Source organism: Panthera pardus, unplaced genomic scaffold (genome assembly GCF_024362965.1).
Source record: "Panthera pardus isolate Hobbes unplaced genomic scaffold, ASM2436296v1 HiC_scaffold_17, whole genome shotgun sequence".
Taxonomy (NCBI): Eukaryota; Metazoa; Chordata; class Mammalia; order Carnivora; family Felidae; genus Panthera; species Panthera pardus.
Genome location: NW_026526732.1, coordinates 77,266,524 through 77,410,702, shown reverse-complemented (window position 1 = coordinate 77,410,702; position 144,179 = coordinate 77,266,524). Strand labels below are relative to the sequence as shown.

General features: G+C 37.5%; 1 protein-coding gene and 1 pseudogene across 1 annotated transcript; one reads left to right on the top strand and one right to left on the bottom strand.

Annotated features, from left to right (window-relative positions):
- The first annotated feature begins 49,218 nt into the window (after nucleotides 1-49,218).
- On the top strand, nucleotides 49,219-51,285 carry TPBG (trophoblast glycoprotein). Its single transcript, XM_019442727.2, has one exon. The coding sequence runs from the start codon at nucleotides 49,336-49,338 to the stop codon at nucleotides 50,593-50,595; it is 1,260 nt and encodes a 419-aa protein (XP_019298272.1). The 5' UTR covers nucleotides 49,219-49,335; the 3' UTR covers nucleotides 50,596-51,285.
- Nucleotides 51,286-62,010: 10,725 nt separating this feature from the next.
- On the bottom strand, nucleotides 62,011-105,747 carry LOC109263237 (proto-oncogene serine/threonine-protein kinase mos-like; annotated as a pseudogene).
- Nucleotides 105,748-144,179: the final 38,432 nt, after the last annotated feature.

Below are 144,179 nucleotides of genomic sequence, written 5' to 3'. Positions count from 1 at the left end.
TCATAGAAACAGAAAGTAGAATGGTGGTTACTGGGGACTTGGGAAAAAATTGAAATCAGGAGTGTTGTTTAATGTGTATAGAGTTTCATTTTTGCAAAATTAAAAGTTCTGGAAATCTGTTGCAGATAGTTAACACTACTGAACTGTACAGTTAGAAATGTTTAAGATGGGAAATTTTACCCTATATGTCTTTACCACAATAAAAAATGAAAAATATGAAAATAAATAACCTGGAGACACTGGCTAGCTGAAAGATGCATATGTAACACTATTCTTCTGTGATTTTTCAGGTCTATTTCTGTTCTGTTCTTTTGCAGTCTTCCACATTGGCTACAACAGTTCCTATCTCTTTGCAGAACCTTCCTCTAAAGGTACCAGTGTCTATGATCTCCAGAGCATTTTATGATCTACCAATCCTATGTGTTGTCATATTTCTCAAATTTTCTGAACCTATAACCTAACAACTTTCCAAATAATGGGTGGTCTTGGTTTATCAGGTAAACCAATTCTATTAACATACTGTCTCACTGAAATAATATCCAATTCTTTAGTTCATATATATTATGAACACACACACACACACACACACACACACGCATATCTGTAAGCATATCCTCAAACAATAAAACTAAGTCTGATGAAAGAAATGTCCTACTGAAGGAAATGTTTTGTATGGGGTGGGGGGTGGACAGGAAGGAAGAGTGTTTTGTCCACCAAATCACTGAGTGCCTTCTCAGTCACAAAGGGAATATTTGGCCAATGAAGCAAAGTAGCACTGAAAAGACAAAGAAAAAGAAAAAGTACTTAGGATTCAAGGAAGACCACAAAGGCAGGAATCTTTCCAGGAGAGCTGAGAATAGAATTTGATTGTTGGTCAATTCATTTATGCTTCATTCATATTCAACATTGGCTGGATTGTATTACTTTGTTTCTTCACTGATGTCAAGTCATTATTATTAGCGCTAGTTTTTCCTCTCCCATTTGTGCATGTCCCAGTATATCTCCCAAAATAAGACTGTCATGAAGGAATGTATTGTAAAGGAGCATTAGAAGAATGAGAAAGGTAGTAAGGCCATTATAGACCCAGTGGGGAGAGAATATTACTCTGCCCAAGATAAGAAAGTTATAGAAACAAAATGGTGATCATTAGCAAAAAGTCCAAGTTCCCTTCCCTTTAGCAATAGCAAGGAGAGTTCCCGTATCTCTCCAGGTTTGGCAGGCAACTGTTTCTCTTGTTCAGTGGCTTCCCAGAAGGTGTTGAGTGAGTAGGTAACAGCCAGAAAAATGGAGTGAGGGCTTCTAGAGAGGAGAGATGATGATTTCACATGCCAAGAACCAAGGGGAAATTCTTGGTCATTTTCAAGATTCATTGCATGAAGAGTTCCAGAAAGTACTGAGAAGTTAAATATAAAAGTAACTGAAAACCAACATCAGCCACAGCTTCTCAGGAAGACAAACAATGCATGTGTTAGAGATTGTGACTGAGGTGAATGGTCTCTTTAGGCAGAGGTTGCTCAGGAGTCCATGGGATCTCTATGGAGAATAATCTCCTTGTAGCTGATAGATATGCTATGCAGAATTTCCTGTTAATTAAATCTTTTAATATAATTCTGTGGCAAGAGTTCTTGTATTGAATTTCAAATATTTCTGGGCTTGGGGGAAGGGGAAGAACAGGGAGGGAATTACAACACTGGATAGTATTATATGAAATTAACTACCCACAGGGAATTTATAAAAGATTGATTACAAGGATGATTGTCTTCACCCATGATTTTCCTATTCTTTACTAATTGTGTTTCTAGCTATTGAATCAAGGTGATATTTCAGCAAAGGCTCTGATAGTCTTTAAAGTTCTTGCTTTTGTGTTAAATGAAGATCAACCATCTGTCTCTCTTCCGGTATTTTTTAGCATAATACAAAGACCTATCAGTCAGTGACTAACAGATATTTTTTCTGGTAAACTTCTTTTCTTTTATCTCTTTGGCAGAATAGCAAGGTTATGCACTATTAGCATAATAAATGGATATACATGCACACATATGGAAACTGTTTTGCAATTACAAACAAATGAGTTGGGTTTCAAAAGTTCATTTTGAGGTCAGCTGATCAGAACTTGGAATGATTGGATATATACAAATATTGTCAGAATTTAGTGCTTTTAAAATTATGTTCCCACTGGACATTGGTATCCCACAAGAAGTTTTACAGAAAAATATAAGAGACTAATGGTCTTTCCCCAATTTTCAGGGCAATGCAATTATTATATAGTATTTTCCTGGTTTTAAGTCTTTTCCCCATACATTTTTTTCTCAAAATAAAAGAGCATTTGAGAGCTTACTGTGAGCTAAGTGTTCTGCATACATCATTTTATTTAATCTTCACAAGGATCCTATTTTACAGATAAAAAAACCCACAAATGACTAATTTCCCCCCAGGCTACTGAAATACTAGGTGGTAGAGCCAGTGTGGTAGATTTATTGTTTTCTGTTACTCTTTTCTTTTCTTTTTTCTTTTCTTTCCTTTCCTTTCCTTTCCTTTCCTTTCCTTTCCTTTCCTTTCCTTTCCTTTCCTTTTCGAGGGAGAGAGAAAGAGTGAGAGGGGGAAAAGGGGCAGAGGGAGAGACAGAGAGAATCCTAAACAGGCTCCATGCTGAACGTGGCTCAATTCCACAACCCTGGGATCATGACCTGAGCTGAAATTAAGAGTCAGACACTCAACCCACTGAACCACCAAGGTGCCCCTAGTGTGGTAGATTTAAACATGCCCACAAATTCTTTTACATTTCTGTCATTCAGAGTCTACGTCCCCTTCCCTTAAAAGTAGGCTGGCCTTAGTGACTTGTTTATATCCAACAGACAGAATCCGGTAGAAGTGAAACTGTGTGATTTCTGAGGCTAGGTCAGAAAGGTCATGTAGGGACGCCTGGGTGGCTCAGTCAGTTAAGCATCTGACTTTGCCTCAGGTCATGATCTCTCATGGTTTGTGAGTTCGAGCCCCACTTTGGGCTCTGTGCTGACAGCTTGGAGCCTGGACCCTGCTTTGGATTCTGTGCCTCCCTCTCTCTCTGCCCCTCCCCTGTTGTGCTTTGTCTCTCTCTTTCTCTCAAAAATAAATAAACATTAAAAAAAAATAAAGAAAGAAAAGTCATGCAGCTTGCACCTGGCTCTGTTGTGATGCTTGTTCTGGTAGAAGCCAACTGGTAGGTATGAAATCTGACCATCCTGAGACCTCCATGCTAGAGAAGCCACAGATAGATGCTCTGGTAATCAGCTCAGCATCAACTGTCAACCATTAAGTAAGTCATTTAAATTTCCAGCAGAGCCTGGGATGCCTGGGAGGCTTAGCCGGTTCAGCATCTGACTCTTGATTTTGGCTCAGGGTACGATCCCACGATCATGGGATAGAGCCCTGTGTTGGGCCCCATCCTGAATATGGAGCCTACTTATGATTCTCTCTCTTTCTCCCTTTACCCCTCTCTCTAAAATTAAAGTAAAATAAAATTTTCTAACAGAACCAAATTTTCAGATGCCTGCAGCCCCATATCTGATTGCAAATGCATGAGAGATTCCAAGTGAGAACTACTAGTTTGTGATGTTAGTGTTGGTGTAATTCATTATGCAGTATAATGACCAGAACAGCCAATAATAGATCCTAGGTGTTCTGGCCTCTAATGCTCATCTTAAGCTATACATTTTACTGCTTTCCTTAAACCTTTGATATTATTGCTACTTTTCCACAATAAAATCTAGTATGAAACTCAATTTAGTATAAAATTATATACTTAGTTATTCAATTAACTTTAGAATATCCATAGTACTTAGAGTTCTGCAAAAAATTTCCCTGAATTCTATTCTGTCTCTTAACAATACAGAGAATCACTGCTTTACAAATAATTGTCAAGTTCTCATTCCCTCAACCAACATTTATTGAGTACCTACTATATGTCAGGCAGTATAAAAACTGCTCTAGATACAATAATGAATTAACATGAGCTCCATCATCTTGTCAATGATGGGGGACTGGGAGAAAATGAGGAAGGATGCACATATAAACAAATAGGACAACAAAATAAGAGAAGTTCTGTGATAGAAGAATGCATAAGAGAGATGTTGGTTGAGTAAAGTCTAAAGTTAGTGCCTTAGGTGGTTGGAGGAAGAACAGATACTAGATGGAGAAGGGAAAGGACTCCCTGGGCTGGTTTATCTGTAATACCAACCTCAAGCTCTTCCTTAGTCCAACACCCTTTGAACACTGACTACTCAGAAGGGGGAGGCTGGGGAGAAGAATTCGAAGTGTGAAAGCTAAAATGGTCTTCCAAAAAAAGCAGCTCTGGGAGGATTCTGAGCTTGAGAGAATCCAGAGCTAGGCACCCAGATGCTATTCTGTCAGGAGTGTTTCTAAATTACAGGTCGCCTGTATTCAGTCTACCAGGCATTGACTTTAGATGAAGACATTTTCTCTCCTCTTGTTTTCCATTTAAAATAATTATAATAGCTCTTACTCATAAATTGATTTTTATTTTCAGAATAATGAGATGAGTTATGTATAACTCTATGTATAAGTCTATGGAGATTCATGATTTCTTCACTAGGAAAAAAAAATGTTTCAGAGATGGAAGTTAACATTATTCCAGTAGTATAGGATTACATTTTAAGAATAAGGAAAACATCTCTTTATTTTTGTTCAAGCAGTGAACTCTGTTCAAGGGAGCTATTTTTAATACACTGTGTCTCTTGCTCAATGAGGTAGCAAACAGTGTTTTCTCATATGCTTGAGTTGCTCACATCCTTCATTTAGCCACCCACAACTAGAGACTGCCCTGTTTATTTAGTAAGTTAGTAATTTTTGTATCCATATTTATTTTCGTACCTTTCTTTGCCCAGACTCCTGTCTGGGGAACTGTTTTTTGTTTTTTTTTTGGAACAGAGCTGTGGAACACTTGGCCTCACCTGTCCTCCTAGGAGTGAACCTGTTACTCAGGCCGGCCAGCAAGAGTATTGTACTCCTTCTCAAACACAGTGATTGGTCCAAGGATGGGCAGGTGATTCAAGGGAAGCCAGAAAGTTTTCCAAGGATTGATATAGATGATCAAGGAGAGAGGGTTACTTTTACTCATTTGAGGTCATGAACTTCAAGGACTGTGTAAATATGGTGCTGTCAGGATGCATCTCCATTATGTAGACACTGTCAGCCTACAGATTAAAACCAAAACCAAAAAAAATAAACAAATAAACAAATAAAAAAGCAAAGTTGGCAAATTAATATAAGCAGAGAATACTTCCTGAAAACTTCATTTTAAGTACCTGGTTCTATGCTGGAAGTTGTTACCCCTCGGACTTGTAGGTTAAATAAGCCAATATATATATTTTTCTGGCTTAAGCTGGTTTGAATTGGGTTTCTGTCACCAAGAGTACTGGCTAATTAAATTTATTCTTGTATATGGATTCTCTTCTTGGGTTCCTGGACCCAGTTCCAACATGCACATTAGGTGGCAGAGGTGTGCTTCCTCCACAACACCAAGAAATCCTTGGACATCAGCAGAGTGCCTAAGAATTCAATTCAATTTTATGGCTATCTATCCAAAGATAGCATCGGATTCCACAGGTTAAGAATTGAGTCCTATAAGACTCTTCCCTAATCCCCCACCCACTTCCAATGCTAGTCACAAATCCAAATTGTTACCTGTACTTCCGACTGACTGGCTATATATAATCAGAGGTTCCCAAGACTCCCTCCTCAGGTTTGACTAATTTGCTAGAGCAGTTCACAGAACTCTGAGAAATGTTTTATTTACTAGAATATCAGCTTATTATAAAAAGATATAACTCAGAAACAGACAGAAGAGATACATAAGTTGAGGTGTGGGGAAAGGGCTTGGGGCATCCATGTTCTCTCTGGGCAGCCACTCTCCCAGCATCTCCACATGTTCACCAATGTGGAAGTTCTCTGAACCCTACCTTTTGGGTTTTATGGAGGTTATACTACATAGGCATGGTTGATTACTGGGAACTGATCCAACCTCCAATCCCTCTCCTCTCCCCAGAAGTCAGGGGGTGGGACTGAGAGTTACAACCCTCTAATCACATGGCTGGCTCTCCTGGCCACCAGCCCCCATCCTTAGATGCTTTCCAAAAGTCACTTCATTAAAATAACAAACAACATATTTACCACTTTCAATACTTAGGACATTACAAGAGTTTTGGAAGCTGTGAGCCAGGAACTATAGATGAAAACTAAATATATGTGAGAAATAAATTTCAGTCATCTGAATGATCAAATCTATATTTCTTATAAATAGCAATATTGTAGATTCATAATTCTGGAAATAACTTTATCTGTATGATACACCATCTCACTACCCTTCTTCCAAACTTCCTGACACATTCATTCAATGCGGTGTGGTTGTTAGGAGCAAAGCTTTGAACACAGACAGAGCTAGGTTTTAAGATCAGCTCTACCATGTAGAAATTATGTGTCTTTGAGAAAACCAGTGATTTCCTTAAATCTGTTTTCTCTGTAAAATAGGGATATTTTACCATGTATCTCCCAGATTTATTTTGAGTTGATTAACATAAAGCACTCAGCTCAGCACCTCTTCTACAGGCTATCCCAGGCACCAAAAATGTGAAGGAGAGGCTTGGGCAACATGTATGTCCATGTAAATACCATGGGTATTTCTCTCTTTTATTCCTCAAGTCATGTCAGAATTAACTTTACAGAAGACAGTATTTTCCTGTTAGAAATTTCATGACACTCTCTCTTTGTCACCATAGTATATGCCAGGTACATGCAGCTCAGAGCCATATCTGCTACTCTATGATTGCTCCCAGGTGTTGAGGTAGTCATCAACCCATCTAGGGAGTTAGGTTGAACCTAGTGTCTTCCAGAAATTCTTACACCACCCCCTTGGTAATTGTAGACACAACAGATAAAGGAAGACCAGGCAGGCAACCAAGTTGGCTGGAAGCACCTAGGAGTTTATAATGCAGCATCTATTCTCTGCAAAGAAACAAAGGCATTCCTCATTTTAGTATTCAGCCCTGAGGAAAGAATCACTCCTGCAACCATTCTCCAGCTTTTGGTAATTTGTTTTTGCCTCAGTGATTTCAAAGAGTAATGTAAACTCTTCTCATGGTTGGTGGAGAGCTTGAATTTAGTTGCAATAAAAAGAATTTAGAGTTCAAAAGTGTACATCCTCAATTGTGCTGGTTTCTCCAGGTGCTTAGCTTGACTTCTGGATCTGTTGTTGCAAGTTAGTTTTATGCTTCAATCATTGCTTTTCTATTTCTTATAATACAGAGTATCTCAAGCTAACCTGTGGTACAAATGCGGTAGGAATCTTGGTAATAAGACAAAGTGAATACTTCCTTTGCACCTTGCTTTGCCTGTGACTCAGAGCTTTCCCCAGAAGTAGGGAAGGTAGGGGGATGGCTAACCTGTCTCCACAACAGCCTTCCAGTATAATAGAAGGGGAAAGCTTCTCTGTGAAACAAAGTTTGACCACAGTTGTTTCTGCCTAAGAGTAAGGCCATAAGTGGTCCTTAATCTTAGTTTCTGCTTTCAAAGTTACTTCCAAATAAGTACACAGTCTCTTCTGGTTAGTCTTCATAACCTAACCCCATCCCATTTGTTCTGGGCCATGGGTAGGGAATCCTGCAAATGACCTCACCAGGGCTCCCCTGCCATCTGGCTTCAGTCCATGAGAAGCATCAATTGGAGTCTGGAGAACAAGAGGAATGAGACATCAGGGTATTTCCTTCTCTACTCCCTTCCTGCTTTGGTGCCTATAACCCCTATGATAACAGCTCTTACTGGCTCTTCCACAGGTCCAGCCATTAACAGGCTCAGAGACACTATTTCCTTCCCATGTTCCTTCAGGCCTAGGGGTGTAATGTCTTCCCACTGTCACTGTCCCTGGGTGCCTCAGTGTTCCTTGTTGGTTTCTCTAACCTATCCACACATCTGGAGACAATCCCTTAAGTAAAGTCTCTTCAGTTAAATCCCTTTAAGCAGAATTTTGATTTCTGCCAGGACTTTGAATGATGCACAATTAAGTTAAAAATAGTTTGTTTGCTACGCAAGTATAATTTCAAGTTAAGGTTTCTCAATTGCCTTTCAGTTAGATTAATCCTACAAAGCTCCTTTAACGTAAAAATTCTGGAACTGCCTTGAGAAATATCATAAGTCAATACTGGAGCAGATGGTTCTTTTAAGGAAAAGATCATAATGAGGGCACCTGGGTGGCTCAGTCGTTTAAGTGTCCGACTTCAGCACAGGTCATGATCTCAGGGTTCGTGGGTTCAAGCCCAGTCATGCTCTGTACTGACAGCTCAGAGCTTGGAGCCTGCTTTGGAATCTGTGTTTCCTTCTCTCTCTGCCCCTCCCCCCCAAAAACCAAATAAACATTAAAAAAAAGAAAGAGGGGCGCCTGGGTGACTCAGTTGGTTAAGAATCCAACTTCAGCTCAGGTAATGATCTCACAGTTCATGAGTTTGAGTCCTGCATTGAGCTCTATGCTGACAGCTTGGAGCCTGGAGCCTGCTTCAGATTCTGTGTCTCCCTCTCTCTCTGCCCCTACCCTTGCTCACGCTCTGTCCCCCGCCCCTGCCCCAAAATAAGTAAACATAAAAAGAAAAGAAAAAAGAAAAGAAAAGATCATAATGAGATGATTATCTTGGTTAATAAAGGCCCACTTGTCATTGCTTAGGGTGAGGTAAGGAGTAGGAATATATTTATATTTCTGGGGGAAACCTTGAAGAGAGGAGTAAATGAGTAAAGGACTTGGGAAACAGGGAGAAAGGAAAGCAAAAAGGGAAATGGAAGAGAGGAAGCTCAAGATACAGCAGGAGACAGGCAGTGAGAAATTGTCAGCAGTGGGAAATGCCCCATAAATGCCAGGAATAGTGAAGTCTGAAATTGCTGAAGGTAATTTGTGTCCTGTGTTGAAATTACTGCTATCCTGTTCCTTTCACCCCATCCTCTCCCACCTTGCCATTCCTTCCTCCAAACGTCAATAAAAGTAAGTTGGCTACAAGTAACAGCTTTGTAAATCAGTGCTCCAGGAGGCATGAAAGAAGAGAAGTGGAGGTCCTAGGTGGAGCCCTTAAGAGAGAATGGAGTTTGTTCACACTAAGAGGGATGTTAGGAGGAAGCACATGTGGGGGAGTAGGCAGCTAGGAACCTTAAGAAAAATTGCGAGTCACTTAAAAATCTTCAGAGATGTTGGGTTGTGTTTGCATTCTATTATTTAATTAATACTGAAGACCATGGTGATGGACCTCCACTGTAAACTCCAGAAGGCAGGAATATGGTCAGTTAAAGCTTATGTGACTCAATTAGAACAAACAAGAACGATAACATTAACTATACATGAAGGTGTGTTGCTGAGTTTGGAATTTTTAGAAAGAGTTTCTAAAGTTGTGAGCAAATGCATGGGCCTTTACACTGACAAATGAGAAGTTTTCTCTAAGTGCTTAGAATGGTACCTGGCACAAAGTAATTGCTATATGTGTGTTTGGTGTTTTATTGTTTCAAATGAGAAACATCCATAAATAAATAACTTAAAAAAATTTTTTTTTGAGAGAGAGAGAGGTGGGTAGGGGCAGAGAAAGAGGGGAACAGAGGATGAAGCAGACTCTGCAGAGACCCTAATGTGGGTCTCAAACTCATAAACCATGAGTTCAGGACCTGAGCCACAGTTGGATGCTTAACTGACTGAGCCACCCAAGCACCCTCATAAATGAGAGATAAGGCCATACAAGTACAGTAGGACAGATGGGTGGATGGATGGAGGGATAGATACACAGATGGAGAAATAGATGAATGGGTAGATAGGTAGAAAGGTGGATAGATTTAAGATATTAAACAGGTAATGCTTACCATTTCATTGCTGTTTTTATGATCTGAGCTTCATCATCCAAAGAGTGCCCCCTTTTTCCTGCACTCAAATTGTGACTTCTGATTTTCAGGAGGATCACACAGCTACATAATCCAAGAAATTCAGATTTAACTTAAGAATACAAATGTAAGTGTGTGCTCATGGTATATAGAAAGCATCATTGATGGAAGAAATAACTCAGGATACTCATAGGAAAGCAACCACAATAAATATTATTCTTCTGTACTATGTACAAGACCCCATTTAGATACATTTGATACTCAGAGCTACCTTATTATCTCATCTCACAGAGGAGGAAATTGAGGGATAAAGAATTAACTTGCTGGAGATTTTGCAGCTAGCAAGTAGCAGGGTCAGGATTCAAACCTAAATAGTTCAGTTCTAGAGGTGCAGCTCTCAATGACTAAATTACCTAATCTTAAAGCCAGAAATAACCAGCCTGGTAAACATTACACTTTGGTCCAACTCTCTAAATATTTTATTGACAGATTTGGGGACATAATTCTAAAACTGCATAAAATATACTAATTATCATTGAATGTGGGAAGGCAATAATCTAATGGGAATGTATCCATTTTTTCAATAAGTATTTAGTGAGCATTTACTAAGTGCCAGAAATTCTCTAGGCAATGGGCAATAGCTGTGGAAAGAAATCCATGCCTTCACAAAGCATAGATTCCAGTGAAGTGGATATAGGTAATAAACAAAGTAAGCATAAAGATTATGAAAAAAAACAAAGTGAATAAGAAGGATGAAATACCATGGAAAGCCTCCACAAGAAAGTTGTTCATTTGTTTAGGAAGCCATGGAGAAGGAAAATGAAATATTGTGCTTACTTTTTTCCCCTTTACTTTCCCCTTTACTTAGTGTTCTTTTCACTAAGATAAAGCATGACTGGGAGCTAGATGGCCACGTGAACCTGCTTACCATAATTTTAGACATTACTCTTCAACCAATGCAAAGCCAGAAGTATTGCTAGTATGCTGTCATTACTCCTCAAAACCCTTTTAAGGCCACAGGGACTTCTTATCTTGTGCTGGGGTGCACACACATGTCTGTGGTTCTTGAAAGATCCTTCTAAGCCAGAGCAGCTCCTCCACCTGATCATCTCTCTGTTAAAGTCAAATAGAGATTTATTTGAACTTTGCCAAATGCCTTGGGCAGTTCAGTGTTCTTTCATGTAGGGCATTTGACTTGTGAAGAGATGAGTTGGATTCCCTGAGGCTTGATCTCAAACTTGTCTGAAATGAAGACCCTGGATGATGAGATTTTTCCCTTCTCTTTCTGTTTTGTATGTATGCATGTCTGTGCTAAAAACGCAACATTGTCACAGAACCTACAGAGACAATCACTTTATCATCATGTGTTTTTATCATGGTCGCATAAAAGATGTAGCCTAAACACTGCAGAATAACAGACTGTCCCCAAAAGAAGATAAATAAAATTTGAGCAAAATCCCCAATCATGAAAAGAATATATTTTAATTCACCAAAGGGTTTATTTCCACTTTTTAAAAAATCTCAGATATCCTAACTGGTCATCATTTACTACAGGTTTTTTTCTGCTTCTTGAGGAAGGACATTTTCTCATTCAGAAGACATAACTATGACCGTCATCTCCAGTTTCAAATATGAACACAAAAGCTAGAGACTCAAGTATCAGTTGATGCTTTGGCTGTGGGGCATTTCTACACTAGTTCTCATAGTGCTTGATTTCAGTCTGTTCAGACATGAAACCATGCAACAAAGAAATGCATTCTCCAGGAGCATCCTTGCCACCTTAGATCAATTCCCCTTTCCCTCTATACCTGTTTCTTCCTCATCCAAAGCTACATTGCAATTATCACTATTCTACTGTCACTCTTCCTTCCCTTCTCCTGTTTATTCCTAGATTCTCAGTTGTTCTCAAACTTCAGAGGAAATACAGATCAGCTCAGAGCTCATTAGAAACATATAGTCTTGAATCCCTCCTCCCTTACTAAAGATTTTTTTTTTCAGGAACATAATTTTATTTTTAAAACATTTCTCCCAGTTTTACTGAGATATAATTGATATTTTATTTATTTATTTATTTATTTATTTATTTATTTATTTATGATTGAGAGAGAGAGAGAGAGAGAGAGAAAGAGAGAGAGAATGAGCGTGAGTGGGAGGAAGGACAGCGGGAGAGAGACAGGGAATCTGATGCAGGCCCCATGCTCAGCAAGCAGCCCAACGCAGGGCTCCAACCCATGACCCTGGGATTATGACCTGAGCTGAAATCAAGAGTCAGATGCTCAACCAACTGAGCCACCCAGGTGCCTCAATATTATTGACATATAACATTATGTAAGTTTAAATTGTACAGCATGATGATTTGCTATATGTATATATTGTAAAATGATTGCCACAATAAGGTTAGTTAACACATTTATCATCACATAGAGTTACCATTTTGTGTGTGTGCTCAGAACTTTTAAGATATACTTTCTTAGGAAATTTCAAGTATACAATACAGTATTGTTAAGTACAGTCACCTGCTGGATGTTAGATCCATCGTAAAAATATCTATTTAATAGGCTTGGATCAGGGTACAAGAGTCTGCATTTTATTCTTTATTTACTTATTTTTCATGATAAATGTACTCTTTAATCCCCAACACATATTTCACCCATTCCCCCACCCTCCTCTCCTCTGGTAACCACCACTTTGTTCTCTATAGTTAAGAGTCTATTTCTTGGTTTGTCCCTCTCTCTCTCTTTTTTTCCTTTGCTTGTTTGTTTTGTTTCTTAAATTCCATATATGGGTGAGATCATATGGTATTTGTCTTCCTTTGACTTGTTTCATTTATAGCATTATATGCTGTAGCTCTATACATGTTGTTGCAAATGGCAAGATTTCATTCTTTTTATGGTTAATAATATTCATACACACACACACACACACCACTTCTTTATTCATTTATCAATCAATGGACATTTGCACTGCTTCCATATCTTGGCTATTGTAAATAATGCTTGTGTAAACATAGATGTGCATATATCCCTTTGAATTAGTGATTTTGTATTTTTGGGGTAAATACCCAGCAGTGCAGGGTTGTTCTATTTTTAGCTTTTTGAGGAAACTCAATACTGTTTCCCGCAGTGGATGTACCAGTTTGCATCCCCACGAAACTAAGGTCAGGATTGAGACAAAGATGTCCACTCTCACCAATTTTATTCAATATAGTACTGGCAATACTAGCCAGAGCAATTAGGCAAAATAAAGTAAAGCCATCCAGATGGGTAAGGAAGAAGTAAAACTCTCACTATTTTCAGATGACACAATACTATATATAGAATACCCTAAATACTGCACCCAAAACTACTAGAACTGATAGAATTCAGTAAAGTCATAAGATACAAAATCAATGCACAGAGGTCTGTTGCATTCCTATCCATTGATAATGAAGAAGCAGAAAGTTAAATTACGAGAAACAATCCCATTTACAATTGCACCCAAACGAATAAAATACCTAGGAATAAACCTAACCAGGGAGTGAAAGATCTGTACTCTGAAAACTAGAAAACACCAATGAAACAAATTCAGGACAATACAAAGAAATGGAAAGATATTCCATGCTCATGGGCTTGAAGAACAAATATTGTTAAAATGTTTATACTACCCAAAGCAATCTACACATTCACTGCAATCCCCATCAAAATACAAAACAGCATTTTTCACAGAAGTAGAACAAACAATCCTAAAATTTGTATGGAACTACAAAAGAGTCTGCATTTTGAATAAGCATTCCCGGTGATTATGTTATATGGAAGTTTGAGGACCATAATTTGAAAAATAGTGCTAGTGACAGTAAAATAATTTCTCAAGAGAGGATCTACTAAAATTTTAGATTTCAGATCTGTTCCATGTAGAATGAGGAGTAAACTTGAGAACTGTAAAATCGTAGCATTATGGAATATTCTGGCTGAGAAAAAGATCATTCTAGTCGAGTGCCTTCATTTCACAGATGAGGAAATACAGGTTCTGAGTAGTTAGGTGATACGCCCAAGGGTTATAATAAGTTTGTGGCAGGGACAGGGCTAGAAATAAGGTCTCAATGTCTCATTCAGGTTTTCTTTTCCCCATTTTACATTCTAAAATGAAGTAAAATCAAGAGGATTAATTAGAAAAGTTCTCTTTGTGTTTTTAACCTTTTGTATGGCTCTAGAGTTTCTAATCATCTCTCAAAATATAGCCCTGTTCTATTCAAACATTTGGAAGGGTAACAAAGGAGTTGATTACCACAAAAGCAGAAAAGAATGTGGAAAAATACAGCTGGTAGAGATAAGCTTTTCTATGTGAAGAGATTCTAAACCATGGTTTTATGTTTTAAATACTTGTAATTAGACCACTCTATATAAACACTCCAGTCTCCCTTTTGCCTTTTCAACATACATTCATACTTTTTTTTCCTGCACAGCAAGGTCAAACTGTGTTTCATTGATGCATGCATGATGACCAAGGTCATGTGTCGTGAAGGCTAACATGTGTGGTCATTATTACTTTCAAGAACCAAGAATTACATACCTACTACACCAACATGGAAAACCAATCCTTTGACACTTGCCTGTCAAGCTCTTCTCCATTTTTATAGGATTAAAATTGATCTCAAATTATATTGCTGGCAGTCTTTCAGGACATTTATAGCTTTTAAACATGGCCAGTGATTTCCATGTAGGAAAATGACAAACATGGGTAACATATAAAGTTACTATACAAAACTGTGCTGGCCTGATTGCTTGGAATGTCCACCACCCCAAAAAGTCTCTTCTTCAAAGGGAAATATACATCAGAAAGTAAACCGCACATTTGAAACTTGAAATCTTTCTTTAAAAAAGTTTCCACTCTCTCCACAAAAGAGATGGTGAACATACTAGAATAGAAAGAGCACTAGTGTTGGAACCAGGTGACAGAAGACCCGGCTTGACTGCTATAACAAGTTTTAACTTCAGTTTGCTCATGTGCAAAATGAGGGTATCTCAACCTATCTGACAGACTGTCATGAGGCTTCTATGAGCTTATAACTGTGAAGTGATTAAATAAATAAGATACTGTTATTTAGTAACTGATATGTTTATTTTCAGTAAAAATAATATTAAGAATATTATATCATGTGGTACAAGGAGGAAATGGTGACAATATTTATTATTAAATAATGCCTATTTCTGGTAAAAGAACAACACAGTCTTTTGCAAGCACAGCATTGCATAAAGCATTTCAGTAATGTCATTCAGTTGCCTCCCCAGGGTCTTGGAACCAGCTTGTAGGTGCTGACTTGTTCCAACCCCCAAATTCCATTCTAGGCAGGAATTAAGCCAAATAGAAGGAGACAGACATCTGCAGGGAAGGGTAACATGAATAGAGATTAATGACAGTTACACTCTCCCTGCTAGTTCATCAATTCCTTGTACACAAGTCCAAATTTAAGATTGTTTCTAAGTGGACCACCTACATACAGTATTATTTGCCTCTGAAACTTGTGACATCTAATTCACTAAATTAGAAAAATCGAAAACAATGTCTGAGTGCCACATTGTCATAAAAACAGAGCTTGGAGCTGGAAGGGAAACATTTTTAGGAAGCTTCTTAGATGATTCTGATACTTAACCATGTTTGGGAATCAAAGCTATGGATAATCTAATTTAGCAGTTTTCAATCTCTGTTAGAATCAATAGGAGAATTTTTTTTAAACTATCCAGATATTTTATTGAACTGGAATCAGAATATTTCAAAAATCTTCCTGATGTTTCTTTTTTTTATGGTTTTTTTTTTTATTTTTTGAGAGACAGCACAAGTGGGGTAGGGGCAGAGAGAGAGGGAGACACAGAATCTGAAGCAGGCTCCAGGCTCTGAGCTGTCACACAGAGTCCAGTGAGGGGCTTGAATACACAAACCGTGAGATCATGACCTAAGCTGAAGTCGGATGCTTAACCAGCTGAGCCACCCAGGTGCCCCCAAAATCCTCCTGATGTTTCTAATATGCAGTCAAGGTTAAGAACAACTGATGCAGTTTAATTCCTCACTCAATGAGGAAACTGAGCTCCACTCCTCTTGAAAAGGGAGTAAATTATTAAATTTCTATAAGCATGCACAAATATAAATACTCAATTCAACTAAAAAAATCTTAATGATATAAATCCTGGTCCAAATGGCTTTATTGACTCATAAGAGGGTTGAAAATAATTCAAAACAATATAAGGCAAAATAAGGTAAATGCTATGAGGCAGGAAAAAACAAGGTGTTTTGATATTTCAAAGGCCTGGGAAATAACTGGAGTTCTTCCTCAGGAACATGGCAGAAAATTTCTTAAAATCAGAGGATGTTGACTCTAAAAGCTAGTGAGTTCTGAACCTGTGTAACTGTAGATAATAATGTGATATGGATACTGTAATTTCATCTCATGCCTTGAGATGACTGTATGCTAAAGAATTGTAAAGACTTTGCTTATTGTGGACAGTAGACTATAAAAATGTCTTGAAAGGAATACTGCTATAAATAAGGGTAACCTTTGATTTCTCTTAAGTGTTTAAGTTACAAGATTGCACTATTTCTAAAGTTCTAAAAAATTACTTGAGAATGACTACAAACGATGGCTATGGAAGACGTGGTCATTCCTGAGTATCTTTTTAAAAATGTTTAACTTTCAAAATATATTCTAATATGTCACTACTCCAATTTCAGGGATACCATCTAGTTCAGGGTCTCATTACCTATCAGCTTAATCATCTCAAAGTCTCCTTTCTGGTTTTCTTTCTTCTAATCTCTTTTTTTTTCCTCCAAATTTTTATTTACATTCTAGTTAGTTACTATGCAGTGCAATATTAGTTTCAGGAATAAAATTCAGTGATTCATCAGTTACATACAACACCCACTGCCCTCCTTAATACCCAACACCCATCTAGCCCATCCGCCACCCACCTCCCTCCATGAACCCTCAGTTTGTTCTCTATCTTTTTTTTTTTAATTTTTTTTTAACGTTTATTTACTTTTGAGACAGAGATGTTCTCTATCTTTAAGAGTCTCTTGTGGTTTGCTCCCCTTTCTCTCTTGCCCCCTATACGTATATCTGTTTTGTTTCTTAAATTCCACATGAGTGAAATATGTGGTATTTGCCTTTCTCTGACTTATTTTGCTTAGCATAATACACCTTAGCTCCATGCACATCATTGCAAATGGCAAGATTTGATTTTTTTTGATGGTTGATTAATATTCCATTGTATATATATACCACATCTTCTTTATCCATTCATCAGTTGATGGACATTTGGACACTTTCCATAGTTTGGCTATTGTTGATGATGTTGCTATAAACATTGAGGTGCATATATTCCTTTGAATCTGTATATTTGTATCCTTTGGGTAAATACCTAGTAGTACAATTGCTGGATGGAAGGGTAGTTCTATTTTTAATTTTTTGAGGAACCTCCATACTGTTTTCCAGAGTGGCTGCACCAGCTTGCATTCCCACAAACAGTGCAAGAGATTCCCCTTTCTCCACACTTTCCTCTTATCTCTTACTTTATTCAATTAATTCTGCATGTTGTTGTGCAATTAGTAAATCTAAAACACTAATTGTTTTTGTTTTAGAAAGATAGAGAAAGTATCATGCAAGCAGGGGAAAGGTGAAGAAAGAGAGAGAAAGAATCTTAAACAGGCCCCATGCTCAGCACAGAACCTGATGTGGGGCTCAATCCCATGACCCTGGGATCATGACCTGAGCCAAAATCAAGAGCTAGACATTCAACCCACTGAGTCACTCAGATGCCCCCAAAACACTAATTGCTTTAAATGTAAAATTCAACTTCATTTTGCTATACATGACTTTATATTATCCACTTACATGTTTTGTCCTTTCAAAACTTAATTATTATTTGTTTATCAAAGTAATATATATAAATAATTTAAGAATCAGAAAATACTACAAGACTTATAATAGAACACAGATCTCTCGTACTTTATCCCTTCACATTTCCAATTTCTGCTCCCCAAACTTTTCAGTATTGAACGTTGCCTATTGATTTTTCCACTCTAAAAAATCCAAAGGGTTTTCTACTCCAATTATACACTCCCTGCCCTCTGCCTTCCTACAAATAATAGGGGATATATTGGCAAACAAGACAAAGTCCCATATTTATGAACTTACATTCTCATGTAAAATGGTAAATAGACAAGTAGCCAAATAATCTAATAATTCCAGAAAGTGACACATGACATGAAAAAAAAATAAAGAAGGATAAGAGGAAAGGATACCAACATAGTTATATCAACAGTTTTTTATATCTTCATTGGTATAACTAGACAAATATTACCCAACACTGAGGTATAACTTGTGCTATGATTACCTTGCATTTATTGTACAAGCACTTGTTTTCTCTGAGTCTGAAATTGCCTTGTTTTTGCATTTGTTTACTTTCAGATTTCCTGAGAACTAATTCATTCCTAAACATGCTGCCAGAACCATATAACTTCTCTCAATATGGTCAAACACTACAGTTTATCTCCCAGGTTTTCTTCCTTCCCCTCCTCTTTTTCCTCTTTCGTCATTCCTTCCAGAGACCTCTGCCTTCTTGCTCCAGTCTTGCCTGGTGGCTTTCTGGGCCTGCAGCAGAGCTGACACTCTGGGGCTTCCCTTTATCACCTTCCAGGATTTCCCTCTGACTCTCTCCTTGGCAGATGTCCTTTCCTAGATACTCTATATTCCTTTCTTGATTTAGTCCTCTAGTAGCTTCTTGAGAAAGAGGCTACAGAAAGTAAATTTTTGTATGATTGAGAATGTTTTTATTCAACTCTCACTCTTGATGGAGAACTTGAGTATAGAATTTTAGATAGAAAATTACTTTACCTCAGAAATTTGGAGGCATTTCTCCATTGCCTTCTAGTTTTCAGTAGTGCTATTGAGAATTCTGATGCCGTTCTTATTCCCAGACCTTGGTATGCGACCTATTTGTTTCCACTGGAAGCCTCAAGGTTCTAAAATTTCAATAATTTGGCTCTCACAAGGTCTGTTTTTTTTTTTTTTTTTTTTTTTTCTGGAAAGGCAGAAGGTGTGGTGATTAAGAGCACAGGTTCTGGGACCAGACTGCTGGGTCTCTCACTTAACTAGTTCTATACCTTTGGGCAGTTTACTCAACTTCTTTGTGCTTCTGGTGACTGTAAAAATGAGGATAATACTACTGCCCACATCATCAGATCGTGGGGGGGATAGTAACAACACTTCAAAATGTTTAGTACAGTGCTGGATGCATAACAAAATGTATGTAAACATTGGCCATTTTTATTATTATTATTATTATTATGTGTTTATTATGCTGGACATTTAGTAGACTCAATTCAGAAACTCAGATTTTCTTCACAGCTAGGATATCTGCATCTGTTATTTGGTTGATAATTTCCTCCCCTTCGTTATTTCTATACCTTACTTTTGGAATCTTTGTTATTAATCCACTTCCCTCAGTGATATATTTCAATCCATCTGCTATCATATTTTAAATATCCAATAATTTTGTCTTATTTTTTAAGTGTGTATGCATGTATGTATATTGTATGTATATTTATGTGTTTATGTATGTGTATATAAATATTTTTTAAAGGATGCAACATTATCTCTCTCTTTTCTGAGGATGTTTGTTTTAAGGTTTGTTTTTGTTGTTGAGGTCTTCCTCTGCTTTTTTCCATATTAAAGGCTTTGCTCTGGTGATTTGTGGCTATTTATACTTAAAAGTGAGGCTCTTAAATTTCAGGATTTGCCAACTGGTGAGTTTTGCCATAGGGACTTGCGTTGGGGTAGGGATCCCCTGAAGAGACAGATGGGCTCTGTAAATGTCAGTTTCTGTAGACTTTATTTTGAGCTGGTCAGTTTTTTCTAATATCTTCCCTGGGAGTATAAGCTTGGCCACAAGTGCTTTGGGAGCTGAGCTGTACAAGGGGTGAAAGAGAACTGTTTTTCATGCAGATTCATACAATCCCCTTATTTTTAGTACGATGTCTCTTGGTCCAACCTTTCCACCCTAAGGTGGATCTAAGTTTGGTGGAACCTAAAGCTTACACATTTGGGGAGGCCCTCTTCCAGAAAAAAAATTTAAAAAATAAAATTATGAAGCAAAATTCAATACAGGGCTTTGGAAGGGACCTGTGCAAATGGGCAGCCTAAGGCCTAGGCTCCATTAGCTTCATGATAAATCTGGCTCTTCAACCTGCCTGCTAACAGGAGCAGAAATGGTGTACCTGATTTATTGGCTGAAGAGAGCGTCTGGGAGGTCTAACTGTTGCTTGTAGTTTTTTGGTTAATGTTAATTCTGTTCTTTTTCATCCTACTCTATACCCCAGCTCTTCAGGAATAACCAATATCTTTGAATCCTGATCCTTTATGGCATTTACAGTTCAATTGGTGCACCTCTTGCTGGGACATCTCTCATCTCAGGCACTTGGGCTTCACCTTCCTCTGCTGAGCTGTCTTTTACCACTCATTCATCTCATCTCCATTTTCTAAGATCTTGTACATATCTCTCAGCTGTTGTTATAACCCACCTTGCTCTTTTTGTTATAATAGGTTTATTCCTTTTTAAAAAATCTTTATTTTTGAGAGAGAGAGAGAGCGCGCGCGCACACACACACACACACACACACACACACACACTCACGCAAGCGGGGGAGGGGCAGAGAGAGACAGGGAGACACAGAATCTGAAGCAGGCTCCAGGCTCTGAGCTGTCAGCACAGAGCCCAACGTGGGGCTGAAACCCACGACCTGTGAGATCGTGACCTGAGCCAAAGTTGGACGCTTAACCAACTAAGTTACCACCCAGGCGTCCCATACATTTATTCCTATTGAGAATTACTTTGCTGCCATTTATATGGGGCTTTAGGAGAGTATAAAAATAACCAACCAGGCTCAATTGCCATGTTTAATTGGAAGCTTCATTCCATCATTAAATATTTTTATGTCTGTCGTTAATTGTAATATTTTGTTGCTGTTGAAATGAATTAATTATAAACTAAAACATTTGTTGTACTACACACTTGAAAAATAAATACTTCAATATTTTTATAATCTGGTATTTTTTGAGCCAATAAATCAACACTTTTTGACCCAAAACGTATGCTTTCATACTAATCAAGCTACGGATTTTCTGTGAAGGAGAATATGCCATAAAAAGTCTACAATTTTTAAAAACACAATTACAAAATAATGCATGCTAATAAAGGAATTTGTAAAAAAATCCCTTTGTTTATGTTCTTATGGAAGAAATGCTATAAAAAATGGTTTGTCTAGTTTATTCTTCTAGATGGTGTTCAATACATGTTTGTTAAATAAATAAATGCTCCTGTAAGTAGTCCTATCTTATCCACTCAGCTGAATTCATTTGTGTGAAAACATTTCCTTTCCCAAACTACTCTCCAAACTTTTGGCAGATGATATATAAAAGTATTTACAGTAACTTTTCCCAAATTGTGTTCCTTGTAATCTCAGATTTGCAAGAACATCTTAATAGGTAAAATCTAAGAAAATGATCTGTAGTCAAGTACATTTTATGAACTCGCATTCAACAAAGTTAAACACAAAATCTTTGCATCAAGGACTTCTTAAAGCCTTCCCTATGATAATATGCACTGTGAATCTTTAAGAAGGGAATAATTATTAGTATTTCTCAAATTTATTTACTACCAATCCTGTTTTAGGTAGCATACTATTTATTCCTGATAAAGCAAATTACTTCAAAATACAGCTTGGAACATTTTTTATCAACAGTAGATTTCCTGATTCTATACCTGTAAAAGATGTCATTTTCATCCTTAGGAGTTTCCATTCTAGATCTTGATCCAATTCTATGCTAGATCTTGATCTCTCAGGATCGCTCTATCTTGAAACTCTCTGGAATATCAGGCTGACTGTGTTCCCACGGGGTCTAAATGATGCAGGGTGAAATAAAAAACTGTCAGAGGATTCCTTACATTCAAGTTATTGGGGAAAAGAAGAAATGAATAAAGATAACAGTGGGATGGCATAGCACAAGATAGGCCATTCAAGTAGTCCTAAAATGAGTGTCTTGCTTATGCCTGAGGATCTGGGTTAATTTTAAGCAGAGTCAGGTAGAGAAAGAGATAACACTAATGGTAGTTATTAAGTGTTCTCTTCTCTCTGCTCTGCTCTTTAGTATTTTCCAAATTTCCTTTCTGCATGTACTAAACATGCACATTTTATAGCGAGAGCTTCAAACTGACTGAAGCAGACCCTCCAGGGGAAGGACCTCAGAATCTGTATGCAAGAAAAGATGCTTCTTAGGACTGGCGGGTTTAGGAAATACTGCACTTTGCACCACAACCATGGAGCTTGCTTGGCCGCTCCTGACCGTGACATCCACTTTATTCTCAGATCGATGACGATCCTGTTGGAGAATCTGAACTTACTTTTTGCCATATGCACCTGCTTTGCTTCAGATTCTGATTGTGTAATATCTGAGCACAGCTTCTCATTCTGGTTCTGATTTCTTTGCTTCCCTCTACTTAATATTTTGGGCAGGCATTCAATGGAGTGAATTCTCTCTAGGATTAATCTTGCCAGAGCAGCTCAGAAGAGCTGCATACCTTCTCCTAATATTTGAGGAAATTAAATGTTAAATAGATTCAAGGTAACTGAAGAATAGTCATGGAAGGGGATTAAAACAATAGATTAACACAGAATTCAAAAAGTAGCAAAAAAGCAATAACTAAAAAGTATGGTTTTTCTGTACTACTTCTACCAGCTATGTAGTTCTACTTGAAGGCCACTAGTATTTTATGAATGCTTCTAGAAATATGCTAATGCATTTATAAACATTTGTGTAATATGTATGTGCATATTCTTTCTACATGGAGATATTATGCTACATGCCCTGTTTTGCTGCTTGCTTTTTTCACCTAATTTATCTTGGAGATTGTTATAGATTGAATTTTGTCACCCCCAAAATATGTTGAAGTCCTAATCCCCAGTATCTCAAAAGGTAACATTATTTGAAAATAAGGTCATTGGGGGTGCCTGGGTGGCTCAGTCGGTTAAGCATCCGACTTCAGCTCAGGTCACTATCTCGCGGTCCGTGAGTTCCAGCCCAGCGTCGGGCTCTGGGCTGATGGCTCAGAACCTGGAGCCTGCTTCCGATTCTGTGTCTCCCTCCCTCTCTCTCTGCCCGTCCCCCGTTCATGCTCTGTCTCTCTCTGTCTCAAAAATAAATAAACACTAAAAAAGTTTTTAGAAAAAAAAAAAAAAAAAGAAAGAAAATAAGGTCATTGTAGGGGTGCCTGGGTGGCTCAGTGGGTTAAGCATCCCACTTCGGCTCAGGTCATGATTTCATGGTCCATGAGTTAGAGCCCTGTGTTGGCCTCTGTCCTGACAGCTTGGAACCTGGAGCCCGCTTTGGATTCTGTGTCTCCCTCTCTCTCTAGGTCCCTTCCCTGTTCTCTCTCCCTCTCGAAAATAAACATTAAAAAAAAAAAAAAAAGAAGACAAGATCATCGTAGGTGTGTTAGGATGACATCATGTTGGAGTAGGGCAGTACCCTAATCCAATATGACTGGTGTTCTTATCAGAAGAAGACACAGGGGCATACAGTGAGAATGCCGTATGGCCGCAGACAACAGAGGCAGAGATTGAGACGATGCAAGTGTAAGCCACAGAACGCTAAAGCTTGCTGGCAAATCATCAGAGGTAGGAAGAGGCAACAAAAGGCTATCCCTTACAAGTTTCAGAGGGAGCCCGACTATGCCAACACCTTGATATTGGACTTCTAGTCTCCAGGACTATGATACAATAAATTGTTAGTTTATGTCACACAGTTTGTGACACTGTTTTTTTTTTTTTTTTTTTTTTTTGGTAATTTGAGGAAAACTGATACAAAGATACTTCCATATTTAGAGAGCTGCTTCATTTTATTTGATAGCTGCAGAGTATTCTCTTGTATGGCTGAAGCATAATTTATTTACTCGGTCTTCTATTGATGGACATTTAAGTTGTTTTTAAACATTTCCCACTAGAAGCAATGCAAAATGAATAGCCTCATATATGTCATTTCATATCTGTGTGAAATATCTTCGGCTAAATATACAGGAGTGGTAACCAAATTGAAATAAGATGTTTTATACATGAACAAGTGAGAAATTATTATAACTTGAGTAACCTTAAGTTTCCACAAACAGAGGATAATAATAAAATTATGCTCAAGGCAATAATGATGCTAATGGCAGGACTTTGTTTTGGGTCCTTTTTCATCCCTCTTTCTAACTGTCCACCTGCTACATGACCTTTAAAAAAACCTCTCTTTTTTTTCTCTGGATCTCTGCTATACTTGAGTTTTTAGTGTTTTAATACTTCAGTTCTTAGGATGGTTGTAAGGATCAAATGAGAACAAATTGTGAGTGGGGTACCTGGGTGATTCAGTCAGTTAAGTATCTGACTCTGGATTTTGGCTCAGGTCACGATCTCATGGGTCCATGGGATCAAGCCCTGCATTGGGCTCTGCACTGAAAGAGTGGGGCCTGCTTGGGATTCTCTTTCTCCCTCTCTCCCTGCCTCTCCCCTTATTGCACATATGCACACTCTCTTTCTCTGTAAGTAAACATTAAAAAATTGTGAAAGGAATTGCCCCACATAAAGACAGGAAGTACTATTGTCTTTGCCTTAAAACAATGCTTGATAACTTTATTATGCTCTTCATCCACATTCTACACACACACACACACACACACACACACACACACAGTTGCTCTGGGTTATATATCTGTTTCTCACATTTGTTTTCAAATATTTAGTAGTTTGTTACTGTCTTCTTTATATTTGCCCACAATAGTTACTATACTGTCTTTTCTACAAATGTTACTTCCTGACTAATAAATACATATTCAGTGCTTATGCATGCTAAGTTTTTCATCAATGAAAATTCTCTACTTCCTGAAGGTAGCCCGAGGTTTTCTTTTTCTAGAAATACAGTTCCTATGAACTACATTCTTTCTCTCTCTTTTTTCAGATTAAAATAACTGTCGGGGATATATTTTGTAACCAATGGAGTGAAAACAATCCACAGAAGATACATTTAATTGTTACAGCTAATCCATACACAAAGGAGGTAGTTTCACCTGTCTTCCTAAATCACCAAGACTTTTCTTTCTAGGCAGGGTTTAGCATTGAGACTCTAGTCACATGGTTATGATTCTTAGGATCCTCAGCCTTGTAGCCTGCCAAGAATAGTCAGAGCTGAAAGCAGGCTGTTGTTTATATGATATAATTGGTGAAGTGCTGGGAAGAGCCCTGAGCCTTCACACATCTCCCCTAGAGCATTCCAAAGTACTTAAAATTCCTACCTTCAGAGTCAATGCTTTCTTTTGCTCAAATGTAAATACCCTGAAGGGATATCATAATAACCATTATCAGTCATCAGCAACTCAGCATGAATTGGTCTATTAGATTCTTTTCCTACTAACAATAGATGGCCAAGAAGAAAGTGAGAATTTAACAGAGAAGCTTTCACCAAAGTGAGTTGGTTGCTGCTGCTGCTGCTGCTGCCTCCATGAGAGAAAAATCTGGAGAAGCACTTTTCTTCCATCACTCTTTTCACTCACCTAGAAACCAGAACTCCTTTGGAGGGAGGATTGGAGCCATCTAGAGAACTGAGCTAAAAGGATCATCTTCACTTGCCTGCAGGATCAACTGTAGGCAAAATCGTGAAGATGTCGCTGTTAAGTCTTTCTCTAAGTATGACAAGTAGAAGTATGATTCTGGAAAAGCTAAATGGTATCTGGCAGTCAAAACGGTTTATCATACTTCTTTAACTCCTAACATTCAACACTCATTTTTTTGAACCAAACTACTTAACTGAGATGAAAGTATTCTGTACTCCCCTCTGTTTTCCCTTTTCCCCATTTCTCTCACTATTGTGGGGCCACTGATCTCCATCCATTTTGGAAAAGGCTATTTGACTTCTTTGCTGAATATTTATGACTAACAAAATCTAGTTAATATTCTCCATGTGTCTTACCCACTGAAGTTAATCCCTGCATCCCAAGATCTGTCTGGGGGATTGAATGCCTGGTCTGTTGGGCACTTCCTTCTCTCTCTCCTCTCTCCCCCCCCCATCATTTCCAATTCTCACATGAGTAGAAAAACTATTGGAAAGAGGTGATATCTCATCTAGATAAAGCTGTCCAGACTCTTAGCCACATCTTTCAAGAATTCACATTCATTTCAGAAGCAGAAAAGAATTGTAAATTGAAAGTGCTCCATAGAGGAAACACTTTTTTTGTTTGAGAACAGCAAACGAATTGTAGGTGGTTTCATAATTAGATTTATCCATAGATGTTTCAACTCAAATATTGTTCTCTGTTATTGATTTATTGAACTTGTCATATTATCTCTTTATGAAATTTATCTGTTATGAGAAAATTCTCTCTAAATAAAGAGCTCCCCTCTTCTTATAATAATATTTTTATTCTATTACTGGTTCTTTCTCTTCTGCCTAAAAACATGCTCAAGGCTTTCTCCATCGTAGAATTTTAAAAATCCCTTCTTGGACACAGTTTACTAATCAAGTGATTGTTTCATGTCTCTCCTCTTGTAGATTTCTTGAGAAGCCTCCGTGACCTAACCTCCCTTTTGCTCTTTAACTGATTATAATATTGTTATTATTAATAATAGCTAATTTTTATTGAGTGAATAATGAGTGCCAGGCACTGTACAGTTTACATGTATTATCTCATTTAAATCTTCCACGAGTCCAATGAAGTGTAGGTATCAGCAGTAGCCTTATTTATACACATGAGAACACAGGCTTAGAGGGTGTTAGTATGTTGCTCAGTAAATCAGACAGTTGATTGGATGGCAGAATAAAACTCCAGGTTTGGCCTGTAAATGCTCTCTATACCACTGCTATTATGTACTGTCTGTACCCACTCACTGTAATCAGTTGTTGCCTAATCATCATACCCAAGGCTTTGTGTTCAGTTTCATCCTACTCAATCTTCTCAATCTTCGCATAGCAGTTGCCAAAGTTGGATCTTTAGACCTTTCTCCATCCTTTGTTTCCACTATATTACACTTTGTTAGTTCTTCTACATTCTACTTTTTGACTTTGCTGATTTATTCTTCCTCTGTTCTTTTTTACATATTGGGGTAATTTGAATTTTCTTCTTCCTTTAAATGTCTTCTCTGGGTGACCTCAATGACTATGTCCTCAACAATCATCCCAACTCAAATTCCAGTCTTCCTTTCTCCTGGACTTCTGTTTCATCTCTACTTATAGGCACCACAAACTAGAAATATCTAAATCAACCACATTATCTTTCATTCAAAGCCTTTCAGTCCCTCTGCATTACCTCACTCATTCTAAAACGTAGTTTATATAAACATACAAGCCTGAGGATGGGTAAAAATGTCTTTTTTTAAACATCTTTTTCATTTATTCCTGCATTTAATCGGTCACTCTATCCTGTGTATTCTAATTTTTAAATTTAAAACATTTTCTATTTATCTCCATGACCATTTCTGCTGGTGTAACTCAGACCTGCATCCTATCTCATTTCTTTTGAGGTTAAGTGCCATGTATTTTACTTTATTGTATTCCCTACAATACAATTCCCGAGCCCAGTTTTGGGCATCAGACACTTGTTAAGTGAATAGATGAAGATCTACCTAACACTTATATTTCATGAAGATTACTCTACTGTCTAATACTAATACAGCACTTGTTGTTCAGCAGACATTACTCTAAGTGTGTTAGCTGTATTGTCCTATTTAATATTTACAAATTTCTTTTGAAGTAGGTACAATTATTACTCTCCTTTTATAGATGGAGAGACAGACATAGAGAAGTGAACTGACTTCAAGTTTATGCAGCTAATAAATGACAGAGCTGGATTAGACCACAATTTGGTTTTAAATCCATGCTCTCAAATCATCGTACTTCCTTACATTTCCTTTTGCTCTGCTTCTGTGTATTACGCTGAGGTCCTAATTATTTTTCCATTATAGCTATGAGAATACAATAGTTACTCAAGTTACAAACTTACAGATACATATCTGGAAGTAAATTAATAATCTCAGTTTCCTCCAACTCCTCAACTAATCCTAGAGCAATTGAGAATCAAATCAGTTCAGAGTTTAAAGGGAAACTTGAGATTAAAGTACTGTCCACTGGCCCAACAACAAGTAGAGATGCAAACAACTAGCATGGTTCATATAACCCAAAGCCAAATTAGACCTCAGCAGCTTTATCTGGACCTCTTGGTGAATATTAGCCCTGTCATGTTGGACAACAGGTAGCATTGGGTTGGAAAGATAAGACTATAAGGCAAGACAAAACATAGTATGGAGCTGTCATTTAGGACAAAGTGAGTAGATGCACTAGAGAGGGCAAGTACAAGACAGGTCCACATGGAGGAAAGGATTAATGTCAATAACTGTAAAGGAGTCAAAAATACAAAGACACTGAGAGCCAAGGTGGGTCATGGGTGAAAGAGGAGCAAAGAGCACACAGCAGGAGAGAATGTGTGCCAGAGACGAGTGGGCCTTCGAAATGAGGGTAAAGTCACTTCAGATGTCTTACACTCTGTGGTGGATTTTTGAACTGAACATCAGAAGACTTGCTTATAATTTTATTCTACCATCAATCAGGGGTGACCCTATAAAAGCAATGAACTGTCTGGAACTCACTTCTCTTGTATGTAAAATCAAATTTCAACAAGGTTATCTCTGATAGTTACATAGTTACAAAATCTACTATCCTTTACACAATGGTCTTAACAATTTTTGATCATGGACTCTCATTAGCAAAGAAATCTGAGTAAGTACCCCCATTTAGGAAAGTGCTAGAAGGACAAATTTGTAAATATATTTGTAAATGCACTAACTTGTACAAGCACTACTTTATTAATTTACTAACATTAAGTATGTTAGGAAACACAAAAATAGAAACATAGTAAGTTTAAACAACACAGTTAAATGTCTTGTCAATTGTGATGTATCATATAATCATTAACTAGTATCTCAAGGCACAGTATACAAATAGGGTGAGGTTTACCATTATAATGGATATAAATGCCTATTTTAAATAGCCCTAGACAATTTTTATTTTTGGCCCACTTCTTGTTAGATCTGATTAGATTTTCATTATTTTATATCGCAGTTTGGTTGACAACAAACTCCTTCTTGGTTTTAGAGAAGTGTCAACAATGTCAGTTTCTTGTTCACTCGCTCTTCCATATCAGTATTATCTTCATTATGAAGTTTCTTTGAAGGAATCTTTTAAAAACATGTTTCCATTATGTAAGCATTGTTCTTTTAACTAGACAACATTACATAAATCCATTTCACCTGACATTTTGGATTGCCTCAATAGCAACCCCTGTGTGAAGGACTAAGTGCAGGTCATTTTCTTGGGAGGTGATATTCAGAAGCATGAGGGTACAGTGATACACAGGGTGTGCTATGAAGCACATTGCTGCTGTGGGCTCAATCCCAATAGTGACCTCTCAGAAGCCATGTTGGACATACCTCAGAATCATCCTTTCCCTGGATGATGAGGGCATTTATCCGCCAACGTTCATCCCTCATTGGTTGATGGTTTTTGCCAGTGGCTTTAACTCCCCTTCGCTTTTGGGTTACACTTGTTTTGGGCAGAGAAAACTCCAAACTCCCATGGTGCTGGAGAATCAGACAGAGAGGAGAGATGCTGGTGCTAGAGATGGAAGGTTTTCAGCGTGATGCAAACTGTTTACTGCACCTTAGGTGAATTAGGTGGGCCCAGCAAGTATGGGACATGGTGTCTACAGTGTCTGTCTGCTACACCTGATGATGGTGAGGATTAGGATTAAGGTTAGGATCAGTGAACCACGATAAACTGAGGCAAAGAAAGGATTGGCATCTACCTCTCCCCTTCTTTCCTCAGGATATATTGAGTTCCATATTTTGGCAATTTGCTTATTAAACAGTAATAATCAAGTATATTTTTTTTCATATTTTTAGACAAAATATGTAAGTGGAGGCCCTAATATTTTCTTTCCACATTTTGAAGGTCATTTTGTATATCTCTTAGGGGCCTGCCTCTGATTTATGATCAGCTTCCTAGAGTGGGTGACCCAAGTGCCAGCCAGGCTCCTTAAGCGGCTGAGATGCGCCTTCTGAGAAGGTTGCTTCAGTCCGGGAAGGCATGCCGGCTGTTGCAGATCCTGGCAACTTTTATGTCTCTAACGCACAATTGTGGACTTCCGCTAGCAGCGCACCAGCATACTCTCCAAGGACAAGTGCTGGAATACCGTGGAAGCCTCTGGAGGGCGCTAAAATATCAGAGTCCTCTTACAGGAAGTACTTAAGTGTGCGGCTGCCTATTCAAGAAAATGAACTAGAAGAAGGAAGAAAACGACATCTATCTGCATATAAGCTGATCTATAAAACAAGTTTAATTATCGTATCATCGATGTTTGCAATCGTGGTGGAGCCAACATTTTCTGTAAACATAGCTTTGGCATTATCACAATTCTATACATGAAGTTAAACAAATTAAATTGGACAATTTGACGTTCGAATGACATTGATTCGGTAACTCTTATTTGCTAAATACCTGTAAAAAGTAGTGTGAGTTATAAAAAGATGAGTAAAAGTCAGTGTCTTACCTGCAATACAGTAGGGGAATAAGCATTGTATATAGGTAACCATAAAGCAAGGTGGAAATAGACAAACTGCAAGAAAAATACCAAGAGCTGCAAAAATTCTAAGATAAAAACATTATTTCTGTGCCAAGCAATTTATTATTTCTTTTGATAACAGCTAAGCTCAGTCCAAATTCCATGCCTTGGAAATTTCTTTATACATGATCCACTTGTGAGCCCACCAGCTAAAGTTTAATAATAAGCAGCCTTGGGATTAGAAAAGACAGAGAAGTCTGAGATGGGTTTTTAACTAAGTGATAACTGCCATAGGCTCTAAAATTGTCCTTAAGAGACAAAGCAGAATACTTATCTGGTTCCTAATTATATAAAAAAATCTAATGTTTTGTGGTCTGTTTTTAAGACATAAGCTTTTAGGAATACAAAAGCAAACAATGGAAAAAAATTGTGCAATATTTGTACTGACAATACGTTGTTGCAGTTTTCTTGAGCATGAAAATATTTTCTCAATATTTTCTCATCATAAAATGGAACCTGATATGTTAGGTGTATTTTTTTCTTAGCTAGAAATCAATTTATAATGAGATTATACACATGAAAAAATTTATAACAGATATTTTAATAGAAAATCAAGTTTAGTAAAGCTATTCAGAATTGTAATAAATAACATTTCATGCTCAAGTAACTAGGAATTCTATACTTTTCATATTAGGTACAACTTGAGATCTAATAAGTACATTTTTCCATTCTTTCCAAAGATGAAAAAAATGTTATAATGAATTACTTACAATAAAATATATTTGTCACATTGGCTATATGGAGCATATATTTGGCAACTTCTTATTTATTTATTATTAGTATTTAAACATATTGAAATATAGTTGGCATACAATGTTATATTAGTTTTAGGTGTACAACATAGTGATTTGACAATTCTATACATTATTCAATGCTCACTAGGATAAATGTAGTCACCATAAAATGTTATTACAATATTATTGATTATATTCCCTAGCTGTACTTTTCATCCGTGTGATGTATTTATTTTACAACTGGAAGTTTGTACTTCTTAATCTCTTTCACCCATTTCACCCATCCCCCCAAGCCTTCTCTGTTTGTTCTCTGTATTTATGATTCTGTCTATCTTTGTTGTAAGTGAAATCATACGGTGTTTGTCTTTCTCTGTCTGGCTTATTGCACTTCACATAGGACCCTCTAGATCCATCCATATTGTTGCAAATGTCAAGATCTCATTCTTTTTAATGACGGAGTAATATACCATTATATACATATACACACCACATCTTCTTTATCCATTCATCTATTCATGATCACTTGGGTTGCTTCCCAATTTTGGCTGTTGTAAATAAAGCTGCAATAAACATAGGGGTGCAAAACTTTTTGAATTTGTGTTTTTGTTTTCCTTGAGTAAATACCCAGTAGTGAAATCACTAGATTATAGGTTATTTCTATTTTTAAATTTTTGGGAACGCTCCATACTGTTTTCCACAGTGGTTACACCCATTTATATTCCCACCAACAGTGCATGAAGTTTCCCATATCCTCCACGTTCTCACCGACACTTATTTCTTTCCTTTTTGATACTAGCCATTCTGACTGGTGTGAGGTGGTATCTCACTGTAGTTTTGATTTGCATTTCCCTGATGATTAGTGATGTTGAGCATCTTTTCATGTGTCTGCTGGCCATCTGTATGTATTTTTTGAAAAAATGTCTACTCAAGTCCCCTGCTCATTTTTTAAAAATTTTTTTTTAACGTTTTATTTATTTTTGAGACAGAGAGAGACAGAGCATGAATGGGGGAGGGGCAGAGAGAGAGGGAGACACAGAATCCAAAGCAGGCTCCAGGCTCTGAGCCATCAGCCCAGAGCCCGACGCGGGGCTTGAACTCACGGACCTCGAGATCATGACCTGAGCTGAAGTCGGACGCTTAACCGACTAAGCCACCCAGGCGCCCCTCCCCTGCTCATTTTCAAATCGGATTGTGCATGTGTGTTTGTGAGTTGTTGTATCCACTCTTTATATATTTTAGGTATTAACTCTTCTTTTAATGTTTATTTATTTTTAAGAGAGAGAGAGAGACATACTGCCAGTTGGGGAGGGGCAGAGAGAGAGGGAGAATCCAAAGCAGACTCCAGGCTTTGAGAGCTGTCAGCATAGAACCTGACATGGGGCTCCAACTTATGGACTACGAAATCATGACTTGAGCCAAAGTCGGATGCTTAACTAACTGAGCCACCCTGGCGACCCTAGATATTAACTCTTTATCGAATATGTCATTTGCAAATATCTTCTTCATTCAATAAGTTGCCTTTTTGTTTTGTAGATGCCTTCCTTTGCTGTGCAAAATCTTTTTAGTTTGGCATAGTCCCGATAGTTTAATTTGCTTTTATTTCCTTTGCCTGAGGACACAGATCTGCACATATGTTGCTAAGGCCGATGTCCAAAAGATTACTGCCTGCTTTCTTTTAGGAGTTTTATGGTTTCGGGTCTCACACTTAGGTCCTTAATCCATTTTGAGTTTATTTGTGTATGGTGTAAGAAAGTGGTCCAGTTTCATTCTTTTGCATGTAGCCGTCCAGTTTTTGCAACATCATTTATTGAAGAAACCATCTTTTCCCCATTGTATACTCTTGCCTCCTCTGTCATAGATTAATTGACCATATATGCATGGGTTTATTTCCATCCTGTTCATTGATTTAAGCATCTATTTTTGTGCCAGTACTATACTTTTTTGATTACTATAGCTTTGTAGTTTATCTTGAAATCTGGCATCGTGGTACCTCCAGCTTTGTTCTTTCTCAAGATTGTTTTGGCTATTTAGATAACTCTTTAAAAACATTTCAGTCACTACTCCAAATTAGTATTTATGGGGTGCCTGGGTGGCTCAGTCAGTTGAGTGTCTGACTTTGGCTCAGGTCATGATCTCACAGTTCATGAGTTTGGCACCCACATGGGCTCAGTGCTGTCAAAGCAGAGCCTGCTGCAGATCCTCTGACCTCTCTCTCTCTGCCCCCACTGCTTGCATACTCTTTTTCAAAAATAAATAAATAAAACAAAAAAGTAATGTTATACCAAATTAATATATTTATATTATTTTATGTGAGCTTGATAAGCTTTGTTGAAATTTCAAAACTTCTCATAACACCAAGCTGCTGAAGTACCAAGCTAAATTCTGTTGTTTGATGCAGTGAATATGAATCTATATCATGAAAAGTGTATTATTTTTTAACTTTTTTTTTTTAAGACAGGGTGACTCATCTGTTTTTCTTTAAGAAGGAGAGTAAAAGAAAAGTCAGTTCCCATTAAAAGTACTAGAATATATAAGGCACTTGGGTGGCTCAGTCAGTTAAGTGTCCAACTTCAGCTCAGGTCATGATCTCACGCTCCTTGAGTTCAAACCCCGCGTTGGGCTCTGTGCTGACAGCTCAGAGCCTGAAGCCTGCTTCAAATTCTGTGTCTCCCTTTCTCTCTGCTGCTTCCCCTCTCATGCTCTGTCAATCTCTCTCTCTCTCTCAAAAATAAACATTAAAAAAATGAAAAAAATAGTGCTATAATTTCTAAACTATTTTTCTGGAAGTTACAAATTATTCTAAAATCCTATTAGCTAAGAAGGTATCAGATTGATGATTTAAGTATTTCAAATTGCACTAGGATTAAAGTAGATGATTGAGACTCTTAGGTTGTAATCTGTCCATCCATCCACATCCATCCATCCATTCATCCATATAGTCCTTCAATAGGTGCTTTCCTTGGCAGTGAGTATACCAAAAAAAAAAAAAAAAAAAAAAAAAAAAAAAGACTACAGTCTGACATAGAAGTTAATGATGTAAACAAATAATTATCATACATGAGGTATCATAACTTGCATGGGTAATACGTAGATTAGAACAGTGCTATAAGGCCAAAACATTTCAAGAAGAAGGTGATGTTAAGATGAGTATCAGAGAATGAACATGAGTTTACAGGCAGGTGAAGAAAGTATCTGAGTGGAAAGTCCTCTGAGTAGTGTTGAATATTCAAAATCAGAAGGAAAGAAAAAATATAGCATGTTTAGGAAACCACAAACTTATTGGTATTTTGGGAGAATGGGCTATAAGGAATTGTTTGAGGAAAGGGGTGTGAGGGGCTATGAATGTTACATTAAAGGGTCTGGACCTTATTGTGGAGGTGATGAGGTATTATTAAGGCTTTGAGCAGAGAATGAATTGCTCAGAATTTTGCCTTTAAAAAGATCTCACCAGTGACAGTATGGAAGATGAATTAGAAAAAAGGAGGAACTGGAGGTACTGGGTTTTGTACACATATTTCTGTTCTTCATATAGAATGTGTTCTGTCCTTCCATATCAGCCTATATTCATGTGAAGTTCTTTAATCTGGGAGATGTAAAGTTTAATACTTTTTTTTTTTTTTTTTTTTAACGTTTATTTATTTTTGAGACAGAGAGAGACAGAGCATGAACAGGGGAGGGGCAGAGAGAGAGGGAGACACAGAATCCGAAACAGGCTCCAGGCTCTGAGCTGTCAGCACAGAGCCCGACGCGGGGCTCGAACTCACGGACCGCGAGATCGTGACCTGGGCCGAAGTCGGCCGCTTAACCGACTGAGCCACCCAGGCGCCCCAAGTTTAATACTTTTAAACAGCTCTCTCAGGACTTTCTTAATTATGGTCATTATTATGTTTAAAACTCATTTGTCCAGATTTTTTTAATTCAAAAATTTTGGTTATTAGTTTTAACAGTTTTATTGAGATATAATTTACATATAATTCATTCATTTAAAGTATACAAGTCAACAGTTTTTTAGTATATTCCCAGTTATGCAACCATTACCATAATCAATTTTAGAACATATCTATCAGCCCCAGAAGAATCCATGTCCATTAGCAGATACTCCCTATTTTATCCACTACCAATTCCAGCACAGGGCAACCAGTAATTTACTTTCTGTGTCTACAAATTTGCCTATTCTTGATATTTCCTGTAAATGGAGTTATACAAAATGTGGCCTATTTTGACTGGCTTTTTTCATATACCATGTTTTCAAGATTCATTCATGTTATAGCATGTATTAGTACTTCATTCCTTTTTATTGGCAAATAACATACCATTGTATGAATATACCATATTCGTTTATCCATCCATCCATCAATTGATGGACCTTTGGGACAATGTCCAAACACTGTTCAAACAATGTCCAAAGAGTGGAAACAGTTTTTGGCTGGTATGAATAATGCTATGAACATTCATTTACAAGTTTTGGTGTGGACATATGTTTTCATTTCTCTTGGATATATACGTAAAGGTGTGACTGTTGAGTCATATGGTAACCTTTTATTTAACATTTTAAGGAGTTGCCAAACTATTTTCCTTTTTTTTTTTAATATGAAATTTATTGTCAAATTGGTTTCCATACAACACCCAGTGCTCATCCCAAAAGGTGCCCTCCTCAATGCCCATCACCCACTTTCCCCTCTCTCCCACCCCCCATCAACCCTCAGTTTATTCTCAGTTTTTAAGAGTCTCTTATGGTTTGCCTCCCTCCCTAACTTTTTTTTTCCTTCCCCTCCCCCATGGGTTTCTGTTAAGTTTCTCAGAATCCACATAAGAGTGAAGATATATGGTATCTGCCTTTCTCTGTATGGCTTATTTCACTTAGCATAACACTCTCCAGTTCCATCCACATTGCTACAAAAGGCCATATTTCATTCTTTCTCATTGCCAAGTAGTATTCCATTGTGTATATAAATCACAATGTCTTTATCCATTCATCAGTTGATGGACATTTAGGCTCTTTCCATAATTTGGCTATTGTTGAAAGTGCCACTATAAACATTGGGGTACAAGTGCCCCTATGCATCAGCACTCCTGTATCCCTTGGGTAAATTCCTAGCAGTGCTATTGCTGGGTCATAGGGTAGAACTATTTTTAACTTTTTGAGGAACTTCCACACTGTTTTCCAGAGCAGCTGCACCAGTTTGCATTCCTACCAACAGTGCAAGAGGGTTCCCGTTTCTCCACATCCTTACCAACATCTATAGTCTCCTGATTTGTTCATTTTGGCCACTCTGACTGGGGTGAGATGATATCTCAGTGTGGTTTTGATCTGTATTTCCCTGATGAGGAGTGATGTTGAGCATCTTTTCATGTGCCTGTTGGCCATCTGGATGTCTTCTTTATAGAAGTGTCTATTCATGTTTTCTGCCCATTTCTTTACTGGATTATTTGTTTTTCGGGTGTGGAGTTTGGTGAGTTCTTTATAGATTTTGGATACTAGCCCTTTGTCCGGTATGTCATTTGCAAATATCTTTTCCCATTCCGTTGTTTGCCTTTTAGTTTTGTTGATTATTTCCTTTGTAGTGCAGAAGCTTTTTATTTTCATGAGGTCCCAGTAGTTCATTTTTGCTTTCAATTCCCTTGCCTTTGGGGATGTGTCAAGTAAGAAATTGCTGCGGCTGAGGTCAGAGAGGTTTTTCCCTACTTTCCTCTCTAGGGTTTTGGTGGTTTTCTGTCTCACATTCAGCTCCTTTATCCATTTTGAGTTTATTTTTGTGAATGGTGTAAGAAAGTGGTCTAGTTTCATTCTTCTGCATGTTGCTGTCCAGTTCTCCCAGCACCATTTGTTAAAGAGACTGTCTTTTTTTCCATTGGATATTCTTTCCTGTTTTTGGTCAAATATTAGTTGACCATATATTTGCAGGTCCATTTTTGGGTTTTCTATCCTGTCCATTGATCTATGTGTCTGTTTTTATGCCAATGCCATACTGTCCTAATGACTATAGCTTTGTAATATAGCTTGAAATCTGGAATCGTGATGTCTCAACAAGATACTACTAGGAAATCAAATACAACAGTACATTTAAAGAATTATTCACCATAATCAAGTGGGATTCATTCCTGGGTGGCAGGGCTGGTTCAATATTCACAGATCAATCAACGTGATACACCACAATAATAAAAGAAAGGATAAGAACCATATGATCCTGTCAATAGATGCAGAAAAACTGTTTGACAAAATACACCATGAATTTTTGATAAAAAGCCTCAACAAAGTAAGGATAGATGGAATATACCTCAACATCATAAAAGCCATATATGAAAGACCTACAGCTAATATCATCCTCAATGGGGAAACCTGAGAGCCTTTCCCCTAACACCAAGAAAAAGACAAAGATGCCCACTTTCACCACTACTATTTAACATAGTACTGGAAATCTCAGCTTCAGCAATCAGACAACAAAAAGAAATAAAAGGCATCCAAATTGGCAATGAAGAAGTCAAACTTTCACTATAAACAGGCAACATAATACTCTATTTAGAAAACCTGAAAGACTCCACCAAAAAATTGCTAGAGATAATACATGAATTCAGCAAAGTTGCAGAATATAAAATCAATGTGCAGAAATCTGTTGCATTCCTATACACCAATAATGAAGCAGCAGAAAAAGAAATAAAGGAATTGATTCCATTTGCAATTGCACCAAAAACAATAAGATACTTAGGAATAAACCTAACTAAAGAGGTAAAAGATCTGTATTCTGAAAACTATAGAACACTTATTCAAGAAATCAAAGAAGACATAGGAAATGGAAAAGCATTTCATGCTCATGAATTGGAAGAACAAACATTGTTAAAATGTCCATACTACCCAAAGCAATCTACACACTTACACATTTAATGAAATTCCTATCAAAATACCACGATCATTTTTCACAGAGCTCGAATAAATAACCCTAAAATTTGTATGGAACCACAAAAGACCCCAAATGACCAAAGCAATTCTGAAACAGTAATATAGGATTGTTTAAATAAATTATGTCACATCAGTTTGTGGTAGACTGCAAAATAGCCACATTTCTTCAGATTTTCCTCTATCCAAGCCCTTTGCTCCATCATTTTGCTGTGCTCTCCCAGTGTGGGTGGGGTGTAATTCTCTACTGTTTGGCCTTACTTAGCATGCGATTTGCTTTGGTTGATAGTATGTTGACAGATGTGATACAGGCAGTATTTTTAAAGGGACTTACCTGTTTTAGGTAAGTGCTTCTATAGTTATTAAAAGAAGAACATGCCTAGGCTGTTCTGTTTATCTTAGGAGGAAGGTAGTAGCCATTTGGAGAACTGTGTTCAAATAAGGTGTCCCAGTCAGGCCCAGCCTAGAATAGAGAACACCAGTCAATTTCTAGAAGCACAACTAAATCCAGATTAGCAGTGCTTGCCAACCAAATCCAACCCAGATTATCCAATCCTGCAGATGCATACACTATACATACAAAGAATTATTGTTTCAAGCCACTGAGTTCTGAGATGGTATATTACACAGCAATAGATAGTTGATACACTATGTAATCAATACCATCTACCCAGAAAAGAGTTCATTATTATATTAATAAGCAATAGTCTCTGAAATTTATTTTACAGTTCAATTAAGTGCAGAAAAATGTAAAGCATCCCATCATTTGTGAAAATAAATTTGCATACATATGCATAAGATATGACTAGAAGGATACACAAGAAAAGCTGATAAAAGTTGGTTGTCTGTGGAAAGGTTAGCTGGATAGTTGAGGGACAGGAGGAGTGGAAAGAGACTTTTCCCTTGTATACCTTTTTGTCATTTTTAAAATTTCAGCTGTTTAAATGGATTATGTACATTAAAAAATAAGTTAAATTATTTTTTAAAACTCAGGCTATTCCTGGTGCTTCAAATTCTTCTAGCAAGTAATAGAGCAGAAAAAATATCTGAAATCAGTTCGATTTTTCTTTCTTTACAAATGCCAATTTTTTTTTGCTTAGGTGATTACTGGATTCTTTACTTCTCCCTTAAATCGTGAGTATCAGCATCTGTCTAGGTGCACAACTCTAGTTTATTATTATTTCTTGGTAGTTGGAATATATGTGTGAAGAACTCTTAACTGAAACTCAATCACATGAAAACAAACAACCCAATGTAGAAAATGGGCAAATGAATTGATCAGACACTTCATGAAAGAAGAAATACCAGTGGCAAATAAGAGCATTAAAAAGGTGCTCAACATCACTGACCAATTAAAAGTAAAATGAGATACTACTACACACTTTTTAGAATATCTAAAATTAAAAAGTCTAAAACCATGTTAAGTATGTGTTGGAAAGATGTGGACCAACTGGAACTCTTCTTCACTGCTGGTGGTGATGTAAACTAGTATAAACATTTTGGAAACCAGTTTGGCAATTCCTGGCAAAGTTAAAATGCATCTACCATATGACCTAATGATTCCATCTCTTGTTATTTACGCAAGAGAAATGATAGCATATGTCCACACAAAGACTTGAACACGGTTGTTCATCAGAGCTTTATATGTGATAGCCCCCAACTGAAAACAGACTGAATATCCATCAGTAGGTAAAGGGATAAACAAAATATCATATACCTGTACCATGGAATACTATTCAGTTAAAAGAAAGAGAATAAATTATTGATACTCATAACAACATTGATGAATCTCAAATTAAGAATGCTGAGCGAAAGAAGCCAGATAAAAAAGAACACATACTATATAATTCCATTTAAATAAAATTCTAGAAAATTCAAACTCATTTATAGTGACAAGAGTGAAATCAGTGGTTGCCTGGGGATAGGTTTGTATGGAGATGACATGTAGATGGAGGGATTATTAAGTCATGAGGAAACTTTTGAGGGTGATAAATATGTTCATTTTCTTGACTGTAATAATGGTTTCAAAGGTGTATACAGAAGTCAAAACTTACTAAGTTATACGCTTTAATTATATGCAAAAGAAACTTGAAAAAGAAACCAAGTGTTAGGATTTGTAAAGCTGAGCAATAACTACACAGGTTTCTATTACACTATGTGTTTTCTGGATTTAATAACAAAACATTTACATTCAATTAAAAAAGAAAACTAGATTTCCCACACTTCAGATAGCTTACTTAATAAACTAGTGGAAACAATAAGTTTTCATGAAAACAGGGCCCTTGTCTGTTTTATTCACCATTGTATCTCAGTTCTCAGCACAGTGCCTAGAAGCACTCATCATACACTCCAAAATCATTTATTTAATAAATTATGAATAAATTCAACTTATTCATAACTACTGGTTATTTTCTTATTTTAAAGAAGCTTCTAGTTCCTTATGGTAAAGCTTGGAAGTTATGGGACAATTTTAGAGTGATTGCCCATACTGTGGAGAGTAGTTGATGAGATTGTCAGAAATTCTTATCTATCTATTTATCTATCTATCTACCTATCTATAATCTGTCTAATCACAAATCCTATATATATATGTATTCAGGCAGGTTGTACAACAAAGTCCTATTGGTTGCCTACAGGTGGCGTTCTGCTTGATTATTGAACATTTATTAGTGTCTGCAACCTACTGATTATAAACTATTTTTAATGTCATGCCTTTGCAAATGTCATCACATCAATATTCTTGGGTTCAAGCACTCCTGATGCTACACATACTTCCAACAGGTTTTTGTTCAAGTTCTGTATAGGCATCCTTTGGCATGCACTCTGCACCTAACTCCTTTACCATCATTCACACTGCTCAGGCCAAATGATTTGACACTGGTTTGATTTTGTCCCCCTAGTTAAACTCTAACTTCCATTTTTTTTCACTGCCAAGTGATGTGATAAATCCCAATTCCAAAATAGACTAATATATTTAGTCCCCTCTTCCTGAGCTTTTATATGGGATTCTAAACTAAATCTGGTACATGTTCACTTATTGACTTTAAATATTTCAAAGAGTTTTGGCAGGCGACTTACTAACCTATGAACTTTAGCTCACTGAATAAGACTTATAAAATACATTAGAAATACAAAATACTTGGGTCCTGTATCCAAGTTTTGGCCCAAGTCTGTGTGCTGAATTTCTGCCATGGACATGCAATAGATCGCCTGTCAATGTGCCAGGGTTAGAAATTTTTTAAAGGAAAATTTCTGGCTTTGGAGGTGGCTCTGTTTGGAAGACAAAGTGAGTACCACAAAAAAAGGCACATTAATAAACATTTATTGAACTGTATTAAATTTAATTGAAATTAATTGCATTTGGATGGTGGCTACAATTGCAACTGCTCCCATTTCTTGGCTGAATTTGTTTTGGTTTAGAACTCAGTTTGAGCAAGGACTAGAGAAGTGGAAAATCTTCAATGTCACCTTCAAAGTTGAATTACTTTACATTAGAAAAAGAATATTAGGTAATATTGCTGATTTAAATGTTTATCATAATTTCCTTTGGAAAAAAATAATTTCAACCAAATTAGTCAGATTTTTCTTCACATAAAGTTCACTATTCTAGCCTTTACGTATGTCTCAACTTCTTACAGTCAAATTTGACTCTTCAACCTAGAATTATTAGAATTTCCCCCGGACATCATTGAAAATGCAAAAATTATCTATGATTTTATAAGTTTTAGAATTATAAATGTCTCCCCTCCATACTGAATAAGTCACTACAGTGTATAGATTCTAGCTCTTAAATATCTGTTTTCAACCCTTTTGAAACTAGTGTTTCCTTTTTAAAATGAATATTTTATAAAACCTCCTCAGTACATAAAATTAACCTTCACACATACATTTTATTATTAACTATAATATAAAGGAGTTACAAAAGAATAATTATATATTACATAACATTAATAACATATAAATATTTGGGCATAACTGTATTAGAAGACGCAGTGCTGTGGTAATATACTTCCACCTATTTATAAACAGGCTAGTATTTAAGAGAAAGTAGACCAATATTCAAATAAATAGTGAAAATATTTTTCCTTTACATTAGATATTTTGAATATTTTTTAAAAACCATTTATTTTTATTTATTTTGAGAGTGAAAGACAGCACTAGCAGGGAAGGGCAGAACAAGAGAAGAGAGAATCCCAAGCAGGCTCTGGGCTGTCAGAGCAGAGCCTGATGGGGGTCTTGAACTCATGAGCAGATCATTACTTGAGCCAAAAGCAAGAGTTGAGGGGTGACTGGGTGGCTCGGTCAGTTAAGCGGCCGACTTTGGCTCACGTCATGATCTCCCAGTTTGTGAGTTCGAGCCCCGCATCAGGCTCTGTGCTGACAGCTCAGAGCCTGGAGCCTGCTTGGGATTCTGTGTCTCCTTCTCTCTCTGCCCCTCCCCCACTTGTGCTCTGTCTCTATCAAAAATAAACAAAATATTAAAACAAAAAATCAAGAGTCGGATGCTTAACTGACTGAGCCACCCAGGCACCCCTTTATTAGACATTTTGAAGAAAGATTCACTTTGGATGCAACAACTAAAAATGCAAACTGATACAGTTGGGTTGTATTGGTGATTCAAATAGCATGAGCAGCATAGCTGTCAGAAAAAAAATTTTGTAAAGTTCCAAACAAAACAATATATATTTTCCTTTCAATAAATACTGTAGCTGCATTCCTGGAAAATTCAGTGTATATTAAAACCATACTATAAGTATTTGCAGTTTAAATGTAAGATGGAGTTGTTTCTAGGATGATTATAATCTGGTTTTTCATCTACAAGAATGGCTAGAGGGATATTTGATATATATGTGGGAAGCAGAATAATTTTTCATTGTGTATTACTGCCCTCTAATTACAGGAGTTCTAATATCCCTGGCATCTATGCGCTAAATGTCAATCACTGGGACAACCAGAAAATGACTCCACAAATATCCAAAATGCCCACCAGGGGCAGTGTCACCCTGTTGAGAACCACTGGTCTATACAATCTGTTCCTGCCTTGCCAATCTTTCACAGCTACTTTGGTTCTGCAACAACTAAACACTTGGACCTCCTACCTTCTCTCCCTACCCTCAGTCTTCTCTGCTTGTATTTCACCCTTCTGACAGATAGCAAAAGTATCTTTCTAAAATGCATGTCTGATCATGTCATTTCATAGCTGAATATGGTCAGAGGCTCCCCAGCACTATAGAATGAAGTCAAACTTTTTAGAACGGAGGGGAGCAATCTGTTCGCATGATATTTCAAATTTTTACCACTCTCTTGAATGTGTGTTGTGGTCTTCCCCATGTAGTCTCTAGAACTGAACAACTTCTCTCTTTCCACCCAGTTGGCCATCTTTGGTCTGGTGAGTTCTTCCTAATAATTCAAAATGCAACTCAAGTATTGCTTCCCCACTGAAGCCCTCTCCAGTCAGCTCCCCACTCTACCCCTGACCCAGGCGCTTATCATGTTCTACAACTATTAGTCTGTCTCTACCACTAGACTGTGAATTTAATCTGACGGCAGCAATTTTTATGCTATCTACCTTTGTGTCCCAAGAACATCAAGAGGGTGGAGGCCATATGGTAAGGTCTTAAAAAGTTAAACACGTTTAAAATTGAATGATCTTGTAATGTTAACTATTTGGAGTTCTGCAGATTACCATGTAATCATTTTTATTTACCTTTCAATATTTTCTCACCCCTGAAGAATCACATATTTGCACCCAGTTTAATCTTTCCATCTATTATAGCTTTTTATCTTGTTCATGTTCTTTCTTTAGTATTTATTTAAACTCCGATAAGTTTTGAAACATCTTAGTTATATTTTCCTTTTACTAGCTCAACCCCTCCACTATACTGACTCATGAAAAAAATATGTCCTTTTTGACCCAACCCTGGTTTATATTTTATTTAAGTAAAGTTAAATAAGTTAACTTTACTTATTTAATTTACTTTACTTAATTTAATTTTTATTTAATTTACTTCTTTATATATCTCAGACAAGAAGCCCATTTCTTTCTAAAAGAATTCGAAATCAGCTCTTGATTGCTCAAGAAACAATCAGCTCATTGTTCCTTTCATCAACAATTTTTAAATATTGTTTTCTCTGTGAGTGGATACATATGACCTCAGGTTGACTGTTGTGGTTTTAAGTGTTGTTTCATGGTTTTATGACATTAGCGCTTGATGTTATTCACCAATACTTGATTTTGTTTTATATTTTTCGATTTGAAAGTGTTTATCAATTTCTTTGCTAATTTAAGGCAGAGACCAAAATTTAATAGTTTTACATAATGTTGATGTTTGTCCATGTTGGACTGCTTGGCTTCCCTCTGCTGGTTTTCATGAGAGTGGCCATAATCAGTCACCGCCACCCCCCCCCGCCCTTTTTTTAATATTACATTATTCTTTGCCTTCCTAGGACTTAACAGCAATATTTCAATAATTTACTAATGACTTTCCTTTGGGTCATTAGAAGAAAAATGGTTCCTGTAGAAACAATTTAAATAAATGATAGTGCAGAGACATTTTCCTGGAGGCTACAAAGTGACCTATTGAAATACACTAAATTGTTCTTCTCCATTAGGACATTCAGATCCTCCTTTTATTTCATTTTGGAATGAAAGAATAAACCGGGAACGAATATGCTCTGAGATCCTCTGTCCTGCTCTAGAGCATATAAATAGCATCTCACACAAAAAATTTCCAAGATGTCAGGAACAAGGCAAGTATGATAATTTAAGATAATTAAAATTCTTAAGATGAGCAAAATAGAATGGATTCTAGTAAGCTTTTCTCACTCAAAGGAAACTTCTTTAAAATGTAGTTACTGATCTAAATGTCTTTCAATAAGGCAATTAAAAAATGTGGTATAACAATTCAAACCATGGAATATTTTGCAGTCTTTAAAAAAGAAGAAAGCAAACCTATATGTATGGATATAGAATGATATACATGGTTGTCCTAAATTAGAAAAATTATGAATAATGCATATACTGTGATCCCATTCATATAAAAAATAGCAGAATCACAAGTGAAATATATACAAAGGAGAGGAGATTGGAAAGATACACATACATCAAACTGCAGTCAATGTTGTGCATTGAAAGCTTTAGTTTCTATGTCTGTTTCTTCCACCAGGTTATGTGTTCCTTGGTTACCTGATCAAGTAAATGGATGCCCAGTTAGATTTTTTTTTTAATGTTTTTTTTATTTTTGAGAGAGAGACAGTGTGAGCAGCAAAGAGACAGAGAGAAGGGGAGATACAGAATCTGAACCAGGCTCCAGGCTCTGAACTGTCAGCACAGAACCTGATGTGGGGCTCCAACCCACAAACCATGAGATTATGACCTGAGCCGAAGGGGGGTGCTCAACCAACTAAACCACCCAGGCGCCCCCCAGTTAACTTAGAATTTCAAGTGGAATGGATTTTTTTTAAGTACATCCCAAATATTACACAGGACATACTTAATACTAAAAAATTATTCATTATTTATCTGAAATTCAAATTTTTATTTTTTTATTTGTGAATTCTGGCATTTCTACTTTAAGGAGACCAGAAACCATGCATCCTTGTACTCCTATCATTAGCATATTTACAGATATATAGTGGTTGCACAATAAATCATGAGAGGGAGAATAAGGAGAGCACAATAATAAAGGCAATTTTGCTAAGTGTGTTACATACATTATCTCAATTCTAATGGAAATGCCTTAAAGTTTTCTTAGTGGTCATATTTTACAGATTAAGGAACAGAGGTATACAAAAGTCACACAGTAAATGGAGGAGCTAGAAATGACCCCAAGTTTCTGGGTCCTGATTCAGCAGCCATAACCAAGTGCCAGCTGCAGGGAGGAAAAGAGAGAAAAAAAGGGGAAAAAGAACCAGGGGCGAGGCTTTGATTTTGCCTAAGTGTAGCTGAGCAGGCCTACACAAAGTCTTTAACCTTGCTAGAGGTGGAATGTGGGATTGTAGGAGAGGCAGATAAATCTGGGCCTTGTCCCCATATCCACCACGTTACATAATTTATTTTTGCCTCAATTTTCTTGTCCGTACAACTGGAGTAAGAATACCTGAGTACTGACACGATGAATAAAGGAGATAATTTCTGTAAAGTGATCAGCACAGGGCTTGGCCAGTGAAAGAACACTAAGTCAATGCTAGTTATTCTTGGCCCAGAACCCCAGTTTTTTCATTTAAAAAACCCCCCAAAACAGAATAACAACATCAATAAAAAGACAACGATATGAATAATATCAATATTGCCAAGCTGATTTGAGGATCAGATGAGAAATATATATTATCTCTCTAAATTCTAAAGTGCTTCTCTTTCTCCTCAACAGAGTACTTGCTCTTCAGATCAGAATCAGAATCAATGTCATGCCAGAACATTATTACAATGTTTCCCCTGAGTAATTCATTTTGTTTTAAAAATTATCATACAGTAAAATCAACTCTTTTCGGTATATAAAGTTTTATGAATTTTAAACCATGTACAGATTAGTGTAACCACTACCACAGTCCAGATACAGAACATGACTCTAGCTTTTGAGATTCTTTTTTCAAAGTATTTCACATTCTTGTTGCAAAACAGTTTTAAAAAGAAGAAAAAAAAAAGAATTTAGATAACTGTGAAGATACGAATTAACAAGACTGGCTTTTTGTACAAATCACTGCAGTCTCCAACACCTCTAGGCCTTGTCTGGGCCATTTTTGCTGTTGACTCTGCAGACTGTTTCCACCAAAGTAATCAGGAATCAGCTTGAGAATTGGGGCATTTCTTCCGGCTAAAGGCACATGTCACAGGCCCAAACTTCAGCATTCCCTATTTGTTCCTTTTTATATTATCTTCCAGATCTTAATTTTCCCAACTATTTCCTCTAATTGCCATTCTCTCTCTAAAATGAAGAAGCCTGGAATACCAGCACCTTCTCATCCCTTCAGGACAATTATTGGACAGAGTTATTCAGAGAGCAACGCTGGACCCCTCAGGACCCTAAACCTCTGGGATATAACAGATTCTCCAGGTAACAATCTATCCCTTTTCCATCCTCTCCACCTCCCCAGCCTGCCAGGCACTCCCACGGAGGACAGACATCTGGACCAAACTTCCGTCCTCCAAGGGCCGCCCACGTCCCATCCCCCATCTCGTGGGCTCTCCCATCTTAAGGGATTTGCACTGACACACCGCTACCACATCCGCTTTCTGGGTGACTCAAGTCATTGCTATTTGCCTTTTCTTTCTAGCATGCTTTGGCTGCTGTTTTCTTCCCTCTGCTTTTAATTTGGGGAGGAGAAAAGCTAATGAACCAAGAACGAATCTCCTCTCCACGAATCCTTTTCCCCCTTAAAGTTGGCTCTCAAGTTCCGTAACTATCCTAGAAGTGCGGGGGCGGGACAGGTGGGGATGCATTAATTACACCTAAACCTTAAATTGGCATGTAACGTTATCACTCGGGTGGGAAGACTTTCTGAAGCTCCCTTGCAGCTTGCTGGGCATTTTGCTGCTGCCGCTGTACATTTTCTGCTCATTTCTTAATGCTGCTGCTTCGTGTGCTTCTGTCACCCCTAAATCTATCTCTACGGCCCAAGATGCCCAAATCAGGGTGAATTCCACGAGATTCACCAGCGGTTTTCTTCCTGTCCAAGGTAAATACATTATGCAAAATGAGGAACCACCAAAGGATGCAGGCTAAGGGGGAGAGAAAGGGATTCCCTCACCTTTCCTGGCACATCCCTCGTTAATTTCCACCGGAAGGAGGCGCGCGGCCCAGATCCCCCCCAGTCTCCTTTCTTAAATCCCCCAACCGAGGGTTGCAAAGGTTGGCGCCGCGGCGGGAGAAGTCCCTCTAGCAGGCCTGGCTCTCCCCCGCCCCCAGGGTTGGTTTTTCCCAGCTGCGGAGGTTGGGCCAGGGGCAGGGGTGCGAGGAGAGTCGGCGCCCGCTGCGCGGAGCCGGGAAGTCGCCGCGACTCCGGTGAGACTCAGAGTTGTCTCCGGAGGTGACGGGCGCGGAGGTGAGCGGTGGGGAGCAAGCGGCGACGGCGAAAACGCGGAGGCTGCGCCGTGGCCCCTTACCATCTTTTGAAGGGATAGTAGCGTAGGTCCAGAGTCCCACCGCCGCTTTGTTCGCAGCTTCTCCCTAAGGTACTCTTTGGAGATGACTTGAACCCCCTCTGGGATCCGAGGGTCTGGCTGGGGCGGGGTGGGGGGGGGGGAACGACAGCTGTTAGGTCCTCCATTTCCTGCTAATCCGGGAAGGTACCAAAAGAGATGAAAAGACTCCTGTAACCTGAAACTTCCCTCCGTTCCAAACCTGGACCGGGAGGTGAGGTTCGGGCGGGGGCGGAGACCCCGGAAGGCAGGTCGCCAGCCGAGGCGGTGGGGGACGGAGCTAGGAGAGAGTGAGAAGTTTGGTCAGGAAGACGCTGGGGATTAAGAAGTTAGACTTGGGGGACGAATCTGATCGGGAAAGAGGAGGGCGGGGGGCTGGAAGAGTGTATATATAGTGTGGGCCTGGGCAGAAGGAAGACTTTACGCTCGGTGTCTTGGGACGCGCGCCCCTCTCCCGGGGAAAGATGTGCGTGGGAGTGGGGGAGGCGAAGCCTGGACGGTGTTTCGGAGGGAGGTCCTGGGGGACGACTTGGCTTGGGGAGTCCGGCTCCCGCACTCGGGGAGCTGCGGCCGCCGCCGCTCCTCACGCTTCTCTCCCGCCTGTCCCAGGTCCTGAAGCGGATCGAGCGCGAGGCGCCAACAAAAGAGGCAAGAGGGTGCCACCCGGGGGCGGCGGCAGGAAGAGGAGCGGGAGGAAGAGCGCGGAGCTGAACGTCCCGAGCCTCCGTGCGTACTTTTTGGAGGGAAGGGGCGGGGGAATCGGCCCCGGGAGGGGGACGCCGGGCGACGAGGGGTTTAGCCAAGTTCCGGCTGCGGCGTCCCTCCTCTGCTCCCACGAGAGGAAAGTTTTCTCCAGACGCTTCCGGCCGGCCGGCGCCCTCCGGACCAGCTCCCGAGCCTTCGGAGCGGGCGCCGTCCCAGCCCAGCTCCGGGGAAAGCCGCGCCGCGATGCCTGGGGGGTGCTCCCGGGGCCCCGCCGCCGGAGACGGGCGGCTGCGGCTGGCGCGGCTGGCGCTGGTCCTCCTGGGCTGGGTCTCTTCGTCCTCTCTCACTTCCTCGGCGCCCTCCACCTCCTCCGCGTCGTTCCTGGCCTCCGCGGTGTCCGCCCAGCCCCCGCTGCCGGGCCAATGCCCCCAGCTTTGCGAGTGCTCCGAGGCGGCGCGCACTGTCAAGTGCGTTAACCGCAACCTGACCGAGGTGCCCGCGGACCTGCCCCCCTACGTGCGCAACCTCTTCCTCACCGGCAATCAGCTGGCCGTGCTCCCCGCCGGCGCCTTCGCCCGCCGGCCGCCGCTGGCGGAGCTGGCCGCGCTCAACCTCAGCGGCAGCCGCCTGCAGGAGGTGCGCGCCGGCGCCTTCGAGCATCTGCCCAGCCTGCGGCAGCTCGACCTCAGCCACAACCCGCTGGCCCACCTCAGCCCCTTCACCTTCTCGGGCAGCAACGCCAGCTTCTCGGCCCCCAGCCCCCTGGTGGAACTGATGCTGAACCACATCGTGCCCCCTGAGGACTACCGGCAGAACCGGAGCTTCGAGGGTATGGTGGCGGCGTCCCTACGCGCCGGCCATGCGCTTCGCGGGCTCCAGCGCCTCGAACTGGCCAGCAACCACTTCCTCTTCTTGCCTCGGGACGTACTGGCCCACCTACCCGGCCTCAGGCACCTGGACCTGCGCAACAACTCGCTGGTGAGCTTAACTTACGTGTCCTTCCGCAACCTGACACACCTACAAAGCCTCCACCTGGAGGACAACGCCCTCAAGGTCCTTCACAACGGCACCCTGGCGGAGTTGCAGAGCCTGCCCCACGTCAGGGTCTTCCTGGACAACAATCCCTGGGTCTGCGACTGTCACATGGTGGACATGGTGGCCTGGCTCAAGGAGACAGAGGTAGTGCAGGGCAAAGCCAGGCTCGCCTGTGCATTCCCGGAAAAAATGAGGAATCGGGCCCTTTTGGAACTCAACAGCTCCCACCTGGAGTGTGACCCTATCCTCCCTCCATCCCTGCAGACTTCTTATGTCTTTCTAGGTATTGTTTTAGCCCTGATAGGTGCCATTTTCTTACTGGTTTTGTACTTGAACCGCAAGGGGATAAAAAAGTGGATGCATAACATCAGAGATGCCTGCAGGGATCACATGGAAGGGTATCACTACAGATATGAAATCAACGCGGACCCCAGGTTAACAAACCTCAGTTCTAATTCGGATGTCTGAGAAACATTCGAGGACAGCTATGCATGAGATGTAGACTTAAGCTTTATTCTGTCCTAAGCTTGCTCCACTTCCACTCTCCACTATGGACACCACTGACCTTGACTGAAAGCAGTGAAGGGAATTTGCTCCCTTGTCATGTGAAGTTTCTTGGTGTGTCCTGTTAATGTAAGACGATGAAAAGCTGTGCGTAGTGTTTTATCCTCTTCCTTTTCTTGGAACTCAACTTGTGTGGACGGATTTTTCAAGTTTCAGCATGAACATGGACTCCCGGCTGTCTGTTTCTCTTAGTACAGTTCGAGGGGTAGCCAGTGTACCCGTAACACGGATAGCATTCAACAAGAGCTGCCTCAACTTTTTTGAGAAAAATACTTTATTCATAAATATCAGTTTTATTCTCATGTACATAAATTGTGGAGAAAATAAATGCATTCCATAGACTGCCTGCAGATCTTAGCAAGCTCTTCAAAGTTAACTCCATAGTACACAGGAGCACCTGCATCCGAGAGCATGCTTACATTTTACTGTTCTACTTATTACAGAGAATAACTTGCAACTTCAGATAACTTCTTTGGCAAAGTAAATTACTTTTTTGGTTGCAGTTTATATGAAACTGAAGTTTTTTAATAAACTGCATTGAGACCCAACAGACTAAATTGTTAAGAAAAACTTCAATAAAGATTCTTAAAAGAACTACAGTTGTGTTCAAGTTTGCTATTTGAAATAAAAAGGAGTAGGAGTAATGTCTTCTATAAATAGATTTTGGGAATAGTTTCGAGATGGTGGATCCATTCAGGATTTAAACAGAGTTGAATATTCATGTGATAGACATCTCATGGTCCCAAAGTTAATGCTATTCATGAAGCAATTTTGTAAGAGTGTTATAAAGTTGGTAAGGTAAGAGGGAAGAGTTCTGCATCTTAAACAGCTCACAGTTTGGAGCTTTTTCTAGGCTACGTTGTTAGAATGGAACAAAATTATTTGCTTAATAAAACTTTCTATATGAAATTGTTCTGTGGGTTTTTAGAGCAGACCAGGAAACATCTAATGCAAATAAATGTTTCCAAATGAAGTGTCTTAAAGAAACAGAATATCCTAAAATAAAAGACTTAAAAATGTAAATTAAAAAACATTTCCTAAGATCATAATGTAAATTGGAACTTAGATTTTCTTGAGAATATTTTTTAAAAAACATTTAAAATGGAATATACATGGTCAATAGTTTATCAGAGATCCTGCTTGTATGTTTAGAAAACTGTCATGATAGGCTATGAATTTGAGGCAATAACCACAGATAAATGTCTACGTCCATAAACAAGTGTCTCAACTAATCATAGGTTATGTTCAGTTCAGTATTTAAGAATTTGGGGATATTCCGATTTTGCCTAAGCTCTACATACACCTTTGTGAAGAATAAATCACATTTAAGAGTAAATGAAAGCAATTGGTTAATCAATTGACACTCTCAATAATAGACAAGATTTTCTTTTGCTCAGTTTGTTATGAGCCAATTAAACTTAAAAGTAAATTCCATTAATCTCCAAGCTATTATATACAGTGACTTAAATTTAGTTGTTATTACTTTACATACAGTGTAGGTAAACTTGTATCAGTAAGTCTCAGGGCCTTCTTTCTCTTTAAATTGATTATGTTTTACAGTGTATTATATTTGAAATAAAATTTCCATTTCCATATTTTTATAAATGAAATTGGAATGTAGAACTTTAGGTTCTAGTGGTCTTTGCCTATTTCTTCTCTGAGTTAAGCTGAGAAGTTTTCAAAATAGGGCTAAAGATTTATGACTCTGTTCCTTGTTTAGACTCTAGTTGGAATATGAAGTTTTAACTATATTAACTTTCATAAGGCTCATTTTATGAAATATTATAGTATTTATTACTTACAGGTTCTATTTCAGATCCTATAACTAATCACCCAAGAAAAGGTTAAATATACGGTACTAAATATTCCATTAAACATTTTAAGTGTTCACCAGGAATTCATAAACTGGCTGGCTGCCATTATTTCCTAGGAATGATGAAGATATTAGCCTGCCAAAAATAGTGAAAGCATCTAATAAATAAGGGCACACACACCATATTAGAAGTAGGCTACTGATGGACTTTCACTGGGAAGTCTGCTGCTACTGTGGAAAACAAATTGTAATACTTATAGTCTATTTAGAAGAATTATTTAGTCCTCATATAATAACCTGTTAAAAACTGAGCTGTATCTAAGATCCAGGGAAGCAGTAAATTCATTAGTTTTTCTCATCTACTCACTGAAGCAAGATCTGGAATAAAGTGAAGCTGTTTTCACTTTAGGTGGATGGCTTTTTTGAAGTTAACGACTTCTTGCTTCTTTTTAATCCCCTTGTTTCTTCCTTTGTGTGAACTTCCCAATTTGCTACTGCTCCCTTTTCTGTCACATCACTCCTTGCTATTCTCCAATACGTGGCAATAGAACATTCTTCTGACAAAAAATATTACTCTTTGGAAACAATTGCTGTTGTGCAGTCATAATACTCGAAGTCTATAACTTCTAAGGTAGTCTGAGATAAATCCAATATGTATAAGTGAATAGAAAAATGAAATAAAAGTATCATCACTTTATTTAAGCGTACTGGTTTTAAAAGCTGATCTTTAGTACCATTATGCATTACTAATCCTAGAAACCTGTAAGTGATCCATTTAAAAGAAACTATTTTGGTTGGTAATATACTTTATTACTCAGCTTGAAACAAAGCTGTTTCAGCAAAACCATCCTTCATTTATCCTTTACAAGTTTCTTTTGAAGGAAGTTAGAAAATACTTAAAAATTTAAGCACTTGATAAATTCCTCAATTTAAAAAGCTATTAAAATGTCCAATACATTTCTATTTAAAGTGCAAGATTTTAGGATAATACACTATTTGACCCTGAATTGGAGCCGCCTCCTTTCAATGTAATCATTCAGTTTGATACATTAATATGTGTATACATCATCAATTTTGCTGCCTGGTGTGATTCGATGGTGACCTGTAAGGCACATTTGTACCTTATGGCTGAAGGATTTTTCCCACAAAACCAGGAGAATTTGAAGCATAGTCAATAAAAATTTTTAAGGAAAAGGAGCTACATAAATTGATACTATCAATAATAGACAAGATTTTCTTTCTTTCTTTTTTTTCCCAGAAGTGAGGAAAGGCTTGGTTGAAATAAATGAGCAAATCACAAGTGGTAAATCCTTTAAATTATCTTGATTGGCAGAAAATTTGGATTATGCTCAATATTTAATTAGAAATAACATACCTTTGTTTTCTGTCTTTTCACATAAATTAGATGTTAGAAAAAAAGAAAGAAGGAAGGAAGGTCCAAATGAACTGTGATTGTTTCCTTATGGATTCTGTTTTACTCTGTCCCTTTTGGCTAATGTTCCAATATGGGCTTACCTTCTTGAGGACATTCCAGCCTTTGCAGCTCTAGGTTGGAGTTTTTTCATATCATTTCTGCTTTCCATTTAAGTTTTTCTCCAAAGAGTACACTAAAAGAGACAACCATGAGGATGTGCAAGGTTAAAAACAATTTGGCACGTGCTTTCTTCTTGCTCCCAAATCCATTTAGTCATCCAGCCTTCATAGAGCAGCACCATAAAGTGAAGACTGACATTTTTTAGATGAGATTCAGGTTCACTTTTATATTTGTGTGAGTATTTTTCACAGTAAAGGAGAGGGAAGAGAGGAAATTATATTTCTAGATAATAAATGAAAAATACCTTGAGAATGCCTTTTTAAAATCTTTCAGTAATATTGCAGTGCTGCATTAGAAATAATTAAGAAAACATATTCTGTATTGTCAGGTGATCCTGTCTTCTTTTAGCTGGAGAAAAACAGCTCCTCGAGGATGTTTTGTACAGTTCTTATCCTTACCCATTCTTATCCGTTCTTATCCTTACAAATGATTCAGAAACTCAAGCTGGCTTCATTTGTTTTTTATCTTGAAACATGGTCATGGTTAAAATCTAGAGTTTAAAAAATATTTAATTTGTGTTGATGCAATTTTGACAAGAGTAAGAACTCCTAGTATTTCAAAATGGGAGGAGTTTTAGATGTGTGAAGCCCAATTTCCTATTCTATAAATGAAGAAACTAGTAATTGTGATATATCATTATGTTATATATTGACAACTAGGATTAGATATCAGGGTTCCTGACTCCCCTTCTAATATTCTTTTTGTTACATGATGGCATTACTAATTACCTACCTTTAGACCTTTGGAATTCCCATGTTTAACATAAAAAGGCAATTGCTATGAATTTGTCTCATTGTTTTTGCTTTGCACTTATTAAATGTTTTGGTTTGGTCTAAATTTCACTTCCACTGTGTTAAAAATTACTATGTTTCAGGCCCCTGAATATGCCTTAAATACGTTTTGAGATAATTTTTTCACAGGAATCTTATTACTTTTAAAACTCCTTGAGTCTATGATAGGAAATATTTTGGAAATGTAATAGTGGTGTTTCTTTTGAAAAGAAAAATAAAACTGGAAAGCTGTGCTAGCTTGTGTAATTCTATCTTAAAAAATGAGTTAGCTCAGCTGGTGAGAACACTAAACAAATGAGACCAAGTTCATGACCATGGAGACAGTCCGTTTTGCATGCTCAGGTCTGTGCCTGTTCCAGGTGCATGCTGCAACCCTTCCTTTGAGGGCCTGGACCTAAAGGGACTCTAAATCAATGCAAATTTGTGTCACCCAGGACAACCAGTGGACTGATGGGCCAAACCCCGGCAGCTGTACTGCTGCTGTGTTAGTTTACCGTCTTTACCTACGCAGGACCAAACATGACCGTCCCCATGCCCTTGCTGTAGTGTGTATGCCACAGATCACAAAAGGTTTCTCGTTTATGTGACTTTTAAGAAAAATCTCTCATGAGTGCCTTTTACTACACCACAAGGGAAATAGGTTTGCTTTGCTATTTGAAATGAAAATGTGGTTTAAGATTCAGGATCACGATTACTATATCACAAACTTGTATGTGGATGTTTATAAAAAACAAACGTAGTTTATGTTTAGCTGACATTTTATGATGGTAGGGTTTATTTGTGATTCACAATTTAAGGTCATGAATGTAAGGGTACAGTTGTTTTTAAGGGAGTAGAGTCTTAAAATATGACTATAATACTTTGTGTGAAAAGTAAATATTTAAAATAATATGTTTTAAAAAACCTGAGGATGTTATCAACATAGGCTTTTTAAAAAAATTGAATTTGATAGATTTCCCTACTTCTCTACCCCTAGAATCCTATTTCTACTCCTGTATCTTCTCCCAAGGAAAACTATGATACACAACATTTCAAGGTGACTGTTTGCACACAGGAGAATTGGACTGACTGAAACATTAGGTGGGTCAATTTGCAAATATACATTTCTCTGTATGAAACAGTTTCCCCAAGTTTTATAATACAGTTAGTGAACTGTTTTCAAAGAGGACTATCTTTCACTTGGACACATTCTGCCACTATTCTTATGGACCACGGTGAACACGTAGGTATTAAACATTTAAAAATGCTTCAATATTGAGATAAACTGCCTTCTGTTTATATCACATGGTATCTTGTCTTTTCACTTACAATGTTGTGAAAATTCCCTGGTATCATTGAAAACAATTTTATATCTGGTTTTAAAGTACACAGTCACATATTTTACACATATACGATGCTTCTTGCAATTTTAAGTAATGTTCTAATGAGCATTGTTGTACCTGCCTGTGTTTCTACATCTTTCATTTTTCCCTTAAAATAGATCTTTGAAGGAAAATTACTGCATCAGAAGGTATAATGTCTTTTTTCTAACTTTTAAAAATATTTTTGATGTCTATTTAAATTAGGAATATTAATCATAGACCAGCATAGTTCATTATATATTTTAAATCTCACATCAAACTTTTTACAGAATGTTGAATGGTCTGTGAATAGGATTTTGAACAGAAAGAAACCTTAAGTGGCTAGTTAACTTGTCACTGTTTTTAATCCACAAATACCTACTTTTTGTTAAAATAACAAAATTAGGGAATAGCTAAGCAAGCCCATTATCCAGTTAAAAGTGTGTGTGTGTGTGTGTGTGTGTGTGTATGTGTGTGTGTGCACTACAAGGGTGGGAGAGGCTGTGTGGGATATGGAGGAACATCTGGAAAATTAACTTAGCTAGTTACATGTTAGCAAGCAGTTTCAAGACAAACCTATATCTTTGCCTGAATTCTAATCTTTTTAGATAATTTGTGTGTGCATACTTAGAATTAATTTAGATTCCATGCACGTGATTTAATTGTCCTAATCTTACTGTTAATTTGCTTTAAAATTTCAGTGAAGTCCTGTGAATCATTTATTTAGTTCATTCAATAGATATTTATTAAATGTTTTCTATCTACCAAACACTATTGATGAATTGGATTGAAGAAAATAGTTTTGGATTGATAAAATAGTTTATGATGTAAAATTGTTTCTGATCCAGAAGAGGATAAGTATGATAGCAGCTAACATTTTACTGAGTGTTGAGTATGAATCAGACAGTAGGCAAAACCTTTCACATGTAAGATTTTATTTCTTCTCATTTAGGAAGGACTTGAGGCTTAGGAGAGGTGAATTACCCACAGGAACTAAGTAGCAAGAATCAGATGTGGATATTCATTCATTCATTCATTCATTCATTCATTCATTCGTGTCTGTTTCCAAGGCCCATGGCCTGAACCCTTGAACTTTAGGAGCAATAAGATGTGAAAAACTATATTATAGGGTAGAACACGACAAAGCACTTCCAGAGAGTCAAACGGTATGGTACAGGGTTCAAAGCAGGAAGATAGTTTGTCTGGTTGAGAGACTCAGAAAAGGTTTTATGGAAGAACTAACTTTTAAGATGGTCTTGAAGAAGGGGCAAATAGAGATGGGGGTGGAAAAGGAAACTCAAGACAGAGGGAACAGCATAAGCAAATAGAATGGAGGCAATTAAAGACTTAGTGTGTTCTGGCAACAATAACATTTGAAGGATTATGTTTATAACGAGTATCGTGGAGAGTGAACCTCCACAGAAGGACGAGTCTGTAGCTATGATAAATAGTTTCTATTTAGTTCAGTGGACAGTGGGAGAGCTATTGGAGGTCTATGAGCAGAAGGGTGATACCCACAACCGTGGTTTTCCTTCAGAGGGTAAGAAAGCACCTTCTCCTCAAATTAGTTTGAATATCAGGAGTGATGATAACACATGCATCAAGCGAGTATGAAAAGGTTTATAACTCCCATAATGGGATTTTCTGGGAGAATAGGGCTTGGCTTTCTTTTCACTGTGATTAGGGGGTGGGGCCAGAGTGAGGGTTCTAGGTTTTTGTGGTTTTAACTACCCAACAGATGCCAAGGATGAAACTCATAGTATTTTTATGGGCTTGCCCAGATGTGGGGCAAAAAGTGGGAAGGGAAGGTATGGGGCTTGAAAGTTGTCAGTACTCAGACATCACAAATGGAGGTGGACTCAATTATAATTCATTAGTGATGTTTGATGACTGAAATGTGCTATGTGTCAGTTAGTTGATTTTGAACTTATGAAGTAAGCCATTATGACTCTATGAGGCTTAGAGCATGTGGCCATTGAAGTTTCATTGAGGTTTCACTGGATATCTTGTTCAAGAGTCCATGGTGTGTATTTTGAGAAGAGAAGTACATGCTTTGGTGACCATCAGTAATGTCTAGAACTCCAAAAGGGATAAGATGAAGCCTTTTATTTTGGCTGTAGTATAGATAGACATGTATGACCTTGATTTTTATTTTGGGTATCTGAGGCAAGAAATTCCCATAGTTTTTTAACCCAAAGGAGGTAACCTTGGATAAGGGATTGTTATTGCCATTGGTCAGACCTAAGTGGCCAGATAATTGGTAGTGTCCCAAGATTCTGTAAAAACAGGCACACTGGACCAGTTTTTGGTTAAGCATCTTCTATTGCTAAGATGATTGCATGAAGTTTGGCCAATTCTGTGGACCCTTGAGTCTTGCCCTTAATCAAGTTTGTCCTGCCTAAAGGATGGATAACAGCAGCTTACTGGAGGGCTCCATCACATGTTATGGTGATCTCACCATAGGTAAAATAAATGAAATCCCTTTTTGATTATTCAGTTCATCCTGAGTAATTAAACACAAACACACTTTCTCTAGGTGGCCAGTGGGTCTGGGAGAGGGGTGACTTCTTCTAAGCACCATTACATCTGGCAAGGGACTAAGGACAGGGGAAATCAATTTATCCTACAGGTGGGATATTCTAGAAAGGCAAGATTTGGCTTTATCTTGTAAGTACCATTTCCATTTTAATAAGGGGGCCTCTGTGACTGTGCCCAGTCTACTGGGTGCTGCCTCAGTGATCCAAGGCATAAGGAACAGCTGGGTGTGGAGAGTCCTGAACTGAGGGCATCTATTTCCAGAAAGGCCCCATATGCACCTACCAGTTGATATTCAAATGGTGTGTAACATGGAGTTAAGATGGGCAGCTTCTTATGTGAGAGACTCAAGGGCAACTTTTAGCTATCATAAGTGGCTCAGAGACTCTAGAAGGCATGAGAGGAGGTTGCTAAAGCCTCTAATTAATGCTGGAGAGCATTAGTGGGAGTACCTATTATAATATACTTTTGTTGTTGGTACCTATTATAATATACTTTTGTTGCAAAAGGCAGGCCAATTTGCAAGTAACAGCATAAATGAACTGAAGTAAAATTTGTAAACGAGGAGCATGTTGCCTCTGGAAACCAAAAAGTTTGAAAAGGTATTGGGTCAGCGATTATTTTCTGAGTGTCAGGGATGGAGCCACCCTTGACTGACAACATAATTCCTAGGAATTTAACTGAGGCACTTTTTGTAATGCAATGATCCATCCCTCTTGGTGAGCTCCTTTGTGAGTATTTGTACGTCTTGAATGAATGTGTCACATGAATCTCAGAAGAATAGGATGTCGTCAGTGTAATATCATACCTGTGTTCCTGGAGGAAGGTGGATGTGATGAAGATCTTGCTTACAGAGACCATGGGAGAGCAGGGCTCTTGAGATACCCCATGGACAGCCAGGGAAAAGTCTTATATCCCATCAAAGATGAAGGCAAATTGTGGCTGAGAGGCTGTTGAAACAGAAACCTAATAGAAGATATTTGCCAAACGTATAATAGCAAAGTATTTTCCAGTTGTTGATTGGACAGAGTCAGAAATTTTAATAATATTGAGTACAAGGGTCTTAATTGTTGGTACGATGGCATTAAGGTTGTAATAATCCACTGTTAGTATCATTAATTTTTTATCAGGTTTGAGCATTGTCCAAATTGGGCAAATAAGAGGAAGGCAGAAGGCATAATGGCTCCTTCCTTTTGTAGGTCTTATTTGGTGGGTCATAATTCCTATAGGTCTTGTTTTAATCTAAACTGGGCTATATTAACTAACTATATTATTTGTAGGGGAAAGGTCCATGAAATCCCATTGTGTTAGACAAATTGTAAGTGCCCAAAACTTACTTTCATTTCAGCTTATTACTTGTTGGGTTAAAGCATCTGTGTTCACCATGGGATATTTTAGGTCAGGGGGCCCTATGACTATGGAAAATTTAGGACAGACAGTAGTTCTGGTGGTGAAGGTGAGGCATCCCTATTTGTTGGTAACTCCTCTAAGATCATAGGGAGTGCCTTGTTTAAATTTATTGGGATCTCCAACTATAAATGTAAGGTGGACACCAATATTGATTAAGGTCATGAAGGCCAATGGGGGCATCTTAGCTGATGTTAAAATTAATTTAGAATCTATGTTGTAGAGGCACAAAAGCCAATCTGTGTACTGTTTCATAAGTTATTTTAGTATATTTTAGATTTATAATTGGGTCAAATTGACAAACACTATTTCAGTTTCTAATTCCTCTTCCTGTATCCAAGTCAGCCCTACCTCCACTTGGTGGTTACTGGATATACTTTGGGGGGTTCTCTTTACTCTGTTCATATTTGTAAGTTTCTTCTTATAGAGAGTCCCCGCTCAGTATTGTCAGGGTTAGGAACCTCTACCATAGTGATTGTTGCTTTCTAGGGTTTAGGGAGTCTGGGTTTAAGTCAGTTTTGAAATAACTCTTTGGCAGGCTGATAAATCTGTGTACTCAATAGAATCCAGATTATCTGTCAGTCCATTTTAAAATTATCCAATAGGGTGATGGAATTCTCTGTTCCTTAAGGAGGCTGCTTTTCATAATGTTCAGTGCCTTATGGGTGTGCCATGTGTATTTTTCTTAATAGCCTAATGATCAAGATCTTTTTGGTGACAGAATCATGGATGGCAATAGAACCAGAGATACTTTAGGCAAAGGGTCCTAGTGAACCATCTGCTTTTAGGAACATGGAGTCTGGCATGCCTCACACAATTGGCCACATGATGGGCTTGTATATTGCATACAGGATCAGTCTTTCCTCTGAGTACTCTAGAGTGGGGTATATACAATCAATGGTCACAGGGTAAGAGCTGTCCCCTGAGCCTAGTGTAGGTCATAGCTTATGATAGAATTGGGAAATAACTCAGTGAGACATACTTGTCTGGGCCAAGACACATGACTTAGGGGCACTTTAAGGAGATCTGCGACCCCTCACACACCCCGCCAACCCCATAATCCTGTACCTAAACTCCAATTATTGAAACTTCCAATTTAAGTTAAATCTATAAAAAGAATCTGTAGACTCGGCAGATGCAGCACTGCCACAGCACAACCCAAAGCACAAGTCTGACAACAGGCAGCAGCATGTTTCCAAGTACATGCTTCCCAACTTGCATCAGAGCCAGTGAGCAAGCCAAGAGCAAGAGAAGAAATACTCGCTTCAAAGGTGGTCATGTGGTCATCAACTACACAACACTGTTTGTTGTTCCAATTGTTTTTGGTTGCCCCATGAAGGCTGGGATCAAACTCCCTATAAAATTGGTTTAGATTTTAAGATTGATGACACCACCCCCCCGCCCCCCCCCCCCCCAAGAGTATGAACAGGTTTATAACTTACATAGTGGGACTTCCTGGAGAGAAGAGACATCCAAGTCTCTTAGAATGGTCTAAGCAGAGAATGTCTCTGATTTTTATTGCAATGAGGGGGTGGGGCCAAGGTATGGGTTCCCAGGGTTTCTTTGGTTTGAACTCTTTCTCCACCATACCAAGGAGAGGAGCGCTGGTTTATTGGTTTATCCAGATGTGGGGCAAGAAAGTAAGAGTGAGAAGTGGGGCTTGAAATTGTTAGAGGTCAAAAGTTAAAAAAAAAAAATGGAGTCTTTTTACTACCCTTTTGCTCCAGGAAGAATAATCTGACAGTATGAAAGGAGAGACAGGAGACAAGTGATGATTTCAGTAGTTAGGTAAAATGGTCCTTTATACTGGCTTTTCACTCAGATTTTGAAAAAGAAAATTTAAAAGTTTCCCTGGTCAAATCTAAAGATGCTGCTGCTGTTGAGCAGGTCAGTTCTTAGGGCCAGTTTTTCTGACCTCTGAAAGAATAAATGGAGAGTGACTCTATGTAACAGTCAGAGCATTCCATAATCTATCCCTTCTTTTTCTGTTCCATCTTTTTTTTTTAAGGACCACCCCCCAACTGTTCCATCTTTGACAGATGTTCTAATGAGAATGAATTCACCAGAGAGATTGCGTGAACAAATCTGCAATCTTAATAATTTAATGCTGGCTAATCAAATTAAACTTTGGGTGGTATTATGTTCCCTAATGGTCCTTAGAGCAAATTGGTCACATATAGCTAGGGTAGTTTTAAATTACGTTTATACTACATACTCTAGAGACATTTTGTATTATTTAAGGAAGTGATTCTTATTTAATAAGTGACATATTTCATAATTCATTATGTAATATTAATATGCCCCAGGTACCATTCTAAGTGCTATATTAATATTAAATCATTTTGTCCTTTTAATGGGACATATGGGACAATGTGATATAGATGAGGAAAGTGAGGCACATTGGAGGTTAAACAACCTGCTTAAATTCATACAACTAGTAAGTGGGACGGCTAGGATATGAACCCCAGGTCTTAAAGTTTAAATCTGGCTCTAGAGTCCACATCTCAACCACTGTGCTATATTGTTTCTCACAGGTAGCATGCTAACCACAATGCTTTATATTCTTAGAGAAATTAAGAATAAAACAGGTTTCTTTATAACAAGGATGGTATATGGGATTATGGGGTAAGTGAACCAAATGATTTAATTTCAATTTCAAAATCTTTAGTTTTTTAATTTTTTGATGTTAAACCGTAAACACAAAATCGCTACATTACAGTGGTATTTACTGTATGTGAAAAATGGTAATAATATAAGGTCCTGAATAAGTTACTGTATATGGAAAAGAGCACCAATTAATTTCATTTGAAAAACTAAAATTAAAAAAAAATCACAGCTTATAAAAGAGTAGTGTAACTATTTTACTTTCAATATCTACGTGGGTTCAAGGATTTCCTTTGTGACTTAAAATTTTTTTTTAATGTTTATTTTTGAGAGAGAGAGAGAGAGAGAGAGGTGGGGGGCAGAGAGAGAAGGAGACACAGAATCTGAAGGAGGCTCCAGGTTCTGAGCTGTCAGCACAGAGCCTGACGCAGGGCTCGAACTCACGGACTGGACTGTGAGATCATGACCTGAGCCGGAGTCAGGTGCTCAACTGACTGAGCCACCCAGGCGCCCCTTAAAATTTTTATTTAATGTTTATTCATTTTTTTTTTTTTTGAGAGAGAGACAGAGCGCGAGCAGGGGAGGGGCAGAGAGAGAGGGAGCCACAGAATCTGAAGCAGGCTCCAGGCTCTGAGCTTCAGCACCGAGCCAGATGCAGGGTTTGAACTCATGAGCTGCGAAATCATGACCTGAGCCTAAGTTGGACTCTTAACCAACTGAACCACCCAGGGGCCCCTCCTTCGTGACTTTAAATGATCAGTTTTATGCGATCCTTTGGCTGCCATCAATTTTTGAGAAGTGCTTTCCACAAAGTGAAACTTCGTTTTGAACAATTTTGAACCAGATATATCAGACATTTCAAGCCTTTTCTTGAATGTTTTGACCTTAGTTATCTGATCTGAGTTCTGCATTTCCATTTGAATCAGATGGTTGTGAAATTCTCCCTGCTAGAGTTCAGAATAATTTCTCATGTCTTTTAACTTAATCTTGGCTGGACAATTGCCTTCTGGGGGGGAGAAGCTGAGAACAAGTGCTCCTGCCCTTCCTGTCTGCCAGGGTGGTAATCCTAGTGTCTGTAGAAAGGCGTTGCTTTAGGGATTCCTCTGCTACCTATGTTAACTGCAATAAGGATATTTTTCAACAACTTGCGGCTTTATTTACAAGCTAACTTACTATTTTAACTGACTTCATTGGTCATATTAGCAAAATCACTGCTCAGTCTAAAGAAATAACTGTTTCAATTATCTTGACTTTTAGGATAAAATACAAAATGCATTTTTAGATTGACTTGACTTTTCTTCCCCTCCACTTGACTGTTTTGCTTGTGCAGGTCACCATAATTTTAGTCTGAGGATCTTTGGTAAAAGATGTAGCAGTACAAATAAAAAGCAAAGAACAATTAAGTCAGATTTTTCCATGTATCTCATCTACCCCTTGGTTAGAGGTTAGTTGCTTTGGCATTGGGAAGGCCTGACTTAATTCTTTCAGTTCTGAGGTAGAAAAAAATGGCATTTTACTAAACATAATCAGCAATGTTGATGTTTAGGATATCTGACAATTTGTTAATGTCCTTTGTTTTGCTTGAGAAACTAGAGATACAGCCAGTTTCATCAACAGCAGTCAGTGCAGACAGTATATGGTACTACTTGACTAGATGGAACTAGTTTTGGCCAATCTTCAAGTTGAGTTGAGTTCCAAGCTGGATTGAGGCTGGACTCAAGAGGACCCTCCTACTGGCAATGACTCCCTAACCAGCTTCAAAGACTCTGACAAGTAAAATAGTCTCCAGGAGAGACCAAGTGCATTAATTTGGATTAAGTTCTGCTGTGAGTGGCAGAAAACTCAGTGGAAACAAATTTATTTCTCTTAAAAAATTGAAGATTTAAAGTTCAGAAGTGCTGGGGCACCTGAATGGCTCAGTTGGTTGAGTGTCTGACTTCAGCCCAGGTCATGATACCGTACTTTGTGGGTTTGGGTCCCTCATCGGGCTCTGTGCTGACAGCTCAGAGCCTGGAGCGTGCTTCAGATTCTGTGTCTCCTTCTATCTATGCCCCTCCCCCATTCTATCTCTCTATCTCCCCAAAATAAATAAACATTAAAAAAATTATTAAAGTTCAGAAGTGCTATGGCAGCCTTTCTCTATGAAGTCCTCAGCAACTCAGGATGCTTCTAGCTCATTGGTCCTCCATTTCTAGTGGGCAAACCTTTTGGTCTCAGTTGGCTTGACTCTGGGACCCCATTAGGATGAGCCCTTGGGAGCCATATTTCATCCACCCAGTAGCAAGTGGACCGGTCTTGAGAAAATAGCACTTTTTCCAGGATTTTTTTTTTTTTTTTTTTTGGTCAATGGAGTAAGATCAACCCCTCTGTATTTTTGTTTCTGACTTTTCCCCATGTAGTTTGCTTACTGAAAAGCAAAGTTTATGTTAATTGCCAATATGGTGAAAGCCCTGTTTCCTTTTGGGTTCTTTTCCCCTGGAGCTAAAGTGAATCATCTGTGGTTCAAATTAGTGAGGTTTTCAGTTCAGGAAATATTTATTCAAGACCTTCTAAGGGTCAAGGACTATGCTGGAGGATATGAAGAATAAAATATGAAGAATATAGAGTCCATGTGTTCTCATAGTTGAAATTAGACAAGCACACAAATCATTATAATACAAAGTAAAATGTGAATATAAAAGATACACGGTGTTGTATGAAAACAAAGGAGAGATAACTTTTACTGGATGACTTGGAGAAGGCTTAATGGAGTAAATGTCATTAGATCTGGGCTTTGGAGAACTAGAGGCAATTGTTGGTTGCTTACATAATACCCATCACTTCCCTTGATCCTCCGCCTGGACAGTATAGTCCACTTCCCATGTTGGAGCCTGAAAATGTACATGTTAACATTTCCACCTTCTTTGAAACTAGAGAATGACATAATTCCTTTCAATTAGCAACTTAGCAGAGGTCTGCTAAGGGCATACTGGAAAGAGTTTTCCATATGAGGCATATGAGAGGAACTCCCTTCCCTATTCCTTTTTACATAGATATATGAGGTGTGACATGTGTGGAGCAGTGGCAGCTAGCTTGTGACTATTTGAAAACAAACATGAAGACAATGGCCAACATGAAGATAGCGAAGTAGTTGTTGCTATGTAAGGTAATAAATGTCTGTATTATTTAAGGCACAGTTGAGTATTCTGTTACAGGAGACTATGAGCCTCCTAACTGACAGAGTAGGATTTTTCCTGGCAGTTTGGGGTATGGTAGGGGGTTGGGGAGTGGTGAAGTGGTATTGGAGAAAGAATATGCCAATCAACAGGAACAGTGTGAAGATAAATATGAAATTTAAAAACTCAGATTATATAGGGAAATAGCAAATGGTTTGGTTTAGTTGGAGAAAAGAGAGGATGGCAAATAATGAGACGCACCTGGTAAGATAGTTTGAAGACTTTGTAAGCTGAACTTAGGGTTTAGAATTTATTCAGTAGGAAATAGTAACAGTTGAAGGTCTGTGAGGGGAACTATAATCAAAACTATGCTTTCTTGTTTGAAGAATCTATCTCCATATGTGTGTGTGTGTGTGTGTGTGTGTGTGTGTGTGTTCATTATATATATATATATATATATATATATATATATATATACACATATATATGGCTTATATATATATATATACATATATATGGCTACACGTTTTATATATATGTGCATATATATATATATATATAAAATGTGGCTACACTTGCCTCCTTTTGAATTTTCTTCATCCTATCATCAAGAATATATAATGTACAAAGTCAAAAAGAGGGGACGGACTGTTCTACATTGTATACCACTGCTGGTTAAACTTTACATAACTGCTTAACATGTTTAATTACAAGAGGCAGTTCCCTCTGATTAACTCTCATTTAAGCATCTCTAGATTTAAAATATTTGATATTATGGACAGTTGGCAGATGAGAAGAACCCTAATCAGAAATGCACATTATATTTTAATATGCAATTATCTTGTAGTTTTATCCAGAGTTGAGACAATTTTTTGTTCTTTTTAAAATAAAAGGTATTTTATTACAAAATAATAAATTCTTTATTATTAAATATTCAGGAAATTTAGAAAATTGGGAATAAGAAATAAATCAATAAACCCTCAGTCCACTATTGTCCTTTAAGCTTTTTTTCCCCCCTAAAACTCTTTTTAAAGGCTTGAAGATGATGCATTATATATTTAAATTTAGGTTGAAAATATGTAACTGGCACATATAAGTGAACAAAATAAACCTGATTTCATGATTTGACAGTAAAATGTTATGTCACAACTCTCAATTATCATTTAAATAATATGTTCTTCTGGATTCAAGCATATTATTCATCAGGAGTTTTAGTTTATTTCAGAAAGTAAAGGCAGATTATGTCAGAATAAACATAGCATTTGTTCTATCTCTGTAAAAATGAGCAAACCCTGAATTTTGTTTTGTGGACTTCCATAAGGACCATCACAATCCAGTAGAGGTTACTCTTGTTCTGAACAAAGCTTTTTGCAATTTTGCCGAAGGATTTACAGCATAATTCTGTTATGATGAATTCTGGAAATACTGCATACGAGGCACAAAGTGTTTGATAAATGAGGACAAAATAATAAACCTGGCCAGTGTAAAAAATATTATATCAGACAAAACTAGCTGTTGCTGTTATATTTGTCATCAAGAATTTTTCTTTTATTCTGTAACTTGTGATTTGTTTATTATATGTTGTTTGGGACTATTAAAATCAACTTCCAACTGCATGGAGGGATTTCTAGAAAAAACATTAGAGTCACATTAAAAGTCTGTTATACTCATTAAATTGATTAAAAATTAAAAGTTTAAAATGTAGGATTTTTAAGAACATTTTTGGTTTAGCTTTTTAAATTAGTTCTGAGAATTAAAAAAAAAAAACAAACATCTTTCCTTTGTAAGAAATATGGGTAGCTGTATTTTAGATCAGTGCTTCCCAAAATGGAGTGTGCACATAAATCATCTAGAGTGCTTGTTAAAATGCAGTTTCTGATTCAGAAGCTCTGGGGTAGAGCCCGAGAGTCTGCATTTTTAACAGCCTCAGTGCAGATGCAACTGGTCCACTGATTACATTTTGAATAACAAGGTTTTAGAGGAACAGAAAAAAAGCACTGTTTCTGTTACCAAACCAGAAAATGGATTCTGCCAACTGTTTGATAGATCAACTTAATCACATGTAAATTGGTCATGAAATGCTGTGATCAAGAAAGGCAATCATTCAATAGTGAACTCTTCACAACTACAAAAATGTAGGAGACTTTAACTCATTACATTTTCTAAAATGTTTTTCTCATGTGCACTTAATAGCTCCATAGCCGTTTCTTACATAACAAGTTTAAACTAGAGTCTAGGCTGCAGACATCAAACACCAAATACAAGTTCGTATTTTGGATTCATGTTTGTGAGGAAACTTGGAATGAGTCTTTTCCAAGTCTTTGAACATACTGAAATTCAGTCATTTTCATTAATTACTCTTAATAAGTAATTAATGCTCTGTTCGGTGTTTCACAGGAGCTCGTGTCTTTTAAATGCTGGTTGTGTCTGATACCATTTTATAGACATTCAGGCTAGTTACTGGCCTTTCACAAACACTCCTGAAGCAGGAATGGGAGAAATTTAAGCAGAACTAATTCTGTAACTAATAACAGATGAGATGTTCATTATATACAGTTTGTGGGGTTTGTTGTCATTGTTGTTCGTTTTTAATGTTGAACTCTGCTCATTTAACAGAAAATTTCTATTTCTGCAAAGCAGATTTGTTTTCCACCGCTTGAGTAAAATCATCATATACAAGTAAAGGTTAAGGGAAGTAAATATTTATCTCCCTAGTTACAAACAGAGCGTTTTAAGAAGTTAAGAGCAGACTCCTCTGGCCCATTGTGTTGGCTCCAGATAGATGGTTCAGGGTCCCCAGGCGTGGGTGCAGGGCTTATCCTGAAGGACTCCTTCTCCTATTTGGGAACCCAGCCCTCCAGGCAGCTGCAGAGGAGGGAGAGCCAGATGCAAAATAGTTTTGTGGGTTTTTTTTTGTTTGTTTTTTTTGTTTGTTTGTTTTTTAACTGGCAATTTTCTCTGCCTTACCTGTGGATGTCAGCAAACTAGTCATTAAATGTGTTTCTATCAAAGTTAATTTGTCATATTTGATGTTCCTTAAAGATCAAGTCTGAGGTCAGGGATGAGCACCACAAATCTTAACTAGAGGTGATACGTTTATTATAAGCTACAAGAATGCCAGACTCTGATGTTGGTTCCTGGCCTAAAGAAATTTTCATTTCACTTGAAATTTTCAAATTTTCACTGTTCCCTCATTAGCATGCAGATCTCAGTTTCTAGGGTAGGGCAAATTTCCTAATTATGAAATAAAATAAGAAATAAACTTCCAAAAAAGAAAGAACAGAGATGCAGTTATTTCATACAACTTAGAGATCTTATGTTCTAAGAGATGTGTTATCAGATATACAAAATAGACTGCTCATTAAATAATAGCACATTTAATACATTAGTACACAGCATTTAAAAAAAAATTTTTAACATTTATTCATTTTTTGAGAGACAGAGAGACAGAGCACAAGCAGGGAAGGAGCAGAGGGAGAGAGAGAGGGAGAGATACAGAATCCGAAGCAGGCTCCAGGCTCTGAGCTTTCAGCACAGAGCTCAATGTGGGGCTCAAACTCACAAACTGCAAGATTATGACCTGAGCAGAAGTCAGATGCTTAACTGACTGAGCTACCCAGGTGCCCCAGTAGTACACAGCTTTTTTAACTCTGGCTCTCTTTTCCTTTTCTCCTCCCCTTCTCCCTATATCAAACTGATTTAACCTAATTTGAACATTTAATGAGGGTCCACTCTGTGCCATTCATATCCAAAAAACACCTCACTGAAACTTTCATTCTGGCCTCTTCTCTACAATCAAGCCCTCCTCGGACCCTCCCCTTTATATTCCATCAATTCAGGCCAAGCTTTTGGTGTTCAGTGCCACAGTGATATGAAAGGACAGTATCAGCCAGAGAACTTTGTCAGCTACATCCATTAATATGTTGCCCTGGCTACACTTCCTAACACGTATTCTTGGCATGTTGGAGGGTAGAGGGAACTGCGTTCTGTTCTACCTGTGCAGCTGGCTAAGCTGAAGACCTGCTGGGGTAACATGTTGTATTTGTTGAAAATAGTTTCCTTTATAAAACTGCCTCCAGATAAAAATACAAAACTTAAAGCATTAATTAAAATGTGTAAAACAGCAGTCATCATTAAGATAACCATCTTACCCCTAGATTAAGCCAGGGTAAAAGAAAAGCAATTAAGGATGTTGAAATTGTGAGCATGTTTTGTCACAAATGTTCACTTCTTTCATTAAGAAGATATGAGGTTTTTCCCTAATTTTAATTTAACATCAATTTATCTTTCAATATTTATGGTGTTGATCGATAGATCAAGATTGTATTGAGTATGATACTGACCTGTTCTCTGTCCAGAGATTTTCTGAGCTTTTAATGCCACTTAATAATAGCCCATAGTTAACTGGCTCCTGCCTGGAGGACTCTCTGAAGTATTTACAAGTGGAATCCAATAGATGCTGTGTAAAACCAAAGTGAAGGCTTGGGGCTGTTATTAGCCTCATTGTGAGAAGGAGTAATGGGAAAGAGTGGCAGGAGCGGGCAAGAGAACCTTCACTGATCTGATGCTAGAACTGCAACAGGTTTCAGACACTGGACTCCTTCCAGGAAAGACACTGGCCTTTCTTTCTACTTCTTTTCTGAACACATTTGATTTAGCCGCTTTTTGGTGTGGCATGATATCTGTTAAGGAAATTCCAAATAACACTAGGGAAATCTGCTTGATGGTATATTCTGTGTATGTGTGTTTGTATGTGTGTGTAAGGGCACCTGTGCATATGAGCATATGTGTGAGTGTTTCCACCTCTAACCAGCACGGACCCACCAAGCAGCACCGAGATCGTGAGATTTCCTGCCTAGCCAGTTCCCTCTTGTGCTTCCAGACTTTATCAACTCTTCTCTTTATCTTGGATAACTTTTTAGGAGTCACTTAAAAAGAACTGGAAAATTATAAGACTAATTTAACTTTAACAAATTCATTTTAAGTAGTACTTTCTCATGGAAGCAAACAGGAGTGAATCTTCTCATTTTCCTTGGCTGTCAGTTACAGGTTGAGGCAAATGGAGTAACACAAATTAGCCTAATGGAAAAACAATCTCTGTATCTTTAAGACTAGCTTTTCAGTTAGAAGATGCCAAGTATAAATTTTATTCATTTGCCAAAAAGAAAAAATACACACACACTAAATTGGCAGCAGGAGACTTAATACATTTGTGAATTCCTCTCTATCCTTGATATATCACTGCTGTTAACTTATAATAAAAGGAGGAAAACATCTGGCAGGCTGCAAAACAGTTCTTTCTGAAGCTTAGTGTTATATAGAGTGAAACTTTATATGGTATATTTTTTCTTTTTGTTCTGTTTTTGCAAAATAATAAAATAAATATAAATTGAATACATCAGTTTTTTTTTTTTTTCTAGGAAGAACAATCCTGCGTTTTTGTGTTACTACTTAGCATTGGGAAAAGTGTACCTCCTGGGGGTGAAGTGTTAATAACAATGGTAAATGTCTACTTTAGTAAAAGGAGTTCATTTACATTACACAAAACTCCTTATTTAGATGAAGCTTTTACAAAAGGTGTTTTTTTCTGAATAATTGAGTTTTCTTCCCTGGTGTTTAAGTAGCTCTCCATTTTGTACTCTCCTAAGACTTTCAAAAGTGAGTTGAATTCACTGTGATACTTGTTTATAATATATATCATTAAGAAAAATAGACATATTCCAGAAAAAACTGAGCTAACCTGTTCTAGTATGCTCAAACATTTAAATGTAATATATTTTGGGGAAAAATATTATTTTTTTCCCTAGCTGAAAGCCATAGCAATTTATATCATTTATAAGTTTTATTTATTCGTTTAATTATTTTAAGTGTTTATTTATTTATTTTTGAGAGAGAGAGAGAGAGAGAGAGAGAGAGAGAGCGCGCATGAACAGGGGAGGAGCAGAGCAAGGGGAGAATCCCAAGCAGAGTCTGTGCTGATAGCAGACATGGGGCTCTATCCCATGAACCTGTGAGATCATGACCTGAGCTGAAACCAAGAATTGGACACTTAAATGGCTGAGCCACCCAGGAACCCCTCATTTATAAGTTGTTAAAATTCTCTTTCCTATGTTCAATGAACATAAATATACATTCTTTAAAGAAATCAGTATTAAAAATGATCACTGTATCATTCTTCTCTATATTTATAGAATATATGTTTCCTTTTTTCTAAAAATTAATCTTACATATTTCCTTGTAAAATAACTGTTATGGAAAGTTGCCACAATTAAAATATTTGGTCAAATAAAAAACGTACTACCAATGATATCAGTGAGTGGCTTATTTATTTTATTTCTTCCACAGTGATGATTCATAGTAGTTATGCATCTAATATGTCATTTTCCTGAACCATCATCACAATACCATTTTCCACATTACCTGTGTGGAAAAGGTAAAAAAAATCTATTATAATTACAAAGGTGAAAGAAACTTTCAAATAATGCCTGGTTACACTTTGTCCTTGAGGTGGCAAATGAATATATGCCTAAATGTTCTGTATGAGGTTTTCATGAATCTCATGGGAAGCATTTGATCATCTCCAAAGAAAATGAATTTTTCTTTACCAAACCCAGACAATTAACAAAGCAGGAGACATAATGTTTTCACATCTCCCATCTATCAGCTCATATTCTACTAGCTCATACAGATTCTCCTACAATAACGGATGACAAAAGGGCATGCATTTCAGTGTGAAATTTGGAATGGGATAAGATCTCAGAAATTATGTGTTGACTTCAACTACTGTAGCATTCCATTTATATTTTGAGATAAGCTGTTATGCAATACTGCAAAGTCTTAGATTGTGTGAACAGGGAATCCAAATTTGGAGAGGCAGTCACAGAGGAGTGCAATTAAGAAATTGGGCTGCAGTTGGGTGCCTGGGTGGCTCATTCTGTTAAGTGTCTGACTTCAGCTCAGGTCAGGATCTCGCTGTTGGTGAGTTCAAGCCATGTGTTTCGTGGTTCATAAGTTCGAGCCCTGTGTGGGGCACTCTGCTGTCAGTGCAGAGCCCACTTTTGATCCTCTGTCTCCCTCTCTCTCTGCCCCTCCCCCACTCATGGTTTCTCTCTCTCTCTCTCTCTCTCTCTCTCTCTCTCTCAAAAATAAATAAACAAAAAAAAATGGGGCTGTGGAATCAAACAGGACTAGGTTCAAATCTTGGTCTTTCTTACTATCCATTTGGATGAATTTAGGTAAGGTATGTAACTTCTGCTAGTCCCAATCTTCCCATTTCTAAATTAGATCTTACAGTAGTATTTACCTCAAAGTGTCATGACAGTCAAGTGAAATACTTCATATAAAGTGTTTGGCATATAGGAAGTGGTCAATAAATATCTGTTGTTATATGAATTTCTTCCTCTGCTGATCTGATATCCTCAGTGATGATTTAGATCATATACTAACATTCACCTATTTGGAAAATTGTGTAATTTTCCTCAGTTGTAATAATTTTTTTCCTTAGCTATAATAATTTAAAATTTTAGAAGGGTATTAATACCTTTACAAATACATTCATCATATACAAAAATAGTATACTCATGCTCAGTTTAACTTATTTCTATATAGTATGATAAGGAAGTAGAACTATATCATGATCCTCATTTTTTAGTTGGGATGCCAAGCCAAACAAAAATTAAGTGAATTGACCAGAGTTATAGACTCCATAGCATAATAGGAAGTAGTTCTATTAAAATTCCAAAGATTTTGGGGCACCTGGGTGGCTCAGTCGGTTGAGTGTCTGACTGCAGCTCAGGTCATGATCTCACAGTCTTTGGTTTCGCGTCCCGTGTCAGGCTCTGTGCTGACAGCTCAGAGCCTGGAGCCTGTTTCCAATCCTGTGTCTCCCTCTCTGCCCCTCCCCCAGTCTCACTTTGTCTCACTCTGTCTCTCAAAAATAAATAAAAATATAAAAAAAAATTATAAAATAAAATTCCAAAGATTTGGAACTTTGATTTGAACACGAGAAAGCAAATTTATATAATGAAGAAATTGTATGTAATTGATTCTATAAAAAGAACATTTAATACATTGATTTGGAAGCCATGGTTTCTTTTGTAGTTAATTTTTATGCTAATAACAGTAGACAAATTTTTCATACCTTTAATTGCATTTGAGTTTGCTTCTAGAATACTGGCAGAGGGAAAAAAAACTTACTTTTAAGTGATGGAAAAGTTATTCAAAATATCATTGCAGAGAAAAAGATCTTTTTTCATGACAGTGCCCAAGTTAATGCTTAACTTCTGATATACATTCAGTGCTTTTTGAGGGTTTTGACACTGCTATAGTTGTCATGCATTTTCTTAGACATTACACCCTTTTCATTTCATACAAAATTATATTCTCTGACCATATATAAATTGCCATTTTGCCATTCTCAATCTTGTTATATACAATTTCTCACTTTTGATTTCACAAAGATACACATTTATTTGCCATTTCGTTGAAATATGCCCTTTATGACAAAGTATTCTTGCCATAAATAAGTCTCTGACAGATTAAAACAATCAGTATGGTGACCTAATTCCCTAGTTTCTAGGGAAACTACCTACCTGGTCAGCCATCCTACATCTGCAGAACTCTGCAGAGAAGAGTCTCTCTAGTATTATTCCATTTTCATTTGTGATAGAGAGATGAATGATCTTGCCAAATCGTTTTTTTTTTAAGAGTTTAGTGATTGGCTTATAAGAGAAGCATTAATCTAGCCAACTTGATTAGTCCATTTATGCCATAGCTCTAGGGTTCCTATATTCACATATGCCATTTCAGACTTCCAAGGGACAGAAGGCTCTCACAAAAGAAAAACTTTTACACTGCTTAAACGGTATAGAATCCACAAAATAAGCAATACACTGTTCTTGGTTCACCAGGCAGCTATGTTTTTTTTGCCCTCTCTGGGTCCCTAGTGAACTGCAACTCATTAAACCCAGATGCATTTGGACATCAGACCCCCTCTCTAACGAGGAAAGAGGTCACCACAAGGAGAAACGCAGAACTGCCAGTCGGATTCACCTCCCACCAGAAACCTACTTTAATGAGCATGTTCTTGCTTCTCAGGGCAATCTTCATGCTCTCACTTTGCTCTCAGCAAGAACACCTGGGATTCTTCAGCCTTGCCATGTGTGGAGAACAGCCCAAAAATAGGCCTGCTAAGACTTCCAAGATGGATTGCTAGTCTTTGTGAGTCACCTCTGAAACCTAAAACTCTGTGCTTTGTGATTTTTGTTTGCATCATTAGGATGAGGAGTTTCAGCAAAGCTAACCACAATTACTTGTAGCTAATCTTAGCAGATATAAAAGCAAGCATTTTCTCTTTCAAATCCATATACATACAAAGGGCAAATAAAACCTAGGGTTGGATAACTCTTTTACAACTACCCTCCTCAACAAAGTACTCATTAACAAAAGCTTTTCAGTATAAATATGGTATTCCACTAAAAATGAGAAGTGTATTTTCCAACTTGATATGATTTTAAATGCTTACCTTTACATACAATACTAGTAAAGAATAATTAGACCTGGGATATTAAGCATACAGATTGCACAGTGGCTCTTCATACAGGGAGGTAGGTCAAACTCTGGAAGGACCCATAGACCAGGCTGGCATTCTCATGAGACAGAAGCATAAACTGAACTGGGCTTTACAGAATACATAGAACAAGAGGTATCATGGTAAGGCCATGCTTTATCAGAGTGAACTCCAGTACCCACAACCCATGTCCTTCCTCTTGTCTTTTTAGTAAAGAGATATATCATACCATAGAAAGATATATATTAGGATGTATATTAGGATGCATTATATCATATAATGATATATATTAGGACTTCTTTTGGTATATGAACTCATAAGCAGAGTGGGAGGTAGTACCTAGAAATAACCTGGAAACAGAAAAAGGATGAGGTAATACAAGGGCCTGATATATATGGATTCAATGCTCATTAGAATCCAGGTTGCCTCCTATTTAAAGGAGAACCATACACATTGTTATGTAACTTTATGTTTCAAGCTCATTCAAAGGTCACACCAGGCTACAATGTTTGGGTATATATGTAATTGGGCAAATAGGTAAAAAGGAAGCTTGAAACAAGAAAAGAGAATGGAAAGCATAGAGTAAGAAAGGAAGGGCACAGAAAGGAAAGAGGGAAATAGTGGTGTTGGTACCATAGCTTGTCTATTCCAGATCCAAAGACAACACACAAAAAAACCCACATCTGAATAAATTGTCATCAACTCTCAATTACTTATGGGAGAGAATGGGAGAGAATGCTAAAGAAAATGAAAATAAAAATTAAAAAGCTGATTTCCGTGGGTTGTTTCAATTTGCCCTAAGAATCTACACACATTTTTCAAAGCTTAAAGTGTTTATGTCAGGTTCATGGAATTACAATCCTTAATGTCTCACATTCACATCCAGAGGATAAACAATGACCTATGTTTCCAACACCTCATTAGCCAAAGTTATCAAGTCCCTTTAGCAATATTAGCCCTCACAAACTTTAAGAGCACCAAGCATTACTGCCGCTGTTAATTTGTAGAAAGGAGAAGGTTGAGACTTAAATAAGTAAGACAATTCAGCTGTCTGAGATTATTCTGCATACCCTGGAGCTGAGTTAAAATACAGACCGCTGGATTCTGCTAACATACCGTATCTTATGTCCATCTTAACTTTTACCCAAAGTTATTGGTTCCCAGACTGGGCAGTGCTGTAATTTCAGAAACTTCTAAAGAGTGCATGAGCTCTCTTAGACCAAATGTGACTCAGAATCCAAACACACGAGCGATTGTTCAGTTCTCTAAGTTCCAGTAGAGTGCAGGTTTGGCCAGAAATTTAATTACCTTGAGGACAGACTGCCTAAATAACTACTGGAAGAGGAGCTTTTTTGGTTGGCTTTGTTTTGTTTTAATAAAAATTAACTTATGGATGAGTAGGATACATACCCAGAAATCAGGTTTATGACATCTTCTGAAATAGACCACTTTTGTGAGGTTTGAAAGGGAACAAGGAGTTGGACTCGTTCTCAGCTGTCTGAGAAGACTGGCACGAGACTGGAATTGAACCCCTGGGATGCTGGATCTGGCCTGCACTGGCTCATGGAAACAATTGTTAAATTTGTAGGAATTTTGTGAGCCAGTTTTTAACTACAGCTGTTAATGAAATGAAATTATATAAACTTAAAAATAAAGAAATTATGTTAAAAACATAGGTGACTGTACTTAATAGTTATCAGTTCCTAATTATCTTACTACATTTTATTATTTATGTCTATTGTATGTGTTCAGTGGGAAGGCTATAAATGGCATGCTTCTATGCATCTCTTTCTAACTTCACTTTCAGTAACTTCCTGTTGGTAACCTCAAGTAGACAATGGTGAGAGGATTGCCACAAGGGAAATTGGCAAGCAGCAGAGCTAATGATTTATTGTTTTGTTGATTGTCTAGACCAGGGTTCAGAAAACTAGGGCCTACCCAGTATCTGCTTTTATAAATAAAGTTTTATTGGAACATAGCCATACCCATTCACTTATGTATTATTGATGGATACTTTCACACTACAGTGGCAGAGTTGAATAGTTTTGAAAGAGATAGCATGGCTCAGAAAGCCTAAAATATTGACCATCTGGCCCATTATAGAAAAAGTTGGTCAATCCCTCATCTAGAATTTAAAAAGTGATGAGGCAAATGTTAATAATGCAAACTAAACGCAAAAGCATGTTGTTGTTTGTAGCTGTTCCATTGTGAATAGCACAGAAAACTGAAGAAATATTCTTCTATATTGGAAAACTATTATCTGATTCAGCAGAGTAATCACTCATGTTGATGAGTGAGTGAAATTTCAACATAAGTATGTTGAACCTAAAAGTGATTTTAGTTTAATGAATATAATCTGTGTGGGAGTGAAAAGTAGTTTAACAGTAGATCACACATCAGCCTTACAACAATTTTATTGGGTAAGGAGTCAATGGATCACCTTACACCAATTAGAATAGCTACTATCATAAAAACAGAAAATACATTTTGGCAAGGATGTGGAGAAGTTGAAGCTCTCTTGCATTGTTGGTGGGGATATAAAATGGTGTAGCCACTATAGAAAACAGTATGGCCGTTCTTCAGAAAAATTAAAATAAAACTACCATATGATCTGGCAATGCCATTTCTGGGTGTATGTACATAAGAATTATGAGCAAGGTTGTAAAAAGATGATTTGCACACCCATGTTCATAGCAGCAGTATTCATAATAGGCAAAAGGTGGAAGCAACCCAAATCCGTCAACAAATGAATGAATAAATAGAATTGTTATATACTTATAATGAAATATTATTTAGCCTTAAAAAGGAAGGAAATCTGGTCACATGCTATAGCATGGATGAATCTTGAGGACATTATTCTGAGTGAAATAAACCAGTCACAAAATGACAAATATGATATGATTCCACTTTTATGAAGTATCTTCAGTGGTCAAATTCATGGAAACAGAAAGTTGAATGGTGGTTGCCAGGAGCTGGGGGGAAGGATGAATGGAGAGTTGTTGTTTAATGGATATAGAGTTTCAGCTGTACAAGATGAAAAAGTTCTGAAGATTGGTTGCACAACAATCTGAATATGCTTAACAGTTTTCAATTATATTATACACTTAAAAATTGTTAAGATGATGAATTTTATATGTGTTTACCACGATTTAAAAAGAAGAGTTAGTAGATTGAGGTACATTAGTGAAATCCTGGTTAAATTGCAGCCATAGTTTGGCTTATGGATATAATTCAGCAAAAATCAACTAAAAGTATTTGGTGAAAATCAACTAGTTCTATAGAATTTATAATGAGTATTATGTATGTTATCATCATTTGTAATCCATGTTACATATTCTTTATATGAGTAACATGCAGAATAAAATTACGTATAAATATATACACATATTTTCCTAACCAAAGAACATTTACTAACACAACACTGTTAGGACCAAGCTCTCAGGTGGAATTGGGGTCCACTCTGGTAGAAGGACACTAGCCTGGCTTCAGGTGCTTGAGCTCTATTCATTATTCCTCCAGTTACTAGATAGACAATGCTGGGCTACTTGCTTAGGCTCTAGAGTCTCAGTTTCCTTATCTGTTAAATGAGAAGTGGATTGGGCAATCTGGTTTTCTGCTGCAAAATTCTATGACCACATCATATTGTAAGGTCCATGAAGTTACAGTTTTTTTTTTTTAATCTTTGCATTTCCAAAAACATTTAGCATAGTTCTTTGCACACTCAACCAATGTCTGCAAAATTAAGTTGTACAAAATTTTTCTCAAACTGTTGGTGAATTCTCAAGAATAGATGACAATAGCTAATATTTCTTATATTACTATGCACCAGTTGCTTTATCCCATTTAGTCCTTTTAACTATATGCTGTAGATAGTTATTAACACTACTTATACAAACAGAGTAAATGAGAGTCCTAAGATCTTACAGCTAGCAAATGGCAAACTGGGATTAGAACTCAGGTCTGTCTCATTTCACAAAAATCCTCTTAAGCACTATGCAATACTGCTTCTTATCAAGATTTAAGGTTTTCTTCCTAAATGTGAGACCTGAAACCATAAAACTCCTAGGAGAAACCATAGGTAGTAATTTCTTTGACATAAGTTGTAGAAACATTTTTCTATATATGTTTCCTCAAGCAAGGAAAACAAAAGCAAAATTAAACTATTGGGACTACACCAAAATTAAAAGCTTTTGCACAGTGAATGAAACCATCAACAAAACAACAAGGTAACGTACTGAATGGGAGAAGATATTTTCAAATGATATATTTGATATGGGGTTAATACCAAAAATATATAAAGAACTCATACAATGGCACAGCAAATAATAATAATAATAGTAATAATAATAATAATAATAATATATCTGATTAAAAATGGGCAGAGACCCAGATAGATATTTTTCCAAAGAAGACATACAAATAACCAGCAGACATATGGAAAGATGCTCAACATCACTAATCATCAGGGAAATGCAAATCAAAACCACAGTGAGATTGCCTAAAATCAAAAAGGCAGGAAATAACAAGCTTTGGCAAGAATGTGGAGAAAAAGGAACCCTCAGGCACTGTTGGTGGGAATGCAAATTGGTGCAACCATTATGGAAAACTGTATGGAGTTTCTTCAAAAAGAATTACAAGTAGAATTATGATATGATGCATTATTCTGATACTGGGTATTTACCCAAACAAAATGAAAACACTAATTTCAAAACATATATGTGCCCCTATGTTTATTGCAGCATGGAAGGAATCCAAATGTCCACTGATAGGTGAATGGATAACGAAAGCGTGGCATGTGTGTGTGTGTGTGTGTGTGTGTGTGTGTGTATGTGTGTGTGTGTGTGTGTATAAATAATCAAATGGATTATTACACAGCCATAAAAAAGAATAAGATCTTGCCCTTTGCAACAACATGCATGGACCTAGAGAATATAATGCTAAGTGAAATAAGTCAGACAGAGAAAGGCAAATACTAATATGATTTTACTCATATATAGAATTTAAGAAACAAAACAAACTAAGCAAACTAAAGAGACACACACAAAAAGCAGTCTCTTAACTATAGAGAACAAACTGGTGGTTACCAGAGGGGAGGTGGGTAGGGAGATGTGGGAAATAGGTGAAGGATTAAGAGTACACTTATGATGAGCACTGAGTAATGTATGGAATTGTTGAATTATTATATTGGACACCCAAAACTAATATAACACTGTATGTTAATTATACTTCAATAAAAAACGAAAGAACTGCTCAGAGAAAAAAGAATTAAGGTGTTCCCCACAATTCTAATCATGAAGAAGCCCTCTGAAAGGCTATAAAGTAAAATGACTAGCAATTCTTTACATCTATTCATTGTGACCCTAGAGGTGATATCATCTGTGTCTGTAACTTTAGTGATTTGGTCAGGATCATCTGTTTGTCTAAAATGCAGATTTCTGGGCTCCACTCTAGACGTATTCAATCAGAATCTCTGAGTGAGGTCAGGAAGCCATGGGTTTTTTTTTTTATGTGTTTTTTTAAATTTATTTTTGAGAGAGAGAGAGAGAGACACTGTGAGCCGGGGAGGGACAGAGAGAGAGGGAGGCACAGAATCTGAAACAGCCTCCAGGCTCTGAGCTGTCCACACAGAGTCCGACGTGGGGCTGGAACCCAAGAACTGTGAGATCATGACCTGAGCCAAAGTCGGACACTTAACCGACTGAGCCACCCAGGAACCCCAGGAAGCCATGTTTTTATCTGGATCATTATGATTTGGGCATCTGTACCACATTTGGGATAGTACTGATCTAGAGCTGAGACTTTCAAACATTTTTAACCACAACTCACTTAATACATTTTATATCATGACCCAGCACTTATGTATGTGTCCACAAAAATGTGAGAATTCTGACTCTTATTGTTTACTTTTATTTGTATTGCATGTTCAAAAGCCATTCTGTGCAAGACTATTTAGCAAAATGCCACCATGAGGTTCATAGTTGGTAATTTCATGAGGAATAACCAAAAGCTGCTGTATTTCATAAATCATGCAAGAACAGATTTTGAGAATGATTAAGAACTAGAAGTAAACCTACATTCCAAGAAGGCAAAATATTGCTTGACATTTTTTAAATGATTCCTTCCCACTCCCAGATTTATTGAGGTATAATTGACAAATAAAATTGTATGTATTTAAAATGTACAACATGATGATTTGACATATGTATACTTTATGAAATAATTACCATGATCAGATTAATAAACACATCTTTCAATCACTGTTACCCTTTTTTTGTGGCAACAACACTTGAGATCTACTCTCTTTGCAATTTCAAGTATACAATATAGTATTATTAATAATAGTCACCATGCTATCTATTGGAGCCCCAGAACTTATTCATCTTATAACAAAAGACTTGTACCCTGTGACCAGGATCTCCCCATTTTCCCAACCTCCATCCCCTGGCAACCACCATTCTACTGTGTTTCTATGAGTTTGACTTTTTAAAAAAATTTCACATATTAAGTGATATCATGCAGTATTGGTCTTTCTCTGACTTATTTCAGTTAGCATAATATAAAGTTTTTTAGGTTCCTTTATGTTGTTGCAGATGATAGGATTTCCTTCTTTCTCATGGCTGAACAATATTAATCCAGCCATCCATCAGTGGACTTTTAGTTTTTTCCCATATCTTGGGTATTGTGTATTATGCTGCAATGAACGTGCCAGTGAAGATATCTCATTGAGATATTTATTTTGTTTGCTTTGGATATATATTTAGAAATGACATTGCTAGATTATATGGTAGTTCTATTTTTAATTTTTGGAGGAAGCTCCATATAGTTTTCCATAATGGTCGTACCAATTTACTTTCCCACCAACAGTGTACAAGTGTTCCTTTTTCTCCATGTCCTTGCCAACATTTGTTATTTCTTGTCCTTTTGATAAAAGCCATCCTAACAGGTATGAGATGATGTTTCATTTGCTTTTGACTTACATTTCTCTGTTGATTAGTGATGCTGAGCATCTTTTTATATGCTTATTGGACATTAATATGTCTTTTTTGCAAAAATGTGTATTCAGGTCCATAGCCCATTTTTTAATCAAACTTTTTGCTATTGAGTTGTAGGAGTTCCTTTTGTGTGTGTTTGGATATTAACCCCTATCAGATATATGCTTTGCAGACTTTTTTTTTCCATTAGATAGGTTGTCTTTACATTTTTTTTATTGTTTCCCTTGCTGTGCAGAAGCCTTTAGTTGATGTAGTCCTAGTTGTTTGTTTTTGTTTTTACTTCATGAACTTTGTTTCTTAACTGCTGTTGCTAGGACTTTCAGTAGTATGTTGAATAGAAGTGGTGAGCATGGGTGATATTATCTTGTTTTCACCATTGAGTGTGATGTTAGTTGTGAGTTTTATTTTATTAAGTTAGTTCCTTCTATGCCTAATTCACTGAGAGTTTTCATTGTAAACGTATTGTACTTTATCAAATGGTTTTTCTTCATTTATTGAGATGCTCATATGAATATTCTTCATTCTGTTAATGTGTTATATCACATGTATTGACTTGCATATGTTGAACCATCCTTGCATCCCAAGGATAAATCCACTTGATCACGGTGTATGATCCTTTTAAGGTGCTGTTAAATTCTATTGGCTAGTATTTTGTTGAAGATTCATGAGGAATATTGGCCTGTAATTTTCTTTCCTTATAGTGTCTGTGTCTGGCTTTGGTATCAAACTAACACTGGCCTTGTAAAATGAATTTAGAAATATTCTCTCCTATCCATTTTTCTTTTTTGGAAAAGTTTGAGAAGTATTGGTGTTAATTTTTGAAATGTTCGGTAGAGTTCACCAGTGAAGTCATTAAGCCCTGGGTTTTTCTTTGTTAGGAGATTCCTGATTACCAATTTAATCTCCTTACTTGTTATTGATCTGTTCAGATTTTTTGTCTTTTCATGATTTGGTCCTGGCAGGTTGTATGTTTCTAGGAATTTAACTTTTTCTTCTAGGGTATCTAATTTGTTGTTGTGTTATTATATCTTATGGTCTTTTCTATTTCTGTAGTGTTGATTTTAATGTCTCCTCTTTCATTTAGAATTTTATGTATTTGAGTCTTTTTTTTTTAGTCTAGCTAAAGGTCTGTCAATTTTTTAAAAATTTCTTTAATGTTTTATTTTATTTTTGAGAGAGAGACAGGAATACATAGAACCTGAAGCAGCTTCAGGCTCTGAGCTGTCAGCACAAAGCCCAGTGCGGGACTCGAACCCATGAACGGTGAGATCATCACCTGTGCTGAAGTCTGACACTTGACCGACTGAGCCACCCAGGAGCCCCAAGGTCTGTCAATTTTGTGTTTTCAAAACAACTCTTAGCTTCACTTACCTTTTTAATTGTTTTTCTGGTCTGTATTTCATTTATTTCTGCTTTGATCTTTGTTATTTTTTACTTTTGTTAACTTTAGGCTTAGTTTATTCTTTTTGTATTTCCTTGAAGTTTAAAGTTAGATTGTTCATTTGAGATCACATTTTTCTTATTGTTGGTATTTATCACTATCAATTACCCTCAGAACTGTTTTTACTGCATCCCATAAATTTTGGTGTGTTGTATTTCGGTTTTCATTTGTTTCAACATATATGTGCCTTCCCTTTTGATTTCTCCTTTGATCCATTGGTTGTTCAGAACTATGTTGTTCAATTCTACATGTTCATAATTTTTTTCAGGTTTTCTCCCATTACTGATATCAATGTCCTATCGTTGTTTGCAAAGATACTTGATATTATTTAAAATTTCTTAAATTTGTTAAGACTTGTTTTGTGACCTAAGATATATCCTGAAGAATATTCTGTGTGTACTTGAAAAGAATGTGTATTCAGGTGCTGTTGGATGGTATATTCTGTATATGTCTGTTAGGTCCGTGCAGTCTAAAGCATAGTACAAGTCCAATATTTCTGTATTGATTTTCTATCTGGATGGTCTATGCATTACTGAAAGTGGTGTACTAGTCTTCTACCATTATTGTATTATTATCTATTTCTCCCTTCAGATGTGTTAGTATTTTGCTTAATATATTTATGTGTTCAGATGTTGGATATACATATATATTTACAATTATCATATCTTCTTGCTGAATTGACCCCTTTATTATTATATAATAACTTTCTATGTCTCTGGTTACAATTTTTTACTTAAAATCTGTTTTGTCTGGTATAAGTGTTGCTATTCCTGTTCTCTGTTGGTTTCCATATGCATGGAATACCTTTTTCCATCCCTTCACTTTCAGCCTACCTGTGTCCTTAAAGCTGAAGTCTCTTGTAGGCAGCATATAGTTGGGCCTTCTTTTTCTTTTATCCATTAAGCCACTCTATGTCTTGTAATTAGAGAATTTAATCCACTTACATTTAAAGTAATTATTTATAGGTAAAGACTAATGCCATCTTATTAATTGTATTCCAGCTGTTTTGTAGTTCTTCCTCTCTTACTGCTTTCCTTTGTGAATTAATGATTTTTCTTAGTGGTTTACTTTGATTCCCTTCTCTTTATCCTTTGGGTGTCTACTAGTGATGTTTTCTTTGTGTTTACCATGAAATTTACATAAATTACCTTGTAGTTATGAGTCTCTTTTAAGGTGATAACAGTTTAACTTTTTGTACAAAAACTGTCCTGTTACTCCTTGCCCACATTTAATACTTTTGATATCATAATTTACATCTGTTTATACAGTGAGTCCATTAAAAATGATTGAAACTCTAGTTATTTTTAATACTTTTGTTGTTTAATCTTCATATTATTTAAGTGATTCACACAACACATTACAGTATTACAGTATTCTGAATTTGACTATATACTTACCTTTATCAGTGTGTCTTATATTTTAATATATTTTCATGTTACTATTTAGCAGCCTTTTATTTCAGCTTAAAAAACTTTTAGCATCTTCTAAGGCAGGTCTAACAGTAGTGAACTTTCTCAGCTTTTGCTTATCTGGGAAAGTCTATCTTTCCATTTATAAAGGACAGTTTTGCTGTGAGTAAAGTATTCTTGGCTGGCATTTGTTTTCTTTCAGTACTTTGAACTTATTGACCCACTCTCTGGCCTGCAGAGTTTCTGCTAATAAATCCACTCACAGCCTTATGGGGGTTCTTTTGTATGTAATATTTTTTTCTTGCTGCTTTAAAAATTCTCTTTAATTTTAGAGTTTTATTATAATATATCTGGGAGAAGATCTTTTTGGATCGAACCTGTTCAGAACTTATGCTTTTCATGAACTTGGATGTACAAATCTCTTCCCAGATTTGGGAAGTTCTCAGCCATTATGTCTTCGAATAAGGTTTTTGTCCCTTTATGCCTTTCTTCTCCTTCTGGGACTCCTGCAATGCATAAATTCCTTTGGTTTCTGTTTTGTTTTGGTTCATTTTTTTAAATGATATTCCATAATTCAGTCTATTCATTTTTTAAATTTGTTCTCCTACCAGATAACTTCAAGTGTGCTATCGTTGAGTCCATAGATATTCTTCTGTTTGATCAATTCTGCTATTAAAGCCCACCATTGCAATTTTTGTTTGTTTCATTCATTGTATTCTTCAGCTCTAGAATTCTGCTTGGGTTCTTTTTTTATGATTTCTCTCTCTCTGTTAAACCTTTCACTTTGATCATGTACTGTTTTTCTGATTCCACTGGACTGTCTTTTTGTATTTTCTTTTAGTTTGCCAAACTTCCTTAAAACAATTATTTCGAATTCTTTATTGGGTAAAATGCAGATCTTCATTTCTTTGGGTTCAGTTACTGGAAAGTTACTGTGTTCCTTTGATGGTGTCATGCTTCATTGATTTTTCATGTTCCTTGACTTCTTGAGTTGCTGCCTTCACATTTGAAGAAGTCCTGTCCTCCAGTGTTACTGACTGGCTTCAGAAGAGAAACACTTTCTGTCACTCTTGCTAGAGATTCTGAGATTTTCTTAGACATTTTCTATGATTATGTCTACTCCATAGTTTTTTTCCTTCTTAAGTTCTTAAGATTGTATGCCTTCTCTTGGTCCTGCAAAGCTAGGTTGGTTGTTGAAAAATCTCTATCTGCTTTCCTTCGGGTGGTGCCAAATTGTCAAGTTGTACTTTCTCCCAATCCTACAGTGTCAGGCTTGTTTTCTGCATGTGCTCACCTGCAAAGCTTGCCATGTGCACATCTGCAGCGGCTTGCACTTGCCCCCTTTGAAGCATGTACAGGCAGCTGGCCATAGAGTAGGATGTGTGGGGGTGAGACTTGCAGAATGTTAGGGGTAAAGTGAAGGTGTTCCTCTTACCTTCTTCAGTACATCCAAGCTTGGCTATTTTTTTTTTTTTTTTTTGGCTTCAACAGCATGCTAGAACTTCTCTGCTGGATTTCTGGACCTCTGCAATGGTAATCTTATCTGTGGGTGATGGTCAAAATTAGTGTTCTTGAGAGGAAGATGGAAGAAAACTCAATTGTGTCATCCTGTTTTAACTCCCCTGATGTTTTCTACTTGAATCTATTCCATTCTATCTTTTTAAAAGATACTGAGAAAAATTTCATGTCTTATGAATTGGTCACAAACTACAGTTTATAATGTATTGATTTAGAAGGTTTACACTTACACTGCATGCCTTCTTTTTTCCTAATTTAAGAGTTTCCATGTCATATAAAAAATCAGCTGTCATACTTGCATCCCTAGTTACCTTGACTATTTCAGGCAAGACTGGATTCCCATCTTCTCTTCCTTTGCCCCAAAGTAAAGGGATAAACCTTTTTGAAAGTTCCATTTAACTAGTGATTTTCATCTGTCTCACCACATCACCAGTTATTAGTCATGGCAGCTTCAACTTGCATCCCATTGGTGAAACCCTTCATCTTTTACTCTTGCTTCGTATCCTGTTTGTCTGTATATGTCCCACCTGGCACAGCACAGGGTTCATTCACTGTTGGCCTAGGATTTGATCCACAATTCCAGGGTTTGCTACCACTCCTGTTATAAATATGAATAACTTGCCAAGTGTAAGCTTGTAACTTTCTTTATTCCTGAGAATTATCTACCAAGGAGAATTACCAAATGATTTCTTTTAGGAGTTAGCTAAGAAGATAGGTCTGTTTTCCTGATATTGTTGAAAAAAAAATCAGACACCTTCACTTTACCAAGTCCCTTACATTTCATTCAGGAATTGAGATATGGAAGCTTTTTATTTTTATGAAGTGAGTTTGTAAACCAAGAATAGGAAACATAGTTTGGTTATTGGGAGCTGCATTTTGAAAGGACGAGGCACAAAATATTAATCTATTTTATGTTAACAAGAGAAATCTATCTTTATTTCTTCATCTTCCTCTTTTATCTCCTTTTATTCTTTTTAAAATTTATTTGTCACCCATTTAACACATATACATTGAGAGCTTAGCATGTATCAGGCACTGGGGTGCAAAGGCGATAGGAAAGTGTCCTAATTTATTCTTAGGGGGGCTGCAATCTGATGGTGGAAGAAAGTCTCCAGTTAATCTGAAGTGATAATATTATCATAAAAGAGACATCTAAAGCAGAGTGGAGCAGTCAGGTAAGACTTTTCTGAGAAGGTAATATTTGAGCTAAGTCTCAAAGGGTGAATAAAAGTATCAAGAAGTGAAAGAAAGGGAAGTAGGGAATTTGTCTCAGTTTGGGTTTCACTGAAAACAGAGCCTGTGATAAGGACTCAGGTGCAGGTACTTAATTTGCAGCATGATCCGGAAGCTAGAGTGAAAGAATGTGAGGCAGAGAAAGAAGAGAAAGTCAATAAAGGTTGTTTTTGAGCTTATTACAACTGGACAGCTAGACTTTATTCCACTGAGGACCTTTGGAGAAACATGTAAAATGTGCCACAGAATTGTCTTCCAAGAACAAAGGGTAGTGTCTCCATCAACTCCTACCCTCATTGGAATATGATGCATGCACATGTGCAGTGGAAGGAGCATGTGGCATTGTCTGCCTTTTTTTCTAACGGGTGAGGACCCTCATTTTTTGCAGCCAGTAACAAATGGGGTAGAGTTGAGGCATTCTAAATATCCTGTACCATTTTCCAAATGCTCTTCATTTCATGTGAGAGTTGAGATCTGCCTGAATTTTCCTTAATCTACCTACAACATGCCTTACAATTTGGATAGATTCTTTACACAGTCTCATGTAGGTAATACAACCAATTTCAGTTTCTAGTGTTGTGGATGTTCATTTATTTTTAAGTTCTATGATGCAGTGAAAGGTTAAAATGATCTTAATGAGGACTGCTCTCTCGATGGCATTTTGAACTCTTGTGTGATATGGTATAGTAGTTTACCCTATTATATATACTTGAGTGTGAGAGGTCCTATATCATCTTCAATAGGAACATCTGTAGAAATCAGCTTTTGTTTGGTGAAAACATGTTTAGGAATTCTTCTTAGATCCTGTTATTTCTAGTTTTTATGAGTGCAAGAAAGTAATCAGAATAATTATATTAATTTATTCATGATTGGTAAGCAATAGAGACCAAACTCAGTCTCATAATTGCAATGTTAAAAAGAACACTATGTTGCTTCCATATCTTGGCTATTGTGAGTAATGCTGCAATGAATGTAGGAGTGTATGTGTCTTTTCAAATCAGTGTTTTCATTTTCTTTGCAGAAAATACCCAGAAGTGGAATTACTGGATACATGGTAGTTCCATTTTTAATTTTTGAGGAATTTCCCTCCTGTTTTCCATATTTGCTGCACCATTTTGCTTTCCCACCACCAAGTGTTCCCTTTTCTCCATATTCTTGACAACACCTGTTATTTCTTGTCTTTTTGATTATAGTCCTTCTGACAAATGTGACATGATACCTTGTGGTTTTGGTTTGCATTTCCCTGATGATTCGTGATGTTGAACATCTTTTCATATGCCTATTTGGCCACCTGTGTGTCCTCTTTGGAGGAATTTCTTTTCAGATAGTCTGCTCATTTTTAAATTGGGTTGTTAGGTTTTTTTATATTGAGTTGTGTGGGTTTTTAAAAGTATATTTTGGATATTAACCCATGATCAGTTTTATCATTTGTAAAATCTCTCATTCAGTAGATTGCCTTTTCATTTTGTTAGTGGTTTCCTTCACTGCTCATAAGCTTTTTGGTTTGATATAGTCCCATTTGTTTATTTTTGCTATTGTTGTCCTTGCCTGAGGAGACCTATCCAAAACATATCGCTCAGCCTGATGTCTGAGAGCTTACCGCCTATGTTTTCGACAGATGAATGGATAAAAAAGATGTGGTAAATGTATACAATGGAATATTACTCAGCTATAAAAAGAATTAAATCTTGCCATTTGTGATAACATATGCTGAGTGAAATAAGTCAGACAGAAAAAGACAAATATGGTATGACTTCACTTATATGTGGAATCTAAAACCAAAACAAAACAGAAACAGACTCATAAATACAGAGAACAATCTGGTGGTTGCCAGAGAGGATGACGGTGGGGGAGTGGGGAAAGTAGGTGAAGAGAATTAAAAGGTACAAACTTATAGTTATTAAAAAAATAAGACATGGGGATACAATGTACAGCATAGAGAAAACAGTTAGTAGTATGTAACAACTTTGTATGGTGACAGATGGTAGCTAGAGTTATCTAGGTGATCGCTTCATAATACATATAAATGCTGAATCACTAGGTTGTATACCTGAAACTAATATAATACTGTATGTCAACTATACTTCAATCAAAAAAGAACACTATGCATTAATATAAGAAAAATGTAGATAGGAAAATAATTTTATAATTCAAAAACAAAAAATAAATTTTGGAATAAAATTTACCAATAAAATATTATTTTACATAACCAGATAGAATAAAATTACAGGATCAGATGAGAATAACTTTCTTTATAATAAAGTAATTGTAATAGAACCTAGTCTCTTGAATAAGTAAAATGAATTTTAGTATAAGAAAAATAAAATCATTGCTGGAATTATTATTCAAATATTAACTTGTTCTTAATTCTTTATATTTTCCAGATTTTATTTTCAAAATGGCTAAGTTATAGTATTTTCCCAAACATTACAATTTATCATTTTTTATTTTTTCAAAGGTGGCATACTGAGATTGCTTTTTCAGCAGACTCAACTAGTTATTGAAAATGAAAAAGAGTTGCAAATAGCTGCTTTAAAGTAGAGTTTTATGGGATTTAAGAGCTTTTTTTTACAATACTAGCAAGAAAAAATATTATTTCAAATAATAATTGAATATATACAGAAATATCTCACCACTAGCATATATTTAAAAGTTTCTGTTTTTTCTTTTATGGGACGTTTTGAGTAAAACCTACCACCCCCCTCTTTTTGGTGGATATCATGGTCTCAAATAATTAAAATATATTTTCAGGGGCAAACACCCATGGCTTCAGAAAAAGTTACTTAAAATTTTCACTGACCTTCTTATCAACAAAGCATGTACATCATATAAATGTACATCATAACATTGTAAAAAATGGACATGTAAGTATTATGTCTATTTTAAAAGTGGAGCCACTGAATTAAAGATTATAGTTAGAATGAAAGACTAAATGATACTCAGGGATATTTGCAAGGTTTACTTCCTGAGATATGTGCCTACCAAATGATTATGATCATATGTTTAATATCTCTTTGAATCCAAGGATCCAATCATCTTTCATACCCAATCTTCAGGACTACTTCCTTCCAAGCTTTATAGTCAACCTACTGTTAACTGTTGATGTTTCTATGATCACTAACAGCATTTGTTCATCGTGTTACACAATGTTTTCAACATGATAGGAATATTAGAACTTTAAACTTAGAAAGGACTCCTACAATTATCTACATGTATGGAATGTTTTTCCATTTCAAAACCAGTTAGGTATCTATGATGCTGATAAATGTTAGCAATCAGCTCTCTTAGGGGGAAAAAAACCCCTCAGATGTAAAGAGTTTGACAATTTCTATGGTGTAAATACTCCCACTATGGCCAATCTCAAGCTTCCAATATGATGACCTCACTGAATGTGGTGTTCTTTATATAAAATTTTCACCACGTAGATACAGTATACCTAAATAACTTCAAGAACATAGATAATAGTAAAATACTTACAAAGCGATAAGCTTTGAATATATACTGCCTTAGTGTTTTAATATAGTGTTTTAATATAATTTACTTAGTTGTATATAGAATTTTAGTTTATATAGTTGTTTATAGAATTTAATTTTTATTATTGGCTGTGCTTAAAAACTGGCTTGAAAACGTCCTAAAAATTTAGCAAGCAGCTCTCATGAGCTGGAAAAGCCAGCTGGAGTACACCACTGAACTATAAAGGTGTTATGACTGCTGATTTACAGATGAGGAAACTGGGACTCAAAAGAAGGAAAGTAAATGAACATGCATTGACTACCTATTTGAGGTCATGCATGGTGTTGGTCACTTAATAAATCATAGCTCATAAACAACTCAAGGAGCCAGGATATCTTACTCCAGTTTTATGGATATAAAAACAGATTTTTCTAAATGTTGCAATGCTATGCGGTGACAAACTCAGGATTAGAGCTCAGGTTCTCTGACTCAGGAGTCTTGGTTTTATTTATACCAGTATCACTTGCTGTCTAGGTTTTCACATAAACTATGGAAGAACACCAAAGGCTATCAGATCAGACACTGAGATACAGCCATGAGCTGTGTGGCTTTTAAAATACTATTTTTTTGGCAGTGAATATGGCTATAGATTTCAAAAATAACAGTATATAAATAGTGGATAATTATGACTGCATTGATTTGATTTCAGAAATAAAGATACTTGTGGGGTGCCTGGGTAGCTCAGTGGGTTGAGTGGGCCAACTCTTGATTTCCCAAGGTTGTGGGCTCCATGGGTTGTGGGCTCCCTGTGTCAGGCTCAATGTTGAGTGTGGAGCCTGCTTAAGATTCTCTCTCTCTCTCTCTCTCTCTCTCTCTCTCTCTCTCTCGCCTCTCTCTCTTTGCCCCTCTCCCCTGCTTGCATTTGCTCTGTCACTCTCTCTCTAAAATAAAAAAAATAAAATAAAATAAAGACACTGGTTTTAAATTTTTAGTAACTAAAAAGCTCAGGTAAAAATAAGACTAAGGAAGGATAGAGAGAAATATATCATAGTACAGTGGTTATAATATTGAGAAGTATGATGTAATGATAAGTAAAGTGTAACATTACAGACATTATAAATAATTACTTTTTGTAAACTCAGTACTGTGAGGACTGGTGGCTCAATATAGAAAGAGACAGAAGACACAGATGTTCAACAAAACAATGTCTAAGGTGAATCCTTTATTCAGGAAATCTATCTTACTAACTTTCTTTTACTGTATGTTGCTTTTAATCGAACATCAACAACAAAAAGAAATCAGCATACAACAAACTAACCTCCATCACCACTGATTGTTTGCAGTCACTTTGAAGATTAATATAATGTGATATTATCATATAATGTTACTCAAAAAGGCTTAATGCAGTTGCTGTAAGAAAATAAAAATTAAATAACAATAAAATATTCTAATTATGATCAAGGTACCTTGTAAGTGAAAATGGGTTTAGAAGTGAAAGATCCACCTTTTACGAAGTCTCATTGTAAGCACACCATGAATTCGTTAATTTTTCTTATATATATATTTTGAAGCAATATAGGGTGAGAAATTTCTGTATAAATATTACCATATTCAAAAATAAGTGTTGTTATGTTTTTTTTTTTTAAAGCATCAGGTACTGTGTATTTCACTTAGCATAAATAAAATCAAAAAGTCTGGAACCACTAAGCCACAAATCTCTTTGGGCAATAGGAACTATACTGCTTTCAGGAAAGAAAAGTACTTTAAATTCTGAATGTTAAAGGTCTTTTTGGTAATGTAAATTATTATGTGTCTTTTGTAATTCTTGTCTTCTAAGTTACTGAACATCCATCACAATTAATTTTCTTCTTTCAAAATTATATCACCAAAAGTGACATTTGGAACTAATACTGAATTTAAACAGATTTCCTTGTTTTCTGTCTGCGCCCTTCATGGCAGCCACAGCAAGAATCACTTTTGGGGCGATCCACAGAGCTGTTTCTAAGCAGGAAGTTCCCTGCCTTTCCCCAGGGCATCAGCAACTCTTTGGCACATTGCCACTAGCATGAACAATTTCAGAAGGGTTTTGTAAGACAGGGCCTTACCTCTCTGCCTGCTGACTCGAGGCCTGACAAAGAGTGACAGGTGAGAGTGACAAATGGCCATTACTACCATCTGAGATATCTCCCATAAGGGCAGAGCCTGAACATGGCTCTGAATATGCCTCCGTTACACTCCCAACTTGGAGAAAACAGACCCAGTAAAATTAAAATCATTAAATTAATCACATTATTTACAAGTAAATAAATGAGGCACTCATGCCCAGAAGAATATGAAAACATGAGAACATAGAGTTAGATTTTATCCTAATGTGTTTCTAGTATCTTTAGACATCGCATTTTTGTTTCACTAATAATTTATGCAGTCATATCTGATATGCAAACAACTTAGATTCTTTCTCACGCAGTGCTCTGATTGTACTATACTGTAGAATTCACTGTAAGGCAGACTCACTGTGTATCTTATCCGAAGACAGTTCTTATTGGAAGTACAAGAAAACCTAATTAAAACGCTTTAACATTTAGCCTTGTCCTCCACTGTAAATCTCTGGCAGTGCGTGGATTACATGTATATCATAGGGTTTAAACTATTGCAGGACAGTGTTACCATTACTTCTCTTTTTGGTCCAAGATTCAGAAATCTAAGCCTGGGTAGCCAAGGTCTGAGTTTTTATATGGTGATTCAGTCAAAAAACACTAAAGAAGCTTCCTCCCACAATTCCTTGCTTTACTCCATTATCTGTCCACTGCATTATTCTTCACACTATTAAAATGTAATAGAGACCATGGGGAAATTTCTCTCTCTTTTTTAAAGCATGTCTCATATATTTGTCTGAGTGCATAGGCATTATAATGATAGGTGCTTTCAAAGAACCTAGAGATAAAAAGAAGCATCTAAATCAATGTCCAGAATACCAGAACCATTATTACTTGAGATGAGACAGAGAAGCAGGTCATACTTTTGAACATTTTTCTTAGGATTAAAAAAAATGGAAGAAAACTTTTATGTTTTAGCAAGTAAAAAGAGACAGCAGCAAATTGTTTTGGGAAGGAGACTGGTATATGAGAATGTGGCATGGGGGACAAGAACAGGTCCTTGAACCAGACTACACAGAGTCAAGCCTCCACTCCATTTCTTCTACTGTGTCTGTGTCACTGTGGGTGAGTTTCTTAGTCCTCTGTGTCTCAATTTCCTCAACTTTACAATGGGGATAATAGTATCCGATCATTGAGACTTATTAAGATTAAATAGATTTATATAAGTACTTTGTTAAGTAAGCAACTAATATTAGCTATTATTATATTATACACCACGTTTAATACCTCATTTTTGATGATGCCTGGGTTGTGATGAGCACTGGGTGTCATATGTAAGTGATGAATCATTAAATTCTATTCCTGAAGTCAATATTACACTATATGCTAACTAAATGAAATTTAAATAAAAACTTGAAACAAAAAAAGTAATAAATGAAATAAAATACCTCCTTTTTTGCCATTGTGTAGAATAAAAGAGTACACAGCTTTTCCTACCAGACCATTATGAGGATTACACAAATAATTGTTAATTTAATGAAGTGGGTACCCACTTGGATGATTGGGACATTACATAGTTGCAATTATTAATGACATATTAATCAGGTGTCACATGTAATAGTATGATAGACGTGTGGGAAGTAGGGGACTTTTATTAATTGTATTTGTAATGGGTTTCTTAGAGACGAATTTGTCAATATTTAGTTTATTCAAGCTCCGGAAAGAAACACAATTATGCATATTATGAAATATGCTTTCTTCTTGGAAAAACTCCACGTGGATATGTTTTACCTTGAATAAACTGTTTAGGACTTTTTTTCTGCTCTACTGGCCCAAAATTTGGATGTAATGCATTTAAATTTCAGCAAAGCCAAAAAAGCCACTTACCGAAACTGCTCAATAAGATCTATAATGATAATAGCATTCTTTCTAATTTTACATAAAAGAAAACTAAAATTTCACATTTTCTAGCACAGAGTAGGCACTTGATCAATTAAAACATACATATCAAAATATACACAAAGAGATATAATTTTATTCCTGACTCCAGCATTTAATATTTATGTTACTATAAGTTAGACTTTAAAATGCCAATTTTAATTTAATATACGATGTTAAAAGATGAGCATAGACAATACCGACACCTGCTAAAATAGCACTGGAGCCCTTTTTTTAAGAACCACATTCGACTTCAAGCTCCATGAAAGCAGAGACTGCTCCAAGTGCCCTGAACGGTGCCAGGCACACAATAGGTGCACAATCAGTGTATTTGTTGCCATTAAAGTTCTTGAATTAGACTAGAAGGAATAAGACCTTTGTCTTCACACCAAAAATTGAAAAAAATAAAGAACACAAATAAGGAGAGACTAATGACAGTACTACATTTGAGATACGGTTTTACTCTCTTTTCTCATCCCTTTTTGTGAGAATGTGGAATTTTGGAGGGCCCTGAATGCATTTATTTAATCTAGATAGGTTTTGGATCCCTGACATTTTTATGCTTTTTGAATAATAGGGTTTTCAAACCATTTAGGCCACTCTAAGGGGTGTGTGTTAGGGGCATAACATACATAAATATATAAGGTGAATAGAAATTTGTGGTTCAGAGATATTTTTTTGAGATTTTTTTAAGACAATTTTTACTTTAGGTTCAAGATGATGCATTCATTTTTTTTTTTTTGGTTATTATTAGATTTTTATTTCTTTTTGCTCCAAGAGAAGCCAGCATAATAACAAAGCTATAACAAAGACAGTATACCTGTTGTATACTGAGTGACTGCTATGGGCCAGGTGCTGTCCTGAGCACTTGACATGTCCTCACAGGGTAGCTGTGAGAGCAATCGTGCACCTGGGCACAGAGGTTCTCTGTGAAATTCAGTGACTTGTTCAAGCTCACACACAGCCAAGTTCCAATGCCACGTTGTGAGCCCACTCAGTCTGTCTTCCACCCTCATTATCTGATGAAATCAAAGCCTTGAGATACTTTATAAATCATATCATAGGAATTACATACAAGTTATATATATGGTATAGGCTTCGTTTTCTAATTCAATTAAAGGCCACTTAAAAACAATTTTCCCTTGAGGAAGTAGAATCACAAATGATAAAGTTTCCAAGAATTCGGAAATGTTTCTTTACATCTTAGAACCTTATTTTCTAAAAATCTCTCCTATAAATGTTTCTTTCTACATATTCACTTCTTTAAAAATAAATAGAAACAAAGTCAAAAGCTTATCTTGATACAGTTTAGAGTCAGCCAAATTCAGCTTTTAATTAAAAACAATTTTTTTAAGTAGGTTTCACACTCAGCATGGAGCTTGAACTCGCAAACCTGAGATCAAGAGTTACACACTCTACCGACTGAACCAGCCAGGAACCCCCAAATTTAGTTTTTGAAGAATTAAAGTCAACCATAAGTGCCGCACTTGGCTGCTGGAAAGCACTGGCCATCCAGTAGCATTAGATGATCTTCCCAAGCCTTTTCCCAGAGACAGAATCAGTGAAGAGAGGCTGCTGAGAGAGATGGATGAAGATTATAGGCCATCACAGTGTACAGGTCTCCTGAGTGAGGCATCTCCTTGATGGTCACTTGCCAGAGAGTAATGGCCAAGGAACAGATGTCAGCTTTGGTCATTATGGTCTCTCAGGAGCTCTGGTGCTTGTTGGTTGTGTGTGTCATCTAGGTGGTAGGGAGGAGTCTGTGGAAGCACAGGAGGTATTCTAGCTTCTAAGAGCAACCAGTCACCAATTTTATAGGCATCTTGCTTACTGATCAAAATGTTTACCAGCTTCATGGACAAGTGCACAATGCTTTATGATGAAAGAAAACCAGGCCATTCACACGGCTAGGGAATGCTTATTTCCTGAGATATGTGAAAGTGTACACTTTCCCAAATTTAATTGCTCTCTGGTGCGGGAGTGAGGGCCCCTTCCTCCTCCTCAGGGAAACTGATAGCACCATATATGACTTGGTGTAAACTGACGTTGCCACCAAACTTCATGATCATGGTGTGTGTAGACTGTTAAAGCCCACAGGCCTGTGCTGGCAGCCACAACCTGCAAAATATTGCCACATCGGAGCCTTGATATATTGAGCTCAGGCCAGAAGTTCACTGGGATGCCGGTAATACGTTTTTAAATATTTTTTGGATACGTATAGGAAGAAGAGTCCAGGAAGCAGACTGAAAAAGACTGGTGAGAAAGGTAAAAGGAGGAACAAGGGAGAATGTTATTCTAGAGCCAGGAGAAAATACTTGAAAAGGTGGGATAGACCAGGAGCATCAAATACTGCAGGGAGGCCAAGTAAGAGAACAAAACCCGAGACTTTAAGTTTAGAAACTTGGAAGCCATTGAAATGATCCTCACTAGAATAATCTCAAGGTGTGGTTGAAGTAGTAGCAAGCTGCAAAAGGTTGAGGGATGCTAAAAGGGATGTGGAGACAGAAAGTACAAACAACTTTTACAGGCAGAGTACTTGAGAAGGAAGAAGTAAGGATAGGTTAAAGGTAGGCTCTTCATTAAATGTGAGAAAGGTGAACATATTTATATGGTGCTGAGGGAGGGATCCAGTTGAGAGGAAGTTGGTGATGCAGGAAAGACATGAGATCATTGGTAGTATAAAGACCTTAAGTAACACAGAGCAAATAGGATCTAAGGAACAGAGGAACAGATGGAGGAGTGAGGCTTAGGGAGAAGTTTTCTTCCTTTAGGACATGAGAAAAAGATGGCACAGTTATGGCTAAGCATATTTCTATGGAGAAAGGAGGGTGAGAAAGATCTTTCCTGATCGACACATTTTTTTTTTCTTTTTTTCCCCCAGTAAACTGTGAAGAATTACCTGCTGAAGGAGAAGGGGTTGGGGATGGGATATGCTGCCTGGAGAGAGTGATGGACATTAGGGACAGCCACTGAAGGGAATAGGAAAGAGGGCTAACCAAAGCATGACTCAGTGGCCTGGGGAGGTCAGCTGAGGTGACAGGCAGCATGATATTCTTTGTGTCTCCAGGAGTCTGGGCACAGGAGCAGAGAGCAAGTGATAGGTCTGAGAAGGGTCTTCAATTAGCAGAGCTGGCACAGAGGGAAGTAATTCTGATGAGAAAGTTTTTGAAACAATGTGCCATGAAGTCTAGGCTGGATCAGAAGGAATTCAGACAGGGAGGTGTCGAACTGGGGTGGGGGAGTAGATGATGGCCTGTGAGAAAGTAGAGGTGGCCAGAGCATCAGAAACTTCAGTGAGCTTAAAGATCACATGTATCAGAAGCAATGGAGTGAGATTTCTGGAATGAGGAGGGCTGTTATCAGCGGGATATTTCAGTTGTTTCAGGTGATGGTTGTTCAGGATGTGACCCTGGGAACAGGGTGACTGAAGAGGATCAAAGGTACAGGCTGCTAGAAATACGAAGCTTGGAGTTGGGCTGTAACTTAGAAACTAAAATTACATTTTAAATGAATTTTTCATTTATCCAGAACCATGAGGATTTGTTCCCACAACTCAGCTAAAGTGATGGTGGGATTACTTTGGTGAATATCTTTTGGTAGTTAACTTTGACTTGTGAGGTGTTTTCACTCAGTGATGTTGCTATGCAAAAATGTTCATGGTTGTTCTCAGGAGGGCAGACCAACTGGTGAGATAAATAAATCTAAAAATGCCACTTGATCATGGTGTATGCTTCTTTTAATGCATTGTCGAATGTGGTTTGCTAGTATTTTGTTGAGGTTTTTTGCATCTATGTTCATCAAGGATATTGGCCTTTCTCTACTCTCTCTTTTCTTCCCTTCTTTCTTTTCCTTCCTGCTTCCCTCTCTCCCTCTTCCTCCCTCCTTTTTTCTTTTCTTTTCCTTTCTTTTATTTTTTCTTTTCTTTTTTTTCTCTTCCTTTTCTTCCTTCTCTCTTTCCTATCTCTTTCTCTTTCTTGCTTTCTTTCTTTCTTCTTTTTCTCTTTCTCTCTTACGCTCATCCTTTCTTCCTTCCATCTTTCCTTCCTTCCTTCATTCTCTTCTTTCCTTTGTTTCCCTTCCTTCTCTTTCTTCCCTTCCTTAGTTTTTTTTCCCTACCTTTAAGAAACAGGACGGAATTAAATAAAATATGGATAAATTGTACTTGGTTTCTTTCTCTTTGCTTTTTCTTTTCTTTTTTTTTTTAATTTCAGTTTCTGGAAAGATATCTCCAAAACATGTTAATACTTAGAAGTCCATGTGATATCACTCGGTAGTGTGCTAAAACACACGTCAAAGGCAGAGATAAGGGAATTAGGTTATCTAACAGAACAGACAGGCCTACTGAGAGAAAAGAGGATATTTACTAACTGAAACAGGAGTGGCTGCTGGCTGGCCTCAGGATCAACACCACCAAAGTAGAACACAGTCTTCTTCTCAAAACAAGTTCTTCCTCCTTCTGACTGATTTCTGTTAATGGACCCTTGAATCCTCTAATCTGCTGGATTTAAACACTGATGTAATTTCCTCTGATGCCTCTCACACCCTTATAAGTTATCAAGCCTCTTAAATAATCCTTTATCACATCTCCAACAGCCTGAAGAATGACCTGTCAGGCTCATGACACTCTGTGGCTGGCAGTTACAATGGACAGAGGGAGCAGGTCCATTCTGCCTTAGCAGTCCTACCTAAAAGGTGACCACATGTGTTTCTCTGCAGATTGTTGGCATTGTCCTAGGGCTGCATCTGCGTACTGGGTTATGAACTTTACTCTCACAAGGATCTGTTCCCTTCCAACCCTGGGAGGAGATTCTGTTAATGGAATGTGACCAAATGCCATTTGAAAAAGCAAAATATTGATACAGAGATTTGTTTTATAGATTAAAAGCTTGAAGGAACTGTAAGAGTTCTATCTCCTCAAATGTAGTTGATATACACACACAAACATGCACACTCACATACACAAACTCCTTTTGAAAATTACCATTTAAAAATGAAATCTTGCCATTTGCAACAACATGGATGGTGAACTGGAGGGTATTATGCTAAGCAAAAAAGTCTGGCAGAGAAAGACATATATGATATCACTATATGTGGAATTTAAGAAACTAAACATATGAACACAGGGGAAGGGAAGGAAAAATAAGATAAAAACAGAGAGGGAGGCAAACCATAAGAGACTCTTAAATACAGAGAGCAAACTGAGGGTTGCTGGAGGGAAGGTGGGAGGGATGGGCTAAAGTGGTGATGGGCATTGAGAGCACCTGTTGGGATGATCACTGGGTGTTATGTGTAAGTGGTGAATTATAAATTCTACTCCTGAAATCAATACTACACTGTATGTTAACGAACTTGAATTTGAATTAATATAATTAAAAAAAAAAAAGAAAAAAAATGAATGTCTTTAATTCTGCTATCTAGTCAAACCACAACACTAAAGAGGTTCTCCTTAATTAGCAATTACAAAGATGTTCATGGCTGTACTTGTTAGAGTAGGCTAACTGGTGAACCATATAAACCCCAAACTGTATGATGGGACAAGCAAGAAAAAAGTTCTTGTTCTTGTAAAGTCCTAAAGGGGTTTTCCTTGCTGGTAGCTGGCTCTCTTTCAGGCGATGATTCAGGAACCCAGGTTCTTTTTTTCTGTAGCTCTACCATCTTCAACATGTGGCTTCAAAGGTCTGCTTCAAGCCAGTGGGGGGAAAATGAGTGTGAAGAATTGAATACACATGCAAGACTTTTCCAGGCCTGGAAATGGCACATAGGACTTTCACTCACATTCTAATGGCCAGAACTCAGTCATATGGGAAAGGGACTCTATGTTTCCAGGAACATGACATGAGGTCGACAAACAATTAGTAGTGTTTTCCACAATGGGATAGCAACTGGATCAATATGGGGAATTTACAGGAAGAACACCTGCTTTCCTGTACCAAGCATGGTGATATAGGCACACAAGAGACTATTGGCAGAGGAATATATCAGACCTTTAAGTGAACAAGGAAGCAGTGGTTACATTTAAGGAGAAATATATCTACTACATATTCTAATAAAGTCTCCTCATTGTCTAAAATACACCAAAGGAAGTTTTCTTAAATGAACACAATTCAGTTAAACAAAGTTGGCAGATTGACAGATTGAGACGTGGGCAGTAGTGAGTTGAAGGAACTAGGCAAGAAGCCCAGACCAAAGAAGCAAAGTCCAGGCAAAATCCAAGAGTGCCAGGGCACTGCCGGCATGAGAAATCAAATAAGTGAATAGAAATCAAGAAGCCATAGAAAACTTGAACCAAAGTAAAATTGGAGTCACAAAACCTGGACATGAACACTGGCCTTACAACTTACTAGCTGACATGGGAGAAGACACTCAATGCCTCTGAGTTTGTTTTTTCATTTGTAAACTTGGGGTAATAATATTTATTTCACAAAAATTAACTGGAGAGTCAAATGAGATGCTGTGTGCTAAAGCTCATATGGCCTGGCAAAAGGACAAGAGAGCTAATTTTAAACCTATTTCTGTTTCCGTAAGCTTAGGGTTTTGAGATTTGGAACCTGTTGTATGCATAAGTTAAGTCTCTAGTCATGAATCAAAAGAAGGTGAAGAACTACCTAGTGTAAAGGACTATCTTTTGGACTGGGGAAACGGTGCAGATTCAGGTTCCTTTATAAAAGTCCTTCCTTCTGGGGCTCCTGGGTGGCTCATTCAGTTGAGTGTCCATCTCTTGCTTTTTGGGTCAGTTCATGATCTCATGGTTTGGTTCATGAGTTCAAGCCCTGCATTGGGCTCTGGGCTATGACTGTGCAGAGCCTGCTTGGAATTCTCCCTCTCTCTCTCTCTCTCTCTCTCTCTCTCCTACCCCCTTTGTGCTCTCTCTCAAAATAAATAAACTTAAAAAATAAAGATAAGTGTTGCCTTGCCTTCCTGCATGCCTTTCCCCTTCATTCACTTTCAGCCTGCTTTCCCCCCCCCCCTTTTTTTTTCTTTTCTTTCCTTCCTTCCTTCTTTCCCTTTTTTCCTTTTTTTTTTTAAAAAAGTTTTTTTAATGTTTATTCATTCTTTTTTAAATTTTTAAAAATGTTTTATTTATTTTTGAGACAGAGAGAGACAGAGCATGAGCAGGGGAGAGGCAGAGAGTGAGCGAGACACAGAATCCAAAGCAGGCTCCAGACTCTGAGCTGTCAGCACAGAGCCTGAGGTGGGGTTCGAACCCATGGACCATGAGATCATGACCCGAGCTGAAGTCAGATGCTTAACCGACTGAGCCACCTGGGTGCCCCTCTTTTTTTTTCTTCCCGCTCCACCTACTTTAAGTGGTGAAAAATTTGAAACAGGCTAATTGCTCGACATTAGACAAATGATAAATAACTATATTATATTCACAAAGTAAAGCATTTAACTGTTAAAAATTGTGTTTATAAACAATTGTGTTTATAATTGTGTTATAACAATTGTGTTTATAATTGTGTTTCAGTAATGTGGAATATCACGATAATAGGAAATGAAATAAATAGACTACTAAGTGATCACAACAGAGCCAAAATTACAGGCAGGAAAAGCTTACAAGGAAATATATCACAACGGCAATGGTTGTTGGCATGGTGAAAACAAATACTTCCTGCCCCTCCCCCCCCACACTTCTTTCTACTTTTCTGCAGTCTATAATTTATAATACATCTGTACTATTTTTACATAAGAAAATATAAGTCACTTTTCCTTTTTAAAGAAGTGTTGATACTAACTTGCTTCATTTAGCCTAGTGCTACTGAACAAAAAGCTGGTGTAATTAACAGCAAAACAAGTTCACTTCATGCATCATGATGTGAATAATGCTGTTCAAAAGTAACTAGAAATACCTAAATAGATATACAGGTACCCCATGTGAATATATAATATAGGTATTAACATTATTCATTTCCTCTCTTCATAAGTCATGGTTTTGCTTTACAGGATTTACTTGGTAAGAATAAAATGTAAATTTTGGGTGCAAAATTTTTACTCTTTGTCATATGACAGCACAGATTCCATGATCTGACTTATTGCATTTGCATGAATCATAAAGACTGTTGGAGTCAGTTAGAGTGAGAGTAAACTTTGATAGGATTTGGTGAATCTTCTTAATTCTAGCCACTGCTATCCATGGAAGTTGTACCTCCTTTGTAGAGAATGGTAATGGGGACTACAAGCAATGAAAATATTTGGATAATCACCTGTAGACATTGACAAACATTATCAAACATCATCACACCTCAGATGTTCTGGGGAGTGGCTGGACCTATTGCAACCCACATGAGAGATGAAAGAAATTTAATGTAGCCTTGTTCAAATGCCTATTTCCTTAGAAAATATTGATTCAAAGTGATGCTCTCCCAAGCTCTAGATTTAAATGCATTTGAGTAGTCACTGCTAGCCGAGAAGAGATGAATAGACTATCGGGCAAGCAGGCCATCAGAAGCTGGCCCAGAAAGTCAAAAGAATCATATAGTATTATAAGATATTACTAAAGGGATAGGGAAAGATGACCAAAGAAAAGCAAAATATTATTTTCTTTTTCAACCCAAAATAAGATTTTGTAAACCATAAAGAGTGGATGTGGAGGGTTCCTATCTTAATATTTATAGCTTTATTTGGATTCACTGAAAGGTATGCCACCTCCTACAACTTGGTAAGATTGCATTCAATATTAAAATTACAGTACAGTAAACCATAAAGTTTACACCTGAGACAGAAAATGACAGATTTAGAATGGGTAAGGAAAATAAACCACAGCTGACAGGGGAAAAACATGACCTGAATCTGAATTTCCTGCCTATGCAAATGAAGTGTACTCCGAGACCAGGGAGCATCATGGTCTGTTTATGATAATAGGAATTTGCAGGTGCCTGGCTTCAGGTGAACCTCTCTGATATTTGGCATCAATATTAGTAAAGGCACAAAGCTGTATTTTACTTCCTTGCGGAGCTTTCGTGATGAAATTGAAGATATTGATTTGTGATCACCACACTATAGATCAATCTAAACACATGGATTTTGTGCTTTGTTTTATTTAAAGGACCTGGATCAGAGATTTCTATTTCACTTTATGTTCAAAACCTCAAGTCGGTGTTTCTCAAACTCTGAGGTACATAAGAATCCCTTGGGGTTCTTATTAAAATGCAGATTCAGGAATAAGCAAAAGGAATCTTTTATGAAGGAAGTCAGAATAGTGGTAGTGGATATCTTTGCAGAGGTAATGACTAGGAGGCGCATGAGGGAAATTTCTAGGATATTGAAATGCAGTACATGTGTAAAGTGTACTGAACACTGCACTTAGGAATTGTATGCCTTAATAAATTTGTGTTATTCTGCAGTTATTATTTTTATAAAACAAAAATAATAAAACTTAAAAATGAAGATTCTGGGTTATGCTGCAGGAAAAAAAGTACCTTAAGGATAGACCCATTGTAATAAGGCTGGGCCCATTGTTGGTTAGAGTCAACTTGTTAACCAAACATCAGACATGAGTAACAGAAAATGCAGACACATTTTAACTGAGAGAACACCACTGGGAGCAACCCTACCTCACACCAGTTTTTTAGCAAGCAAAATTTCAGCTGCTGCTTTCTATAGTAACTCAGAAACCATAATTTCCTACAGGCATCCAAATTAGTCGAATCTTGAAGGTTTTGTCTTTGTATAGCAAGGGGAATGATAATTGAGTCATAATTCTTAGAACTGCATAATTACTGTGCTTGGGAACTGGCTTTTTACGATTACTTTTAACTCTCTTGTCCCTTACCTTTTTAAGGCCTGCAGCAAAACAGAACCAGCTTTTATTCACATGCAGACTGAAAGGATCTATCAGGTCAGACTTAATCTCAGCAGAATGGAAGTATTTTCCCACCAACTGTCACTTTCCCCCATCTTCTCGCGTGGTTTATGGGACTCTTAGTGGGCCAGTCACTCCAGAATTCTATTCCTTGCAGACATGAGCTTATGGTCAGTCCCCAGAGGATATAGTTTGGGTAATTCTTGCTGGCAGCATTCTCTTCAAGTCTGTCACACGTCTTATTGCCCATCTGCAGAATAAACTTCTGGAGGAAACCCATGAAAATACTGCAAATGACAAATGGAACATTCTCCAAAGCTAAATGAAAAACTCGTGAATCATACTCCCATGGTGCTGAGTTATACATGGTGGAGATCATGTAATGTATCAGATCTACCTTGATAAATTCCTCTTGTTAACTAACCATGACACCTCTAGCAATGAACAGGGACGGTAAAGGAGAAAGAGCGACCCCAGGACTAATTCTTTCATTTCCCCCAAATAGAAACTCTTTTGTCTTCAGATGTTAAACAGTTGCTAATTTCTTCCAGTCTTTAACATGGTTTGGTTTCTAGTCATTAAACAAAAAGAGAAGATGCCAGTTGATATAAAAATCCCTCTGCACACAATGAGTACACACATTTCTGAGCAAACTACAACCAGATTTCAGATGCCTGAGAAATAGCGTGGGCTGAATTGAGTCTCGGAGAACTAATCAGTTTTCAGTTGTCCAGCCAAGCTCATGTTTGTCTATTTGTTTGCATATTCCTTGCCCAAACAGCAAACAGCAACATCAAAGTAACAAGGAGATGCCAGAAACTAGCACTACTTTAAAAGAAGACACTGTCTTTAATTTGCTCATTTATTCAACAAATATTATGGGATACCTATCATTTGTCAGATATTGTTCTAGGCACTGGGGATACAACAATGAGCAAGAGACCTTTCTCCACAAAGGGAATTGTCCTCTCATATCACATGAAATGTCTTATGATTCAAAATGAGAAAATTATAGTAATGATGAAATGGGTGAAATAATACATAGTAAAATAAATATGTTTTAATGGGAGAGGGAATATGGCCAGAAACATATTTTCCTCAACCTCTAAAATAATTCTTTCTCCCAAACAAATAAAATTAAAGAAATCTTAGGTATGTCAACCTTTGTTTTAATTTTTATTGTGAAGATTGTACTCAGAATAAAATGGAAATGACTTCTAAACACATGAGAATAGATAAATATGGGTGTAGATATATGGTATATAACTCCCTATAGGTTTCTCCAGTCCTTCACAAAGAATACTTGTTGAATTTTCTCAAATCCATTAGGTAAACCAACAAAAAATGAAAAACTAGAGGCTCTTTCCTTCCTGCCACCTACAAAATCAGCTCAGAGTCCCTTAGATGAGGCAGAATTCTTTTTTTTTTTTTTTTTTTTTTAACTTATTTTCCCATTAGTAAGTCTAAATCCCTCTCCTTTGGGACCAAATATATTTTTATAACATTTATTGTGTAAGCATGAATGTAACCAGTGACTTTTTGGGGTTTTAAATTAATTAAACTGAAATAAATTTTAAAATTCAATTTCTCAATTATCTATCTACATTTCAAATGCTCAATATCCACATATGGCAAGTGGCTACCATAGATATAGAACATTTCCACCATCACAGAAAGTTCTATTCTAGTGCTATTCTAGGGAGTTAGATCTCCCTCTACTTTGCCTGTTTAGAGAGAGAAATTGGAATTAGCTACTTAAATCTCATTCATTAACATCAGTTTGATGGTTAGTATCAGGACACATGTGGGGTAGTCTTTGGGGGATTTTCAGTGCTAGTGGAAGGAAGGCGTTGAGTGAATCCTAACGAGTTATTAGTTCATGATATGTTGCTACCAATGTTACCTCTCAAATGTAATACCTCAGGGGTGGGCACCATAGAAGATCATCTGACTGAGTCCACCTAGAACTATTCTCTTGTTCCTAAGTGGCTTAGACAAAGAGATATATACATAGGGCCACAGAAGTGTGGTAGCAACAAAAGTCATCACTTCCCTAAATTCAAGAAGCATGGGCCATTACCCAAAACCTGAGTCACCCCATGCCACATGCATCTCAACATCTGCTGTGGGAAGATTTATAAGGAAGCTTGGTAAGTCTCTTGAACACAAACACCGCTGAATCAGAGAATAAAGTCATTTGAAGCTTAATTAAGCCAAGGGAGTATTTAAATGTACTAATAAAGAAGCTAATGAAGGATGCCTTTGGATCCTAACCAAACTACAACAGAACATTCAAAACAGCACCATATTTACCTTGAAACTAAATGGTTGATATGAAATTTATTGCCAAATTTGTTTCCATACAACACCCAGTGCTCATCCCAACAGGTGCCCTCCTCAATGCCCACCACCCACTTTCCCCTCCCTTCCACCCCCCATCAACCCTCAGTTTATTCTCAGTTTTTAAGAGTCTCTTATGGTTTGGCTCTCTCCCTGTCTAACTTTTTTTCCTTTCCCTCCCCATTTAAAATAAATAAATAAATAAATAAATAAATAAATAAATAAATAAATAAAATAAATGATTGAGCATAATCAATATTGTTAAGCTGAATTAAATTTGCAACATCTTAATCTACGATTCTAAAATACAAAGAAGGCATCTTTGTGAAATGCTTAGTTTCTAAGAAGCATGCAATGCCAATAATAATGATTCAATGACTTGTTCTATCTTCTTTGCCTTAAATCCTATATCACAATTGCTTGCTCCCCTAAGAAGAAGCAATAGTTTTGCTCTTAAAGTCATTTTCCCAGTTACCTTTCTGGTTAATCTAGTGTTTCTTCACACATAAATATTCATGATAACTCCTTAGTAACTATTTTTTTATTTGATATTACTAAAATACACCCAATAGTCTTGCAAGTCATGGATATTAAGGACCTAATCATACCCTATAGAATGCCACAGTTGGAAGGGACACTGGGAAAGATCTGGTATTTCTGATCACTAGTCCATTAGTTTTTCAATCATGTCATGTTACAGAAAGTTTATAACACCATTAACTATCATTTATTGAACGTTTACTATGTTTCATGCACTTTACCAAGGACTTTATTTGAATTACCTTTTAAATCTTTTCCACAACTCAGGGCATGTGTATGGCTCAGTCAGTTGAGCTTTTGACTTCAGCTCAGGTAAGATCTCACGGTTTATGAGTTTGAGCCCTGTGTCCATCTTGCTGCTGTCATTGCAGAGCCTGCTCTGATCCTCTGCCTCTCCCCTGCTTACACTTTCTCCCTATCTACCTCTTTCTCCCTCTCTCTCTCAAAAATGGATAAACATTTAAAAAATGAAATTATTTTGGGGAGCTTGGGTGGCTCAGTCGGTTAAACATCCAACTTCAACTCAGGTCATGATCTTGAGGTTGGTGAGTTTGAGCCCCTTGTAGGGCTCTGTGCTGACAATATGGAGCCTAGAACCTGCTTTGGATTCTGTGTCTCCCTCTCTCTGCCCCTTCCTGGCTCATTCATTCTCTCTCTCTCTCTCTCTCTCTCTCTCTCTCTCTCAAAAATAAATAAACATTAAAAAAATCTTTTCAGAGTGCATGGGTGGCTCAGTCGATTAAGAGTCCAACTTCAGCTCAGGTCATGATCTCACAGTTCATGGGTTCAAACCCTGCATTGGGCTCTGTGCTGACAGCTCAGAGCCTGGAGCCTCCTTCAGATTCTGTGTCTCCCTCTGTCTCTGCCCCTCCCCTGTTTGCAGTGTGCCTCTCTCTCTCTCTCAAAAATAAACATTAAAAAAAAATAAGAAGAAAAAATCTTTTCCACAACTCTTCAGTTAATGCTTTAATTAACCTCATTTTGAAGGGAGGAAACAAACTTAGAGAAGTAACTTGTCCGAAGCCACACACCTGGTAAGTATCCAAGCCACAATTCAAACCCAAGTTAGGTCCCAGAGCACTCAGCCACCAAACTGCATCATATCTGAGCATCCAGCTCCCAGCTCTAGCAAGATGGAGAGAAATGTACACATGTCTAGTAAGAGCAAAATACCATTTTAATCATTAATGAAAATACTCTTCAAGGAAAGAACAGAACCAACAGGCAGAGGCTGGTTGCCACAGGCATTCTTTATATTTCAAAGGTAAGGTGAATGATGTTAGTAGAACAAATACAGACGGCAATGATAGGAATTTTAATTCATATCAAATAATGGTTGTGTACTTTATTCTATTTTCATCAAAACCAGAATGCAATGTTGACCTCAAAGGTAGGTAATAGGAATACATCTGTGACTTGTTTTCCTATCTAGGAAAATTATTCTGTGGTTTGTTTGTTTGTATATTTATTTATTTGTTTATTTATATATTTATTTAACAAAAAGCAGTCTGAGGGGAAAATGTCACAAAAAAAAAAATGCCAACAAATCTCAGAAAATTGACACGAAGTAAATGGGGCAAAGGATTTTCCATGTTTTTGAGATTTATTCCTTAAAATATCCACTTACGTAATTTTCAGTTTGAACAAGTTCACTGAATGACCAGTCTGGTGAATAGTCCTCAACAAATTCTCATACAATTAAGTATATTTTGTTTTTAATTATGTGCTATATATAACTATGTAACACATAATTCCTACTGATCAATATCTGAGTGAGAAAGTACACAGAAGAGATACATGAAACCGCAAGAATGGAATGGTGAGCAAGGAACTGAAATTGTTTACTGAATATGTGTACTTGTCATTGATCCTTACTCTGAGTGTTATGACCAGGGACATCTAATAAATTTAAACAGAGACCTATGCTGACTTCTTAACAGAGGATTTGACATATAATATTTTTTCTTTGATAAACTTTTCAATTTGTGTTAATAACATACACATAGCTAAAAATTCAAATAGCCTCAATATCCTTGTAATAACAAAATAATAATCTTAGGTCCCATGTCTTCCTTACTTCCCATCTCAGCTTCCCAGAGGCAACTATTGTTACTCTTTTATTAGCTTCTCCTGGTAGTTTTTCCCAGACCTCCAGTTAATATGCTCTCAGGCTGCTCCTTGATCTATCCATTCTAGACATCATGTACTAACTTCTTTATTGTGTCAGATGAGGGTATGGTTCCTACACACAGATGCCTCTCTTACTACTATCCTCACAAAACAATCATATCATGGTTTTTAAATTAAGTTGATAATATATACATTATTTACTGGAAGGCTAAGAAGTATACACCAATTACATTTACTTTCTTTTACAACTTTTTTTTCCTTGGGTCTCTGTTGTTTTCCTCTCCTGCATATTTTTCCATTTTCATGTGTTCAGATTTCAAGTGAGACATTATAACAGATTGTCTTGAGTCCCTACTTTTTGTTGCCAGAGCTTCCTTTCCTTCTGCTCTAAGTTGGACTGGATATGCTGTTGGCCTGATACACAGTTGTGTTCTTGGGACTTCATATTTTGGATTTGCTTTTTCCTCTATTCTGGCTTTTTCTTTTTCTAAGTTTATGTCCTTGTTTAGTTGGACACATCTTCCAATAACTTCCTAAGAACGAGTACGTGGGAGGTTAAGTTTTGAGTCCTTGCATGACTGTGTTAAAAAAAAAAAAAAAGAATTCATGAGTGACTGAGTATAGAGTTTTAAGATAAAAACATTTTTTTTTTTCTCAAAAGCTTGAGCTTCTAGCAATGCTAGTGAGAAGTTCACTGCTATTTGGATTTTCACTTCTTGGAAAGTGATGTGTGTTTTTCTCTCTAGAGATATTTAGATCATCTCTTCATTCTAGAATTTATGAAATTTCTAATTTCATAAATTTCGAATTTCCTAATTCCTTGGTGCGGGTGTCTGCCCATTTGAGAACTGAAAAATCAGTGGGATCTTTAAATCTGGACACTCATGTTGTCCTTGACTCTGGAAAATTTTTGTCTGTTTATTCCTTGATTATTTCTTCCTCTTTGGACCTCCTAGATTGATATTTGATCTTTTAGCATTTCTTTCTCAGTCTGTCTCTGTTTTGTTCTGCATTATGGGAGATTTTCTAGACATTATCTCTCAGGCTGTCTACTGAATTTAATATTTTGCCAATCTCATTTTTAATTCTCAAGAACTCTTTCTTGTTCCTGATTGTTCCTTTTTTACGTGTGCTGATTTTGTTCTATGGGTTCAATATCTTCTCATATATCTCAAAAGATGCTAATTAGAGTGTTTTCCTTTATTTTTTAACTTCTTTTATGTTCTACGAACTGGCTTTGTTTTCTCCTAGATCTTTTTATTTCTGTCTTTACCTACCTTGTTTGTTTGTTTTCCCTGCTGTTCACCTTGGGGGATTTTTCACTCCTCATATTTTTAGTTGACTCCTCATATTTAAGAATGAGTCACTAAAAACTGATTTGGCTTGTTGACAGCTAGGCATTGCTTTAGGTGAATCAGACAGAGAGCCCCCTTTCAATTGAGGATGCTATCATGTTCTGCTTCTGGAACCATTCAGCTCCTCCAAATAAAAGACATCCAGTTTTCTGCTTGGGAGCTCAATTTCTGCTTATAGATGATCTCTGTTTCAGAATGATTTGCCCAATTTTTCAAGTACATACTTTTAATTGACCCTATTATTTCCAGTCCTAAGCTTCACTTACACTCTCACTTCACTCCACTCTCGAGCCTTTTCCAAGTCCTAGGAGGAAACTCTGCTCCTTCCTAGTCATTTTCTTCTAAATTCAGTAAGGTTTCAGCTTCCTCTGCCCTGTTTCATGAGCAACCATGACTCCTTCTCCTTTTGTTCTCCACAAACCCATTGACATCCCTGGTTCATGAATGATGGTGACTCTACCATTCTTTTTATCACCGTAGCTTTCTAGAGACTTTTTTCCTTTACTGACATTTTAATAAAGTTTCCGGAGAGAGAGGACACAATTGTGTGTGCTCAGCCCACCATCTTTAATGGTCAGTCGGGGTAATGTTTTCCAGTGATAATTATTGTACTATTTTATTTTTTGTGCTATTTTATTTATTTATTTATTTATTTATTTATTTTTTTTTTTTTTCAACGTTTATTTATTTTTGGGACAGAGAGAGACAGAGCATGAACGGGGGAGGGACAGAGAGAGAGGGAGACACAGAATCGGAAACAGGCTCCAGGCTCTGAGCCATCAGCCCAGAGCCTGACGCGGGGCTCGAACTCACGGACCGTGAGATCCTGACCTGGCTGAAGTCGGACGCTTAACCGACTGCACCACCCAGGCGCCCCTTTTGTGCTATTTTAAAGAGTCAGTCTATTTCAAAATTTTTACCCCATATTTTAGCTAAAAGTTTTCTTTTATAAGGCTAGATTGGAAATATCCCAGGCCTTAAAGTCAAACAGACCAATATTAGATTCCTGGTTTTGCTACTTATTAGTCATATAACATTGGAAAAGTCATTTAATCTCTTTGAGCTTCAGCCTTATGTTAAGTATAATAGTATTTATCTTGAAGACCTCTTGTGAGAATTAAATGAAATAAGGCATGTAAAAAACAAAGAACAGTGCCTGGCACATAGTAGGAACTCACTGTCTTTGCTATGTTTACAGTGAGTTGTCTGCTACTGTGAACAAATTATTTGAACTCAAATCTCAAATAATCAGACCCCTTGGGTTAGATACCACCTTTTCAGGGAAACCTCCCTGACTTGACATTGAGTTAGAGGTGCCTTCTTTGTGTTCTTGCAGCACTATGTTCATTACCTAGTATAGTACCTGCCACTCTGGAGTAGACTTGCTTGTTTAATGATCTGTCTTTTCTATAAGACTGTAAATTCCACAAGAACAGGGATGTGGTCTGGATTATTCACCTGTATTTGCAATGCCTACCACCATGCTTGTACACAGAATTGGTGCTCAATGAATACTTGTTGAATAAATGAATAATACCATCCCACTTTTAAAAAGCTAGCTATATTCAAAGATTTACAAAAATATAAAATGTATTCTATGCTTGAATTTTCTCCTTTTTTTAAAGTCATTGATATTTTTAAAATTTATTTACTTATTTTGAGAGAGAGAAAAAGAGCACAAACAGGGGAGGGGCAGAGAAATGAGAGAGAGAGAGACAGACAGAGAGAGACAGAGAGAGGAATATCCCAAGCAGGCTCCGCACTGTCAGTGCAGGGCCTGATACAGAGCTCAAACTCATGAACTGTGAGATGATGACCTGAGCCGAAATCAAGAGTCGGATACTTAATTGACTGAGCCACCCAGGCACCCCTTGAATTTTTTTCTGTAAGGATACAAGATGACTTTTCTTATTATTTAGAAAGATAATGGAATAATTATCTATTATTAAGCAAACAATATCCACAAACTTATAAATATTGTATAACAAACCAGGACTCCCTGTGAAAACCAAATCCAATTAAAACAATCAACCCTTTGTTTCCATCCTACCCCACAATGCCCTCCCCACAATGGAGCACTGCAGCTTTGTAGTTAAAGGAAATTCAACAACTCATTTAAAAGTTGGTGTTGGTTTTGATTTTGTTACTGCTTCAAAGTCAAGCTTCTACTTAATTGCTCTGAAATCTAAATAATTCCTCAGTCAAAAAAAAAAAAAAAAACAGAAAAAAAAACAGTCTCTGGATGGTTTCAATTTGGTGGCAATGCTAGAGGCTATAAATAGAATCAACAAATGTGTTTCATTTTTCCTTCTGGAATGCTTTCTTCCTTATCCCCACCATTTGGATACAGCTTCCATCACCAAGCAAAGAGATACAGCCTTAGCAAAAGTGATCTATTAGGAATGTAACCTGCTTGTTTAACTTACTTATTGGATTGTCCTGAATATTCCCTTCTGTTCCAGGAGTAATTAGGAGAAATGGTGTCCCTTTGCTGTTCCTCTCTCTGAGGAAGGATGGAAGACCCTGGGGTTCTGAGTTAAGTACCCAGAAGATGTACAGTCTCAGATGATCAATCTATCTTAACCTATTAGTAATTGCAGACTTGCTGGGTGTGGTTATAGCAAGACTGAAGATCAGTCTTTATATGTTCTGCCACTTTATTTAGTAGAATTATTGAGATGGGGACTCTGTTATTGATGCTATTATTATTATTATTTGTATTATTTTAAACTGGAAACAATCTTAGTGATTATCATTCTAAACATTTCATTTTACAGAAGAAGAAATTGAGGCTCCCAAAGTCTCAGACTTATCCGAAGTTAGTTTCAAATTTATACAATAATGAGAACCAACATAAATATCACCAGACAGAAATACTAACTTCCTGTAAACAGATAAAACTTAACTTTATTTGGGGATATTATTTTTGAATGTATGTAATTCAAGTACCCCAAACTTAATGCATTAGTTTAGACCACAGTTAAAATGTTTGTGATTAACTGCATACAGAAATTCTTGCCTAGGTTTGCAGTGTAAGATGTATTTTTCAGATAGACAATATCAAGAATAGTTATAGCCAAACAACTTTTTGTCAGAGGATGTCTCTACTCTCATGTCTTTAATGCTTCAAGATACGGAGGCAGGAGTAGTACTCAGAGCAAGTCCACCTACAGACTGATAAGAGGAGACAGGGTGTGATGTTATGAATTATTTTTTTTTAATTTTTTCATTTTTGTGAGAGAGAGAGAGAGAGAGAGAGAGAGAGAGAGAGACAGAGCATAAGCGGGGGAGGGGCAGAGAGAGAGGAGACACAGAATCCGAAGCAGGCTCCGGGCTCTGAGCTGTCAGCACAGAGTCTGATGCAGGGCTTGAACCCACAAACTGAGAGATTGTGACCTGAGCTGAAGTTAGACACTTAACTGACTGAGCCACGCAGGCACCCCACACCTTTCTTGAATTTTTAATCAAGGGTCTGTCCATTATAACAATTTTTATAAAATCATAGGTTTTAGGAAAATCATAAGTCTTATTTAACCTAATGAGTGACTCTTTTCATAAGAAAGATAAACATTGTGTGCAAGGGCATTAGTTTGTGAATAGCTATTAGAGAGTATTATCCTAAAGGTGGCAGAAAATCAATCACTTCATAAGTACACCAATTTGTACAGTGATTAGGCTACTGAGATGGACCTAAAGCATTCATTTTTCAGTGGGATTGATGTACTAATGCTAAGCAATAAAGTCACCTACTGGGTAGAACCTTATTATCTTAGACATGATCTTTTTGGTTTTTAAGGAAAACCTAATTAGAATCCTTTTGAAATTTTCACTTTTGAATGTCCATAAATAATTTCTACATCCACATTGTCTGGGTTTTTTAAATGAATGTACAGGAATATTTAATCTGTCATTCTTCACAATTCTGTCATTCTTAATTCATAACTTGATATTCTGAATGAATTATTTCTGTGATGATACTATTAATTGTAGATAACAAACCCAATAAAAATGGTCCCTGACTTATGATGGTTCCAGTTATGATTTTTTTTAATTTTATGATGGTGTGACAGTGATATGCACTCAGTAGAAACTGTCCTTCAGTTTTGAATTTTGATCTTTTCCTGGGACAGTGATATATGGTAGGATCCTGTCACCATGCTGGACAGTCAGTGAGCCGCAGCTCCCAGTCAGCTACATGATCAAAGGGTAAAGAAAAGACACACTTACAACCCTTCTGTACTCATACAACCATTGTTTTTCACTTTCAGTACAGTATTCAATAAATTAAATGAGATATTTAACACATTATACAATAGTCTTTGTGTTAGATGACCATGCCCAACTATAGACTAATGTAAGTATTCTGAGCACATTTAAGGGAGGTTAATATAAGCTATGATGTTTGGCAGGATGGGTATATTAAATGCATTTTCAACTTACAATGGGTTTTTCTGGATGTAACCCCATCATAAGTCAGGAAGATCTGTGATAGAAGCTTAAATAATTAGAGAATTTGATTGATGTAGAAACAGAAAAGTCCAGAGGTAGGGTGAGCTTCAGGCATAGTCCAGCCAGGACTCTGGGCCCGTTTTATGCAGTTTGCTCAGATGTTCCCAGCTCCATGCTGATGTCATCTTTAGGCTGGCTTCCTCCATGGTTTCAATATGGTTTCTTACACCAATGTCTCTCATGCTTCCTCATTCATACCAATGGTGGCTTGTAGGGTGAGGGGCAAGAAAACTGCAGAATTAAGAATATTTTCTCCACAAACTAAGAAATAAGAGTCCTGACCTTTCAGTTAATTGGGCCATCCTTTATCAATCACACTGACCAAAGGCATGCATTTTCTGATTGGATAGGTTATCAGAGTCTATCTTTGTGGGGGTGGGGAGGGGGTGAAGAGATCAATTACATTTGAACTCACCTTAGCCACAAAATGGGAAAGGTAAGAATGGATATAGTTAAGACAACCTCAATTTTCTCTACATTGAGCAAGTAGAGAATGAATTAATTGTATATAATTTTCATTCTAAAACTTGAGAATTGTAAGGATGGAATTACCATATAATCTGATGGTTCTCAACATTTGTTTGGTTTTATAGTATTCTGCTGTACTACACTGAGAGAAAATAGTATCATTCATCATCCTATGTGCCTAAGTAGGTTTGTTATGAATTTTTTTTTTCTTGCTCCACTCATATCTCTTTTTTCACTACAGAGAGAATGTTGAAATAATGAGAGAAAAACAGTGAGCCATCACATGTAGTTAAGAGTCTCTAGATTTTTGATAGAATAGTACCTACAGGGGTGCCTAGGTGGCTCATTCGGTTAAATGTCCAACTCTTGATTTCAGCTCAGATCGTGATCTCACAGTCTGTGATACTGTGTCCTGCATCCAGCTTTGTGCTGCCAGTGCAGAGTCTGCTTGAGATTCTCTCTCTCTCCCCCTCACTCTGCCCTTCCCCCACTTGCATGTACTCTCTCATGATCTTTCTCTTTCAAAATAAATAAATAAACTTAAAAAATAATAGCACCTACCAGCTATAGGTGATATGAATATCTGCTTTATTAGACATGGACCATACCAAAAGAGAAATACAAAGTTCTGTTAAAAAAAGAAAAAGCTTTGCTAGTGTATTAGGGTTCTCTAGAGAAATAGAACCAATAGAAAATACATATCTAGAAAGAGATTCATTGAAAACCGTTGGCTCACACAGTTATGGAAGCTGAGAAATCCTATGATCTTCAATCTGCAAGCTAGAGATCCAGGAAAGCCAATGCTGCAGATGTCAGTCTGAGTCTGAAGCCTCATATTCAGGAATGGTGACAGAAAGAGGAGATCAATGTCTCAGCCCAGTCAGGTTAGAGTTATTTTAACCATCCTCTGCCTTTTTGCTCTGTTGAGGCCCTCAATGGATTGAATGATGCCCACCTATATTGGGGAGGGCCATCTGCTTTACTCAACCCACCAATTCAAATGATCATCCCTTCTAGAAACACTCTCATAGACACACTAGATATTTAACTACATATCCGGGCATCCTTTGACCCAGTCAACTTGATGTAAAATTAACCATAACAGCCATGCATAATGTAGTATAGTGAAAAGAACACAAGATTTGAGCCAGCGTGCTCTAGCAAGGACATGGGCAAGGACTGGGTGAGTCATTTCATTTCTCTGAGACTTAGATGCATAAAAATGTCTAACCTACCTACCGTGCAAGAAGTTGTTGAATGCTTAAAAGGGATAGTTTATATGAATTAAGTTTTATAGACTGTGACATGACACAAAATTTCAGTATGAATTGGAAGTTAAAAATTTATAGAGACCGCAAGTTCCTCTATAGATTGTAAGCTCCTATTTCTTGATATGTTGGTTCTTGATATACATTCCTCCATTCTGCTTATCTATCATCACCTCTTTATTGAATAAAAAGTGACATGAAAATAAGAACAATAGAGTTGATTATGATAATTAAAAAATATTTGTGGTATTGGAGAAAACGAGTTAAGTTGAAGGAACCAATGATAATATTAGGTAAAAGCTAGGAAGACACAAGGAAAATGTGAATTCCTGAAATGAAGCTAACAATATACCATCAAAATATTTGGAGTACCCATAATCTACCATGCCAGTGGGATATCCACTGTCTCACTAAGAGTTGGCAGATAAGATTGTTAAAGGATTTGTTCTTATGGGAAATCATGTCTAACTTTTAAAAGACATCCAAGGGAAATGTGATAAGCCCTAAAGCTGAATTTGCTGGAAGGCATCTAGACTATTTAGCAAAAATATACCTATATTTCTATATTCTGTATGTAGCTAGGGGATCTACACAATTGATAAGGTCCTTGTAAAGCTCCAAGAAAGAAAGAAAAATCTTTGCTACTTCAAGTATGCTCTGTAGTCCTATAAAAATCAATGGTACTCTTCACAGGAAACATGGAGTTTTAGGCACATGTGTTTTCACTCTAAAACTTCTTTCTATAACCAAATGCAATTAGTTGTCACATGTCCCCAATTTATTGCCATTTACCAACACTAAAAATTTTGCTAGGATGTGTATAGAATGCACAATTAGATACAATTCCCGCTGTGTTGGGGGCAGGGTGAGTTTTCGCCATAAAATAGTCAGTGAGGCATCTTCTGCAAACTGCAATAGGCAAGCCACAGATTCCAGCTACAAATCTCGCAAACTGTACTATTGGGAAACAGCACTTTAACTGATGGTCTGGTATTTCCAAAAGATAATGTCACCATGACATTTTCAGTCTTTTAATATCCTTTTATTGAGTCCCTTTCGTATCATCCTAGAGCTGAAACCACTTGAGCTAGAAGAGATGAAATGCATTTTTGTTGTTTGCCATGCTCTGTTTTGCCTAGCCAGCTGGGCCGTCACAATATAACCTCCCAAGTTCTTAGCAGGAGGCAACTTACCCTCCCACCACTAGAACAAAGATGTCACTTGTTGTGAAATAAGAAAATGTTCCTTCTGCCATGGCTCTGTTTTCAGTAAAGGAATGTCTACTATTCAAAGTCTTCCTGGGTTGATCTGCCATTCACATTCTATGTCACCCTAGAACTAATAGAGGTCAGCAATGCTCTTCGATCTATAGACTCAGACAGATATTCTTGGCCAAGATTGTGTGTTTGTGTGTATGCGCGTGCACACACACACATGTCTATCTGGCAAGGTTGTATATAAAACACATATGCAGTATATAAAGTCATTTAACTAGATTACATACAGGGGACTACATTCAAAAAGAACACCATGAAAAGATAAATATTTTAATTGGTCATTTTCTTCCACACATTAGAGCAACTATTCCCATGATTGGTAACCCATAACCTCAATGTCACCATCATCTCTTCATACCTCTCTCAATTATTCATTTGCTCCTCTCTTTTAATAGATAGATGATAGATAGATAGATGTTGCATTAGGATTTTTCAGAGAAACAGAACCAATAGGATGTGTGTGTATGTATATATTTTAGGCAGTAACTTATTTTTTCTTATTCCTTGCCAAAAAGTATTCTTCCCACTATTTAAAGTAAATCACTACCATTGTGAAAAATCTGGAAAAGACAGGAGAATATAAGGGGGAAATACCACTCACTCATAATTATGACTAATTAAAAATAACAAAAAAAAACCCCACCCTTTTTATTTTGGAAAATTGCAAGCACATACAAAAGTAAAAGGATAATATATAAATTTTTTTAATGTTTATTTTATTTTTGAGAGAGACAAAGACAGAATGTGAGGGGGTTAGGGGCAGAGAGAGAGAGGGAGACACAGAATCCGAAGCAGGCTCCAGGCTCTGAGCTGTCAGCACGAGGCTCGAACTGTGAGATCATGACCTGAGCCGAAGTTGGACGCTTAACCGAGCCACCCAGGCGCCCCAAAAGGATAGTATATTAAATCTCTATGTCCCCATCACCCAGATTCCTGAATACCAATCCCTGGACAATCATAGGAAAGAGATTTATTTGTAAAGACTTGGCTCATGTGACTATGGAAGCAGGCAAGTCCAAGTCTGCAGTAAAGGCCAATAGGCTTGAATCCCAGGAGAGCCATGGGGTGGATGAAGTCTGAAGGCAGTCTGCCGGAGAACTCCCTTTGCTCTGGGAGGTTGATCTTTTTGCTCTGTTTAGGACTTCAACTGATTGAATGAGGCCCATCTACACTATGGAAGGGCAATCTTCTTCCTCAAAGTTCACCATTTTGGATGTTAACCTCATCCAAAAGCACCCTCTTCAACTGACACATAAAGTGAACCATCACAGGTTCATATAGGCCTATATCTATTTCTGCATCTATTTTTATCTACCTATAGATATACAGACATACCTTTTGCTTTTTCTCTCTCTTAGTTTCATCAAACAGACCTGAATCCAAACCACAGCCCCCAAATTATGTGTGACTTATGGCAGATTGTTGAACCATCATAAGGGTAAATATTCTCATTTATACAATAAAGACATCACACCTATTCCTTAGGGTCAAACAGCAAGAGTGTTCAGGATGGAAATCCAGCCCTCTGAGTTCTGAAAAATGGCATCCCTTTTATTCTGCTCAGCAGTGTGAAATGCTCTTGATAAGAATTTCTGACATAATGAATGTGAACTGTGTTATCTTTCTTCCTTGACGCCTGCCTAAAATGGACCGTGTGAATTGGTCTATGAAAAAAAGCATGTCAGTTGGAAGCAGAGCACATGAGAGAGAACACTGGGATACAGGTCCTACTATCAAAATCAAATGTCGGCTACTTATTTATTTATTTATTAAAAAAAATTTATGTTTATTTTTGAAAGCAAGAGAGACAGAGCATGAGTGGGAGAGGGGCAGAGAGAGGGGGAGACACAGAATCCGAAGCAGCCTCCAGGCTCTGAGCTGATGCGGGTTTTGAACCCACAGATTGCAAGATCATGACCTGAGTCAAAGTCGGCTGCTTAACTGACTGAGCCACCCAGGTGCCCCTCAAATGTCAACCTTTTAAATATTAAAGGTTAATTTTGCTAATGAATCAATAGTAAAGCAGGTGGGACCCCAGGATGAGGTCTCTTCCAACAAACACTAACATTTAATGTTTAATATGAAAAGTATTTGATCCTTCCTGCACCAACCTTTGGACTCGATGAATGAAACAGGTATATGAAGGCTTAGTAACTCTAAATCTGACCTTTTAACATCTTGATGTAAAAAGACAACAGGGGTGAGTCAAATAGAGACCTTTAACTCAAATTCACAGACTCAAGAAGGCCAGAACAACGCCTTCCTGTGAGGTATAAAGGGAAAATGTTGGCACGTTTTTCAGTAATGTGTCTTTTTTTTTTTTCTTTCTTAAATAATCTGTTGATTTGGGTCTTCCATCAACTTAAACTCTGAAAAAACACAAAAATTAGATTTTTGCTACTTTGTCACGATATAAACAAGCTGTTTTAATATGGCAATTAGCAGTTTTGTTTTTCCTTTCCTTTGTTTTTTTTTTTCCCTGCTCTTGAAGGGTTTAAAGTTTAAGTTGTCTTTGCCCTCTATGAAAAAGGGGAACTAGCTTTGATTGATTATGGCTCTGGGTTTGTTTTTCCAGAAGACTTAAAAGAAAAGGGATTTGTACCTACAGACAAAATGTTTTTTTAAAAGCAGACAGGAAATGGAAGTTTTCTTCCAGGCAAGAAAATATTTCCTCCTGCTGGGGAGGGGTGGGGGGGGGGAGGAGAAGTGAAAAGCAGCAATGCCCTAAGGGAGAAACTGTGAGAAACTTCTAGGTGGGTAGTCCCATGGGCCACTTTGCTGGGACTCCTGCACTCCAAGTAAGGCAAATGAAGCCATGAAAGATACCCTGAGGGGTTAACAAATGGGGAGGGAGGGAGCCTTCATCCCTGGTACCACTTCATTCTTGCAAGCATGGCCCTGCAAGCATGGGCAATCTATGCCCAGACACATTGTTTCCTGTCCCTTTCATTGGTGTGTCATCACCTAGCACCTCTCCAGAGGCTTCAAACCAGGGCTGATGCTCCTCTGTGCCCCTACGCTTCGAGACCACACTCTGATAGGGCAGCCGCCCTCTCAGCACCTCATGCTGCCCACACACAACAGCAGCAAAGTTTGATTGGAGCAACTCCAGAGCCTCTGAGTGAGGACAGAGATTAATGATGCCTCCTCTATACAGCTGATTTAGGAATTTATTTTGGTCCCTTGTAAATAAGCATATTTGTTTAATAAACCTTCTCGGGCAGCGCTTTGTAAAAGCTGGAAACTTCTTTGCTATATTTCCCTCACAGGAAACATTTGAACAATTATTCTCAGTGATCCCCTAAATATAACACTGCAATATTGAATACACTGAGTCCCAGAAAGAACGAATCACTGATTTTGCCTTTAGAAAAAAAAAAAATTATTTTTAATAACAAACACAGCTTCTGCCTTCAACCTCCTAAGTTCTCTCTGTTCAATCAGCAAGAAACCCTAACTGTGGGAAGTGGATCTCCTGAACTGTTAGATTATAAATCAGTGTCACTATTTCGATGATTTCCAAGAGAGATGACTAAGGGAAACTGCATCCAGCTAAAGGAGAAGACAGAACTGACTGCCTGAGTTATTTCAGACACAACCTCTCACAGCCCTGACATAGTTTCCTCTTTGAGCAATTCCTAATGGAAAGGCAGCATTGGACCCTCCTCTTCAGGGGTTACCCAGAAACAGAGTTACACTTGTCCAACCCTCTAACTTGGGTAGAGGTATCTTTCAGATAATATCACAGACTCTGCCATGTATTCTCATCTCCTTTAGGAATACATTTCCTGCTCCCTTGGAAATGACATATAATTAGCATCGTCACTGAACTCAGAAGAGCTGGCAAGTACTTCTACTTACCCATTCCATGTCTCCACTGTCCACCTATACCATCCACTATATATCCATACACATACATAGACACCATGATGCCTTCATAAAAACCATGACAAAAGTTAGGATTTTCTGAGTTTCTGATAAATCCAGAGTTAAAAGTTCCATAAAGGTTTCCTTGATTTGAATTATTTGCATCTTGCAAACATGTTAAAAAAATCACTGTGTATGCAAAAGGTTTGCTATGCTTTAGAGTTTGATACATATAATGCAGGTATTACAAATTTCCTTTAAATCTCAAGGTGAGCTTTTCCAAATGTCCTAAGTCTTGCCACCACAACCTTTCCATTTTCTGTAAAGAACACGATGCAGTCTTCCTGGCTCTGCCACAATGACTGGCTGATACATAAAACCGACAGATAGCTGTAGGCAATTGACTAAAGATATGTTCCTCCCCCAATTTATTGATTCCACTGCAATATAGCTGCATTTATCTTACTTTCTGGAAATTGCTTTTGCTAAGGTTACTCATGACCCAGCAGAGTTGACCCAATGAAAATATTCTGGTTCTCATTTTACTTGCTGTCTCTCTTATACTCTTTTCTTCTTCTCATTTGACATACTCTCTCCCTAACAAGATTGTGACTTCCTGATCTGATTTTCAGTTCCAATAGCTTACTAAATGTCTCTATTTGGGGGTCCCGCAGGCATCTCCAACTCAACAAGGTCTAACCATATTTGAATATTTTTGGCCTCTTTCTTTATAAAATTCCTCTTCTTGAATTCCCTATCTTCCTTGGTGATTAATACTCTCCACATGTCCCTTAGAGGGATGAGAATGGCTGCGAAAGGGGAGAAGGAGCCCCAGGCTAAACAGGAGCCTGGAAGAGAAGTTTATTGGGCCCAAGGTAGACACCTAGGTTCGGGGTGTGTGCACAGCTAATAGCCAAGTTGAAGTGAGCTCTGGACCAAAGAGAGTATGATTGGATGTCAAAACCAGAGGGACCCAAAGCCAGAAGTCCGAGTGCCACAGAGAATGAAAGCCAGACTGGAAATCTGAGGAAACTGCTTGAAAAAGGCACAGTAGACTGAGAAAGACCATTATGTACTAGAATACTGAGCAGGCAGGGAAAGGACAGTCAGTGGTTTACAAAATACTTTACATTTTTATTTCTTTGAAGCAACAGTTCTGTTGCTCTGTTCCATCCAAGTTTAGGAAAGTCCAAATGGAGATGGGAACAACTGCAACCCCCAAAATGACATTGATATTTCAACCATAGTTGTACCTCCTGTCGTAGTGTTGTTATTTTCTACTCTCTCCTACCTCTGCCTGTGACCCCTAGGCCAAAACAAACGTTTGCCTTCAGTAGGCTCTTGCTACTCACCAATAATGCTTATTTGCCCAAAAAGCAACCAAAAAGGAATAGAAAGGAGAGTTGATGTACTATTACTTGGAGGGCTGAGACCAATTCATTTTGCCCTGGGATCACTACATTTATCACTCAGGTTTTTAAAAATTCTTAATTTAACACTGCAAGTGTCCGGCACTGAAGTCAATCACCACAGAATAAGACAGAATTTTCTTTTATCTTTCTTTTATTTTTTTAAGCATTTTCTTAAAGGCATATTCTTGAGAGGGAGAGACAGAGCATGAGCTGGGGAGGAGCAGAGAAAGACAAGAGAGGGACACAGAATCTAAAGCAGGTTCCAGGCTCTGAACTGTCAGCACAGAGCCTGACGTGGGGCTCGAACTCACAAGCCGTGAGACCATGCCCTGAGCTGAAGTTGGATGCTCAACCGACTGAGCCACCCAGGTGCCCCTTCTTTTATCTTTCAATTGAATCTTTTTAAAAAATCAATCAATCAATCAATCAATCAACTAATCTTATTTATTTTGAGAAAGGGAGAGAAAGTAGGGGAGGGGAAGGGAGAGAGGGAGGAGGGAGGGAGGGAGGGAGGGAGGGAGGGAGGGAGAAAGAGAGAATCCTAAACAGGCTCCTTGTTGTTAACATGGAGCCCTATGTGGGGCTCAATATCACAAACTGTGAGATCATGACCTGAGCCAAAATCAAGAGTCAGACACAAAATCACTGAGCCACCCAGGTGTCCCTTTCAATTAAGTCTTAAAATTGTCAACTTTGTTCAGAGGCCAACTTCTTGGCAATTCAGTTCATTTTAGAACATGACTGGCTATGACTACAGAATACAGTATTTGCAAAGTGGGGGTTTTAACAAACAGGGCAAAAAACAAACATCAAATGAAGCACCAGTTTCAAAGGCCAAATAAAAATTATCTAAAAAATAATGGCCAATATTTTCTTTGATGGATGTTTAGGAAGGCACACCCAGTCTCACAGTTCTACTCCATTTCATAAACTACAATTATTTATGGTTTATAGTGTGCTTACAAGGGCAGTGATCTTTAGAAGAATTTGCCATTATGTTGCCTAGATTATTTAAATTGCAGGAGTGTGGGACAACTCTAGGTAATGGGCAATTCTGACAGGATTTTTTTCTTGTTTTTAGAGGGAAATTGGGCTGCTAAGCAAATGTTTAATGTTCAACTATATTTCCCTCATATGCCAAATACACCTTAAAATTATTTTTGCTTCTCTTTTTTAAAAATGTATATATTACAGATCCAATGAAAAGTAAAACCAACAGCAAAATGAATCACACACAGTAACAGCACTGCCCTGATATAACAATTGTTATGTGTGTGTGCTCTCTTCCACTGTTTCTTCAAACATATATGTTTTACACAGCAATAATATACAATTCCATTGAGTAGATATATCATAGCTTATTAAGCTATTCTCTTGTTTTACATTTAGATTCTTTCTGATCTTCCATTGTAAACATTGCCTTTTTAAAATGCTTAGTGGCTAGGGCTGCCTGGCTGCCTCAGTCAGGAGAGCATGCAACTCTTGATCTTGCAGTCATGAGTTCAATCAAGTCTTGCGATGGGCATAGAGATTACTTAAAAAAAAAAAGAGTCTGTAAAAGGCTTGATGGATATAGAATACGATCACCATTATTTTTGCAAGGTGGAGAAAGGTGTCACCCTTACATATCCTAAATAAATATAAGCCCAAATTCACCTAAGAACCATTTTTGGATGCATATATTGTTCTCCTCTGGCCTCCAATGTGGTCAAATACATGTTTCCACCACTGACTGTCATTAAACCTGAAATAGCTCTGCTCCAAAAGACCTAGGGTCCTTTGTGTTAAGTGTTACACGCAAAAAATGGCTAACGCCTGCAACTGTAACATAATACATCCTCATTTGTCCCTCTAATTGCTCGATAAAAGGGTAGATCATATAAACTGAATTGTTTATCTCAGTGTACCTCTGTGGTGACAAGCCTGGATTTTGAAGTCAAGCTGACCTAGGGTTCAAGCTCTAATTCTGCTCCTTAAAGCTGTGGACAGGGCAGCCACGTTGTTCAAGTCCAGAAACACAGTCACATTACAATCTATATGAATGGCACCCCCTAGAGTAGAACAGTGTAGCCACCTCCCTATACCTCAGTGGGAATGCACTCAAAGAGTTATATGAGGTAGCTGGCCAGGCTTTGGTAAATTACTTAATCTCTGAGCCTAAGCTTCTAAATTTGTAAGACTGGAGAGTGATAATGTTGTCTAATTTATCAAGCTTTGTGCAGATCACAGGGGAGAATATTGTAGGAAAGTCTTCAGCATAGTGCCTGAATGTAGTAAGATGGTAACTCAACACGGTAACTCTTATTACAATTTTCCCCAACATGTATACTTTTCAAAAAAGAACTTAGAAAAATTGAGGGTTTTTTAAAAATCCTTTTCCACTGTATGGTTAGCTTCTGCTCTTGGTTACCACATCAGTCCACTCAGAATGGAAGAATAGCATGAAAAAGAATTGAATAGAATAACCATCTGCTCATATTCTCATTCCTGAGCCTGAAGGCTTATCTAATTTTATGTTAAACCAAAGTTTAAGAAATTATCCTGAAGTAAACTGGTTGCAAACCAAAGCCTCTTGAGAAATCAGCCATAGGAATCTCTTTTTGCTTGGATGGGATTCAGTGAGGCCACAAGCTACAATGGGGACTCCTTAGCTAAGTTGAGGGAACAGGAGTAGTTAAGGACTAAGGACTGGGTAGAGCTGGAAGACATGCAGGGATGGCCAAGTTCAGAATGCTGTCAAAGGAGTCTTAAAGACAGTCATATTCAGGAATAGTCAGAGCAAAAGAGTGTGAGTACCATCATACAAGTCTATATAAAAACCATTCATAAATCTAATAAACACTATTGAATGCCACTATGTACTAATTTTTGGAAATAAAGATGGAAATGGACATGAGAGATAATAACATTACTTATTCTCATTCTACTTTTGTTTGCATACTGGGAATAGGATGGGAATAGACTGAATCTGAGTAAAGAGAATAGAATAGACATGACACTGAAGTTCGAGTTCAATCTCAGTTCATACAGCCACTCAGATCGTTCCTAAGGCAGTTCTAGATCTCTAAGACTGTCTACCTTAATTCCTCTAGTGGCTTGCAAATTAGACGGAAGGAGAACCACTGAGGTCAACGGGCATGTCTTCCTGTGCTGTCTCTTACTCCAACCCTAAAGGGATTGGGAACAGACCCAACTATTTAAGGATTTGACTGAGGAACTGGGGTGATAAGGAACATGCAAAAGAGCTGTCTAATTGGATACAGCTTAACCTATGCTGGACTCCCTCAAGGAACTAGTCTATAATGAATCAATTGGACTTTTGGACTTGCAAATCCAGAGAAGAATGTTCAAGAAGGGGAAAAAGGAATCTGGAAGTGGACAATATGCTGCAAATTAAGAAATTTTTTGGACCTGAACTATTATTCACAGGATGACAGTTTAATCACGCTGATTCCTCAGCATAAAATATAGCTTTGTCAGATAGATTTTAACCATAATTTACTTTAACCACCCTACTGCAGTTCTAAGACAGACGACAGCCAACTCTGTCAGAGAGAACTCAATTTGTCCTTTACAGTGTCACAATGTTCTTGTCTCAGGTGAGAAGTCCCGATAACTATGCACAAATTTCTTCATAAATTACTTCTCTGTTAGATGCTGTGTATTTACCACTTCATGTGTTTCTTTTTAGGTTTAAGTTTGTAAGACATGACTCATATTATATTTCTAGAAGGCCAAAGCAAAGTAAATGTGCTCAATATAGTAACATTCAAGGATGCAATTAATCTTGCAAGCTTCATTTAAAGAAGGTAAAAAGTAGGACAATAATTCACTCTAAAGTCACTTGTGTAGGCCCTGGAAGTCATTTTTTTAGCTATAAAAAGGGCTGTTTTCTGGAAGAAATAAAAGTATATACATGATACCTATAATAATAATGCAATATGTTCAGTTCTCCTATGGAGACCTTTATCTATCTGTGACATTCTTGCTTCTCAGCCAGGCTGAATGTTCTCCCAAGTGAGTTAACATTTCTACACAATGAGGGAGAAGAGATGTGGTGTGAACAAGAAAGCATAATAGGCAGCTGCAGAGGAGGGTCTACATTCCATGAGAGGAGGAAGAAAACAGGGGGATGGTTGAAGATTTCAGGTTTTAGGGGCCCATTCAGAGCTAGTTCTAGATATAGGTAGTTAAGGAGGTTAAGGATTGTTTAGTTAGGGATTGTTTGGTTATAAGAGACAGAAACTCACTCTAGTGAGCTTAAGAAAAAGGTGCGTGTGTGTGTGTGTGCGTGTGTGTGTGTGTTGTGTGTGTATTTAAATACTTAAGAGCAAGAAGTATGGTCCGGTCTCACAAAAGAAAGAACCACCTCTGGAAAAGATCTTTGTCTCTCCAGGACCACATGGTCTCTTATCTTTGCTGTCAATGTTTCTACTTAGTTTTACTCTCTACAGACTGGCTTTCCATGTTTTGACATCCACAGGCCAAACATGGCCACAGTCCTCAGCTTTGCATCACTGCTTCTTCTAAGGTTGTCACAGACTCACAAGAGCCCCTGAGTCCCAAATCCAAATTCTTAGAAGAGAGATTCTAATTGACTCAGCTTGGTTCAGGCATCCATTGGGCTAGTTGCCCACTTAGTGAAGGTTATGGGGGCAGATTCTTTAAGGAGTATTGGGGTGGGAGAAATAATTGGCAGAGGAAATGATTTAAGAAACACAATAGCAGGGCACCTGGATGGCTCAGTCAGTTAAGTGTCTGATCCTTGATTTCGGTTCAGGTCACATTCTCATGGTTGGTGAGACTGAGCCCTACATCGAGCTCTATGCTAGAAACACAAAGCCTTCTTGGGATTCCCTCTCTCTCTTTCCCTCTCTTTGCCCTTGCCTCATGAGCGCGCTCTCTCTCTCTCTCAAAATAAATAAACATGTTTTTAAAAAAGAAACATAATGGCAATTCTTTAGCAAAATTTCTTTTCCCCTATTATTTAATTATGATCCCTCTTTTAGCTCCCTGAAACAGACTAGAAAGTATTATTAAAACATACATGCATCACTTCACAGGGGTAAATACATTAATCCACTAGCATCCATTTTAAGATCCTATCACAAAAGAATCAGGTTAATCAGTCAATAACCCAATCAGCCTACAAAGTCTCTAAAGGGAAAATGTTAAGGACAAATAAAACGTGATTGCAGTTAAGGAGAAAGAGAAAAATGGTTAGGGTGGAGGAGTTACCTAGATAACATGTAACAGATGGAGTTTACTGGGTGCCCACAAGCCTAACCAGTTTCAACTCTTTACAGAGCCAAACTCCTTCTCACCCCAGTGCCTTTGCACATGGACACATTCATCTCTTCTTTACCTTCCTAACTCCTACTCTCTCTACAGCATTGTTGGGGGTTGAATTATATCCCCCCCCAAAATATGTTGAAGTCTTAACCCCAGGTGCTTGTGACGGTGTTATTTGGAAATAGGGTATTTGCAGATGTAATCAAATTAAGATGAGGTCATATGGGATTAGGGTGGGTCCTAAACCAAACAAATGGTTTCTTTACAAGGAGACAGATTTGGAGACACATACAGGGAAGAAAGCTGTGTGACAATAAAGGGCATGTGACAATGGAAGCAGTGATGTGGCTATACATCCTGCTATCCACCAAGGATTGCCAGTAGTCACCACAGGTGAGATGACGCAAAGAAGGATTCCTTTCTAGAGACTTCGGTGAGAAAAGATCACTTGCCAACACCTTGATTTTGAACTTCTAACTTCCAGCAATCTAAAAAACTATATTTTTGTGATTTTAAGCCATCTAGTTTGTGGTACTTTGTTATTGCAGTCACACACACACACAAAAAACAAATACAAATGCTATACTCAGGGATTGCCACCCCTGGTTTTGCTTCCCAGATAATATTTGTACAGTTTGAATGTCTGTGTCCCCCTACAATCCATATGTTGAAATATTGACTGCTTAGGTAATGAATGGTATTAGGAGGTGGGGACTTGGGGAGGTGATTAGATCATTCATGACAATGAGCCCTCATGGCTGGAATTGGTGCCCTTAAGAGACCCCAGAAAGATCTCTTGCCCCTTCTACCACTTGAGGACACAGAGAGAAGACTGCTGTCTAGGAACCAGGAAGCAGGCTCTCACCAGACGCTGAATCTGCCAGCACTTTGATCTTAGACTTCTCAGCCTCCAGAACTGTGAGAAAGAGATTTCTGTTGTTTATAAGCCACCCAGTTTATGGTATTTTGTTATAGCTGTCTAGACTAAGGCAATATTCAAGGACTGTGCTAACAACCTTTCTCTGTACCAGCATACAGAGCTTCCCACTGCTGTATAGCCACCTCTCGCTCTCATAGTACAGGTGACGCTGTTCTATAACTGTACTTGTCTGTCTCTGGATTGTAAATATTTTGAGGTACCAGAAACTGTCCGTATTTTTTATACCTCTCATGAAATAGAGATTATTTCCATTTTTAGTAAATCTACAATGTTCTTGTGTGAAAATATTTACATTTCAAATATTTAAGACAAGCAAGTATGGAACAAAATAAACTCACATTCTTTAGTTTTACCCCATACGTTAAAATATGCTACAGAAGGGGGTGCCTGGGTGGCTCAGCTGGTTAAGGTTCCAGCTTTGACTCAGGTCATGCTCTCACAGTTGGTGGGTTCAAGCCTGGCATCAGGCTCTGTGCTGACAGCTCAGAGCCAGGAGCCTGCTTTGGATTCTGTGTCTCCCTCTCTCTCTCTGCCCCTCCACCACTCACGCTTTGTCTCTTTTTCGTCTCTCAAAAATAAATAAATGTTAAAAAAAATTTTTAAAATATGCTACAGAAGAAATTGGGAAGCCAAATAATTAAATAACTGAATGTACCAACTTCTATTTGGTTGCCCCCCAGCCTCAGTAAAATAAGAAAAAGTTCTTTGAATTTAAAAACTACACCTTTTTGAGGAAAAAAGAGGCCTCCGGTTGGTTTTTTGAATTTAACTCTCCACAGAATCCCTTTCCATTCAAATAAAGTAATTGTAATTCATGAATTCTGAAATGTGGTACAAATGCAGATGAAGATAAATAGCACATGAGCCATTCGAGGCAGACAGATTCACGGGGGAAATTAGAAGCTGTCGTCAGGAGAGTTAATGGAAAGTCCACTAATCCTAATTTCAGACAGGATAAATGGGAGTGTGTGCTTCCCATCAAATTCACTTTCACCTTAGGTCTGCTCCTCTAGAGAGGATGGGGCGGTGGTTCCATTTACCACCCCACCTCAAGTATGCATGAGCAGCCACGATGTCATTTTTGCAATGTCTGCTATAAATTTGGACCTGTTTTTATTTTTTTAAATGAAGAAATAGCTATGAGACACTCCGTATTGTGTAGGGATTTAGTTCTCTCTAGTGTGAGTAATCACTACTTAATGTTAGACTGTTCTTCAGATAAGTGGCACAAATGGTCTGCTGAGTGGCACATAGTTCAGGGGGTGCTGAGCAAACAGTTTCATCAGCACATTAAATGACATCATTACACATTCTATCATGCATGTCACTATGGTAGTTGGGTCGACAGAGTCTATTTTTATCTACTTTTTTCTTTTATTCAAAAGAGCTTTTTGAATAAAAAAGCTCTTTTTTTTTTTATTCAAAAGAGCTTCAATTTCTAGATCAAGACTCTAAGCATAGTCTCTGAGAATCATTCTTCCATTATATTTGTTACACTCACTTAACCAAGCTTCTGAAACTTCTTTCTCATATCCAGTTCCTTGTGTAGTAGACATTGAGGGTCCTTTCCCAATTGCCATTCCATTTTGATGAGTATCCTAATCCAGGTCAAAGATTGGTTTAGGAATGGGTGTGTAACAAAATTCTGTCCAATGAGATGTGAGAGAAGTTTAGTGGGGGTGTGTGTGCATATTCTAGGAAATATGTGCTTGCTCCTCACAGAGAGACAGAAGACATAGTTCCTCTTTTGCATCTGGTTTGGTCTGAATGTAAAGCCTGGGATTTTTGCAGCCATCTTGCCACTTGAGGAAGAAAGCCTCACCAAGATGGCAGAGTAGAGAAATGAAGGAATTTGGGCCTTTAACGACATGTTTGAGCCAATAAGCCAAAGAACTTTGAGGTCTCCTCCACTTGGAAACTTTCCATTAATATTAAGTAACAAATCTCCTCATTATTTAAGCCAGGTTTTATGTGAATTGCATCTGAAGGCATTCAAACTTCCATACTCTGCTTAAATTCCATTGAAGAGATGACAGGCCAATGACTAAGCTGCAAATCAATAGCTGAGTCACTACCTATAGTGGGCATGTCTTTTTCTGCCTAAACCTTCTTTGATATACCTTCCTTTCCAATTCCTATTCCATGTAGCTTCAGGGGCTAATCCAAATCTCCACCTACACAGGGGTTTGTGAACCGGGATCTGGCCATTGGAGTTACCCCAGCAACCTGGCTATAGTGACAGCTTCCAGGATGCGCTCATGACCAGTGAGCAGCATCACTAACAATCTGACTTCAGCTGTTGGAAAAGGGGGATCTTCTTCTGCCAGAATTGCCAATATGTGAGGTTATAATCTTAGTACCATTTTTGTCTTCTCATGGGAGGAGCATGAATGAGAATGGAGCATGGAGGGGAAAGTAACTAAGAAAGATGAAGAAAGAGAAGGAGTGTACATACCATAAAGTACTTGCTTTGGTCCGGGCAGGCTGCTATCACAAATATCGTAGATACAGTGGCTTAAGAAACAAAAATTTGCTTCTCACAGTTCTGGAGGTTGGGAAGTCAAAGACCAAGACACTAGAAATTCAGCAGCTAATGAGGGTCCACTTTCTGGTGCACAGTCACTGTCTTGAATGGTAGCAGGAGCAAGAGAGCTCTCTGGGGTACTAATCTTTTATAAAGCACTAATTCCATTTATGGGGGCCCTGTCCTCATGACCTGATCGCCCTCAAATGGCCCTACCTTATAACACCATCACACCAGTACAGGATTTCAACATATGAATTTTAGGAGACACAAACATCAAACCATAGCAACACTGACTCAAACTGTGCCAGAAGCTCAGCTCTACACTTGGATTTTTCAGCAACGTAGACCCAAAAGGTCGCTTTGGCTTAAATCGGCTTGGGTTTGTTTCTTTACTTGTAATCAAAACTGATCCCAATGAATACAAAATTATATCATTAGCTACCATTTTCTGAACACCAATTATGTTCCAGGCATATTATATCATTATCTCTAGGCTCACAGTGACTTTGCAATGTATTACTTTACAAATGAAACAGCTGAATCTGAGAGGGTTTGAGTGATACGCCCACTTCACACTCTATTGACAAGCGGAGCAGAGAAACAGACTCCGAAAAGACAGGGTGCTTTCCCTTATATCACCTCTCCTCAGTAGCATTAGTAACATCCACACTGCATTTCAGAGAGCCATACTTCTTTTTAAAATTTGTTTTTCAAATATTAATTTATCCTTTTAATATAAGACAGAAATGGATTCAAATTTCTATTACTACCTCTTCCTTCATTTCCCAGAGGGAAATTACACAGAGAAAGCTACCTGGTGGAACACTTGCAATTTCTTAGCTCCTTTGTTCTTGTTTCCTTCTCCTGGAATTTTCTGCTGTTTCTACATGATCGAATCCCTTGCATCCTTGATGATACAGCTCAAATGTTACCCCTTTCACACAGTCTTCTCCAACACCTTGAGATCAAACCCATCTCTTCTTTGAACTCTCCTTCCACTCCATTTGTACCTTTCCAAAGACAATCTCCTTTTATCTCTTAATAAAGTTATTTGGATGGGAGCCTTTTATCCCTTAATAGCATGTAAGCTCCTTAAGTAATAGGTATTTGGTCCAACTTGGCATCCTTATAATACTTAGCATGGGAGGATTCTATAAATGCTGATTGAGTCAATGGATGAATGAAAGGAATTTACAGAGCCACCTGTGTCTAAACTGTTTTGGCAGAAAGGATGATTTGCTGTTACTTTTCTAACATCTGTTCCTCTGTAATTACACAATTCGAACTCATAATATATGTGCCCATTTTTAATGCACTCTTATAGATTAGTCCAGTCATGTATTTTCAATTCTAAGTTACCTTTAAAAATTCATGTTAAATAAATGCAGCTAGATTCCAAAGGGTGGGAGTGTGAACTTCATTTGTCCAAATATAATCCCTAGAAGACAATTTTCATATCAAATGTGTCATGTGATGAAGTAAACTTAAAATCCCATGCAATACTGTATTTAAATATTTTAATATCAAAATTACTTATGATTAGTGTGTTGAGAAATTTAAAAAAATTGCAAAGTCTCAAGTAAGCCGTGGTGCACATTATCTCATGTATATTACAGATATATATTTTAGGAAGCCATATTTGACTTACTTTTCTTAAAACTTTTAAGGGAGAGTTACTTTGTAAAATTGTGTAAAAATAGGTAAATCCTTGTATTGGTTTCTCAGTTTAGCTCAATTTCAGATCCTTTAAGAGGAAAAAAAAATCTCTAGTTCCTGAAAAGGAGAAATAATATCCTAATTCACAACAGTCATAGGCCAGAACTCAAAGTTCTAGTTTCTCTTTCCCACACTTAACTAGCTATGCAGAAACGGTCTAGTTGTTTCAGGCCCCCAGGTCTCACATGCCTCCGAAATCCTCAACTCCATTGTCCCACAGTCTACGTCAAGCTTCCTTTAAGGGCAGCAGTGACAATAGCAGTCTTTGCTTTTGGAGTTCATTATCTCATTGGGCACTACCATTTCCTAAAGAAAAGTAGTTACCACATTTTATAGTCTTATTTGATATACAATGTTCAGCTCTCATTGCCTCTGAATACTTGTGTATCTGAACATCTCCAGAAGCAGAGTGATTTTTCATATATTTTCTTTACCAATATTATTATTGCAGAGAATTTAACATTTATAATTGAATATTTTAAAAGTCACATTTTGTGCCATGATTATTTGCACACCCACAGATTGTGCAATATTACAGTGTTTTATAAGTTGACTATTATGTCATTAAATCTTATGATCTAGTAGCCTTGAGATCAATGGTTCACAACTTACTCTTTCCTTTATAGCTGTAGCTGATGGTTCTATTGTCTATCAATTTAGCTATAGGACTAAAGTTTCTGACACAAATCCCTAGTTACCGACTGCAACCCACATAGATACAGATAGACAGAGACACACATCTACACCAACACGGCCACATCTACCAAATATGTGCGAACACTGAAAATGCTTTGCATGACAGAACAGTCTCACCACCTGCAATAAATGGGGACACCATTACCTACGAAGAAAAAGGAGAAATGCACAACAATGTTCTAAAGAAGCCGCATTTTAAAATTAATGCTTGAAATGCTTAAGGACAAAAAGTTTCTTGGCATTTGTAGAAGATATTGAAGGGTAAAGCATTATGATAAACTTGATCTTAGGTGATCTGCCCTTCAAAACTGTTCAATCCTCATACTGTCAAAGAAGCATTTTTCTCTCTGTAAGTGTCCTTTGCTCTTTTATTTTGTGTATAATAATCATGAAATCATTGCATTACACTAAAATAATTTTAAATCATCATGGTCATTTATACTTTTCTGCCTTATATATAAGTAATGTACTAAAGCTTATTTCATATTTATCTATGAAGTACAGCCCCTCTCCTTTGGAAAAGATACAGATGCAATCATGATTTGATGTTAATATGTTTCAGTAGACTATGCAAATTTTACAATATAATTATCTCATTATGTTTATATATAATCAAGACAAAAAATTATACTAAGACTATTCAAAGAACTTAATTTTTATAATTAAGTGATTGCTATTATTTTTATGCTCTTATGTATTACCAAAGCAGTTTTTTTTTATTAAAAAAATTTTTTTTAATGTTTATTTCTGAGAGATAGGGAGGGAGAGACAGAGGACAAGCAGGGGAGGGGCAGAGAGAGAGAGAGGGAGGGAGACACAGAATTTGAAACAGGTTCCAGGCTCTGAGCTGTCAACACAGAGCCCAACGTGGGCTTGAACTCACAGCTATGAGGTCATGATCTGAGCTGAAGTGGGATACTCAACCAATTGAGCCACCCAGGCACCCCCCAAAGCACTTGTAATGTTTATCCTTATTATGACACTTATCAAGCAGTATTTTTTTAAGGTCTCCTCACTGGACTAGAACTAGTTCCTAGGCAAGGACTTCATAGTATTTGTTCATTCTAATCTCTGTGTATTATCTGAGAAAGATAGATAGGGGATAGATACATACATACATAGATATGGATTCTGCCCTGTGGCTCCAAAATCAAATGATAATCAAGCTTGCTATCTTTTGATAATCACAGTTAAGTAATGTCTTAAATAGATAAAGCAAAAACCAGAAAATATTTAGGGATAAGGTTAACAAAAATTTTTAAATACTAAAATTGATTCTTCAAGGATTGATTTAAATTCACATAATGTGTTTACAGTGTTTACAGAGCAGCTAAACTGCAGAGGTAAACAAGCAAAAAGGATAAAGGAGGAGAAAAGCATTCTTTCATGACTGTTGAAACTCATTAATCTAAATTGAAGACTATGGAAAACAAATGTGAAGACACTATCACCATTCTGAGTTGGGCTCAAAATCATTGAAAGCCAGATAATGTAACTAGAAGTTACCATCAACACTATAAAATATGAAAATGTGAATGGTAAACTTGGGACACTAGAACTGAAAGACAATTTCAGAAAACCTTAATAATCTGCCATAAATATAGATGTTGTCCCTTTCTGTGTCAATTGTGACAATATTGTCAATATCTTAGTAGTGAAGAGATGAAATTTTGGTATTTGAGGGCATGGAAAGAAACAGACTCCATATAAAGGGTAGAGACCATTTCTTTTTCCCTATAAATTCACTGTCCTTACAATAACTGGGTATGTCTAGCCCTCCTTTCAAGCCCTCTGCCTACATGTGGTATTCTTGTTAGTGTTTGGGAGTGGACCACAAAGGGATACCAACACCTTATACCTGAAGCTCTGCAGACTGGATTCTTCCTACCAGCATATTACTCTCTTTCTAGGTAGAAACTATGGGTCTAAAGTGAAATGCAACTAGTTTCTAACTACCGCTTGTCTTGAGTGTGGTTGTGTTACTCATCTGAAATATATAGTAAGATCATTTGTTTCTGTTTCTATTCTAGTTGGGGTCACTCTCATCTATGGATTTTCTTCTTTCTTACTTTTAGTATGTGAAATATTAACATAGTTCTAAATGTTTGATTTATATAAAAAGGTCTTTTTAAAGCCTTATCCTTACCCCCATTCCCTCTACCCTATTCCCATCCCTCTATCCCCCTGTATCTTTTTTGCACAACATGTAGCATATTTTATCACACAAAAAGTAGCACATTATACTCTTTGGTACTTTGATTCTTTCATTCAACAATATGTTCTAGAAATCTCTCCATACCATTTCATAGATATTTCCCTTTTTCTTTTTTTATATAGCTGTATAGCTACATAGTACTCAACTTTGGGGGTGCATCAAGGTTATTTAAACATTCTCCTATTCATGAACATTTTGGTTGTTTCAAATATTTTGCAATTACAATGTTGCAATGTGTTTTGTGTATTGTGGGAGGCTTATTCTAAGAGTAAAGTCCTAGAAATGGGATTGCTGGGTCAAAAGGTAAATTTATGTGTATTTTTGTTATATATTTCCACATTTTCTTCCAAAAGGATTGTATCATTTGTGTTTCTACCAGAAATATATGCACGGACCTTTTTTTTCACAATCACGCCAACCAAATGTGTTACCATACTTTTTAGTTTTCTAATAGGTCATAGATGATATCTTTGTATGATTTTTTAATTTACTTTTTTCCTAAGTATGAGTAAGACTGAATATCTTTTCCTATGTTTAAGAGCCATATATATTGCTAACTAACTATATTTTTATGCATTTTTCTACCAAGTTTCAAGTGTCTCTTCAGACAAAATTCATAGAAATGAGATTTCTGACTCAAAAGATGCATGAATATGTAGTTGTGTTAGATATTGCCAAAATCTCTCCTAAATGGCTATAGTAGTTTGCATTCCCATCAGCCATGGGTGAGAGCACCTGTGTTTCTATAGCCTTGCCAACAGAATGTGCTGCCATATACATTTTAGTATTTGCCAGTGCTATGGTCTGAATAATTGTGTCTCCTGGCCACCAGTAAATCCATATATCAGAATCCAATGTGATGTTATTAGCAGGTGAAGCATTTGGGGTGATTAGATCACAAGGGCCAAGCTTCATGAATGGGATTAGTGCCCTTATCAAGGAGGCCTGAGAGGGGCACTTGGCTGGCTCAGGTGATAGAGACTTTTGATTTCAAGTTTATGAGTTCAAGCCCCAAGTTGTGCATGGAGCTTACTTAAAAAACAATCTTAAGGAGGCCTAAGAAAACTCCTTTGCCCTTTCTACCATATGAGGTTACAGGAAGAAGACGGCCATCAAAAAGGAAGCTGGGTCTCACCAGACACCGAGTCTGCTGGCATCATGATCTTAGATTTCCTAGCCTCCAGAACTGTTAGAAATAAATTTCTATTGTTTATAAGCTACCCAGTCTATGGTATTTTGTTATGGAGCCCTAATGGACTAAGACAGTCAGTCTGACAGGTGAGAAGGGTATTGTGCCCTCTGCAGATGGGCAAATTGATGGTCAGCTTCCACTCTAGAACATAGTGAAAGTGCATTATGCTAAACTCCCTTCACTGCCTGAAGTATCTCCCCAAGAGGCTCTTGTGTTCTCTCCTGCCAGCAAACCTCAGGCAGGAATATTCCAGCCCAACAGACAGGATCTTATCCTGAACCTCAAAAGGTAGGTGGTCATAGTCTCCCTATTTCTCCCAAGGAGTTGCCATCTTTGCAAAATTCCTTAACCCCTACTCACCTCTAAGTTCATAAAACAAGAAGTACCAAAAGGGGAAGATTTTATGAACTATGCAAGTTCCTGATATACCCTTGTGCCAGGGAAATGAGTTGTCTTTCACTGACAGAAGTCAGAGGTGCAATCTCCTGACTCTCTTGAGCAAAGATATATGTCCACCAAGACAGAGAAACAGCAACCAACATTAAATTGAGAGCTTCTCAAAGTTCCAATTTACTGATGATTCCACTGGCCCAAAAGGTGCCATATCTAGGAATGCTTTTCCATCATCAAGTGCCTCCTGGTTAAGTCTTACCCTCCAAGAAGCTTGATGGACAGCTCTGGGGAATGGGATGTCTAATTATGAAACCACTAGCTAATGTCACAGGAAGTGACAGAACTTCTGAGGAAGTTCTAATAGCCACTGCCAACATCCTTAACACAAGGACTCTTCTAGTGTAGAAATTTGCCAATTGGCACAGACACTGAACTTTCCCCCAACACCACACCAAGGTTCTCAGGCCTCAGATGTTAACTATCTTCAATGAAGGAGCAGGGCAGTCTCTTTGTTCCCTACCAGGAGTGGCATCTGCCCTTGGTTCTCCCTTATCCTACTCAGCCAGCTCTGGATACCCGGCAGCTCTGTGGGATCTGACCTATTTTAACCCCCTATGCCCTGATGTAGCATTCACCACACTCAAAAGATGCTGAGGGATCAGAATAGTGCCAAGCTACTTCTATAAATAGACAATCCCAAAGTGGACTCCCCCCACCTAGCAAGTGAATAGCTTTCCAGGAGACTTTTTAATAGATAAAATAGTGCATGAAAGAGCCAGGAAGGATGACAAGGAGAGAAGTTTACAGAAGTGCTATGATATAACACCTTCTAAATCTATTGGTGGCCAGGCAGAGTGGCAACCTGCCTGCATATTTCAATTTTGTTCTTTTTTTCATTATTTTGTTTTATTATTTATTTATTTTTAAATGTTTTTATTTATTTTTGAGAGAGAGAGAGAGACAGCAGGTAGGGGAGAGTCAGAGAGAGAGGGAGACACCGAATCTGAAGCAGGCTCCAGGTTCTGAGCTGTCAGCACAGAGCCTGATGCGGGGCTCAAACTCACAAACTGTGAGATCATGACCTGAGCCAAAGTCGGACGCTTAACCACTCAGCCACCCAGGCATCCCTGTCTATTTCAATTTTGATCAGTTGTTTATTACTTAGCGAATATACAGTTAATAAAGAGCTATAATTTTTAAATCATCCAATATTCTTGCCACCTATTAAGTTTTTGTAGTCTGACAAAAGGCATAAAACCAAAAGCAAAACTGAGAAATTTGAATTAGATATTTTGATTATTCCCATGCCTACTCTCAAATAGTTGTGTCCCATGTATATTAAATAACTATGCAAATGTAAAGTATAGCACTAACCAGCTACTTTTTTTGTATACAATCTGAATCCCACATATAATAGGTCAACTTCTCAAATAATGAAAAATCAACATTCATAAGCTAAGTATCTGGCATACAGTAAATGCTCAAATGGTTTTTGAGGAAGTTAGAATTTTATTTAAAAAATTAAGTATAATTTCATATATACCTTTTCTGTAGAGAGAATCTATTTTCATTTTCAATGGACTTTTTTCCCCAAAAAGGTTAGCAACAACCAGAGTTGGGTATGGCATGTCTTTTAATCTGTGTTAAATATTACACACATATTAAAGCACTAGTCATTTCATTATGCAATCTTTTACTTTTCCTAAATAAGTAACATGGTCTTTGCCATAATTTTAATGACTATTTAAAGCAATAAAAATGAGATATGCAGACATTAATTTAGTACACTATATCCTTGAGCATTATTATCTATTTTGCCTGACAAAAAAATTCTCATCCATTTTTAACCATGAACAGGTTGGGTTTCCACCACCTACCCACCCACCCCCGCCCCCCTTCTTAATGGTATTTCCTTCTAAGGATATTCACTTTGGGAAAAATATAAATGCTCACAAATACAAACAAAAGAGATATTCACCTTGTTAAAAATTTCTATCAATCATTGTACTGTTTCAGAAGTACTAATCCTATTTGCCAGAAAATTCAGATCTTTTATATATCACGTCTTTATTTTAAAAAACAGGCCATTAAAGTAATGAATGAGTATGGAGATGAATTATGAGAAACTTACAGAGGTTTTTTTTTTTTTTTTTTAAGGAACTATGGTGGCTGCCAAGATAAAAAGAAGAAGCAAGATAAAAATCTAAAAGATGAGTAAATATTTGGCACTTGAACAGCACAAAGTCATATAAATTACTTCCACCCAGAATTATTCATTTAAATTCTAGTCCCTCCAGCAAAAAGTCATAAAGGAAGAGAAGCCATGAAGTAGCTCTTAGAACTTAATTTCAATCAACAAAGGGACTTGGTAGCAACATTGGAATGACAGAAATAGGAAAAAAAGACCATGTTATCTGGGAATTCACAAAAGAAAGGGAAAGAAGTGCTGGACATTCTGGATATGCAGACTGACTTAAAAGCTGACTTCAAAAAGTTCCAGGAATAATTAGCATATGCCCACAGCCAGAGACACAAGGGAAAAAACGACTCATGAAGATCACAGATCCTGAGCAACGAAATTCTGACTAAACATTCAAACAATTCAAATAAGAGCTGGAAGTGAGGAGTTGGACACCAGGACAAACTAGGATAGCTGTATAAGGAGCCCTCTGACAAGCTCAGGCTTTTAAAGGACATGAGTCAAGTATGAAGGAAATCAAGAAAAACAAAGGCAAGTATAAACGATAGCATGAACGATAGGGAAGTCAAAGAATGAAGTGAGGAGACACTTGAGGAAAAAAAGCACTGAGGAAAATGTGGTGTTGTTTAAAGCATTTGATATATGCCGAGTGGAGCAGACCATGAATTATATGTTATTTCCTCCATTTTATAGAGGAGAAAACTAAGGTGCAAAGAAGTAAAGTAGCTTCTGTGATACCATGTGCCTTTTAAACAGTGGAACAGAGATTTCCAACCAGGGACCAACCCTTATTCTTTACTCATGTCTGCTTCCATGTGGAGGGACACCCTTTAATCCTGGCCTTTCTCCATCTCTCTTGCCTCTCCACTGTGGATATATGATTAGTAAGCTTAGAAGGAGAAATTGTTCTAGTCAGCCTCTTCCCACACTCTCTTCTTCCTCTTCTCCTCTCCAGCTCTCAGGAAAGAGATGCCTCTCTGAGCAATACTCAGACACTCACTCTAGCCTTGAGGCAATTTAGAGATGAGGGCTTGCCCCCTTGGAGAAGGTCCACAGTGGCCTGTGACTAACTGGGAAGGTCAGTCAAATGCTGGGGCAGTCAAACTCCAGCTCACTAGCTACCAAATATGTTTAATCCTCCCATATCAGCTCTATCAATCATATAGATGGTATTTTTATTCCCAAAGGCCTCATTTTGGGGAGGTTCTGTTTCTTCGCTTGTTCAGCATATGGACTTCTCAAAGACCTTAACAAAACCTTGCTTTATATGATCTCAGTCCCAAGCTCCTAACCACTTAGCAATATCATTTTGCATATATTTTGTGTAAGATGGAATAAAGCTTACAGATGATGGAGAGAACTACTAGGTTATTTTGTGATACTTTTTCCAGAAAATGTAATATTTTACTAAATTAGAAATGGCAAAGTATAATTAAGAGAACATTGAAAATCAAGACAAAAAGCGGGATAGTGGGGTGCCTGGGTGGTTCAGTCAGTTAAGTGTTCAACTCTTGATTTTGGCTCAGGTCATGATCTCATGGTTTGTTGGTGAATTTGAAAGCTGCTTCGTGCTCTATGCTGACAGTGTAGAACCTGTTTGGGTTTCTATCCCGCCCCCCCCCTTCCCCTCCCTCTCTCTCTCAAAAAAGAGGGATAGTAAAAGACCCTGAAAAATAATTGAATAAAGTCAATTCTTTAGACCCAGAAAACTGAAACTGTAGCCTAACTAAATAGCATAGGTTACACCTCAGAGCCACTTTTGGCATTGCTGAGAAGTCATGGAGTATGGGGAAATGTCTCCAGAAAAACTGGAGATGAGCAAACGTCCCTACTTTTCAAAAGGCTAAAAAATGGCAAATTCTCAGTAGGCTTGACATCAATCCCCAGGAAACTCATAGAACAAGTTTGTGAGAGAATGATATAATGAAAAACCATAGGCAAGTTGGGTCTGCTAAAAAATGTAAGTTACTCCAAAATCATTCCATTAACATTTTTGATAAGTTTACTAATGTGTTTATCAAGAAATGTTAAAAAAAAACATAGTGTATCTTTATTTCAGCAAAGCACTGAACAGACTTTCATAATATACTTGATGCAATGGTAGAACAGGAAATACATGGTTACCCTGTTAAATAGCTTGGTACCTGGAAGATCAATCATTGTGAATGTGAATGCCATTTGGGAGGTGAATGGGGTACTGTCCTCCTCATCTTGTTGTACCCTATTTATATATAATTTTTGCTTGTCAATTATGTCTCCATGATGCTGGGGAAAAAATAAAAAGCAAATACAACCTTTAAGTAGAATTAAAAGAAGAAAAAGCCCCAACTCATGGAAAGAAACACTCTCAATGCACTCTTCAATAATAAAACCAACCATATTTTGAGTTTTCTGTGAGATTCTAGGTACCATCTATTAGGAGAGATGATGACAAAGAGGAGCATGTTCAGAAAACAGTGAAG

Coding starts and splice junctions, on each gene's coding strand:
- TPBG (XM_019442727.2), top strand. CDS start 49,336: ATGCCTGGGGGGTGCTCCCGGGGCCCCGCCGCCGGAGACGGGCGGCTG.